The sequence below is a fragment of the Pomacea canaliculata genome, linkage group LG2 (genome assembly GCF_003073045.1).
Source record: "Pomacea canaliculata isolate SZHN2017 linkage group LG2, ASM307304v1, whole genome shotgun sequence".
In the NCBI taxonomy this organism is placed as follows: Eukaryota; Metazoa; Mollusca; class Gastropoda; order Architaenioglossa; family Ampullariidae; genus Pomacea; species Pomacea canaliculata.
In genome coordinates this window covers 44841473-44985651 of record NC_037591.1, presented here as the reverse complement: position 1 = coordinate 44985651, position 144179 = coordinate 44841473, and the positions used below count along the sequence as shown (strand labels likewise).

Genomic DNA, 144179 nt, shown 5'->3' with positions numbered 1-144179 from the left:
TAAACAGTGTCAGATGGAGTCGTTACATGAGGGTTAGTATGGCAGACTGTATTGCCAGGAGCTAACAATAGTTATTCAGGGATAGTACTTTTGTGTTTTCACAGGGCGTGTGAATGTAGCCTTGTAGTCCGAGTGGCGCATGTGATGTAAAAGAGAGTTCCACTGCAGTTGTGTTTGTGTGTGATCACAGGATGTGTGTGTGTGAGAGAGAACATCAGTAGATGTTCTGGTGTGTGTGTGTGATCACAGGATGTGTGTGAGAGAGTGCATGTATGTGTGTGGGAGAGAGAACATCAGTAGACGTTCTGGTGTGAGAGAGATCACAAGATGCTGTGGTGTGTGTTCTTACGAAAGATATCATGATGTACATAGGTATGTATTGTACTGCCTGTATTGGCGTAGTAAAAGTGTGTGAGTGGTCAGTGTTGGAGAAAGCTAATTGTCATCATTAAGACATGCTGCACGTGCAATATATCTATATCAGTTTGTGGAATGAGTTCTCGTCTGTTTTTACCAAAGAGCGAACACGGAAAGGGAGACGAAAGGGAGCTAGTGAGCGAGCGGCGCTGTCGTATCCTAGAGAAAGTTTATCGTTAGATAGCCTAGACAGTGGTGACCTATGACCCAGTCTGCTTTTATAGCAAGAGACTAATGAGCTGGGAAGCCGGGAGACAGTAGGACAGAGAATAGACAAGTCGCGGAGCAGTCGATGGAGTTTGCGTCCAAATAAATGTCAGTCGGAGTTGAGTATTGGTGAGCACAGATATTACAATGGCGGCGAGGATTGACAAGGAGGTATAGGATATACAGACAGCTTGTTGGCCAGACCATCACCATTTGAACCTGTGGGTGACACAAACACCGTAAGTTCAATGGATATCATGGCTGGAAGAATTCGAAGCTTATGCGGACAGTCAGGGACTGTTCATCTGTGAAGACGGGAATATCAGCAAGAGACAGCGGCGTGCACTGTTGTTATACAAGAGCGAGAGGGCAAGAGGACAAGTAGGGGACATGTTCACAACTTTGCCTGACAGGGGAAATGAAGAAGAATGTGAAAAAGCAGAAGATACTTTGAACAAACACTACATCGTGCGTCCCAACACAACGTGCACTCCCCACAAGTTCAGAAAACTGGAGGAAGAAGAGGGAAAGACTATCTGCAGCTTGTGAGTCGATTGACAGAAGCGAAGGTTGCAACGTTCAAGACCCTGACCTACAGATAAGAGATTATGTGTGGGATAGACTGAGATGCAAGTTGGTAGAGAAAGGAGACATACTCTCATATTGTCACCCACTGCTACACGTAGAGCTGATGTATAACTGTGTATTGTCACACACTGCTACATCTATACCTGTGTATTATCATACACTATTTCAGGTATAGCTGTGCATTGTCACACACTGTTACACGCCTAGCTGTGTATAGTCACTCACTGCTACATGTATAGCTGTGTATTATCATACACTATTTCAGGTATAGCTGTGTATTGTCACACACTGTTACACGTATAGCTGTGTATTGTCACACACTGTTACACGTATAGCTGTGTATTGTCACACACTGTTACACGTATAGCTGTGTATAGTCACTCACTGCTACATGTACAGCTGTGTATTATCATACACTATTTCAGGTATAGCTGTGTATTGTCCCCACTGTTACACGTATAGCTGTGTATTGTCACACAGTTAAACATATAGCTGTGTATTATCATACACTATTTCAGGTATAGCTGTGTATTGTCACACACTGTTACACGTATAGCTGTGCATTGTCACACACTGTTACACGCCTAGCTGTGTATAGTCACTCACTGCTACATGTACAGCTGTGTATTATCATACACTATTTCAGGTATAGCTGTGTATTGTATGTATTGTCATATATTGCTGCCATATTTGCAGGTCCACAGCTGAAAGTGGTGGGCACTATATCAGTGGGGTTGGAACACATTGATCTTGAAGAATGCAGACGAAGAAGTATACTTGTAGGCTATACCCCGGGTGTGCTAACAACAGCTGTGGCTGAGCTGACCGTGGCGTTGCTGCTCATGACCATCCGACACTTACAGGACGGTCAGTTCATTGGTGCAAATAGGTCATGGTGTGGAACATATGATGGCTGACAAATACTTTCACTTGTTCTTGTATAAAATGCGTTAATACAGAGATAAACGTGCATGATGTAGCACTCTGTCTCCATGATACAACGCATAAACTGATAAAAATACCACACTACCACCAGTCTACACATTTTTCTAGCAGCAAGTTAAGTAGTTCAATATTGTATTGAGACAACTGTTATCTGTTTAAATTAGTTAACTACATGTATTGTAACAAGACTTTATTATGTCCTGATTTTAGTTTATCACTGTAGCAAAACAATCATTAGCAGCATTTTCTTCAACCTTGTGACTGCAGATCTTGTCAGAGCCACGAGATGTAAATAACACACAGCATGCACCATCTTCTGACATCTGCTTTCTATATTTCCTCAGTGCACATCAGATGTCACTGTGTGAAGTGAAACGCCCTTCCATCACAATGAGCGTTAGAAGACACTGGGTCTTATGACATGTACACTGTCCAATCACAATGCACGTTAGAAGACACTGGGTCTTATGACATGTACACTGTCCAATCACAATGCACGTTAGAAGACACTGGATCTTATGACATGTACACTGTCCAATCACAATGCACGTTAGAAGACACTGGGTCTTGTGACAAGTACACTGTCCAATCACAATGCACGTTAGAAGACACTGGGTCTTGTGACAAGCCGTTCCGTCTAAATGCATGTTGACTGGTTAGAAGACTGGGCATTGGGACACTGTTATCTCAGCGCATGCGTGAAGACATCTATGACTGCAGGTCTACGCTCGGTGCACTCTGGAGTCTGGGGTCAGCATGGAAACGACCTACTGTGGCTGAGCGGCGTCGAAATCAGCGGCAGTGTAGTGGGCATCGTGGGGCTGGGCAGGATCGGCCTAGGTGTCGCCACTCGCCTGAAAGCCTTTCAACCTGCGCGCATCGTCTACTGCAGCAGCAACACCGCAAGGCCGGCGCCGACCTGGTGAGTACCACGTGACGTCAGGTCAGCGAGCAACGCTAGTCATACTAGAGACAGATGACAGGTCATAAGTCAGACAGTAGCTTGAGTCCTACTTCTAGTGACAGATGAATCTTCAGTGTAGAGAGCAGCATCTAGGGATGGACATAGGGTTCTGTCACTGGCGCATGCAGGACATGCTATGACAGAGACCCTCGTGTTACTGGTTTTCAGCCTACACTAAACAGAGTCGACCTCTTTTTATATACGCCAAAATTATGTCTAACGACTATTGTTTAGTTTTGGGCTTTTTCTTCCTAAAAGGTCAGTTGAGCATGAATGACTTGCTTTCTGTATCAAAGCAAGCCAGTGCCCCTCACATACCAGCTTTCTCCAAGGAGGAGCGCAGCCGTGGCTTTGTACATCCTTCCACGTGTACTACACATGAACTGTGTGTCTCCCCGCCGACTGCAAGTTGCCCGAACCCTCTCTCAGTTTATGTTATACCCAGGGTCCTCCAGCTTTCCTGTACACTGTTCTTGTCAAGTGTCTGTTGCTACATCACCACCAGGCTCACTTTGTGTTCAGCCTGATAGCCTATGTCAAAATGGCCACCATGAAGTGTCTCAGAGTTGCTCGAGACTCTTTTGCAACCCGAGATTGTGTTGACAGAAATATCAGTGTGTATCAGTGACACCCAAATTATTAGTCCACGTGAATTACCCGCTAAACTTATCCCGATGTTGAGAAAATCAAAGTTTTGTCGAAACAGTTCCTTGCATGTTGATTCACAGTTAAAGGGCAACACGAGTTCAAAGTGTTTTCTTTCAGATCGGGTTAAGTTAATTTTAAAATAACAAGTCCCAAAATACGAGTACGTAATTTCGCTTAATTTTCAAGATATAATCCTTCAAACATCAGCATTATCACCTGCCAATGGGAAAGCAGGAGAAAATCTCTTTGCTACACTAGAGAGTTCCATTGCGTATTAGTAGTATTTGTCTAGCGAGTCCAGCAAACTATTCACATGAAGAAACATCGCTCAGGTTGAGTTCTTGAAGCGAATTTTTGCCCAGAAAATGAAATGGGTGATTTTTGAATACAGCCCTACAGAAGTAAACCTATTTCAGATTCTATTTCAGACTGAGTTTTAAAAAAATGAAAAGGTCAAAGTTCACTCGACAGACTGATAAGCCAATCTTCTCGACCAAAATTTAATGGGCAACGGTCACGGTCATCGCAGTCTACACTTATTATTATTGACTCTCTATTACTAAGTGGGCGCACTTGAGCTAAGTTTTCCATGTGTATTATTGTTAATAAAATATAAACACATTTCAAATGTGCGTTTTTCTACGATGAACTCCTGTAAATGTTTTCGCTAGATGGTTGATTTCCAGCATTGAATTTCATTTTGTAGTTACAACTGCCTGCTGATAATGACTGTTATTACCATTAAAATATTATAGCATTATCAAAACTTTTATACATATTTATCTATGTAAACACATCTCTTTCTCATATAGCTGCATGCACAATTTACTTGCTGGTACATGTACTCTCATGTGTTCCCGTGTAAGCTCACCTCATACGTTTGTCGCCCTCAGAGCACGGACATCAATGGTACCCTGACACTGTCAGTGGTGGCTAGCATTGTGCAGGGTAAGGACACGACTGATGGTGTGTTTGTGACTGTCACACATTTACTTGTAGACCAGATGGTGTAGAATGGTACCCTGACACTGTCAGTCTGTCAGTTGTGGCTAGCATTGTGCAGGGTAAGGACACGACTGATGGTGTGTTTGTGACTGTCACACGTTTACTTGTAGACCAGATGGTGTAGAAACTGTCCATGTTGTATATCTGGTGCTTGATCTTTGTTTAAGCTTTTTACCAGCAACCGTAGCTCGTATAGCTAGCTGCTTTAACAGCTCGTGCTTGTGTATAGTCGCCACTTCTGTAGAAGATCTCTTCGTTTTACTGACAGTCCAAGACTTGCCTTACAAGTGACTGACAAGTGAACAATCGCTTTTGAGCAAATTCTTGAGTACGGCCATTTTAACTATAGAAACTAACTTGGAAGAGAACTATCAGCAACAGCACATTGTGTCCTGGTGTGTTCTGGTACCGAGGATGGCATCCTTCCTCTTTGAATTCAGCACATGCACACGATGCTATTTTTAGAAATACTACCCTTTCTTCCTTTCCTTCCTGTTTTTCTCGACAAATCTAGGTGTGATTAAGAAAAACACATTAATATAATATTTCTCGTATCTCTTCGTCATAAAATACCACCGGATTATGCTTTTGTGATAATTTATGCCCTATCCGTGTTGCCCTGTAATGTGTATGGGGTACTAACATGGCGAAACAATCGCCTGTGTAGTGTTTATTCATTTATTTCATACGGGAAACTAGCATGGCGAAAGTCTGGATGATACAGAAAGTAGGTTGAATACCACAATGCACATGACTGTTTCAGGTGGGGGCGGAGCTAGTAAGTTGGGAGGAGCTGCTGAGCCAGTCCGACATTGTCATCGCAACGTGCTCTATGAAGGGCACTCAGAATTACAATCTCTTTAACGCGGCCACCTTCGCACGCATGCGGTCTTCGTCCATTTTCATCAATGTCACCCGGGGTGCCCTTGTGGACCAGGAGGCGCTGCTGTCGGCCCTCACGTCAGGCCAGATCGCGGCGGCAGGCCTGGATGTCACCAACCCGGAGCCTCTGCCCACCGACCACCCGCTGCTGCAGCTGCCAAACGTCACGGTGCTGCCGCATCTGGGCTCAGCCACGCGCCGCGCGCGCACCACCATGTCTCACGTGACCGTCAACAACGTCCTGGCCGGCCTGCAGGGCCAGATGCTGCCGTCACCAGCACCTTAGCGGCCCACAGCAGATCACGTGACGAGAAAGGAGCCAGTCAAGAGCTAGTTTTATTTGCTTGTTGTCAGATTGATTTACCTTGTCCAGAGTCGCTGTTTGTTTCGTGATGTAGGTAGCGAGTAAGATGTACAAGTTGACCTGTCTGTGGTTCTTCCGTCATATCTACGGATTTAGACAACTGACTCTAGAACTATTTACGAGTCATTTACGAGGGCACGAGTAACCTTCAGATTTTCTGTAATCAAAATTACCTCTTTTGTAGGGAATGTCAACCATTAAGGTTCTAATGCAAGACAAGATTCAGTGACAAACTTTAATGGCTGGAATTAGTTGTGCGTGAAGTACACCCTGAGATTTTGACCATTGGTAGAAAGAATGTGAAGCACTATCACTATCCTCAAAGATTAAGTGGATGGCATCAGGCTGCGTGTATGAAAGCTTCAGAGAGTGAAGAGACTCAAGACTCAAATTCTTGTTACGCCATTGACCCAACAGTTGCATTCGTGAGCTTCCCACAGCAGGGGAACCACGCCATCCCATCAATTCTTTCCTCCACTTTTATTGTACAGCTGGGGTGCTGGAATTTTTTTTCATCCAAGGGCCATTTTGAAAGTTTTAACATCAATCGCGGGCCAAACACAATTATCTGCCTAAAAATTAGCCTGTTTGGTCAGCCTGTAGTGCAGTGTGTTAACACTTTTGCAACGTGTCGAATCCCAGCCTGCCTATCACTACTCTTCTGTGAGTCACCATAATACTCCTTTTCGTTGCACGAAAAGTAAACTCATAAACCTAACTGTTACTAACCAAAGCTTTTTAATTGGAAATCTATGAAAGGATAATGTTGGACACTCGGAGGCCTGAACTGTACACTTAGAAATGTCGACAACCATTGTTTTAATTGTATGAGCTGACGTGGTCAATGAACGCTACATGCATCAACAGCCAATATTAAACCCAAGAAAATGTTTACTAATCCATCGGATGTCTATTTATGAAAACCAGCTCAAAGCATATTGTGAGTTGTATAATTTTGCTTTTTTTTTTTTTTTTTTTTTGCAATGCCATTTTATTTCGTATGTCCTGTAAAGTTTCGTCCTTTACTTTTATTTCAAGTAAACTACCAGGCGGTAGTGAAGTTTCACTTCATGCGCATGCGCAGACTATACCCATACGTTTAGATACGCCCGGAGGTTTCGATTCACTACACCGGCAGCGACACAGTAGTCAGCCTTTGGCGGCACTGGACCGTCGGGTGGACAAAAGCCAGGAAGTCCCACCACCGTTTATCTCCCCTGGAATCAGTAGGCCTGTGACCCGCGGACCGCTTACGTCACGACGGACATGGCGCGGGGTCAGGTCGGAATGCGGGACGGTAGTCGTCGCTACAGAAAATCGCCCAGAGAAGAGGAGAGCAGTGGTCAGAACAAGTCCGTTAATTGTAAGGCCGCAGTACACCTAGACCAGTGGTTTTCAAAGTATTTCGGACCGCGGACCACTTTACGTAAGTAAAAAATATGGGGGACCACCAAGTCCTAAAAATCACTCTGTACTATGAATTTCAAATTTAAAATTGCCGCATTTTTTTCATTACAATTCAAAACTAAATGTCCTTCTGTGACAGTAGCATAGTAATAAGTTGACATAAAACTATACGTGTACCTCGTTCTTTGTAATTAAAATGTTAATGCGAGGAATGCATCACTTTAAACATCACTTTGCTGACATATGACGACTGTCAGCCGCGGACCACCTGACTTATGCCCGCGGACCACACTTTGAGAACCACTGACCTAGAGCAGGACAACAGCGATACGTGTTATTGCCTCCCACTGGACACAGGCAGTGAATAGGAGGCCAGGTGGGGTGGCGCTGCAGTTGCAGACCGCGTTACTAGTGAGAAGGGGGTGCAGTGTGGGCAGGAATAAGTTCAAGCGACCACGTGTCCATCGTGTGTTAGCGACGGAGTGATTGGATGTATCTAGGTAGTGGAATGGTCGGAAGTAAGTCTGTGGTATGCTTGACCAATCACGAGAGAGGAGGATCCTCGCAGACGAGGTAATAACATTGTGATCGGCGAACAATCGTCGTCTTGGCACAGCGATCTGTTCAAGGCTGTTCACATTATCCGCTGTGAGTCTGTCTGGGCCCTTGTGGGACCCCGGGGTATGCTTGCCTAACGAGCATTGTAAGAATAGGGTCCCTGCAATCCAGCCAGGCATGTCGTGAGAGGCGACTAAGGTGGACACCTCACATAAAGGTAAATAGGTTGTGGTAGGGCTAACAACCTCACCAGCCTGTTACAGAAATCTGCACCAGAGTATTCATCACGGATGGCGGAGGTAATGAAGCACACCAGGAGACTGGACTAATGACGGACGACAGCCAAACCCGCGAGGGAGCTGGCGCCCCGACAGCAGATTTACTGAAGCCGAGGCAAAAGTTGAGGGTGGGGTGCTGGAACGTCCAGACCTTGTACCAGACTGGCAGGATGCTCCAACTAGTCAAGGGGTTTGATAACTACAACTTGGACATCCTGGGAGTCAGTGAGGTCAGATGGACCGGCACCGGAAACAGGAGATTAGCTTAAGGACAGACCATCTTGTTCTCAGGAAGATCAGACGCTCAGCACTCTGAAGGAGTGGCACTACTCCTCAACAAGAAAACTGAAAAGGCACTGCTGGAATGGAAGCCTTACGGACCCAGGCTTTTGAGAGCAAGATTCCATTCCAAGTACACCAAGCTGACAGTGCTAGCCTGCTATGCACCAACAGAAGACTCCGAGGCAGAAGACAAGGATGCTTTTTACGATCAGCTCCAGGCAGCCTCAGAGAGCGTTCCAGCCCACGATATGTTGCTCATCATCGGCGATCTCAATGCCAAGGTGGGAAGTGACAACACCTGCAGAGAGGATGTCATGGGCAAGCATGGAATTGCAACCATCAAATACAACGGAGAGAGATTAGCAGACTTTTGTGAAGAAAACAACCTACTGATTGGAGGCACACTCTTCCCACACAAAGACATCCACAAGACAACGTGGACATCACCAGATGGGATCACAAAGAACCAGATAGACCATGTCATCATCAACCGAAAATGGAGGAGCTCACTTCAAGATGTCAGAGCCTACAGAGGAGCAGACATTGCCAGTGACCACACTCTTGTGATAGCCGCAGTTTGTCTGAAGCAGAGAGTGGACTCCGGCAAACTAAAAGATCCAGCCACCAAACGGGCCTTTGCTATGGAAGTAAAGAACAGGTTCCAGGCACTAGGAGAACAACAAGAGATGACCTTAGACGACTTCAATCGAGTCTTGTAGGAAACAGGAGAGAAAATACTGGGCTTCCAACGGAAAAAGAAAGAACAGTGGATCAGAGAAGAGACATGGAAGAAGACAGACGAGAGAAAGTCAGCCAAACAAAAAACAACAGCACTAGATCTGAACGCCTGAAGGAACAACACAAAGATATACAAAACTTAACAAAGAGGTAAAGAGGATGAAAAAAAAACCGATAAAAGAGACTACACAGAGAAACTGGCAGATGAAACTGAAAAAGCAAGAAAAAAATGACCTGAAAGACACTGTACAAGATACAAAAACAGCTGAACAACGGGTTTAAGAACAGTGATGTGCCAGTGAAAGACATGAGCGGTAATGTTGTCGAGTGGGTGGCAGGAAAACTGCAGGGGCATAACACTTCTTTCCCTCACCAGCAATTAAGGTCTTTAGCAAGATTGTTCTGTCAAGACTGACGGCAACCCTTGAGAAAGACCTCCGACCACAGCAAGCAGGATTCCACCCTGGGCCATCCTGCTCTGAACACATCTTCATTCTGCGACAGATTCTGGAGCAGAGCAACGAGTGGAACACACCGCTGTACACCAATTTCATCGACCTGAAGAAGGCTTTTGACAGCATCCCCCGCGAATCCTGAGGCATTACTGAGTCCCTGCAAAACTTGTTCAGGTCGTTGCAATGCTGTACAATGCTAACCCAACATTCTCTTGAGTCCTTTCCCGCCCAGCTCGTCCTCGGCCTCAGAGAAAAGTCCCTTGATGTTGAAATGCTCTAAACGTGTCCATCTCCCCGACCAAGGGGTACCGACAACTTGCTAGCTTCGCATTGACGACGTGTGGACGAGTGTTGTCTCTAACTTAAATCTTCATCACGTTATACAAACCATTGAACAAACACACAACCAGCATTCTTCATTCACTCATCACTATAGTGAAAGTGTCCCGCCGACCATGCATGTGTCAAATGACTTTGGAGGTTTTCTCCCTGTCCTACCATCATAGGGAACCGTTGCGACTTAGGACCAACTGTTTCTGTTTAGTTTTTGTTTTTTGTTTGTTTGTCCCTGACAGCTTGTGGGCCTTAGGGCTTATTATAATCAGGCCTTTTATTTACTGTCTTAATGTTCTCGGATATTTTATACCCAGTAGGCCTTTTTTACTATTTAATGTTTCCTTGGTCGTGAACTTCAACTGTGTAAGATTTTCATGTGCTACATACCAGCTGCCACATGGCACACTGTGGTATGGTGAAAATTAGATGACATAGATAGAGCATTAGCATTTAAAAGAAAAAGTCACTTCCATTATAGTGTTTGTCCCGTCAATTGAGGACACTTAATTAAGCAAAAAGAAAGATATAAAAATTTAAAGAAAGAAATGAATTTCATCACGCTTGGTCGACATTTGCCTTAGTCGTCGACTGTTGTAGTAAGGACATTTTAGTATGAAGATCGTGTCGTGGCCGTTGTAGCAAGCTGACGAGTATAAAGACGGTGTTTCGACGTTGACACCCGACGACATACGAACGGTAACTCTGTACGGGTGTCGACGAACAAGGGGCTTAACTCTCCACACACGAGCAACGACACGAAGAGGACGAGCTAGCTACCTCGAGCCTAGTGACCCTGGCAAAACTGGTCAGTGTAGTAGGATAGCAGGAGTATGGCTTCATCACGACAACACCAAGTTAGTGACACGTGCTGGCGGTCTCCTGTCATCAGGTGAGAATCACTGCGTGGTATGGGGGTGGGGGGGTCAAGTAAACAACCAAATAACAAACGGCAACACAAAGTTCTTGTTTTGGGTTACACGGATTCCAGAGACAGCGGGAGCACTTGATGTATACGTGTGTTGTGTGCAGTAGGTAATTTGCTAAATTAGTGCACAGTTGGCAGTTTGAGTCCGAGCACAGATCTGCAGGCACGCGAGGTCAATCCTTGTAGAGGCCTTGCTAGGGATGCAGTTTTCGGAATAAGGAATGGCAATACTAGCAGCATGTATTTGAAGAATGGCACACGAGTCATTCTTTAAATGTATCAGTTGTGATTTCGTGATATATTAACAGTCTCCCTGCTCACCTCTTATAAATTCAAAACACCACACATATATATATGTGCATGCAGTAAGATCTGTTTCATATGCCACTGACAACTTTATTTTAATGCAATAGCTGTACCGCAACCTATAGTTCCTTGGCATAAGACAATCACACACAAAAAATTACTTCTTGCAAGCATTAAAATCTAATTGACAAACTGTTGCAAATTTTTTACTTGATTTTTTTATATGCTGTCATAAATGGTGTACTATGGTCAACAACAGTAAACCCTAAAATAATAATATTAGTATTGTGAAAATAGATGACAGTATATGCAATATTTTCTTTCGCTGAAATCCTTTTTCTGGGATAGCATTTGAATGTTTGAAGAATATGCTACCAGAAATGGCTGTTGAAGCATATGCTGTTAATTAGAAAAAAATTTTGTTGATCATACAAGGACAGTGAGCTTTGAGTGTTTGTGATTTAGGTTTCATCTATCCATTTTCACCTCTTTGCCACTTAAAAGGCAATCCCATGTTATCTTCTCCCAGAGGAACCCTTTAGTTGTTACATTTTGTCTGGTTGTAAGCTGATTTTAAGCATGTTTGCTCATCACAGATTGAAAAACTGCTTTTTGTAATGACACTAACCTCATGCTTCAAAACTAAAAGAGCATGCAGCTCAAGAAATGTATGCTTGACTAGCACATATTGGAATTTTGTATTTCAGTAAACATTTGTACAAAATGGTAATCTATGATTTTTTTTTTTAATCCATGCTTGATAACTCATAAATAACCTAATCAGACATATTAATGAATGGCAGTTTTAAATCAGTGTGTGTATTATGTTTATGGCTGGTTGCAGTTGATTGCTGTGTGAATCGACACTATTTATCTAACCCTCACCAAACTTTTCAGGAGTATTACTGTTGTCTGTAGTTTGGTCATGGGCTATGTTTGGTGTGTATGTGTTACTAAAATTTCACGAAACATCTACTACATATAGCAAATTTGGACAGGACTGTAATTTGAGGGGATAAAAGGTCAGGGGGCAAGGAGGAATGGGAGGGGAGCAAGCATTACCCCAGTTACATTTCCTTTCACAGAAAGTATGCCCCCTGTTTCCAAACAAAAGTGGTAGATCTGTCAACTGAGGAAAAGGAGATCACTAGTACAAGTGTTTCACCATTTTGTTTTTTGTTTTTGCAGTGCTGTATCTCCAGAACCAGACTTAACAGACCTGCTCAGCAGTAGCAGTAGCAGTAACAACAGTACTGAGAATACCATCTGCATTGTGTCTACAGTCCCTTGCGTCATCTCCACAGCATCTTGCAGTGCCTCTGTAACATCTTGCAGTACCTCTGTAACATCTTCTAGTGCCTCTGTAGCTAGATGTGCAGCACTTTCTGGTGCCAACATTTACACAGCTGTACCACCACCCAGCAGATTTTCTATTAACACTGTCTTTGGAAACACGGAAAGCAAACTTATGGGTTTCAAACCAAATAGCAGTGCCATGTTTGAACATTCTGTAAAAGGTGGAAAGACTGCCAAGCGTGGAAAAACAATTTCAAAGCTTAGAATTTTAACTTTCTCAGATATAGAGGGCAGCTTGTCATTTTTTGATCGGTCATCTTCCAGCTGGCCTGAGGCACTGCAAGAAAAATCTCTGGATCGACAACAACACAGGTTTGGGTCCAATTGCATTTTTCTGTACCTATTAATGGTGTCAATAGTGTTAGACAGTGTTAGTCAGGTAGATAGCAGCAAGAGATCTTGCATGATTAGGGTTAGTGGTCTCAGCACCATAAATGTCTTTTAGTTTAATGTCATACTTTCATGATTTGTTTTGCTGACATTAATTGTAGAGCAGTGGAATCTAAACATTTTTTAAAACTAAAGTTGCTCTTCTATCTTTTTAAATGAAAATTGCTTCCATTTGTTAGACTTCATAATCTAGTGGTTGTACTCAACCTCAGAGCAGAACGTTACCAATCTGAGGGGCATTCAGATATATTTCTCCCTGTACACTCAGCAGAAATGGCATCAGCTTCTTCAGGATAAGGAAAAGATTGAGATCCTCATCCAAGTGCTTTAGTCTAGACATGGTAAACCTCTTACAGTTCCTTACCCCAGCCTAGAGGTTACTTTTTTGGGACATTTACCCTACTTTCCCACCTCCCTGGTAGTATTTTACTAGTGACCGGAATTACTTTGTAGTTTACTGGCCACCAACGTCAAGGGTAGTTTGCAGTATTACTCAGTGATTACAGGCTATTCCTAACCTGTTGAGGTGTGCATAAATTGTGTGAGAGTTCTTAATCTGTTGACAATTTGCAGGAAATATAAATGAGTTTCGATCAGAGATCTTATTCAGTAAGACATTTTGTAATAAACTAGACATAAATATGATTATTCCTAATTATTTGTTATCAAGTGTTAGTCATATTGCTAAAACATGACTTCAGATTTAAAGATCTTGATAATATTAAGAAATGTACCGTGCTGTATGCTTTTATCTATTACTGGTGATCTTTAATAGTATTTGGGGGAGTGATGCTAAAACACCCACCACTTATGAGTGAGGGTCCAAAAACCCCATCAGTTTTAACTGGAGGTCTAAAATCTCCTTGTATTTTATTGAAGAGAAACCCAATTATCTATTATAGCTAAAAATATTTTACCCTAAAAATATTTTCACACTAAGAAAACGGGTTAAAGAGAAAATGTCATTTTACAAAAATCTTACCTAGAATTTAAACAGTGATATATCTAAATACATGGTGATTAAACATTGTAAGTGTATTTATCTTTGCAGACAGATGTCTTTAGGAGGGAATGCATAGTTGTTTACCTAAACGCTTTCTCAGCTCAGTCACCTACCGATTGCATCTGATAAGGCCTCTTGTGTAATTAAAGAAAGGCTAGGAAGATAAATGACTGAAATACCCAATGAATTAATAATAATTATAACTGAATTTGCATAGAATATTTACCATTGTGGAGGTGAGCTCAGTGCAGTGTGTACAAAAACACAAATATGAAATGACAATGAACCATACAATGAAGAAGAACAAGCAGCAAATGACACCATGACAATCATGAATGAGGTGAACGGACAAATTAAGGAATGACTAGAATTGTTCACTTGATTACAACAGGTATTGCTTAAATGGATTTTGGGATGGATTTGAAAGCTTCCAGCGTGGACTCAGTTTGAAAAGAAAAAAATTATGGTAAAGAATTAGAGTATTCAGACTGCTCTTGAGAAGTGGAAACAACTGTGTGTAAAGGGGGTATTGAGGGGAGTTTTGATGGCCTCTATGATAGTGATTTGACATGACCTAGACAAAGAACATGATACATTGAGATTCTTTTCTGCCATGGGATGAATGTATTTTATGTAATGCACACTGCCATCGAGTGTTGACTGAAGACATTACAGTTACACGTCTTCCGTTGCCCCCATTTCACTTTCTACACCTTCCATTAATCTCAAGTCATGAGATGTTTTGGTGTTAAAAATATGAAACCTATTAAATGAGTGCTTTTAAATTATATTTCTTTTACATTATATCTTTTAAATTATATTTCTTTTAGGAGTGATAATGACTATCTATCTATATATATCATTGCACATTGTGACCGCACCACCACCCCATTCCAAAATCCGACTCTGAAAAGTTGCCAACGCCTTTTTTTTTAAATCTGCATATTTTGAGTTTTCTTTTGATGGGCATCAAAGTTGTCTCTTCTTGAGTCTTAGCTTGATCTTCTGGCTGAAAAGCGAAGGCCTGGCTGGCTTTCGCCAGTCGGGGCTCGAATCTCCGGTCTGAACATTTTGGACCCCAAGATAGGAGAAACTGTCAACTTCCTCAATCTCTTCGCTGGGACTCTGGCGTCATTCTACTAGTTTGCTGGACCTTCCAGTAAAAGATCTAAGCTGTCATATCAAATCCATTTGGTATCAAATTGTTGGTACTGGTAAACAGTTGTGGCTTTGGAGGTTTGGGGCGTGGATGCTGTCAGGCCTCTCCAGTCGATGAAATTACCGTGTTCCAATTCATCTCAGGATTGTTTGCTGTGGTCGGATCTTTTCAAGAGTTCCGTCATGAAGACCTTCTGGTGATATCCTTCTTTTACATGTTATGGCCTGAAGATGTCAGCTAGCAATTCACATGTTTCAACATCTCTGCTGTTATTCCCAGTCTTTGCCGCTCTTCAGGTGTGCTGTCAAATAATCTATAGATTCTCAGAGTTCTGTTCACCATTATTTAATAATCTAAATATCAGTTACACAAAACATTGTGCACAGTGGCAGTTAAAAATGTACTAGGTGTCACTCCCACCATGTCATAATGCCTTCAGTGGAAACTGCTTATAAGCACTAAACCACTTTTCACTGGTTATCACATGACCTAGATACTAGAACTTGTTTATTTGCTTGAAATCTGCCTTCTCCAGATTGAGGTTGATTCCTTTCTCCTACTCTGAAGAAAAAGATTGAAACTGTCATCAGAATCCTTTGCTCCAACTTCGTCTGTACTTCATGTACCCATATCATTACTCCTAACAGGCTTTCCCACCATACTAGTCCTTTTTCGCTCTCTTCCCTGCAAGTCTTTATCATGATACTCTCAGTTTTTGTTATTTGATTCCACTTTGTGTTTTCTGTATTTGATTTTATTAATCATTAGTACTGTTGTTTATTTTTTATAGTTGATATGTTGTTTTCCTGACCCTCCTATGCTGTCCATGTCTCGTTCTTGTTTTTAGGCGCTAAGAGCATAGTCCTTAGGAGTGTGAATGTGCGCTTTACAAATTTTGCAATTATTGTCTCTTCTGCCGAAGGGTAGCATTGAATTAATATTTTTTCCTTCACAAAACTTTACAAAGGTCACTTGCCACTACTTCTTCAAGTCACTTGCAATTACTCCTACAAGATCACTTGGCATTACTCCTAGGCCCCTTTCAGTATCCTGTCCATTAGCTGACGTAGGACACCAGGAACTAGATATGGCGGTGAAGACAGTTCCGAAAAAGGACATCCTCGTTGTACATGGTGACTAGAACACCAAAGTTGGCACAGACGCCTATCTGCAATGGGCAGGAACGGTGGCCAAATTTGGCCTCAGCAAACATAGGGCAACCGACTCCTAGAATTTATGCAGAGCCAGCGACACCTTAAACAACACTCTACACCCCCCTCCCCCCGGAAACCATGGACGGACAAGTAGCGCTCACCAAACGGATTGATCCACAATCAATTCGACTATATCCTGCTGCGGAAATGCTTCAAATGCAGCATCAACAAGGCTAAAACAAGGATGTATCCAGGCGCTGACATAGGTAACGACCATGACCGTGTTCTAACGAACCTGAAGCTGAAGACCCCGAATCCGCTTTGATTTGAAGCTGCAAGGCCCACACATTACAGACGTCTTCAAGGCCACAGTTGGAGGAAGATTTGCCACGTTGAACCTGGTGGACTGTGATGTAGACACCCTCCTGGGAAACATAAAGAGGTCCTAATGTCAACAGAGCCCATTAGGTTTTAGGATGACATATAGGAATAAGAAACACCCGTGGGTCACGAAAGACATTCTAGATCTCTGTGACCAAAGGAGGGCCTTGAGAGAAACGGAAAGAAAAGCAAACCCGAAGCAGCTACCAAATACAAAGAAGTGAACTGTGCCATCAAGAAAGGAATGCAGGCAACAAGGGAGAACTGGATCGAGCGCTAGTGCCGGGACATAGAGATGTAATGACACGAGGTGACAGCAAAAGGGCCTAGCAACTTCTAAAGACCCTCACTAAGACATCAGCACAAGACCTTAGTCATTGAAGACAGCAGAGGCCACCTTCTCGAAGAAAGCAATGCTGTACTCAACCGATGGACTGAGTACTGCAAGGATCTGTTTAACTTCCTCCTGAAGACCGATGCCAACATCCTCCTAAACAACCAGGGTAGAGACAGTGAACCTGCTGACCAACCAGTCCTACAGGAAGAGGTCGAAAGAGCTGTACATAGTCTGACGAGAGGAAAGTCGCCAGACGTTGATAATGTGCCAGCTAAGCTGCTCAAGAAGGGTGGGGATGAAACCACAAAGGTCCTCATTGTCCTGTGCCAAGAGTCTGGGAGCACAAGGAATATGCCAAAGAATGGACACAGTCACTAATCATATCCCTTCCCCAAAAAGGAAACAGCAAACAGTGCCAGAATTACACAACCATAAGCCTTATCAGCCACTGAAGCAAAGTCATGCTGAAGGTCATACAAAACCGCCGCTTAGCAGAACAGGCCGGCTTACGTATAAGCACAGTTAAGCAGATTTTCAACTGTCACATTCTCAAAGAAAAGAATCTTCAGCTTCAGCGGAACATCTACCTCAACTTCATTGATTTTAAAAAGGCATTTGACAGAGTCTAGCAGGAAAGGGTATGGACCGTATGGCATGTGATGCGAAAAGTTAACATCGAAAAAGGCCTCATTCAAGCCATCGAAGCGCCGTACAATAGATCAACAAGTACAGTACAGTGTAATGCTAAACAACCAAATAGGAGCTTACCTTCGCACCACAGTGGGAGTACGTCAAGGATGCTCCCTATCACTGGTGCTGTTTAATATCTTCTACCCTGACCATTATACTTCCATCTCAATTGGAAGACTAATCTGCAACCTACGCATTGCAGACGACAGAGACGTGTTAGCGGGTACTAACAAAAACCTGCAAGACTTCACCAACAGACCGACAGACAGTTCAAATGCATATGGAATAAAGACCAGCAATGAAAAGAGCAAAGTTCTGGTCATCGGCAGCGGCAAATATGAATGGGGTATAGCTCCAAGGGGTTCGTATTACATGTATTCCTGTACGCCCCCAGCGGATCATAGGGCCGCAACTACACCACGCCATCGGATCCAGTTTGGGTACCCCTTTCAGCATTTCCTTTCTTTAGTATATTTAAGAAGTCGTATTTATCTTTGGTTTTGCCGTATATGCTGCTGCTTAGCAGTTTCTCTAACCTTGTGCTGTCATTGCCATAGATGGAAGTGGATGCCAGCGAAGCAATTTTTGGACCAGGCAGCATTGTCCTTGCATGCAAACTGTGCTCTCTGCTCTGGCCATTTTGAACCAAGCCATCTCATGAACCTCGTAAACACACACTGTTGGCTGATCTGGTGTGCTTTTACAACCAAACAAAACCAAAAAAAAGTTCAGGATGGATAGCAAGAACTGTGTCTGAATGGCTCTACAGCTCACAGAAAATCATCTAAAGTTACCTGGTTTTTCAGCCTTTCGGGTTAAGTTTGCCTCTCAGGTTTGTCACGATCACACTCTCCCAGCTGATGCCACATTCACACACACACAGGGTCCGCACGCGTTCTTTTCTTCCACAAAAGACAAAGACCTGTCTATGGGCTTCTCGCTTATTCTATTGACGGGGTTTGGGCTTATCTCTCTCTCTCTGGGAATCAACAATATTACATAAACAGTCCTACAGGCAACTGCAATTATCCACAGGTTAAACTATAAATATACTAGGGACCGATATTATTCGCATACACAAACTTCAATACCAAGGTCACATGCCAGCGCACATGAGTTCAAAAAGTATCTATTACAGTCACCTCACCATCCAATACTTGAAGAGTCTCTCAGACATTTAAATGAACTTCCCAGGCTGAGTTCCTGATGACTGTCTCCCAATAGCAGGCAATAGACAATATTTACACTTCCTTTCAACACCGTCCGCCACACACAAACAACCAAGAATTATCTCCATAAAAAAAAAATCAGCCGCAACACGGTGGTCCAGTGGTCCGTGTCGCTGTGCAAGAGTTGAGCCTCCGTAATTGCCGTTCGCAGGTGATGTATCAGGTACTCTCGGAAATCCACCACTACGAGAGTTGCCGAGGGACACGTCCCACTATGGGAAGGATGTCACGTTCCTTACCCAGCGGCGTCGGCTGCTGCTGCCACGTGGGAAGATGACTGCAAGTCTTCAGTGTTCCCGTCAGTTAGTGAGGACGATACACAGACGGCTGATAGTTGAAGATCGTCATTATTCTTCTGCAGATGCGGGCTAACGTCCACGATAGGGGTGCAAACACTTGCTTTTCCTTGGAAGTTATGGTCCATAGACAGGATGCTCTCCTCTCAGCTCTAACTCCCACCCCCCGCCACACCTAATTCCTGCAATTCTCATGGCTTTATGTGCCTTTAAATAAAGTACCCATTAACTCTCTCTTACACAAACATCCATTATTTTCAGTCTCACATTTCTAATGGAACTTTACACTCCTCTCTCACCTGCAGCGTTCATAGCACATTAGTGTGATAACAAGAATAACATGTTCACATGCTCAATTGTCAGAGATCTAGTCGGAGTGCTAGACTAAGCTCACGTGCACAGACGAAAGGGTGTGAATGATGGAAGTTTCCGGAATGCGTGTCTCTATGACAGTGGTTCTTAACCTGGGTTCGATCGAACCCTAGGGGTTCGGTGAGTCGGTCTCAGGGGTTCGGCGGAGCCTCCGCCACGGAGGTCAAGACACACCCGCAATTCGTGATGACACTAAAGAAGGGTTCGGTGAACGTGCATATGAAACTTGTGGGTTCGGTACCTCAAAAAAGGTTAAGAACCACCGCTCTATGATGTAAAACAGAAAAAGAAAGAAAAGGTGTGACGGGAGAGGGGAGAGCAGTTAGCGAGGAGAGATTGGGGAGAGAGAGCAAAAGGCCGAGAGGACGTGAAATTGGACGTTTAATTGTGAGTAGACGATATTGTATATGGGAAGTAAAAAGCCATTGCCGAGACAGTGAGCTTAACTGGTTTATAGAAGACCTAAGGAACACTTTGTGGGTGTGTTATTTGAAGTGAAGACCCATTGCCGAGACAGTGTATAGAGACTGTAGACTATAGAGGAACTGAAGAACACTTTACGGTCTGTGTTTATGCTCAACGTATCAACGGCCAGCCCTTGCGTATTCACTGTGTTACTACCTTGAGGAAATAAATCATAGTTACGATTTTTATTATTATTTACGTTATTTTGTTTTGTTTATGAAATATAGGCAGACTCCTACAGGCAAATCGTTTTGTTTATTTGTGTGAAAGAACGCGTAATTGTCTAACCCGCAAGTGTGTTCGAAAGGGAGTGAGCGAAAGACACTACACGGTGTCGTGACATCAATACCTTGGTTGTCGACACTTAAAAGCAATTCATCATGTATGATTGGATGGAAAATTGCTATACAAAGCCTCTTCAACACAGGGACAATCTCGGCAAAACGAATGAGGTTAATTTTTTTCCGTTTATATGTTTTGATTTATTTTCTAAATTAGAGAAGCTGCACCTTTCACATGTTTCAAGCTCTATTTCCCAAAGTATAAAAGGTGCGCGCCTGATTGTGTTGCCAGTCCACGGTCTTCAGAACCGAGGCGCGAGGCTAGCGACCTTTTACTGTCCTACGGACGAGTGGCGTGCGCCCTGACCACCGCCTGACTTCAAGCTCATATAGCAGTGGTGGCTGTAATTGTTATCCTCTTTGATAGAAGTATGCCAGAGAAGGATGGAATAGTGCACAAGACTCGAAGGGGTTACTTTAAAGGTTACTGTCAGGTTTTAGTTTGTTGTTTGAAATTGAAATAAATCGTTTGTGACACGTCACCAGTCCCGTTACTTTTTCAGACACTTCGTATATTTTATTCGCCCGATCTGTAGTGAGGCTGACTTTGTTAATTTGCGGAGGTTTGCACGAAAAAGTTGAAGGAAAAAAGTGTTGTATGGTGATTATATGTAGACCAGAAAATTACATCTTGTGTTCGAAGTTATTTCTTTAGACTGAAGTAGCTGGCACATGTTCAAAATCGCTATTAGCGGTAAAGTTAATTTTCTTCGTTGTACTATAAGGCAGTGGTTCTCAAAGTATTTCGGACCGCGAACCACTTTACTTAAGTAAAAAATATGGCGGACCACCAAGGCCTAAAAATCACTCTGTACTATGAATTTCAAATTTAAATTGCCGCATTTGTTTCATTTTAATTCAAAACTAAATGTCCTTCTGTGACAGTAGTATAGCAATAAATTGACATAAAACTACCTCGTTATTTGTAATTAAAATGTTAATGCGAGGAATGCATCACTTTAAACATCACTTTGCTGACATATGACGACTGCAGCCGCGGACCACCTGACCTATAGTGGATATATAAGGGAACTCGTTTAATAAGATCTAACTGGTATATAATTCAGAAGTGAGTTTGCTGTTTATGCGACCTGAATAGTCCTGATGTACTGTTACTGTTTATGCGACCTGAATAGTCCTGATGTACTGTTACTGTTTATGCGACCTGAATAGTCCTGATGTACTGTTACTGTTTATGCGACCTGAATAGTCCTGATGTAACCTGAATAGTCTGATGTACTGTTACTGTTTATGCGACTGAATAGTCTGATGTACTGTTAATGCGACCTGAATAGTCCTGTTACTGTTTATGCTGTCCTGATGTACTGTTACTGTTTATGCGACCTGAATAGTCCTGATGTACTGTTACTGTTTATGCGACCTGAATAGTCCTGATGTACTGTTACTGTTTATGCGACCTGAATAGTCCTGATGTACTGTTACTGTTTATGCGACCTGAATAGTCCTGATGTACTGTAGGAATCTGGAGCAAGAATTCTCCATAGAACTCCTAACAGAACATATAGAGAAACGGAATTGGCTTCCGTTGTTTAAAAACTTCACTACTGGATGGATTATGTGAATGCGGTATATTTACTGTCGCCTTTCTATGACTTTTTTTTTGGGTACTAAAATGTTGCTAAATTTAATGAGTTTGTACAGAAGTAAATTGTAATTTGTTTAGCGTACAAAAAGTGGATCCCAGAACGGACCTCGTGCAAGCGGAAGTAAACGTTTAACGTCACCTTTAAAGTGACATCCCTTTGGTATAAATTGGACTAAGTATTGTTTAATTAGATAGTGCACTGAGCTAAAACTTTAGCTACTACAATATCAGTTCCTTGTTTTAAACCATTTTTTAAAAATGTTTTCTTGCTTGTCATAAAAAGATCCTCAATCCGATCTACGGTAGTGGGGACGTCCGCCATTATTCGGGACGTCGCGGTGTTGCAGTAAACACTTCTGCTGTCTGTCGTAGACTGCAGACGTAGCGGCTTATTTTATTAAAATTACTCGCCGATTCGAAACATGATCCGAACGCCAGACAGGTAACGTAGCAAAATTTGTCTTAAAAAGCAGCTTATTCGTTTCTATGCAAGTGTTTCATTAGCAAGATTTATGAATCTCACAGGTTTTTATAGTAAGAACTATATACTAGTAGCCTAACATACTGAGGAAACAGTAAAGCGAACAGTCATGAGAACGAAAATTCTAGGAACAAATGCTAGATTAAAGTGTTAGTTGCATGCATGGTTGTTACAGATTCAAGGAACGTGTTCATTGTCGAGTCGGCATTACCCCCCCTTAAAGCAGCTATACTCGTAGAGCAACATCTCGAAATATAAATATTTGGCATTATTCTTGAATGCGCAGAGAAATATGTCTTAAGGTGTATTTTTCTCCATTATTTAGAAATGTTGTACATTACGAATTTGTTTTCCTTTTTAAAATGTATTTTGTGATTCGACAATCATGATTTTGGTAGCTATATGATGCTAAACATAAATAGTTTACCTGAGGGAATCAAATGTTCAAGAAAGCTCAAAAATCGAGTTATATGTGAATATATGTTCATAAAAGTTGTGTTTTATTTACACTTTTCCTGTAGTCAGTGGTTTTGGTTTCCCAGGCATATAAATCTCAAAAGGCAAGGCATTTTCTCAGAACTGCCATCTCTTGCCAGCTTTTGGTTCAAATTTATTTTTATTATTTCGTTTTGTTTTTGCAGTGCAGATTGTGATGCCTTTACAGTGACATGGATCAGTGACAAATATTGTTATAATACACATCTTGCCATGCTTGAAAAAAATTAGTGCAGGGAGTCGTTTTATACAAAATAGAAAGAAAAATCTAACACATTTTATTATATAAAGTTTACAACTTTGCCATCACATGAGAACAGTGGAGGGAAAATGATTAAAAGTACAGCGTAAATGCAAAATTCTAGAATGAACAGAGCTACAAAGTACAGTATCCAAACTTATGACGTGAAGTTACAAGCTGAGCATAACTAAGAATTTCCCATTTGACAGCAAACTATACACGTACACCTGTCCATCTTCCTCCCCAAGCTATCTACACTCTAGCACCCTAAGAGAAATTCATCTGTGCAACACACACATATGATCCATTTACACTTTAAGTACTTGTATATACATGGCAAATCCACAAAGTGATTAGAAACGAAGACCACCCCTACGCATAAGTATACATTTGACAGATGAAAACGAGCACTTAATCATCATGAAAACTTTTCAAACTATCAAATATAGTATTTTTTTATTATAAAATGCTGAACATAAACTATTTGCACCAAAGGCAAAACTTGATTGTAGCTGTCTTATTGTGATATGTACTTACTTCTGACCATTAAAGCTATTTTTTGTTTATAATGTCATATCAGTAAATGGAATATAATACTGAAATAAACTGTTAAATAATAACCTTGACATTGCATACCCAGGTCACATTTTTTTCAGTAAAAATGAGTGCCTATTAATAGCATAAAACAATGTTTATCTCCAAATTTCCAATTATTTAATAATTTGAAATCACCTATTTGCTAGTACCATTTCTTGAATGTGTGTTTTTTAAATTATATTTTTGTATTAGATGCGTACGTGTGTTGCAAATATGAAAAAAAAAAAAAAAAACCCTTAAATCTTGTTGCAAAAATGACACAGCAAAGTGTTATTGTCAGGAAGTCTTTGTATTTTGTGGAAAGCATGGCTACACTTTGATGGTCTACTTTGGACAAGAAGTGTGCATGACCTTTTCTGAACTGTTTTTCATTATCTAAAAAGTCCAGATAGCCCTGCATATAGCAACTAGCCCCCCCTCCTTCCCCCAAGTCGCAGGGGAGTGAGCTTTCTCATCCCCATTCATGCTGCATAGTGGTTAACTGAGGGACATTCTGCAAGACACTAACTGTAAAGAATAATAAATAAGGTATGTTGCATGGATCACCCTGATCTTGGTTCTACTGCCATTAAAGCATCGCTACCTAGCTCTGGAGTCCTATTTTCCCCTTCTCCTTGTCAGTTGACAGCAAACTAAATATTAATCTGAACCAAGCAAAACATGTACAAAAATTGCATCATTGTTTTTATCCCTGCACTCTCATCTAATTTTCATCTGCATGATAGGGAACTTCTTTCCACTTGAAGAAAAAGGTGTAGAAGATGAGGCAGACAGAAAAGAAATCAAGGTTAAAGACCAACCTACCCTCCCACTTCCAGGCTGGTTAGGCATGGAGGTTGTTATACCTTGACACCTACAAATGCCAGTTCTTTCCCCTCATATTGAGAAACTCACATGGTCAATTCAACATACAAGCAGTGGGAAGCTTTCTGCAGTTGTGATACGATGGGAATGATCTTTTTTCCTAACATCATGCTTAGTTAAGCAAACAAAATTCCTTTACTCCATTAGTACCTAATTCATCTAATGATACAATGTTAAATAGATTATTTTCAAAATGGAATTTTTCAAATCTTGTATTTATGGTTTCAAACAGTGGCAGTTTGAATTTTGGATGTCATGACAACAGATTTATGATTTATAAGGGTTTTAGTGACACTGATGTGTTTAACTTATAGTAGACTACAATTGTATAATTAATAAAGTTATACTGGTAAAATCACAGTATGATGATTCAGGATGTGGGGTTAGGGTGATGTGTCTCAGTAATTTTTGTTAGAGGATGTTGTTGCTTTATGTGCCCATGAGCACTTAAAAATGAGGAAAAAACTAGAGGTAGCCGAAGGGGGAAAAATGCCAATTTTACACCCAATGAACTATGTCTGGTAAATTGCTTTGTTTTCTAGCAACAATCATGAGAGTGGATATACCTGGAGTGAAGAAACTGGGGGTGGAGCAGGAAAGCGAACCAAGATTTGTCACCCCTCAACACATACCATGACATCTTGGGATATAGACGGAGGATTGGCAGCAGACTTTGATGGGTCACTGTCAGGACTTGGCACAGAACTAGGCACATCAAGCTACAACATGAGGTAGAATAATGACAGAAGTAAACTTCACTTTTATAAATTTATCAGTACAGTGGTACACATACGAGTTTAATTCGTTCCGTAACCTTGCTCGTATCTCAAAGCAATTTTCCCCATTGAAATTAATTGAAATGCTATTAATCCGTTCCAGCTCCCAAAACATCACCTTCAGTTGTTTTTGTTAAGTGTTTTTGAATAAGAAAAATGTATTTACAAGAAGAAACATTTATTTATAAATAACAAATGCATATTCTATCAAAACATAATAAAAGAAAAGTGAAGTGCTTATGGGAGCGCTTAATTTTCGTCACTAGTTTCTCCATCTTTTCATGGAGAGAGGTCCGGAGCTTAGAAATCATTGTAACGCCCTTAGCTGGCGTTATACCCTTTATCAACTCCTTCTGTTTAAGCACAGTACATATCATTGATGTGCTACGCCCGTACATCCTCGCCAAGTCAATTACTCGCACACCTTGCCCATGTTTTTCTATGATTTCACGCTTTGATTCAATAGACATCATCTTCTTCGGACCCATGGTTTTTATAAAATAAATGTGCTAATGTTTTGTAAATGTACAAAAAGCAAAAAACGCGAATCCAACTTATCAAAAATGCTTCGAAAACGAGGGAAACAAGCACACTAGACTGAGGTCTATAGTATGAGGCGGGAGAAACTTCTAGATGCTGCACACGATCCCAGCATGCAGCCAGTAGGAGCCCAGTAACTTTTAACTGGTCAGCTTGGTTTGAGGTGTCTGGGCAGCCCTGCACCCATAAGAGTGCCATAGACGAGTGGTGGATCCAGGGATCTATGTAGAAAGCAAACTTCTACTCATGAGTGGTGGATCCAGAGATCCGTGTAGAAAGTGGTTTTGGTGGAGGTTATACATTTGAGATAGCCACCATGTCTTACAGTCATGCTAGTTATAGCACAGAACTTAACTGGATTAAGCAGCAGGGTCAACCCAGTTATTTTGTAGAAATGTTTCTCAAGCACAGACAAAAGTAATGGCTCAAATGATAGAAAACTATCGATTTTTCATATGTATTTGCCCCTCTTACCCCCAACCCCTCTCTAACATTGCAAAGTTTTCAGCTACTTGTTGGGTTTCATGGAAAATGTCATTCCAAGAAGGTTGAAAATATGCAAAAGCAGCATTTTGTATTTGCTTGTAATTCATAATGAGCAACCCCCTTTTTTTCTGCTCTACCAATGTCATGCAAGGACAGCATTCTGTAAATATTGTGTGTTGATTTTTCATACTGATGCTCATGAGCAGTAACTTGTTGGAGTAAGGTCAATATAGATATTGTCTTGAGTTATAACTTGTTGGAGTAAGGTCATTATTAAATATTGTCTTGATTTTTCTTTTCCAATATGTGCAGTGAAGCACTACTGGCTCTCCCTGTTTTCAAGCAAGAAAATTTAGAAAATGGGTAAGGTTTGGGATAAAATCCCAGTACTCTGCTTCATTTATCTCTCTCTCGCATTCACACACACACACATTTACGATATATGTAAAACTTGAAAGCTGTGCTGTAAAATAGCTGAGTGATTTGCTGAGCAGTCCAGTACTTTGGGTTTTCAGTGCAAGGTGGGTTGAAGAAACAAAATAGTGAAATGTTTTGGAAGTCATTTGCCACTTTGGTGTTTGACCTTTGCCATCATTCAATCATGGTCTTGTCACATTTGACTATTATAGCAATATGTAAAATGCTTTCTAAAAATTTTCAAGAAAAGTTTTTATTTCTTAGCACTTGTTTTATTTTTTAAAAAATCAAAGTGCTTCTTTTATAAGTCAAAATATTAGTAACCCACCATTTTAAACTTGTCCTAACAATACATTTTAGTTAATAAATTATTAATAAAGTTAATGCATATTTGATAACCTCCACATTAACATCATCTTTTTGATGTCAGTTTTCTTTGTTCACATTGCCTCTTTTGGGCAAAATAATTAAATATTATGATCTTGGAAAACAACACTATCACTTCAAATTTCTTGGCTGATTTTGCTATTGGTCACAGTGGGCTTTTGTGAATTTTGTCCATTTATACAATAACATAATATATATTTTACTTGCTGTAACAGATTTTTATTATATCTTGAAATTTATGGAATTATGGTTAAAGAATTTTTCCGATGTCCTAGTTGTTCATGAATGTTTTTTTGCTGCCTCTTCAGGAGTAGTAGTTATATAGATTGTTCATTACATTACAGGTTTCAGTATATTCTTGGGGCAGCTACTTCACCTGCAGTGAAAATGAACGAAGAAACACTTACTTATTTAAATCAAGGTAATTACTGAGTGCAGTGGTGTTCTTTACATGGGTACATTTTCTTTTTAAGGCACACACCAGTCAACTAGTTAATTGAGTGAAAAGAATAAATTCTGATGTGCTGAATTGTTTCTGTTCAATATTTTAGTTTCAAAAAAACCATTTACTTACAATCGTGTCAAAACACAGTTCTTGGCTGGTTCTTGACAGTCAACATGTTGTCAACTGACATCATAGGTGGAATTAAGACACAGTAAACACTACTTTAAAGTGTAATCATCAAAGCTGTGGCATCCTGGATTTGCAGATCATGCCTTAAAATTTCAAATCAGAGCAGTGATGAAAGATAAAGAAACTGGAGAATACTGACATGGCAGTGCTTAAGATTACAAACAGTAAAAGAGTGTCAATGTTGGAACTATCTCTTTCAGTTGTTGCTGAAGAATTTGTGGCAGCAACCTCTATGTTTGAAAAAAAAGTAGAACAATGTTGTTACTTAAACTGAATAATCTTCATCCCCATCACTGTGTTGAATTTGGTTGTATACTGGAAATAGAAGTTTTCAGATCTTCAGTGACAAACACAAGCTAGTGCCCTCCATGCACCATGCTGTGTGAGGGGTAAGATGTGACAAAAACATGAATATTTACATCCTGTGAATCATGCCTTTCCACAGATGGCAAGCATTTCATGTATCTTACAGATTACAAATCATAATTTACAAATAAATACAAATGCTATTGGGTAGTCAGCCAAACTGGTAACAGCATTGTTCAGCACTTTTCTTGTCAAACGGGTTTGGCAATGTCGTGAACTGGAAGCTGGTCTTAAGGCCAACCTTGACAAGTATTTGAAAGTGCTATCCTGACTCATGGGGCCAGATCAAGGAAAAGGAGGAGGCTCCCAAACATGTCTGATATGAGTCAACTGCATAAGGTCTAGGGAGCAGACATAGCTGGTAGGGGTCAGACTGTGAAGTCAATAGTAGTACAACATGGCTTTTTTGTAGTCATGATGAGCCTAAACTGGGGCAAGCAGCTCAGTTACAGACTGAACTTTTAGTTTATGAGGGGAATGAATGGTTTGACCAAAGTTAGAGACTGAACTTTTAGCCTATGTCCACAGTCTGGGAAATAAATTAGAGGCTGAGATTTAACATACAGTCAGATGCATTTAGTCATCATGTGAATATTCCTTATTTGTGCAAAGATGTTTTGAATGTCAGGCTTATGAGTGGCACTTTTCCAAGTTTGATAAGAGGTCAGAGCACAGCATTGACCATAGCCATAAGTGGTAACTAGCCAGTGTCTAAGATATTTTATGAGGATCTGTTCCTGTCTGTGAAGGTGTAGTTGTCTCTACATCATGCCACAATTGTCATCCTACCATGATCTATGCAGGCAGACATCCACACCTGCCCATCCCCTCAAAAAAAAAAACAATATTTTTATGCCACTTAGATTAGTCCTTAGGAGAAGGTGAATGTGCTAGAGGCATATACATACTTGATGTGAAGTTTGTGACTGAATTATTTCTGTGTTGCCATCATTCATCTTGAACTTATGTGCATAAGATGGCTCAAACTTCAAATGTGCATAAAGGTGTCAGCTATTTTCTCATGATAAGTCTTGACGTTTTTATACAGGTCAGTCATATGAAATCAAGGTGAAAAAGCTTGGTGATTTGTCTGAATTACAAGGAAAATGTTTACGGGTAAGCATGCTTATTAGTTTTTAAGTATCAACTTGTCTAGCAATAAGCTTGCATATAGCATCTTGTAGCACATGATGTGCTTGAGTTTAAAAATCCTTACCAAACTGCAAAAAAAAAAAAAATTACAAGCAGCCAATTTAAAACTTTTTATTATATAAAATAACCTATTTGATTGTTAACTATTGCAGTTCGAGTATGTACTAAACAAAACATGTTTCTGTCTTGGTAGTGTTTAACTGGCTTCAGATTTGGAAATAATGTTATTTCTTAAGTGTGTCAAGATTTAAAGCATTTAGGGAAAAATCTTTCAGTCTTTCGTTACTCTTGAAAACATATAGATATAAAATATATTTAAAAGCATATAAACTATTTGCACAAGATAATGCAAATTAAAGAACATAAAGTTCCAGAAACAAATCATACTATGCATGTATTACAAACTCAATAAATGCACAACTTATTTCTGCACATATTGTCATGATCAGAGTGTATCAATCAGCCTCAATCAAAAGTGCTTGATGCATAATAATAATAAAGTGAATTTATATAGCACCATATCCTTGTCCTATAGTCAGGCTCATGGCAAATTACAAAACACACACGCACACTTATAGACATGGATGTAAGCAACATGCAAAAAATTGGTGTTTATAGAAATGAAAGTTATGTCTTCAGAAGTTGCTCCCAGCATGCACAGTATATTTGAAAAGCAATAATCCAGGCTGCAGATGCTTTTTTTCACACCACAATTTCAGTCAGAGAATGGATCTAATAGGTAAACTTTTTTTTATTGCTTCAAAATGTCTCTTTGAAAAACCATAATGACAATGAGTTTACAAGCCGACAGAAAGGAAGCAGTGCAAATCCATTGATGCTCAACTGGTCATCATTCATCATGAGTCACAAGTCCAAGCGTTTTCATAGATTGTTTTAGTCTGGTGCTCTATGAATGGTCAAAACACTGCTATAATCTTCTGCAGAAAATGTATAGTGGAAGATAGATTTCTACAGTATTTATGCAAAAGCACCAAAATCAATTTCAACATTAGTCATCAGTGTCAAATGCAAGAGTGTAGCTTCTAGTCAGATGAAGATGGTTAGGCATCACAGTTCTACAATTAGTAGTTCAGATCTACAAAGTCATTATTAATCTGTGGCAAAAGCAGATCAAGTTATGCTCGGAAATAGTTCTTGTCCAGAGATCAAATCATTGTAAGTTGCTAGGATCTACAGGATCACAAAGAAGAAAGGATAAAGCACGCTGCATTGACTCTGCGACCTCACAGGTGAACTGCATGAAAAAAATCCATTATGGCAAGATAAAGGAAGCAGGCAATCAATGAGGGGAAGTGACTTCTAGGTGGAAATGGTCTGGTGCAGACGAAGATGAATGGTAAATTCATCACAGCAAAAAAGCTCAGATCAGGAGGAGACATAGAAGCAAGAATAAGACCACAAAGATAAGAGAGCAGTCCCCTCGAGCCAGTTTCACATATGAAAATGAATAATATGATAAGTTTGCTATTTCATTTGAAAAATAATGTGTTTATTTGTATAGCTCTTTTTCCTTAAAGTTCTGGTGAAACAACAATTCTCTCTGAAATTTATTCAAGCTATTATAAACTCTTAAACTAAAGCATCATGGCATGTGTGATGTGTCGGGCAGACATGTTTCACTCTTTAGACCTCTAGGAAATTCTGGCTATCCTGGATTCTGTTGCTGCAGCAGCAGTTCAGTCCTGCCATTTGCAACAGCCATCTTTATTTAGCCCATCTTGCAGATGGTTACTTTATATTCTCTGAGGAGCTTCATGTCATCTTGCTAGCTTTGCAGCACGTTCACTGGTCTTCGCAGCAGATTTTCTTAAATATTTCTATCTGCTCTCCAAGCTCTTCTGTCCTGGTGTTTTGAGCACTTACTTGGGTGTGGCTCCATACCATTGACATGGCTCTTCGTTGCAGCAAAGATGTTGACTTTCTTTGGACATACTAGCATCCAAGGCAATATTGAAGCAGATCAGACCACCAAGGCTACTTACTAGTGTCATGTGAATGTAAGTCTGGCCTCATGGTCTATGAGCAGTCTCTATGGCAATGCCACTGGGACACTCTAGGCCAGAATGAGCTTTATGCAGTTCTTCCCTGTCTTTCTGTCTACTTCCTGACCTACTTAGTAGAACTAGGATGTGACACACCGATGGCACAAATTTCCACATTTTCTAGGTAACCCCTAACTGTTTGTCCCCAAAGTGTTTGCGTGAGTCACGGCTATATTTGGTGAATTGAGTTTTGGCATTACCAAATAAGACATCTAAGGAGTAAGACAGTGAAAACTGGCTGGGTGGTGGGAATGAAATTCGTTGCTGAGTCAAAGTATTGATCATGTTATTCTTTTTAACATACTAATGTACTATGGTAAATGCGGGTGAAAGAGGAGTGTAAAGTTTAATTAGAAACATGAGACTGAAAATAATGGATTTTTGTGTAAGAACGAGTTTATGTGCCTTTAAATAGAGTACTCATTAGGCCATGAGAATTGCAGGAATTAGGGGGGAGAGGGAGTTAAAGCTGAGAGGAGAGCACCCTGTCTATGGACCATAACTTCCACGGAAAAGCAAGTGTTTGCACCCCTATAGTGAACATTAGCCAGCATCTGCACAAGAATAATGACGATCTTCAGCTATCGGCCTCACTAACTTATGGGAACACGGAATGCTTGGAGTCGTCTTTCTAAGTGGCAGTGCCTGGGCAGCAACAACCATTGCCGCGAAGTAACGACATTGTTTCCATAGCAAGTAGTGTCCCTTGGCAATTCTTGGTGGATGGATTACCGGGAGTACCTGAATATCATCTGCTAAAGGGAATTAAGGAGGCTTAACCCTTCCCCAGCAACATAGATTACCATTGGACCACTGTGTTAGGTGTATCAGTCTTTTTTTCTTTCAAGAGAGATAATTCTTTGGTTTTTTGTTTCTTTTTTTTTTTTTTTGTTTTTTTAGGTAGTGTGTGTGCGCTGTCGCTGAGTGGTCGGTGCAGAAAGTATGTTTAAAATTTCTCTGTCTTCTACCTATTTATTGGAGACACTCATCGGGGAACTCAGTCTGGGACATAATTCAAATGTCTGAGAAAAACTCTTCAAGTATTGGATGGTGAGGTGACTTCAATGGTTAGATGCTTTTTGAAGTCATGTGTGCTGGTATAAGTGACTTTGGTATTGAAGTATTTTATGACTCTGCTTATTAAAATAATATTGGTGCCTCATATAATTATAGTTTAACCTGTGGAAGCCTGTAAGTAGCCTGTAGAAGCGTTTATGTAATATTATGTTGATTCCCCAAAAGAGATAAGCCCAAATATTGTCAGTAGAACAAACGAGAAGCCCATAGACAGGTCTTTGTGTTTAGTTGTGAGAAAGAATGTGTGGAACACTTTGTTTGCATGTTTGCATTTGCTGTGGAGAGTGTGCCCCTGACTCACATAAAGTATCTATAAGCAACTTTTTTACAGCTGCCTTTATGTTTTTCTTGTTTAATTCCACTGGCAACTATTTTTTTTCCTTTTTAAAAGATGGTAGGGACTTTACTATTTGATTTAAGGTTTTGGTTTTATTTACAGTCTCTGATTTAATGGTAGTCTTTTTAGGCCACAAGACTTTTTTTAAAGCACATACTCTTTTATATTGTACTTTTGTTGGTTTGCATTGTTAGTGTTTTTATTGTTTTACCATGAAAGCCATTTTTTTATGTCGTGTAACTCACTCTCTTTTTGCTTTGATATATCCTTAGTTACCGGCACTGTGTAAAACTCAGTCAACCAACCGTTTCAGTGAGGTTTGCAAATGTCTTGCCCAGATATAGTCCTCATTACTGGCCTGGCTTAAAACACAACAGACACTAATTACTTTAGTGCAGTTTTTGCTGGTTCACCTGATGAGAAAATGACAAACTTGAGAGAATTAGTATCATGCTGCCTACATTAGCTTTGTCATGCTTCTTTAAAAGAGTGGCTTGGGACTTTTGACAGGTTCTCAATTAGGGCATCCATCGAGTACAATTAGGGCATGCATAGAGTACTATTGGAGCATACATATAGTCAGAACATGCAAGAGTACATTGAAGCCACACACAGAGTACAAAGTAGCCTCACTTTGTTTTCAATGTCTACACTGTGAAAGTTGACCTGTCTATCTAATCTTCACCAGCATAAACATCACCTCAGAACTTAAGATGCCTTGCTGCTTGAAAAACTGGTTCACAGTTTCCACCATTGTCAAGCAGTCTTTTGATCTCATCCATGAAGTATTTGGACCCACAGTTTGTAACTTGCTGCCACCGTATTTAAGGCATACCCAGGCACAAAGAACTTTAAAAAAAACACCATAATGCTCATCTTTTTTTTTAGAAATGTTTAACTGATTGACTTTCTTGCATGTCTTTATGTTTACAGTGATCGGCTTTTAGAACAGGCTGTAATATAAGAATTATTATGAATGCAGAAATACATTTTGGCAAATATGTTGTGCCATGCGTAAAGAAAGATAATGCACGCTTGCTGAACTACTCATCCTGCAAATGTACGTAAAAGAATGCAATACCCATCCATCAAGCCACTGTAGCTACTATAGGTCAACAGCTGAAATGCTTAAGTAAACAGTAATAATCGGGAGAGATAAGCAGTAATAGCTACCTTTATAGCTGGCACAGAAATAACTGTCATATATTGCTAATGATGCTTTAAGAGACATACAGCCTAGTGAATCTAGTAACAGGATTTTAAGTGGCTTACAATTTCACCGGGGCAAGGGGCCAACCTGCTCTGTTTGCCACCTCTGTTCTTCAGATAAATCGGTTACCTGTAACCTGTTGGATAGTCAGAAGATTTCCAGTCGTCCAAGTTCCTGTTTAGAAGTAAAACTGATTCTTTACACTTGAGAAAAAGGTAGCACTTGCTTTAAGTTTTAAGTATGTATCCACACACACTGTAAGCTGAGTGACTGATGTAGTGAATGCGCATCACCCTGAGATGAACTTGGGGTATGTAACTGAAGAAAGCGCACCTCTTCCATAAACATTACTCCTAACACCTTTACACATAATGCTAGTCCTTTTTCACACCCTTTTGCTACATCATCTTACTTTCAGTTCTTGTTCTTTGATTCCTCTTTGCATTTTCTGTATTCAGTTTTATTCTTCGTTAGTACTGTTGTTTATTCTTTTATAGTTCATATATTATTGGTTTGTTTTCCTGTCCCTTGTATGGTGTCCTTGTTTCATTCTTGTTCTTAGATGCTATGAGCATGCTCCTTAGGAGTGCGAGTATGTACTTTACAAATTTTGCATTTATTAGTATTATTAAGAAGTGGACTTAGATAAGGCATTTGACAGTGCAGACAAGGACGTCATCTGGAGGCTGATGGTCCTCTATGGCATTCTACTTAAGCTCATAAACATTATTCAGGAGTTGTACGAAGACTCATCCTGCCAAGTTATTCACAACTACAAACTAAACCTTTTTTAATAAAGACTGGCGTAAGACAGGGTTGCATATTATCACCAACAATCTTCCTAAGGGTCATAGACTGGATTATGCGCAAGATAACACCACTGGTATGCAGTGGACCTTCACCAAACAGCTAGAGGACCTGGACTTTGCAGATGATATTGGTCTCCTATCTCATCGGCAACAACCTACACAAACCAAACTGAATAAGCTAGCAGAGGAAGCAGAGAAGACTGGCTTAATGGTCAACAGAAAGAAGACCGAAGTGATGAGAATCAACAACAAGCAGGAACTCCCAATCCAACTTCAAGGAGAGAACATCCTGGTAACAGACCTCTTCGCGTATCTGGGGAGCATTGTCAACAAGGACGATGACATCAAAAGCCACATCAACAAGGCCAGGCATGCTTTCAACAGTCTACGCCCCATCTGGAACTCCCAAGCATTATCCTTCCACAGTAAGTCTTGTGTATTCAACACCACTGTGAAGGCAGTCCTACTGTATGGTTCTGAAACCTGAGAGTGGTAAACACCATCAACAACCAGCTCCAGACCAACTAATGCCTACGCAATATTCTGGGAATAAGATGCCTGAAAAGATCATACACCAGCCTGTGGAAAAGAACCTACCAGAATGCCACTAGCCAAGACATCAAAGAGGGCAAATAGGGCTAGATAGGACACACACTGCGCAAACCAGCTGACACTTTTGTCAAGCAGGCACTTAACTGGAATTCTTAGGGGAAGAGGAGAGTTGGGAGACCAACGCAGACGTGTAAAGAACAGTAGAAAGCTAGGCTAAGGACTTCAGAACCACAGGGCCCAACTAAGGGGGGGGCTGCCCAAAGCTGGGTCCGCTGGCTAGGTGTTGTTGAGGCCCTATGCTCCTCGAGGAGAAACAAGGACTAAACTAAACTATTAACAAGAAGACTTGTAGACTGCCAACAGTATTTTGCCATTCAGTCATTGGTCATTTGTCCCTTGATTGGTACACGTCATTGGGGGCAGCACATAGATCAATGTGGCAGCTGACAAGGCCTGCCACTTGTGCCTGTTTTTGTGGATATTCAGCAGGTCATACAGAATGACCAAAAGTCATGTTCACAAGTCATTTCTTTCTCTGGCCTCTGGGGTGTCTACCACTTTCCAAGGTACCTAGATTGACAGGGTGTCGTATCAGGTCGCATGGCTAAAGAAGACATGGCTTGACTGTTGCAAGTAGAGGTTCCTGGTGCTGTACGTGTGTGGCATGCATAGTCTATTTCATATAAAGTAATTAGTTTTCTGTTCTGTGTATGAGATCCCAAGCAGGCTCCTGGGGCACTTGTTCTTCTCTTTCTATTGGTAAGCAGAGTCCATGTTTCACATCCATAAAGCAGGATCGGCACTATAAGACAGTAGGTCAGATTGTATTTTGAAGGCAACTTGATATCATGGCTGCACCAGACCCTGTCCAGTCTAGTCATTGCTGCTGTTGCTGTTGCGTTGCTGATGTGGAGATCTGTCGGCCTTCCATCTATGGAAATGGAGGTTTAGTGGTCATGGAGGGTTTCATGAATGATCTTCTCCAAGAAGATAATGAAGAGCACAGGTGATGGAGGCATCCTTGATGTACGCCTACTGTCTTGGGAAAGTAAGCTCCTAAGTCCTATCTTGCCCTTGATCTTTATTGAGAAAATGTTTTGCAGCAACAATGTAAATGGCTTCTTTCACCCCTCTCTGGAGCTACTGGAGTTCCTTCTTCAAAATGCACTGATAACAAGCCTATTTGTCTCACTGTTACAGCTGGATTAATGTCATGCTAGTGGATATTAAAAGTTCTGTTTTGTGATATTGCCTGTCAACATGACCCTGATGATATCTATTGTTTCTGTTCTTAGAGTATTGTCAGGGTGCAGTTTCACGAACGGAGACTGCAGTATATGGAGAGAGAGCAAATTGAGCAGTGGAAGCAAGCACGACCAGGCGAGAGAATATTAGATGTTGGTCAGTAAATTTTGCATTTCTAGAAAATGTTTTCTTTGTTCGCAGAGATATGTTTGACCTGAGAATTCGTTCTACTCACAGCAAGGTCTCATGGAAGTGTTTAAGCTATACACATGGCCCTCATGGTTGGCGTTGTCTTTTATAGAACATGCATCAGTACAAAGGGAAGAAATCGTATGGATTTTATAAACTTGTTACATTTAATCAAGCAGAGTGTCTTTACGCATCTTTTGATAATTGCAGACATTCCTCTCTCATATGGGCTGGTAGATGTTAATCTTGATCCTTCCAAGATCCATCAAGTTGAGTTCATCTGGGACCCCACGAAAGAGACTGGCTTATATTTTCGTGTGCATGCCATCAGCACAGAGTTCACTGCCAAGAAACATGGAGGGGAGAAGGGTGTACCTTTTCGTATTCAAATTGAGACATATTCACATGGAGATGACAGCAAACTTCTACATGCTGCTTCTTGCCAAATAAAGGTTTTTAAGGTAAGAAGGAAAGGCTTTGTTCAAACAGTATGACAGGGACTGTTTTAATGACAGCTTTGTACTTTGCCTTTTCTGCTGGAGAAAAAAAAATCCAAGATGTCTCCAGATGACCCAGAACCTGAGACACAGTGATTTATTTTTTTATTGACCATTATCAAAACACTATGAGCTTCATGTTATTGATCAGCTGTTTGCTTGTTATATGACAAGTTGAGGGGGATAAAACTCCATCCCTTACCGAATTAAACTACTTTTTTTATAAAATTTTTGACACTAATCTATATGAAGAGATACACAGCTTATTCACCACTTGCCCTAATCTCTTTTTACAGTTTAGAGTTTTTGGCTTAGTGACCAAGTAGATGAGGGTTTTGTTTTTTGTTTGTTTTTGTTTTAATTTTTGTTGTGACTGTATATGGTTGAGTATACGGTAAGTAGTTAAGAATTAGTTGTTAAGTCCCAAGTAGGCAAGTTTTTGCAAGTGCTAAAAGGCACATGCTTGTGGTGGTCATAGGAACAATGGCAAACTTAGATCCCATTGTAGAGGCTAATAGAGAAATTTTGAAGAAAATGTCTACTGATATTTACAGCTCAGTTGGTATTAGAGCAGTTGCTCATGTGCTAATGTAAATGAATGTAGCTCTTTTTTCAACAATTGTAGCTTGTTGGGTCCTGAACCTAGAATGAGAAATCTAGTAGAAATGTAAATTTGTGGCCAGTGATATTTCTTGTTTGTGGCTTGATATAAATTTGAGATTGTCTTGTCTTTTAATGCTTTAGTTATGCTAAGTTCTTTTTGTTGTCCATGACTGCAGCCAAAAGGGGCAGATAGAAAGCACAAGACAGACAGAGAGAAGATGGAGAAGAGGACAGAGGCTGAAAAGGCAGGTCTTTATTCAATACTTGTATATAGATTATAATCTGTAATAGGCATGGAGATACAGTCATGATCACAGAAAATCTTTAAAGGTATGTCTTTATTTAAATACTTGATTATAATTAGCAATAGGAATGGAAATATCTCCCTGTTAAGACTTGCTAACATTCACTAAAATCAGGTTGTAACTAAGAAGTGATGTAGAGGGCCAGTAAGCTGGTGTTTGTTGTTAGTTTTTGGCAGAACCTGCTGAAGTATTGCGAAAGAGGATATTCGGCAGTGATTGGTTAGGGTTAAAGCTCCTAATTGCTTTGGCCTTATAGGAGCATTGTGGCAAGTTTAGCCTTCTAAAGGCATATAAGGGCAGAGCTGAGATGAGACAAGGGGGTAAGGGGCGCCTGGTAGTGTAGGGGTTAAAACAGTCACTTATCACCACTGCAGTGAGTGGCTTAGTGTACAGATCTCATCTCAGGACACTCCTTGTATGTAACACCTGTGTCTGAAGGGCTGGGTGTTGGGGTTTTTCTCCGGTTACTCCGGTTTCCTACCCCATCCCTTTCCCCCCATAGTGCGAAATCACTGCAAGGTGGAAGCATTTTCCTACGAAATCAACCAACCAGAGACAAGGGGGACAGGCATCGTAGTTGTAAGGACGTGAAAAGAAACAAGAGATAAGTTGGACGTGAGGAGGTTTGAGTGAAACTGTTCCTGTGTCTGTTTTAAATGCGTAGGAGGAAGTTTACTCAGAGCATCACCCCCACCACTAGATCACATAACTAAGAAGGAAAAAAGAACTAAAAGAAATTCACCCATTCAACCGGAACCAGATTTTAAGGAAAGCAGCTATTTGCAGACAGGATTGACCATCTGAATGCAGCAGTACCTTCTATGATCAATCATCCCTATGCTAAAAGAAAAATTGTCAAGTTACTGACTTCTGAACCACTTGAACACTATGTGCCCAGCTGAAATCAGTTTTATAAAATACTGCCAATCAGTTGTAACCTCCTGTTCAAGTTTTTAAAGTAATAGGGGCTTTCTTAAATTCATTTTCTGGGCTCACTAGCTTCCAGTCTTTGAGAAGGCAGTGACTTTCGTTATAGATAATAAAGTTTTGCCTGCTTTTTAATATTTACAGACACCAGTGTTCTCTATTGGTCTGTCTTATTTCACCTTGTGGAATTAGTTTATAAACACAGTTTGGTGGAGACCTTCAAACATGTGTCATTGCAAATATCATTTTACTTCTGTCACAGGAAAAGTACCAGCCATCCTATGAATGTACAGTTCTTACTGAAGTAAGTACAGTAACATCTTCATTCCATCTGAGTTAGTGCATACACTAAAACTAGATTTCAGCTATGTTATACAAATGAATGAAAAACTTTTGTTTAGTCTTGCAAAACTTGGAGAAATTGTGTCCTCAAAGCATCTGTAATATATTTTTTGTCTCACTTAATTACATGAAGTACTTTCTTTAATAACTTCTATTCCTGACATGTATTTTGTCAATAGCAACTTTTATTCCTGACATGTATTTTGTTAATAGCAAGGCACCTCTTTCTCTTAGCCATACTAACACTATTTGTTTGATTAGCTGGTATCATCTTGCACCAAGACCTCAGAATAGAGACCTAAGGTGCATGTGTGATAATTTAATGGATCCTAACTAATATTGGCATTTATTTCAGAGATCACATATTATTTGGAGTTTGTGTAAGGAAGGGCATAGCTTAAGTATATTAGCATTGTGTTCTGTTAGGTATCAGTAAATGCCCTTAGGATCTTTTTTAGCTAGATTCTGCGTCCATTTATGTGTGCCTGTATGTCTCAGGTGAAATTAAAGGGTAACCCAAGTGCCAATATTTGTCAAATGACTTGGCTTAGTTCATTACAAGATACATCACAAGATGTGAGTGAATAACTCTGTTACCTTTCCCCAGATACCTTTGACAATTACAGTTCTTACCAGTCAAGAAATTAAGACCTTATTTCTTGGAAACATCACAGAGAAGACTCCTTGCTATGGCAGTGCATCATTAGCATGAGCCTTCAGTGGTGGCATAAAAATTTAGAACTTAGAGTTTGTTTATGTGTGCCACCCTCTCTGCACTATAATCCCCCTCCCCCCCCAAAAAAAAAATCCCAAAACATTTTTGTGAAAGTCTAATGACAGCATTATGTTCTCATCTATGAGCAGTTTTGAGTTCAGTTTCATGTTTGACTCAAATTAGCCTTAAAGTTAGAAAAAAAAGTTTTGCCGAATAGTGTATTAACTGGCGGCAGTTAATGTGATCATCTGAAACTTACAGATTTTGGGCATTTTTTTCCCACATTGCATCTGTAGGTTCCCTTGGAGCAAGTTCTGTTGTCACAGAATGTAAAAGCCTCACCATCACTTTCAACCAGCTTTTCAGAGTTGTCGTAAGCATTTTTATTATTTTGGGGGTTTGCTAAACTGATTCCAGCTGCATAAGAGAAGATTGACACTTGTTTTGGCTTTGTACATACTAGAAAATGTGGAGTTAGGTTGTTTTGGTTTTTTTTTCAAAAATGTCACCTCTCTCTTGTCAGACTTGGTTTATGTGGTTGCGGTCTGTGCGAAGTGTCGGCCCGCTCTATCAGCACTTTGATGTGGTATCTGACCATGGTGACAGCCCACACAGCTTTGACTAAGCATGCCTAGATCATGCTAATAAGTGTGTGAGTGAGTGTGACTGATGCAAGCCTTGTTACCTGGGATGTTCGGTGCAAGAGAGTATATGTGTAACGAGATTGCTGGATCTTTCTAGATAACTTCTGTACAGTGTATATAAGCCCTGAGTGAGTTTGAGCATTAGGGCAGTCGCAGTCAAAGGTGGAGACAGCAGAGAGTTGTGGAAGCTATTGTGTGCGTGTCGCCAATAACTTAATTGTTGTGCCAGGCGTGTGTTGCCTTTAGTCAGCAAGTGTCGCTGTGGTCAGAGTTGTGAAATGCATTGCTGTTGAAGTAGCAAGAGTTGCTACTAAGATAGTCTCAGTGTGTGTCGCTGATTGTGTATCCAGAGTGCCACTGATTTGCCAGTATGTATAACACGTGGACATTGTTGTGCAAACTGTCATTGTCAGTGGCTTGCTTCGGGTCCTAAATCTGTGTCATCAAGGCTTGCATCAGTCACACTTGCTCACCTACTTACTAGAATGATCTAGGCGCTCTTAGTCAAACCCGCCCGTGCTGTCAACGTCAGGTCAGGCAAGGCTAGATACTGCATCAAAGCGCTGACAGCACCAGGCAACACCTCACAAAGACCGAAACCACATTTAATTCGAAACACTGAGCTTGTCTTAAAAGTTATGGGTGTGTGTACATATATATATATGATCATGGAGAGTATATTAATAGTGTAAGGGGTGTGAAAACAGTATGTGTGATTGTGTTGTGATAGTAATTCATTACATCTGTAGTGTGTGATTATATTGTGTTGGTGGTAATTGGTAATGCATTATATCTTCTTTGTTTATCAGATGTGGGTCTGTATCTTCACCAGCTTTATCACCAAGCCCATCCCAGACCCCGACTCCATCTGTGACTAGACAACATGCATCCACCCCTCACACCCCACAGCATCAGCAACACACTCAGACGCGACATCAGCAGCAACATTTGCCTCTTACTGGTGCCTGTTCCTCAGCTCATGACTCTGACTCATTAAATGGAGTGAGTAGAGCAGGATCATTTTGTGGCTTTTGCAGTATAAGGATGGACAAACTCTTTGAAGTGTAGGGCAGAATCAATTAGTAATCAGTAACAGTGGTGTAAGTAGACCAGTATCAAATTAATGGCAGACTCAGTTGGGACAAAGGCCACCATTGAGCAGAAGGAAGTGACAGGAACAATTATCAACTGCACCCCCTTTACAAAGAGACTGATGGTAATGGCAATACCAAGGAACATGGTAGTGTTGGAACTTGGTGACTGGGATGCCAAGATTGTACTGCTGCATAAGCACTTTTTTAAAACATATTCAAGATCTGTTATGGAAGAGGAATTATTGTTTTTTATGCATTGTTTCCTTCATTCAGATAGTTTTGTAGTCACAGTACATCCGAAGTATAGGTTAAAAGATAAGAGTGTTTTGGTCATGTCAGATACAGATAGTTGTTTCAAGAGAACTGATCTAATAGATGATTACCTGTAAAAAATGGGAGTAAATATATTTGCAGCCCCTGTCTGCAGAGGCAACAGCAACAGAAGTTCAGAAATGGCTTGTTTATCAGAGGTTTTCTAATTATACGCGTATTTTTCAACATTTTTCAGGTAGGGAAAGCGCTTTTATCTCTTTTTTAGTCTCTTCATCTCTCTCTCTCTCCTTTTTCTCTTATTCTCTCTCCCTGCTTCTGATGGTAGTTGTTACTGTGATAATAGTTGTTACTTTGCATCTTGTGTGCAGCTGCTATCAGTCCTATTGTCCCATTGATGTTATTATCTTGATAAAATCACCTTGATGAAATAGGAGCCAAAAGACCAAGCCTAGTCCTATGCTTTCAGCCAGAACCAAGAAAGATGTTTTGTGAAACGTGAATACAGCGTTACTTTTGGAGGAGAGTAGGGTGGTTTATTGCTGATGTAATAATAGATGTAATAATAATGGCATACTTGTATAGAGAGCTATGCAGATACTGTGACATGTGCCAATCAATACCAGATGCTCATTTTATGCGCAAAATACCTAAAATATCCATATCACCTGGCTCCTTAAAGGCAGTTCATTAACAGCACACAATTCCATGCCCACTCTGCACTACCCTGTGATCAGTTGATCGTATCCAAAGCTTGCTCCCCTCTGTTCAATAGAATCAACCTATGACATCCTACCATGACTCTAAAAAGGTTCTGCTGGTCTGCCTAACATATTGTGCAAAAATGGGTCAAGACCTGCATTACCTTAAATCACGAACTACTTTGGTTCAGATATGTAATTCATGTTGGAATAATGAACCCTGTTGGCCGAAATGGAGAGGAAGATTAAGGCAGGTTTCCAAAATAAAATACTTCTGCAGACTGCTCCAAATCTCCTACAGGGAACAGAAAACCAACAAATTTGTTCACAGTCCATTTGCCTCCCATATCTACATAAATCACAAAACAAAATGATTTGACATTCACAAAAATGGTTACTAGGAACCCTTGGCTAGGAAATGAAAGATCTGCTATATAATTCCCTGCGTGCACATACAGTGCCTTGTCACCTCTACCAAGGTCTGTTTGGAAATATTCAGCAGGGCTTCTGCTAAGGCTAAATTCTTTGGGGTCCCAGGGACCCCTTCCTCAGATTTCTAAGGGGTCCCAGGCTAACTCTAAGGGGTCCCTTTACTAAGTTGAGAAAAAAAACCCCAACACATCAGCTACTTAGTTCAACTGTCTTTTAGGCACACAAAGCACTGTAATGTCTAGTCAGAAACGGCGAGATTTTTGTGCCATGAAGTCTGTGCAAGCATCTGTGATGAGCTTATGCTCACTGTACTTGGGGTGCTCACTTTCTTTCCGTTTCGAGACGATGATTTTAATCACGCTGTCAAGGACATCTTGGAACTAGATGGAACTGTTCCCGGTAAGGGGGAAAAAAAAAAACAGTGCAAGGGAAGTAACTCTCACCTTGTAGCAGACGACAACAATAGGTTGGGCTACGATGTCATACACTACAGTTACCCAATTTTATATCTGTTCTTCGCCCAAATTTGAAGGGGTCCCCTGGGACCCCATTGACGAAAATTGAAGGGGTCCTCCGAACTTTTAATGCGTACTGTACGCAATTTTTTGCGTAAGCAGAAGCCCTGATTCAGCAGTGTTTAAACTCTTAAGTTGTGTGGTGAACTCTTTGGAATATTCTAGTCACCCGCACGGGCATCAAATAATTATATACATCCTGTCAAGGTACCAGGCACACATACACCGCAATATCCCTGGTCTTTGACAGTCGTGACCATGTTTCCCATTGCAGAGAAGCATGACAGAAAATTTAACTGAGTCTTAAAAAGATATTTTGTAATAAACCTGATATAGAAAAGTTGATGCTCCAGATTCTGTGCTTGGTTAATAAAACCTCAAATAATTATACCTTGTCTGAAACCAACCAGTATTTTAACTGTACCTCTGATAATAACTCACATTTCTTTGGATGGTAAAAACTGCCTGACTCATGACAAGAAGCCACTTTTATCAGAATTTATCTTTTCTTTTATCATAGTTTCCTTTAGTACTTGTTACTCCTCGAGGAGCATAGTGCAGCAACACCATCTTGCCAGCGGACCCAGTTTTGGGCAGCCCCCCTTAGTTGGGCCCATGTGGTTCTGAAGTCCTTAGCCTAGCTTTCTACTGTTCTTTACAAGTCTGCGTTGGTCTCCCAACTCTCCTCTTCCCCTAAGAATTCCAGTTAAGTGCCTGCTTGACAAAAGTGTCAGCTGGTTTGCGCAGTGTGTGTCCTATCTAGCCCTATTTGCGCTTTTTGATGTCTTGGCTAGTGGCATTCTGGTAGGTTCTTTTCCACAGGCTGGTGTATGATCTTTTCAGGCATCTTATTCCCAGAATATTGCGTAGGCATCAGTTGGTCTGGAGCTGGTTGTTGATGGTGTTTACCACTCTCAGGTTTCAGAACCATACAGTAGGACTGCCTTCACAGTGGTATTGAATACACAAGACTTACTGTGGAAGGATAATGCTTGGGAGTAGACTGTTGAAAGCATGCCTGGCCTTGTTGATGTGGCTTTTGATGTCATCGTCCTTGTTGACAATGCTCCCCAGATACGCGAAGCGGTCTGTTACCAGGATGTTCTCTCCTTGAAGTTGGATTGGGAGTTCCTGCTTGTTGTTGATTCTCATCACTTCGGTCTTCTTTCTGTTGACCATTAAGCCAGTCTTCTCTGCTTCCTCTGCTAGCTTATTCAGTTTGGTTTGTGTATGCTGTTGCCGATGAGATAGGAGACCAAGTCCAGGTCCTCTAGCTGTTTGGTGAAGGTCCACTGCATACTGGTAGTGTTATCATGCACATAATTCAGGCTATGGCCATTGTTCTTTTAAAATAATTTATGTTAATGTAATCCTACTTATTAGGAGCCACCCCACCCCATCCTGATCATCGTAGTAAAAGAACAATCATTTTTTATTTTATGCTCTTAAAAATAGTTTGTACAATGGCAATGCAGATAATGCATATTTACATATGAAGTTTTTACTTCAGTCACTGTATGTGAAGCCTATGTTTAGGACTTCTCACTTAGCCAGATTCTATGTAAGTTTAAGTTGGCACATTAACAAACATAATGAAAGCTCCGTTGATGTCATTTAGATTGTTTAATCACTTCCTCTGTAGAGCTGACGGTGACCTAGAACCTCATTGCACTGGCTACTGGCAGTTGATGCATTTAAAGCAAGAGAAAAAGAAATGGGAAAAATTCACCAGCACTTGTGAAATATTTTGGCTGAGAAATCATTGCAGAATCACCTTGCATGTTATTTACCTGCATATCGCAGGCATGTGATTGTGTATATTAAAACTGCTATTTGACTGTACAGATTATGCTTGAAGTTAAATGTTCTATTAAAAACAAGCATTATTAAGCATTATTAGAGTTAATGATGCAAGGTCTCATTAAACTTCCTGAAAATAGTTGATTTGATTTTATGGTAGTCAGGATAATCTTACTGTCATGTCCTTAACATATCTGCATTGGTGTTTTTCCCCCCCTTTCAGGTGCAGATTTACTGCGGTTAAACAGAGATGATCTGATCCAAATATGTGGTCTAGCTGATGGCATACGATTAAATAATGCATTACAGTCCAAGTAAGTGGTCTTGCCAATGGCATACAATTAAATAATGCATTAAGGCCAGACACCGGTCGAAAAATTGTCAAAAATTTTTCATTTTGGCCATTTTCAGATTACTTCATACTGTCAAAGTTCATATTTTGTTCTATTCACTCGCCAAGTGGTTTTTCATAGAATAATCTAGAAATATGTCTATTTTGTCAATGAAAACATCTACTTCTATCCTATTTACTTTTCCCGAGCGCAGAATTAGCGAGAATAGAGAATGTTTGAGACATAGCAACACACCTCGCCACGTGGGCAACTGTGTCACATCGTATATCGGTCGAAAGGTCAGGACATGAATTTTCAAACAAAGGCCGAGTCAAAACCCTTAGAAGGCCCCAAGCTATGATACAAGCTCTTTTCTAGACGACACAAAGGGTCGGAAACTTCCTTATATGGACGCATGCGTAACATACTTTGCATATAGCCAATCAGAATTCACTAATGCCGACCTAGACGGGGTCATAGGGCACACGAACACGCTTCGGCTGTGCTCGGGTATCCCACAAGGCAACTGTCATGGCCTCCGGATGTATAAACAAATGGCGACAGCAAGTCAAAGCTAGTTCAGTGATATTTTCTTTTCTAAGACATTAACGTTGATATTAAATGTTTATTGTGACTGTCAGACGCTCATTTCTTCTCACAATACCACGTGCAAAAAAATAAAAACCACGTGGACATTCTTAGACCGTCGTAGCAGCTAAAAAAAGTAACTTAGTGAACTGAATTCGGCTGTCGAAATCACCATCAGTCATGTGGTAAGCGAGCTGAAAATAAAGCGAAGTTTTCATTTCTGCTGCAAATCTCGGTAGTAATCAGGACTAGATGCGAACATTTACACATTTGAGTCAACTTGCAATGCTAGTTATTTATGTACTTTGTCAGGAATGTAGGGAAACAGAGCTTACATCATTTGCACAGATAACAAAGGTTGGGTGGGGGTTGGATTGTCTTACTCCAACCAAATGTAACAAACAGAATGTGAAGACAATTATGTATAGCATTCCTAACAAACAATGAAAACTGCTATCTAGTCAAGTTTGAAGCCATTCAGTGTCTAGAGAGCACATCATTGTCAGCCCTAAAAGGCCAGACAGCTATAGTGCTTTTCCAGAAATCTTTGACAGAAAATAAGATACCCCCTAGCACAAAAATCAACCATCTTTAATCCATGTGACTACAGAGGTAATTCATAAAATAATCCTAGCATACAGAGGAACAGAACATGAGCAGCTGCTTAAATTCTGGTGCACCAGTGATGTATCTCTAGATTTCATGAATAGGTTATTCTATTCCTATTTGCCCCAGTGGAGCATAGGGCTGCAAGAATTGGTTATACTCCCCTATAAGCTTTTGAAATAATTTCTTTAATTGATGTTCATCCCATCACCCTGCAACTGAAGGCTAAGAAAGATGAGAGTGTTTCTACTAATGCTGCTACTTCAGTAGATGCTCGCAAAAATTGGAAGCAATATGCGACATCATCACTAAATGTTAGATAGCAAAAGACCAAAGATGGCAAAAACCATGAAGCTAGTGGACACTGAACTTCTATATAACTGACTAACCTATAACTGTGTTGCTCAATGTTTGCAAACACCATTGTTTTTATTACTGTGTACTTCTCTGAAGCCTGGTCAGCAGTTGGGTACACAACACAACCATGTTGACTTTTCTAAAAGTGAATAAAATAATTAATTTTATTAGTAATGTTAAAGTTATATGTAGTAACACATTGAAAGATGGTTATATTTTTCATTCAGCAGGTAAATTACATGAAAGGCTTAGATAAAACAAAGTTACTAAGCTTGATATTTCTGCTCGCGCTTTTTCCGTTCATTGTTTTTGTTACAGTTTGTTTACTTAAAATCCCCATAACTTTATATTGACATGTGATACAGGCCTAAAATTTGAATGAAGTTTTCTTCATACATATGTAAACATTTCAGTGAGAGCTTTTTAAAAAATATTTAGTGGTTTAGTAGTTACTAAGCTTTCACTTTGTTTTCTTTCGCCTTTTCAGTTTCTTGTTTTAGTAAGCTTGTTTAGTTCAAAAGCTTATAACTTTATATTGGCATGTGATACAGGCCTAAAATTGGGTTGAAGTTTTCTTTATTCATATTTAAACATTTCTATGAGAGCTTTAAAAAAAATATTGAGTAGTTTAGAAGTTACTAAGTTTTCAGTTTTACTTTCCGCGATTTCTCAGTTCCTTGTTTTGGTTAGAGACTGTTTACTTCAAAAGCTAACTCCTTCTTTTTGACAAGAGATATAGATCTGCAATTTGGTTGAGCTTTTCTTCATATAAATTTAAACATTTCTATGATAGATTTTTAAAAATTACTTAGTAGTTTGGTAGTTATACCGTTTTAAATCAAAATTTCTTAAAATTTAACACACTTTTTTACAAAAAAAAATTATAAAAAAAAAACTAAGAGGAATTCGCAAATTCTTTATCATAGAAATGTAGATCTGTTTTTTAGGTAACTATTTCAAAAAGAATTTTGAGTCTACTCACAAAATTGAAGAAGTTTTTAGCTTTTAAAATTGTTTGTTTTGGATTGTTTCCATGGCAACCGATAGCGCGACGAGTGCAGTAAAACCATTTTTTGAAACTTCATTCAAGGGCTAAATAGCTGATACAAAAAAATCCGCGCTATCCCGTGAAACAAAAAAAATTTTTTTTCGACCGGTGTCTAACCTTAAATCAAATCAAACTTCATTGTCCAAGACAGAAAATTTTCTTTTGCTCACAAGCCCAACCACATAAACATCATATGAGCACAACAAAAGTAATATGAGCATAACATAATACAGTCCAAGTAAGTGGTCTTGCAGATGGCATACAATTATCTCTATTGCCATTGTTAAATAATATGTTGTTTGGTGTTGAGCTGATTTTGTGCAGGGTCTTGTAATGCAGACCATATTTTTGTTTTCAGGTCAGTACGACCTCGGCTCACAATCTATATCTGCCAAGAACCAGAATCAGGTCAGTTATTTTGCAGAACAGAAGCCATTAGCTGTTTACTGTTCAGTGTGTGTGTGTGTCCTTGATATTTATGCAAATGAACATCATCAGATTTTAAGTAAATTTGTGTGTGACCTTGATATCAAATCTTAGCTCCATAAGGTCATCTCACTTTCAGGCAAGATGTTTCCATTAGTCATCACATTTTGGCCATTTTTCAAATATATCAGCATACCTGAAACTGCCTTTCAGATTTGTATTTCGGAAGTAGAGCCACAGTGAAAACTTGGTATGTACATAAAAAGTTCCATTTATAAATACAAGTAAACTTTTTTATCCTAACATGAATACATATTATCCAGAATCAGTAAAATCTCAAAAAACACAGTAATTCAGCTGATTTTGACAACAAAGCCGACAGAAAACGGGGAGCATCAACCCACATAGTCTATCACATTTTGCTCTCTATACCACAAAGAACTTAAATTTAAAAAAGACTGGATGTCCTGTTGTACAAACTAATAATAGCACCATGTGACTTCTTAAACAAGACAAACCACTGTCTAAGGCTTGCCAGTGCAACTGCAATAAGTTAAACAAATTTGTATGTGTGACCTCAACATCAGATCTTAAGCAAATTTGTGTGGAGTGCTCCTTTTATTTACAGGAAGTTGTGCTTTGTCTAGCTTGCACCAGATCATCTTTTAATGTTAATTTTACCCATTGCTGGTGGCTCCAAGCTAAAAAGTCTGCTTCACAGAATAAGTTTGAACAGCATCATTTAGAGAGAGAATGACAACTTCTTTATTTGGGTTGGCTGCTGATCCTACCGATGTTGGGGAAGGGAGATGAGGGAAAATCAAATTTTCAATATACATGATTACAGTGAAAAGATATCCTAATGCCCCAACTTGATTGAAACAGTTCACAGCAAACCATGCAATACAATTTGCTGAATTTGTGTGCCAAATAGTTTGAAATTTAAGATGCCAAAGAGTTTTTAGAATCCCAGCTGCTCCTTTATGTGCCTTTGCTGTGAAGTCATCTAAAGCAGAAGAAAATACACCTCATGTTGACAAAATTATTTCTTTTATTTGTATTAACTATTTCCAGCTTTGGACCACCACAAAACCACCTTTTCCTAGCAACATGACCTCCACTCCTAAAGATAACCACATTAGATTCATTGTTTACTACTAGGTTCAAGTGTTTTGATGTTCTGTACAAAATAATCAACTAGTTTTGTAGATCAAACACTGTATGAGAAAATAAGGCAACATTGACATCAAGTAAAAGGAGAAACTTTAATTATGGATTAGCTCTTAGCAGAATACCATGTAGACCCTGCGCTCAGGTTTGGTTTAACTCATTAATAAAATAGAATAAAACAGGTCTACATATTTCCCATTTAACCCCAAGGACATTCAGAGTATGCTGTCAGGTTGGTCAAATGCTTTATTAAAACTAATAAATGCTGCGTATAACTTTGTGTGACGCTGGAGTTAATGGACCTATGACTAGACTCATTAGCTAGGTCCCTATCTGTTCTATCATTGAAGTTGCACAACTTATCAGTTTGTTCATCTCCTCTTAAATTCTGATTACCCGTTCTTAAGGTTTCCAAATACAATGAAAAGATGATTACCAGAAATTTTAATTATGTCTAAAATGCAGTTTTTAAGCATTGAAAAAGGCAACGTAAATATCAATATTCTTGTAATGGGGAGATTCAACAGGAGTGTAAACACTAGCACAATCACATCTGTATCAGTTTGTCGTAACTCTTTAGATTTAAGAAATTTTATGTCCTGATAATTGTTTTCTTTTGATTTTTGGTTTGTTTGTGGCCTTTTGGGACTTCACCGCTCCTTTTTACACTTGACTCACTCTTTTACATATTGTTCATTTCTTGTGTTGACTTTTTAAAGAATGTTATGGTTATGTCACTTGAAGTTTTTTCCCTGAACGTTTTAAGTTAAGATTACTTTTTGTTGCTGTGATATAGCCCTAGTTGCTGGCTTGGCATTAAACACAAACATTCATGGACTTGCTCAAGTCTGGATTTGTACAGGAATGCACATATATGTCAGCCATATGTGGTGCATCGCTATAATTGAGCAGGTTATCAGATTGTTCACTGAGATTATGGGCTGGGCAAGTGTCACTTCTTTGATTCCTTACCAGTTTACCATGCTTTTGGAGTAACCTGACCTGTCTTGTGACTGGAAAAATTACTTTGCTTTCCTAGCTTGTTTGCAGGATTCTTTGGAATACTTCCATTACTAGTATTCATAGAATGAGTAACACACCAGATATCAGGCAAAAGGAACTGTGTTCTTGTGTGTTCTACTAGTCACTGCTTTCATTCTGACTGGTCTGGGTAGCTCATTTCGGTAGGACTACCCACCTAGTGTTGAACAAGGTGCACAGTCTTTATCAACAGAGGGATTTTCCCTAACATCATTGTGGAATGCCTCACTGACAATAGAAGCTGTCTTGAGGGGATAGTGTGAGGCTTTACCAGACCTGCATAATTCGAGAGAGACAGTGTGACTGACTGGGTGAGCATCTGAGGGAGAGATGGGGCAGTGTCTCCATTTCCTCCTCCCCCCTCCCCGATAATATATCCTTCCCTTGCTAGTATCATGTAAGTGTACACAGACTGTTTTGGTATGTATCAGGCAGTTTAGTGGATTTTGTATTGGTGTCTATGTTGCTTACATGGACATTTTTCCCACAGTGTCTATGGACTTTATTGCAGTGTACCATGCAGTATACATGGATTGTGTTGGAGTTGACGAACTTAAGAGCAAACTAGCCTGTCTCTTTGGTATCCAGTCCCATCAGATTGGAGACATTTTTATGCAAGGGCCATCAGGCATCCACATTATGGTCACAGATGAAGTAAGAACATTTGTTGAGTGTAAAATATATTATAAATTATATAAGACTGGATAACCCAACCACAGTATAAAATCTCTTTTAGTTTGCTGTATGCAGTATTTGTGAATCATTTCTTAAAATAGGCTGTATTTTAAGCCTTGTATCTTGCAAGGAGAAAATGGTTATTAGCTCAGATTTTATCAATTGATATCTTGGAATAAACTATACCCATTCAGATCTATACTTTTTGTTTGTGGGGTGGGGGATGGAAGGGGGGCTTACTTATGAATAGGACCCCACTTTAAGATATTACCTTTCTGTGTCTGTGACAGCTAGTCTTTTAAATAGACCAACAAGTGCCTTTGAAGGTGGGAGGCATTTTAAAGTTGACAGTTGTACAAATGTTCCATCTTGGCCGCTAGGTGCTCATTGGGTCTGTAAAAAGAATCACTGTAGGACCTCCAGGAGCTGAGAGTCCATTATCATCTGTTTTGATATTTAAATCAAGTTTGCATTCTAGCCAGATGCCAGACATCGCAGTTCTTTGTGTTGCAGGTTTTGCAAAATACTCAAGACCAGTCACGCTTTGTCGTCGAAGGGGTAAGAGGTGAGTCACCTGTTTTTGTTGTTTTTTTCCTTAGGTGATTCTTTTAGTTACACATTTGCATAGGTGCACACAATTTTGTCTGCAACCGTCTGGTGGCACAAGACTGTCAGGATTACAGTGAGGGTTGGCTGTCCTGGGTTCTGCTCTCATCTCGGGCACACTGTTCTTTCTCTGCATGTGGCATCTGTTTACAGGGCTGGTTGCCTTGCTGTGATATAGCCTTAGTTGCTGGCTCAGTGTAAAGCACCGATTCTTCTCTCTTTCCCATGCATCTCTTCCTGTCTGTTTCTCTTTTTGTCTCATGCGCGGCATCGTGGCATAAAACCAACACTCAACTGTTAAGGGAACTTTAAAGAGTGCGGATCTGGCTGCCAGTAGGATTTTGGATTGGCTAGTGTCACAACTCTACAGCTGTGTTTGGACTACCATCAAAAACACCAACAAAAATATGAATTTAAGAAATAAATATAATACAGTCAAAAACTCGCTACTATGCCACCTACCAGGACCGAGCAAAAGTGGCATAGTAGCGAGAGTGGCATAATAACGAGGGTTCGTATTTGCTCAAGTTACCCGTCAGTCCAAATCTCTCAAGAATCGTCTGCTGGCGCTAGCTGTCTCCTCTCATTTTCCCCCTCACCTCTTCATCCTCCACCCTACCAACCACATCCGCGCACCTGCAGCCTGTCGCTAGTCGACCCCCTGCCGCTTTCCCTCTGTCACGGGGCTGTCACCCGGCCAGCAACCACCCCCGATCGCCAGCCTCCACCCTCCCTGTGTGCGTGCTATGTTCCATCCCACCTAACTGCGATGACCCACACTATATAATATATAATAATCGAGCACTGCGCGGAATTTCACAACTCGTGCCTTTTAATAATCACACAATAGTGGCATAGTAGCGAGAGTAGATGGTGGCATAGTCAATTTATTTTGCATTGAATTTTGTCGGGACCGAGCAAAAGTGGTATAATACTGAGAGTGGCAAAGTAGCGAGGTGGCATAGTAGCGAGATTTGACTGTATTAGAAAAAATAATCAACTAACAAAATGATTAACCCTATTCACAATACAGTAAACCACATAAATAGTAAGTTCCCTCCCCATCCACACACGTACACACCTTTCACAGTGAAAGTCCTTGATTAAAGTTCTTTTTTTTACAAGTCTGCTTTTGAAGACTTCCTTATCTGGTTTGGAGCTCTGTCACAGTACTCGCGTTCCCACAAACGCCTGGACATTTGTGCGTTCTTTTCTACACAAACAACTCTACCTCTTTTGTACGCTTGTATACATTTACTGATTTTAACTAATAAAAATACACAAAGAAATGTCGAAAAGAATTTCTTAGTAAACATACATCCAGGGTTCCCAGGTCCTTGCAAGGTCCTTTTAAGTCCTTTTATATTGAATTTTTGCCAAAAGGCCTTTTAAGTCCTTTTATTTGCCATGCGGTCCTTTCAAATTCTCACACAGGTCCTTACATTTTCTCTGTGACCCTTTTAAGTCCTTTTATCGATAAAATATTACAACAAATTTATTTCCGGAGTAGACTTTGGCGCAAAATACCGACGATTTTTCGCTGCATTGCTATTTTAATCACATGACTACCAGTCTCGCTCGCGGCAGGAACGTCCGTTTCGGCCTTTCGCGAGTTCACTCTCGTCGTGTCGACCACATTTCTTTGTCTGCTTAACAATTTGAAAGATGCCGGGGAAGTGCTCTTTTCAGGAGAAGTGGCTAAAGGAAGACAAGTATAAAGATTGGTTAATAAAAGACTCGAGCAATAAACATTTGGCACGATGTGCTGCCTGCAAAATATCTCTGAATCTTTCATCAATGGGCGAAAGTGTTCTGAAACAGCACATGGTTACCGAAAGACACCAAAGGCAAATAAAAGTATTTCTGAAAGATGCGCGCTTTTGTGTAACTGATTACTTTCGTCATCGAGAACATCCACAGCCCGCTCAAATCAGACGGCACCGACCAGCTCTGCAAGTGTGTCCAGTAAGTTGACAATTATTTATCTTTAGCGATTCATTTAGTTAACGATGTGGGTACTTAGAAAAACACATTAAATTAAAGCGTGCATAACATTTTGCGGTTTTTTCCACTCTTTATTAAGCCTATCGTCTAATTTACGGTGAAGCCAATAGCTTAAAGATCAGTAAATAGCAAAGAATTATTTAAATTAAAAAGTTGAGATTTTCATTTTCTCATGATTCGAACTACAAATAGAGTTTTATACAATCACGAATCTTACTACAGCTTTGCTGCAGAAATTGATCTGAATTTTTGGCATCTGATCAGGAAAGATTAAAAAGAAAGTATAATTAATAATGTATGCTTATTATCCTATTTTACCAGCAAATACATTATTTTTTGGATTTTTAAAATCAAACAATTTAACATTAAAGCTAAATCAGTTAGCTGAAAATAACTTTCATTTTCAACTATGCTGCCATCTTTATACTTTAACTTAGTTTAGTATTATTTATATTATCATGTCATTAATTATTGCTTTTTGAAACCTGTCTTTTATTCAGACAGAACATAATGTTTACAGACATAATGGTAATTAAATGTTTCTTTGAATAGGTTTCGTGATGAGCAATGAACGATTGAAGGCAGAGATCCTGTGGACTCTCAAGATTGTGGAATCACACTACAGTTTCAGATCTGCTGAAAAGTCTGCTGAACTGTTTCGACTTATGTTCCCAGACAGCCAAGTAGCTGCAGAATTTAAGTGCGGTCAAACAAAAGCCAGTTATCTAACTTCATTTGGGCTTGCTCCTCACTTTTCGAAATTGCTTCTGGACTGTGTAAATTCGTCGCCTGAGTATGTTCTTTTGTTTGATGAATCTTCTAACCATAAGACTCAAACTAAACAGCTGGATTTCCATGTTCGTTACTGGAGTGACAATGCTGTAAGGACTCATTACCTGACTCTCAGGAATTTTGGGTCATTCCGCGGCCATAGACCTTCAACAAAAGTTCAGTAAGGTAATTAGCGAATCAAACTTCAAGCAAGCTAATTTACTTCAAATTTCTATGGATGGACCTTCTGTAAACCTAAACCTTCTTGAGAAAATTAATAACGACATGATTACCAATCACAATGTTGGTTTGTTAAATGTGGGCAGCTGTGGACTCCATGTTATGCACAATGCATTTAGGCGTGGGTGCGAGGCTTCTCAATGGGAGCTTGAGTCATTTCTTACATCTGCTTATATCTTGTTCAGAGACAGCCCAGCCAGAAGAGAAGATTATATAAAAGTAACTGGTTCCACATCTTTTCCAGCCAAGTTCTGTGCTCACCGATGGCTTGAAAACAATTCTGTTGCTGAAAAAGCAATTGTTATGCTTCCATACTTGGAAAAATTTGTCAAAGCTGCAATGGAGAAAAAAATAACATTGCCAAAGAACAAATCTTTTGATATTGTAAAAGCTGGAGTCTTATCTACCCCTTTGCTTTCATGTCGTCTGGCTTTCTTTAGTTTAATTGCCAGTATACTTGAACCTTTTTTGAGAAAATACCAAGCTGATCAGCCTCTTCTTCCTTTCCTTTGTTTAGACTTACATGACATTATGAAAAATCTGATGCACAAATTTATCAAGTCAAATGTACTTAATAAATGTGAAACTGCCCTCCAACTTGTGCAGGTTGATATATGCAACAGTTCTAACCATGTCAATCTGAGCATGATCGAACTTGGCTTCAGGGTTGATAGACTACTGGCTGTAGCTAAGAAACAGTCATCAGTAAACGATGGAACTCTCATGGCCTTCAGAGCTGAATGCAGAGATTTTTTGAAAGCAGTTGTTCTAAAATTGCAGGATAAATCTCCACTGAAGTACACCCTAGTGAGAAACATAACTTTCTTAAACCCAAAGACCATGGGGGAAAAAGACAAATCAATACAAAAAATGAAAAAGGTTTTGTTGTATTGCCAAGGTGTGAAAAGGTTTGATGATGTGACTTGTGACAAGGTATTGTCAGAGTTCCGTAATTTTCTTGACAGTTCTGCAGGTGAGTGTGGTAGTAAGGCTTTTGACCCTATGACACAAAGACTGGATAGTTGGTTTTATGATGCCCTTGCTGGAAAAGCAGAGTTTCAGGTGTTGTGGTCTGTTGTCAGACAGTTACTCCTACTCTCTCATGGTCAAGCTACAGTGGAAAGAGGATTTTCATTCAACAAAGAAACAGTAGCTGACAATCTTAGTCAGACTGCACTAAAAGCACGCAGAGTAATTCTTGATCATATTCACAGTGTGGGAGGGGTGGAAAATGTTGAGATCTCCAAACCACTGATGATATCCGCTTCTAGTGCCTATGGCAGGTATGAACGTTACCTCTCTGAGCAGAAGCAGCAGAAGGAAACAGAAGAAAAGCAGGTCCACAGAAAGAGATTAGGAGATGAGCTGGTAATACTCACAAAAAGGCTAAAGACCACCAGTGCCGAAGAACGACACCTGCTGGAACTGGCTGACAGACATAGTTTCCAGGCTGAAGAGCAAAAAGTTTTTCACTTATTGAAAGATCTAACAACATGCGTTTGTTAGCCAAAGACAAGAAGAAGAGATAACAAAGATTCAGTCAGACATTGATAGATTACAGGAAGAAATTAAAAGTGTTGAATTGTGACATTCAGAATTAATGTTTATTTCAGTTTAAATAAGCCTGCACAATTCTGTACATGTATGCTATGGAACATGTTAAAAAACCAGAACTATTTAGAGGGAATTAGGTTGTGTAAAGAAATTGTATTGTTTAGTATTGGTAAAGCTGTAGGGTGACAAAGAATTGAATTTCATCAATGAAACTTTTGCTTATAGTAGATGGATTGCTTTGTCATTTTGTAATCTTAATCTTATGTGTATTAGTATATCATGCTGTTTATGTATATGTTTGCATGTGTTACATGTATGTGTAATAAGAATGCTTAAATAATATCTCAAGGTTAAAAATAAATGGGCTGTAATGCTTGACAGTTTCGACTCATTCCATCTTTGGTTTAGCATTAGGATCACACTCTTTTCATTCCTCATCTGATCCTCCAATCCTTGGCATTCCTTGTAGTCACAAGAAAATGTTTGGTCTACACATCTGTACAACACTAGTTGCCCTTCCGTATTCGCAAAAAACGCTCTTTTTTTTCAAAAGTTCTTTAGAAACTTACTCTTTCTTGAACTTTGATCTTCTAGTACTACTGTGCATAGCTCTATTTCTATCTCTCTCTTCCCATTAGAGTGTGTGTGCGAGAGAGAGACACGTGAACTGACTTTTGTATTACACCAAAGAATGCTTTCAGGTTTTGCAATTATTATTACTTAGATTTCTAGAAAACTTGGAACATTAACGGTGTATGTTATCAGCGCGCTAAGGACACTTTTTAAGTTATCTAATCTAAATATGGCAGACAGGCATCAAAATTAACTCTTTGATTATTTATTACTAGAAAATACATGTATTTGAGAACATAGAGAAGACCACAGATCATAAATAATACATCTTTCCGACCACACAAGAGAAAAACTTAAGCATTGATGACTGTCACTTAGGTCCTTTCGAATGCATGAAAGGTCCTTTTAAGGTCCTTTTAAGGTCCTTTTTTGGCACCATCCCTGATCCCTGGGAACCCTGACATCAGTTAATCCTTACTACTATCTAAGATATATTATTATTAATGATCTCTAATTCTAAAATCAGTCCTTAGAAAAAGTTCCTTTCTTGATTCAACTTAAAAATAATGAAGTGTAAAGTTCGCCACAGCACTGCTTTTACTGTATCAGCTGTCTCTGGGGACTAATGTTCCATAAATCTAAATATATGTATCATCCACACTCACAACATCTTAAATCGTCAAAAGAATTACACAAACAAATCCCAACTGACATCTCCACTTGGGGACAGACGTTATCCACTAAATGACGCTGTGTGTGGGGACGAGCGACCACACAACTCGTGTCACTATCTCTGGGGACAAGTGACCTCACAACTCAACATATCAAACACTGCCTCTTGAGGTCAGATGTTGTCTTCTTCGTGTGCGGACGTTTCGCCGCCGGACGTTTCGGAGTCGGACGTTTTGCCGACCGGCGTTTCGCCGCCGGACGTTTCGCACATTATGTCAGAGAGAGAGAGAGCTTACTTACTTCTCAAAGAATGAAAGTAACTACTAGATTACACAATAATTCTTTATTTCAAACAAATTTTACACACAGACTTCACAGACAGTTCACTTTGATTGTCACAGATTATGCGCAACAGCTTTGAGAAAAAACATTGATACAATGGCGAGAGAAATGTGTGAGCTAAGGGTTCACATGAGGAGGGATAGTGAGAGAGAGTTCACTGAAACATTGATACAATGGCCAGAGAAACGTGTGAGCTAACGGTTCACATGAGGAGGGATAGTGAAAGAGAGTTCACTGATACATTTGTAGAGGGCCGGTTGGTCCAGCGCTTGTTAGGCAGAAAATGCTGATGCATGCCAGTAAAGTAAATGTACGATTGTAAAAGACCGCGAAAATAGATCTGCTGATGCATGCGGGAATAACGCTGATGCAAAAGACCGCGAAAAGGGACCCACCCGCGAGGTATATAAGGGCAGAGCTGAGACACAAGGACAGGGGAGAAAACTGCGAAGAGAAGGCGCGAGACAAGTGAAGCAGCCGTGACTGTAGATCTATCCGGATTAAAAGAGTTGTGCAACTGCTGACAGGTTCCTGCCTTTCTGATTTGAGTGCTGGACTATTGTTGTGGTCACTGTTCGACTCCCCTCACCACACACCTCTCGGTTACACATTGATACAATGGTGAGAGAAATGTGTGAGCTAAGGGGCGTCACACACTTGACTTCGGCTAAAGGTCCCGTGTGAAATAAGTGCCCCGCGCCGAAACGTCCGGTCGGCAAAACGTCCGACTCCGAAACGTCCGGTGGCGAAACGTCCGTGTACCGTCTTCTTAGGCCATATTCTCCAGGATACCAATAAACTAGATGTAGAGGGTCGGTAGACTGGCGCTTGTTAGTTTTAGTGGGATCTGCTGAGGCATGCGAGAGAGGGCAATCAGTGGTGATTGGCTAGGATAAAATGGCTAATTGCCCGGGCCATACAGGAGGATTGGAAAAGTTTACCCTCCCAAGGTATATAAGGGCAGAACTGAGGTGAAAGGACAGAACAGCTACACGACGGAGAAGAGACAGCCTAGGGTGATACGGCGCAGCCGTGACCATTTTACAAGTATTAAAGGGTCGCACACCTGCTGACTGTTCCTGCCTTTTTGGTTTGAGTGTTGGACTGTTGTTGTCACTCCACAACCCCCACCACTCAGTTACATAAACAATTCACAAATCAAAATAACACAAAAACTCTTCATGGTATCAGCCAGGCCCATTAGTCTGTGGCATTAGCCAGACCCAAACACTCATGACCCATATCCCGGCCCTTCACTCAATGGCCCATGTCACGGCCCCTCAGATAACGCCTATTGACGGTTACAAACGAGAAAAAATTTACTCATTCTCATTCATATCTATTGTAACAAGAATATATAAAAAAATTCAGCATTCAAAAATATGAATATCGCACCTTCCTCGGCAGACACAGCCTCCATTCCACCACACGTAGTGTCACCGTGTCTCCTGGGGAAGTGAAGCACTGGCCCGCAACAGTTAATTTAAAATAGACTCCCCCTTTCTTGTTCCACTATCAACATGATTAGTCATTCAGCAGTTGAGCTCAGCCACCATTCCTGTGCTGGCAGTCATCATCTGTGACAAGCTCCAACATAGAAACTCATTATACAGTCTTTTCACAATTGTTACCCATCTTGAAGTTAGATTTGGCACACCAGACAACAGATAAAGGAAGATAGTAACTGGACAGAAAATTTCATTCCTGGACAGGAAATTTCATTCCTTAAAAATCTAACAATCATTTAAGTTCCCTAGGTTACTTATTTAATATCTCTAATTAATAATTCAATTAGAAACTTAAGAGAATGATTGCAAAAAACAAAACTGGCAGACTCACCTTAACAGGTTTCATATGACTAACATACTGTGATCTGAAAATACTCTTTGATCTGTCAAAAATACTATTTTCCTGGCTGAACATGCTTTTGTCCTTGACCTGGGGTCACCAAGTCTAAGAGTGCTTACCACATACATTAATATTTTATTTTGAAATCTAGCATAAGCATATGAATATCCATATAGATCATAAAAACATTTATATCAGAACCAGAATATAGACCATGAGAATGTTTTTAATTACAAAACATATTCTGAAAATGCTTTTGTTTGAACAGTTGATATCTTAATTCTCAAGGTGTGAACTACACTATGATCACAAAATAATCAAGCTGTCTGCTGTCTATTTCAGAAGAGTCTGGGGACAAATACAGAATTCTCCTCAAGTCCGTGGAATAACATACAGCAAATACAAAATTGCTTCTTTCTTGGCCAATCACTCATGCCAGCATAAGAGGGACATTCAGTGTGTTCTTCTCAAATCTGTAACTTGTGCTACTGTAGAATGTAGTACATTTACTACAGTAAATGGATGAACTTGTGGTTGGTGAGACCAGTATCCTGCACAAGTTGTTCAAGGTTATCATCCATGAGTCTCAGTGTAAAGAGAACGCTAGCCTGGTGCATGGGTTATATCTGATGAATGCCCTTGTTCAACAAGGTTATCACCATGCAGGAGCAGCCTGGAGCGAGAGCGTAAAATGTTGTGACTATAACTTTATAGTGGAGATGACATTTAACAGCAATGACCACTTTATAGTGGAGATAGTGGTCTCGTGACATTTGACGGCAGTGACCAGAGTGAGTTGCGTTTAATCAGAAAACAGCTGCAACCACACATCAGTGCTATGTATGCCTGCACCTGGAGCAAAGCATGTATTTGTGTAGCAGAGAGGTAGGGAAGAGACAAGACAGTGCCTCACATTCAGTTATCATGGAGGACTGATAAGAACAAAAGTAACAGTCCTTTCAACAGTTGATGGCATTGCATAGATTAGTTTTCAAATGTACCTGAAGGATTTTTTTTTTTTTGCACTGGGCATGGAATAGTACCAGTATGTGATGCTACATTATGAATCATGCATGCTACAACTACAAAGCTTAACTCAGGGAAGTTAGGGCTAATGGTTGTTATGGTAACAATGGGTTGGTAAATTCTATAGCAGCATTAGTGTGCTGCAAGAAGAGTATTTCTACAGATTTTGTGAAAGAGTTATCATAAATGGTAATAAAATCTCTGTTTGCTAATGACATTCTCTTTCTTCACCATGCTGGCATGGAGTATTATAGTAAAACCTCCATATTAAGACTTGCTAAAATCCACCAAATCAGGTCATAAGTGAGAGGGGTAATAGTAAGGAGATCAACCAGTCTACTTTTATTCTAGGAACCATGACTTCAAGCACCTAAAAATTCAAGTCAGTCGCAAGAATTTTAGTTTTATAAACACATGACTTCTGGATAAAAACAAAGCACAATCAGCTTGTGTTTGTAAAGAGACAACAATGAATTGGGTAGGGTGAGGTCACTTCAACCAAAAACCAGCCTGCATCAACCTCGTCATGACCATACTGTCCCATGTAAGACCACTTTGACTCAACGCCAAAAGTGAAATCAACCATGGCCCAGGCTAAGTGAATACCCGAGCAGTGACACCTGTTTCATATTAACCAAATGTCTGCATATACATTTAATACAAATCTACAAGCTTAAGAATGATGACAAAGACTTTTTTAAAAAGATGATTTTAAGAGAAAATCATGTTATGCGCAATTGTCTGATTCGTTCTTTGTGTATTGCCAAACAGTTATTTTGTAAGATGATAGCTAAACTTGTCCGAACAACTGCTGGCTTTGTTGTGCATTTCCTGTGGCGCAGTGGTTAGTGCCTGTCACCAATACAGTGAGGGTTGGCTGTCCTGGGTTCAGCTTTCGTCTCGGGCCCGCTGTTGTTTCTCTGCATGTGGCTTTTGTTTACAGGGCTGGCTGCCTTGCCATGATATAGCCTTAGTTGTTGGCTCAGTGTAAAACACCACTGCCATGCCCCCCAATCCCCCAGCTGTTAGTAATATTTGACGTTAATAGCTATTTCTGTCATAGGAAATCAATTCATCTTTTGAACCCAGAATGATTGGACTTTCAATTTGGGACTATTTGGTCATCACAGAGTCGGTTAGACTCAGGCAGGTGATAGATATAGGAATGCCCGCTGACCCCATCAACAAGCCATTTCTTTTAAAATAAGCTTAATTTACTTTTTGTGATTTTTGCAGAAAATAGCAAACAGTTTCTTTTAAAATTTATTTTTGTATAACACACGACTTCTGCAAAAATGTTGTAATAAAGTATAAACTGTTGAGTTAGGGAGGATATTGTAATAGAGATGATGTTTATATAGCAAAATGCATACATCAAAAATGTTTGGGTCGTAACTAAGAGTGGGTATTTCTTGATAAGGAGATTTTACTGTATTCAAAAAAGGAAAATGGTTTTAATATCACTGAGGTTTTTTCCTATGGTGGTGTCAGTTTGGCATGCTGCTGGAATGTTGATGTGAGAGGAATACACATCATTTTCAAGCGGCAATTGAGTAAGCACAGATCGTATGCAAGTCCAAATAGCCTCTTGGGGTTGGTTTATGGGTAATGCCATTATAATGGAGGTATGATCAGAGTTCAATTCAATACCAGTCATAAAATAACCAAGGCCTTTTTCTGTTCGCAAGGTTGTACTCTTTTTTGTTTGTTTGTTTCTTCTTTTCTTTTTTTACATCATTCTAGATGTTAACCTTGCATTAAAGAGTTGTCCTGAAAGATGTATCAATTTCTGCTGTTGTCAAATATATCGTACAAGAACCAAGATAAAAGAAAAAGTAAAGTTCTTTCAGTAGTACAAAAGAATTTGAATGTTCCTATTTGCATGTGGTCTGAACATTATCTAATCTGTAAACATGAAGTGAGGTATCAGATGCTTTCAGCAAGTGGTTTGGACATGAAATGCCACTCAAACATGGAGCATTCCTTCCAGCAGAAAATGTGCTACAGTGGTCTTAATCCTAGATGTGAATAAATATTTGTGTGCAAGAAAATACAAATGTTGAATATGATCCAGTTTGACACGTTTAGTCTGAGATCCTGAAAGCTATCTTGAATATGACAGGCAGTCTGTAAATTACGTTTGTAGATAAATCTATGGTGAAAGGGAAGTAACTCCTAGCAGCAAAATTCTTAACCTATTGATGCAGCTGTTTTCCTTCATCCATTCTGTAGTCATGGGGAATTTTTATTATGGGTGTAAATCAAGTAGCAATACAAGGAAAAAAAGTGTCCAGAGCTAGTTAAACTTTCTTGTTAAATATTGTCAAAGCTTTTTTTACAGTTTAAGGTGGTAATTGTAATTTAGGGGCCTCATCATATAGGTTATTACTATGTCATAGTCTTTTTCTTGTGGTGAATCACAATCAGATATTTTCTAAATTCCACTAGGCCTGTGGGTCTGAATAGTATTTTCCTCTGTTCACTGGTGCAGAACATTAGAGAAAGAGGTGACCAGATAGTCTTTATAACCAAAGACAATCATACTTCAATTCATCTGTAGTATGCTTGCACAATAGTCATGCTTTCACTTCTGCAGTATGATAACAAAACAATCATTTGCTGGGAAGAAGGATGGGACAAGCAATGCAGGTCTGATAAGAAAAAAGTTTCAAACTAAACTGGTCTGTCAGATTCATATCCTACCACTGTCTTGGCACTCTTGTATGTTATTCTGCTGGCACTTTTTCTTGTTTCACAATGATAATCATGCTAATCTTCAGTACTTTGTGGCACTTTGCGCTGTGTGGAAGATCATCAAGCAGCAAATTGGGGATAAGGCTGTTTAGAATAAAATGGGTGTACCCAGTGTTGTCCTTACTCACAGCCCATTTTCAGTTTTCTTGATTGTTGACAGATCATTGCTTTATTGCCTTTGCAGTAATCTCTCATTACTTCCATGACCATGACCCCTCATCACTTTTCATGTAATGCAGCATTAAGACTAATGCTGTAGAGACAATAGTTTTTTCTTAGAAGGATCTCAAAGTACAAATGGGACAGTTTCATGAACTGTAGCTTTTGCACCTCAAGGCAACAGATTTTTTTTTTCACTGGGTGAGAGCAAGCATGCAAGTTTGAAGCAACTATGCATGGGCGCGTTTGAGTATGTGCAAGTATACACTTGTGCACTGTATTTTCGGTTAGTAGCCCACATTGTTGAGATATCTGATTTACATATTTTGTCATGTTTGCAGAGGGCAGTTGCCCACTACCGATGAAAGTAAAATTTGGCAGCTTCAGTAAAACAGTATGGTGTATATAAGTCAATGACCACGCAGTTGTAGAAACCAGTATGAATGACTCAGGCTTTTGTTAGTATTGCATCTTCCTAAAAAAAATTTTTAAAAAGCCGAAAAAAAGTGAGGGAGATAAGAAAAAAATATTGTTGCATCTTGAATGAATGTGCACATGGCAGTGTTTTATTCATGTAAGATTGCAGAAAAGGTTTTCAGTATTGGAAACCTTGCAGCACCCATTCCATCTTGGAAGAAAAGTCAGCTAAATGTTTTCGATATGTTGTCATTAGGTAGTATAATGACATAGTGTTGGCAAAAATAAAAAAGTATTAGAGTATTGTCATGATCTGCTGTGAATTGCAGAACCATTGCAGCTATCTGTACTTACCTTAGCTAAAAATGATCAATCACTAAGAGTAGTCTGTTGGTACAGGCAATACAATGGTTGCCATGTGTTTCGGATGAGCAGCAACAGGCAGCATGAGAGGATACCCCCATTGCAGTTTGTTTCTTATGGGCTACACCTTGTCGTATGTGAATTTTTCCTCTCAGAAGCAATGACTTATGTATGATGCAATAAACATGATTCACACAATGTTCTGAGTTGTTTTCCTCCTTCAGGTTCAGGGCAGTCTGGCAATACAACAGTTAGCACCTGTCACCAACACTGTCAGGCATTGGCTGTCCTGAGTCCTTTGGTACACTGTTCTTCCTCTATGTATGGCTCCTGTTCACAGGGCCAGCCTTAGTTGGTTGTTGGAGTAAAACACCAGTCCCTCCTCACCCCACTGCCACCACACTTCCTTCAGCCCTATCACACAAATGGCAACTGAAAATCATCAGTGGACCACACCAACCTCCATCTAGGGACCTCGGCCTCCAGGTTCATCTACTTACATGTTGTCATGCATGGCAAACACAGGGAGCCAAAAGGAGCAGCAGAGAAGAGAAATCAATGAAAAAGGTGTCATTGAAAAAAGAAGGCAGGTAAAGACAAAAGATAAAACAGTAGGTCTAGTCGGAAAAGAATATAGATGAAGTAGAAAAGTAAGTTTCAACAGTTTCTAGAAAAGAAAGGGAGAGAAGAACAGGTGAATTGGAGATGAAAGGAAAGGGCTGGACATGGGGTCACCTGGAGCGGGTTTCAGCCGATCGACATTGCTGGCGGACTCTGGTTGACGCCTTATGTGCAACCTGATGAACGAAGAGGAATAGAAGAGAAAGGGGTGGGCCAGCTCAGTTACCCAACCCTTGGCCTGAGAAGCCCATGAGGGCGTCTGAAAGAAATCACTTGGCATTAGCAACATCCCAGCTGACCAAGCAGGGTTGGGATGAAGAAACAAAGGCTGTTACTGCTCTGTACCAGAATATGGAAATGCAAAAAATAGACAATCACTAGTCATACCCCTTCGAAAGAGACAATATCATAACTACAGACCATCAAATTACCCAAGAAACAGTATTGTAACTACAGAGCATCAAGTCTAATCAGTTACCCAAGAAACAGTATCCTAGCTACAGATGGTGATGCATATATTCAACATCAAAGAGAACCAAATTCAAGTCGCCAAAGCACTGTACAAAGAGCTCAATAAACCAATGTCTACAAAATGAGTATGTTCTTTCAAAATAGCAATTGGTGTCCAACAAAGGGCATGCATGTTTTCTGCACTTTTCAACATCTTTGTGGAGAAGATTGTGCAAGAAACCCATTATAATCATCAAACTTCCATTTTTAGCAGTGGCAGACTGATACGCAACCTACGCTTTGCATGACATGTATCTTATTGCAGGTACCAACAGTGTTGACCTTGGCAGAGTGAATGCACATGGAATGGAGATCAGCACTGATAAAAGCAAAGTCATAGTTAAGACCAATGGTAACCGCAAAGCAAGTGATTTACATGAACAGAGCACTGCTTGAAGAGATGAACAATTGTCAGTACTCCAGACCCACCCTTTCCAAAGATGGCAGACTTTGGCATCAAGATGTGGACAGCATCAGGTTGAACAAAAAGTACATAGACTTTACAAGCCTCTTCCAACTTCATGTTCTGTTTTATGAATGCAAGACATGGACTCTAGATAAGTAGAGGAGAATCCAGGTACATGTATTCCAACCACATGCTATAGGAGACTCATCACTCAGATCACCATCAAAGTGTTAAGTCTCTTCTTGGTGGGTGTCTTGACAAGTGTTGTGTGACATCATCAACACCTATTCCACTGACATTCCCTAACTGCCGCAAGACTGCCATTGAAGAAGCTCAACCCTAATGATAGTTTAAGTCTTTAAGAACTACCTTACTGTTTCTAATCTTCTATTTTTGCCTAAGTTGCTATCACATATGTGCTGCCATAAGATGTAACCCTCGACCAACTCGGTGAACACCTTTCTTTTGACTCTTATATGTCAGACTCTACCATATAGATCAATAAGCCTTTCACATGCCAACATTTTACTGACAATAAGTTATGCTGCCAACATGGGTTTTGTGTAAGTCAGCTAATGGAACGTTTCTAGATGGAGGTTATCGATTGGACATAATATATTTTAACTCATACAAGGCCTTTAACACTGTACCCCATAAGTATTTATTACATGCCATTAACTTCATGGATGGGCAAAAATGTTAAAATAATTTTAATATTGATAAGCACAAAGTTATGCATGGTGGTGATGTTATATTGCATAATACACATTCGTAAGTGAAGGAGTACCTGTGGTGATGGAAGGGGTAATATTTGATAGTGTAGCGGGAGCGCTTGTTTAGGTCAGCGGGTACTGCTGACAGTGCTTGTTCCCTCCACCCCGTATCCCCTCCCACCCCACGCTTGGTCGCGCGAGACGGACAGCAACAGCGGGTGACGTAGTGCCCAAGTGTCCTGTACAAATAGAGCTCGCACCTTTTCTCTCTGCCTGAGAACTGGTCCGGGGAGGGGGGGGGATTTGTGTTTTACGCTGTGCCAGCAACTTATGGCTATATCACGGCAAGGCAGCCAGCCCTGTAAACAGACGCCACGTGCAGAGAAAGAACAGCATGCCCGAGACGAGAAATGAACTCAGGGCAGCCAACCTTCACTGTATAGGTGACAGGTGCTAACCGTTGTGCCACCGGGCCGCGCAAGAGAACTGGTCCGGCTTGGTATGGCAGTTAACAAAGTTTTGAGACTAAGTTAGCGCGAAGTACCTTTGTGCCGCGAGGCATCTGGTCTGCTGGAAATAGCGGCTCGTGCACTCAGTCTCGATCTTTCCCCACCTCAGGGAGTTAGGTGCTAGAGTTTGATAGGCTAGGTAGGTGAAGATAGATACGGTGGTTGTATGTGTAAATTATGTAAATAAATCCATGTCTTTGAACCTTAAATACCTGTGTGAGCGTGTTAGTGCCAACAAGTGCTAGTGTGTCGTACGTATATCTCCGTCGTGTGACCGCGTATCACTAGCGCGAGTGACGTTTGTGTACTGTCCATGGTGTAGTTGTGACACAGCAGCAGAGAGAGAATACACGTGAAGGTCCGGCGGAGTTGATGCAACGAAGAAAAGACACTTTAGTCAGAGAGAAAGTAAAGCAGGGTCTTTTGTGGACTCCAAGGGCGGCTGAGTTCGGGTACGTAATGGATATAAGCAGGCCCGGTTCTACCTATTCAGTGGCGTAGGAACCAGGGGGGCAGCGGGGGCAGCCGCCCCCCCAAGGAAAATACAGGGGGGGCAGGAATATCCTTTTGCCCCCCCAATATTTGAGTCGTAATTCCTCACAAAGAGAAAAGAACTGAAGAAAGGTAGGGGAACGTAGAGAGGAGACGGTCATCACCGTCACAAAAGCGGGCCCTGAGGCAAGTGGAGGCTCTAACACCTCTGACGATCAGATCGGGGACAGTCCGTTGGTATTGTTTGCCATGCTCATTGCAGGCTGTGTTGAAGCCTGAGCGAAGAAAGCAGCCGGACAGTACATCGGTACATCGAGTGTGGTCTCCTTCCCCCCTCCCCCATAATGCGACGCCTTTTCTTTGGCGGTTTTCGTTTGACCAACATAAAACATCCCCCACCCACTCGCTGTCACCCTAAAATTATCTGCTATCGCTTACAGCCAAAGGGGCCGCACTGGCCATGGGGAACACAGAAAGCCAGTAACGAAATAGTTGCATACCAATACCCCAGTCTTGCCAATCAGACAGGAACCCTCACACTTTGTGAAAAGCTAGCGAAGCACGAGGACTTCCATCTTACTAGACACCAACGGTTTAGTGCGAATTGACGGCTTTGACTTCACCTAAGTAAGGCAAAGACTCTGAGTCCCTATATTGGTAGTTTTCTTTAGAGACAGAGATACTGGTATTATTGCTATCTACGACTCAGGGGGAAGTGCATAGGTAACATTTCTAAAACTACACAAGGGCACTCTTTTATCATCAACGACTGTGGCTGGTACTCAACATAGGTAATCTGTGTTATACTGTTTGGTTTGTATATATGTGTCCGTGTTTTGGTAGATGGCCATAGAACTTGTCGCATCGCTGGCTCAGCACCGTCGGGTAGCGGATCGAGCGAGGAAGGGGTGGCCCTGCAGCCATTCCCACCCTAGTTTCGTCCCCTGGCCAGTTTATGGCCCTTAATTATACGGTAGCCTTGCGTCCCTTCCTCTCTGGTCTCTTTGGTTCTCTTTGGAGTGGATGGGGCTATTTTCCCACGGTGTGCGGACACCGAGTTCAGGTATGGGGTTGTGCCTCTTTGTAACGTGTATTATCTCGCGGACGCTGGACCCTGTGGGTAGGGAAAGAGCCTATAGAAGAGTTTTTGCGCTGGAGGAGAGACCTGTGCCCGTCTCTGGGAGTAGTCGGGGGTTTGCCACGTGCTGTGTGGACTGTCGCTGGAACTGGCGTGGTGTCTAGAAGAGGGTCCCAGCAACCAGCGTATTTTCCCCGCGTTTGTTGTGAGATAGAACAAAGCGTGTCACGAGCCGTTGGGTGAGTAGGCTTAATTAATCTTTACCTTTGTTTTTCCACCCGATGGCTACCCTGGCCAGTATGCAGAACGCAGTTTTTTCTGCCTTAAAACGAACAAAAACATACCTGAGAAGCTCCATGACACAAACGCGCTTGAATAACTGTCTCATCATGCACGTATTTAAAGAGAGGGTTGATCTGCAATGGAGTTCATTAATAGAAATCACCGAAGACGCAGTTTTTTTTTGGAACACTGACTTGCCAACCTTGATTAATATGATTTATATGATTATAACGTTTATCACATTTCTTGTGAATGCTTTAGCCGGGGAGTCATTCTTTAATTTGTTTTTTCTTATTTAATGCTGCTTTGCCTTTTAACAATAAAGCAGCGTGTTGTGATGCTACCACTGTGTACGTGCGTGCGTGCAGTACCCCCCCCCCATCCTTTTTTACGTAATGTGCGAGCGCGAACGCCGTTCACTGTCAGCAGGGAGTTTGCCCCCCCAACGCCGAACATCTTCCTACGCCACTGCTATTAGGCGAACTAGGCAACTGCCTAGGGCGCAGCGACCGAGGGGGGCGGAAAAAATGGCCTGCTTTTTTTTTTTTTTTTTTAATGAATAATTTTAGGGAAAAATGTAATTTTCACAAAATGATATTAGCAGGACACTTTTCCTCTGCTTGTAGACTGACCACCACGCTAGTTTCTCAGTACATGTATGACAGGAAAACCCCATTATCGCATTATCCCATTATTACAGGGCGCACCTGCAGTGACCACAGCTAACCAGCAGGCAAGTAGAGGGCGGGAGAGGGGCGGGGAAGGGCGGCGTTGGTGGAAGGCACTTTTTCCTCAGCTTGTAGGTTGACTTCACCACCGAGTGTCTCAGTTCATGTAGTGATGTAGTACAGGAAAACCCATTATTACAGGGCGCACTTGAAGTGACCAGCTAACAAGCGGGGAAGAAGAGGGCGGAGAATAGACAGCGGAGGGGCGGGTTGGTGGATGGGGCCTGGTCAGTGCGGACCCCTATGATGGAGTGGACCGCATTCCACTAATACCAAGCTCACCTTTCTTTCTTCTATCTTACTATTGAAGAGGTTCCACACTTATGTATTGAAAACACTGCAGCTGATATCAGGGACAACAAAACAGACTTGAGTTTGCTACGCGAGTTTCTCTGTGGTTATGACAACTGTTTTATGCTCAGTATTGTTTACACTTACGAACTTTTAACCCGAAGGAACTTAGCTAATGTCACCAACGCGTTCTTAGTTAATAAGAGTATTAAAGTCTTTAGCAGACAAACATCAAGGTAGAGCCATTTGAAGTTTATAGCATATCTATTTACTGACACTGATGGCCTATAGTCTTGTACTTACTGTTGTGACTAATGGTCGTGAATATTTAACTTTCTTATTAATTATTAAATTTCTGTTCGTTTGGTGTATTACGCTTAATTTAGTTGTCAAATTGTAATGTTTATTTTTATTATCTAAGAGTGCATCTGTTTGTCTACAGTTTGAATGGCTAGCTTGTTGTTATTCTCCATTGACAGAATATTTGAAATTGGTTATTAAGAGATAATGCGTACTAAGACCTACAGTCTATATACTTCTCTTGTTTTCACCTAACCCTATGCTGGACACCACGCAGTGTTGATCACTGGACTGTGTGGGGAGCTGCCCTGACACCTGATTTACAACTTTGCATTGTTAGCGTCCAGAAGACTCTCTCTTGACAAACCTTGCTCCCCGCCCACCTGTGAGGTGTGACTGTGGTGTGACTTTGGATGGGAACAAAGTAGCTGCTATCAGGGTGGTCTAGAGGCTGGAAGCTGTGATCAGCTTGAGTTTTAGACCACACAGCAAAATAAGACCAGAGCAAGGTGCTACAGATTTCTTGTCTCCATCAGTGAGCACTCCATAAAACCTTTTACACGAGTGTTTGAAATCCCCTGCTCATAAGTGTAGGTGTGATTTGGGAGGCATGCAAGCATCCATGTGTGTATGATGCACGCCTGCAATTGAAAAACAGACCTACTTTTTCTTGACAAAAAGTAGTTCTTACTTATAAGTTATTAATCAAATCTGACAGCAAATTCTCGAAAAAGATTTAATTTAAATAAGCCATTCTTTGACACTTCTGGGTTCTAACGCCTCTGGTCGTAATGAGTTCTTGTAGAAACCACTTTTCTACTATTTTTAAGCAGCAAACATGTAGTCAGTTCGGTTTTACTTGTTAGTTCATCTGTAAGATGAGAAAGAAGAGAACCATTGAAAGCACTTGCCGATGGAGGTGCTATAGGTGACAGCCCACAGGTAGCGATAAATCTGTCACAGTTAATGACCAGTCGGATCAGACTAGCAGACCTGACAAAGAAGGTGGTGGGATGTTACTTGATAGTTGTCCTTGAGAGAAGAAAGAGAGATGAGAGAAAGATTGAAAGGACCTAAGTGGGGTGGTGGAGAAGGGTAGAGATAAATCTCTACCACTTTAAAGAAAGTCAGATCACATTACCAGGGCTGGACAGCCAGTGGGCAAGAGGTAGTTGTAACTTTGAACTTAAACCCCACAGGACGATGTACAAACCTTTTCTGAGCGGCTGCTGATATCTCGTGCTGCTGTTTGAATTGACTTTGTAATCGTCTGTTCGGGTGCTTGGAGCTATCATCCTTCCACAGCTGAGTCAGTAAACTAAAGGTTGTGAACTGCATTTAGCCGTGCCAGACTGAACAGTGCTACTGTCTACAGCCACTTCATGAGAGTTTGTGAAGATAAGTTCGCATGAATTTTATACACTGTGACATAGCTGTATATATTTTACTAACACGATTTATGTCTTTCTTTACATTAATTTCATTTCCTTATTTCTTACAGTGCTTATTTTGATTGTGTGGATGCAACGGGTTGCGATAGCGGTGGTGTAACTTTTTACAAAACTGTTCATTGAACAAACGGGTCCGTGACAGTCCTGTGGTCTTTATCACATCACAATCGCGCTGAGTTCTGAGACAGACCGCCGCAATCATTACTGGTGATATTTCAGCCTAGCTTTCTTGTTTGAACTGCGTCCATTGAAGACAGATTTAAACAGATTCAGGAGCACAGTGCATTATTTGGATTTCTTTATGATATCCAAAGGATTTCCGAAAAACCAAGGAAGGACATTCTACTATCTTGCGAGGTCTTGGCAAAGGCACTAATGCACAGAGACAGCAAAGACACTGACGCGGAAGAACTCTGTTCTGAATGACAGGTTGTGGCTAGTAAAGACTTCCCAAGCCTAACATGAACCCCAAAGAAGTCTTAACATTCATAATCCAACATAAGCTATTTGATATTGTGCCGAATGTTGTAGTGTCTCTCAGAATTTTATTGACCCTTCCAATTTCTGTTGCCAGTGCAGAACGGAGTTTCTCAAAATTAAAATTAATTAAAAACTATATGAGATCAACAATGTTGCAAGAGAGACTGACTGGGCAGGCCACCATATCTATTGAGCATGACTTGGCAAATGAACTCAATCTGAAGGAACTGATAACTCGTTTTGCACAACAAAAAACAAGGAAAGTGAGGTTTTAAACATCAATTTCATGACCAGGACTAAATAAATTGCAAAACAAATGATATAACATGGTTCACTTTTGTGAGGTGGGGGGGGGGGCGCAGAATTTTTCTTTCGCCTAGGGCGCAACACAGCCTAGCGCCGGCCCTGGATATAAGGATAGGTAATGGACTAATGGATAAGGATAGCGAGGGGTCGGTCAGTCCGGCTCCAATAGTTTACAGACTTTTGATCATCACATCCAACAAAGCAATTAAAAAAGAAATAAAATGTTTGGCTAAATAATAAGATCCATCTCTTGGATCGGTACTCTTTAAACGTATGAGACCGCTTAAGTCTCGATTAAGACATTCAAAATATTAAATGGGACTGTTAACTTTTAATAACTTTTTTTCGTGGGCTTACAGCAGACCATGGACGTGTCAACATCCGTTCATGTAGTATACGAGTAAGATTTACAGCACATGCTGTAAACTTAAAATGGCATTTTTTAAAAAATACAAAAACATACTAACGTCTTTAAAAACGATCTGGATCTGATCCCAAAATTTGTAGAATTATTTCGAACTTTTGATGATCAATAGCAAAGCGTCTTAATGAGTAATACACTTACAGGCCTGTAGCCATCTCTAGTCCCAATTTACTGCTGCTACAAACAAGACACCTCGCTCTATGAGTCTTGACGTTGATAGTTAAACTTACGGACCCATAAATGAAGGTCTATGATTAAATTGGAAGCGAATTTGTGCATTGGCCTTGTTCTAGAAGTTGAGATGGAACTTTGTCTGCAAGCAGTCCGGTATTTTCGTACGTGCCGTGATTGCGACACAGAAAACGCCGTGAACGGAAGCGCCCAGTGGACATGCGTACTGGAGTTTCGGCGCAACACAAGGGAAGTGACTTACTCTGCTGTTTACTGTTTCTGGTCGAAGTAAGATTTTGTTATCAGTGTCACTGTCATACAATGTTACTGCTGTACTGCTTCTATGGATGAAACATATAACACTATGTGAATTAATGTGAATGTTATTACCGTAAGAAATCTTTAATTAAAATTATCACACTATCAGGCTAAAGAAGATTAGAAGTATTTTCTGTCCGCCTTTGCTGCTTAATTCAGTATGTTAGTTTTTAAGGCCCTTTTCGAAAAGTAAACTTCCAAGTCCTAGCGAAATTTTTGTACTGATTGTTTTTAGTTGCATAATGTGATAGATTCTACTTTGTGATTTAAAAAAAAAATTTATAATACTGCTTTACTAATAGCTTGTATGCTGATAATATCAGAGATATTCAATTCAATTCAATTCAATACAACTTTATTCATCCACAAGGGCAATTAGAGGTATGATGACACGCCAGCACACTAGAGGGAAGAATTATGTGAGAGATGAAAGGGAATAGATTCTGGCGACATACACACACACATGTGCACACACACCCACTCATATAGTAACACAGCAACAGGAGGTTCAGTGGGCACCCCGCACAAGGTCACCTCAGACAGACACATCATCACAGCTAGTGGAATTCATACTTGTTTACCAGTTCTGTAGTCATATATTTTATTATCTATTTAGCTTTGTGCCAATCCCAGCTCAAAACTTTTTGCTGCTAGCAAAATATATCACCAAGAGTGATGCAAATACATATAGAGGAAAACGTAGTGGTATTCAGAATGTGTTTGCTTTCACTTATGTTATCTTGTTAGCAAGCATTTTCTTTTTGCGTATAAACTAATCTCATCTGCATCAGCTCCTACTACTTCAGCAGACACAAATCTGTTGATACTTATTTATCTAACAGATTTAAAACAGCATGAAGAATGATCTCTTTTTCTCTCTTTCATGTGCGTGCACACTCACACACACATACATTAAGAGAAACTTCAAAAGTTTTATTTATTTTAGGCTATCCACCCCTTAATGAAAGTGATAATCATGGACAGTTTAGTGTTTCATATGCATAGATATTATAATATACAAAGAGATGAAAATGTGAATGTGGATATAATAATAATAATGGGATTGATAGAGCACATTTCCCCACATGGAGTTGAGTTTAAGGCACTTTACAAGATATAAGGGGCAGTAGGTAATGATGCCACACAGAATGAACATTGACATGAACATGTTGAAGGGGGAATAGGTGTTTTATAGCAAGTCAGCTACTAAGTTTATTTCCCAGCAAACCAACCAACCCTGTAAACACCATGAATATGAAGTAACACAGAAGAAAGTAATAGAGTAAATCATTTACAGTAGCTATTTCTGAAAGAGATAGGTTTTAAGTCCAGAGCAGAAAGCATGTAATGTCCCCACTGTACGGAGAGGGCCAGTGAATACTGGGGCAGAAAAAAGGAAAGAGTGATGGCCAAACCTCTCCAGTGTGATGTGTGGGGTGGTGAACAAGAGCGAACTGACCTGCCAGGCTGGTATGGCAACACAATCTTAGACAGACAGGGGTAAGGACATGAACAACATGATAACAAAGTATGGCTATCTTAAATTCCACATGAGCCCACATTGGCAGGTAGTGCAGGTGATGCAGAAGTGTTGTGATGCGATTGGCCTTCTGCTTTGGATTACAATGCAAGCTACATTGTTCTGAGCTCTCTGGCACTTGTTATGCAGGTGGTCAGGGAGATCAGCAAACAGAGAGTTACAATAGTTGAGCCTGGACAATACAAATGGTGACATAAGCTTATTGGTGGAATGTCTAATGTGGCGGATCCTACACAGTTCAAGAAAAATGGACTTAAAGACAAGAGTTAGCCTGATTCTTGAAAGTCAATAATGTGTCAAAAATCACAGGACTAAGTGGCTGTAAACAAGAGAGGCCCAAGGACTGAACCCTGAGGCACTCCATATTGCGCTGCAGCAGGTTTTAAGGCAAACTTATGGACATTAACACCCTAGGTGTGAGCATACAGATAAGGATAAATGTATATATGTATAGATATATCCATAGGACAGATGTATATATACACATGATACAACTGTATCAGAAAATTTTCCATTTGATCCACACGGCTCATGAGACCCCACACCTGCTCTTCCCACAAAAAAAGACTGAGCAAAGTACAACACAAAATGCAAAAGATTTATTGACATGCAAATCACGCAGAACATGTGTATGCAACAGTTAGGGTCATCTAAAGGTGGTCTTAGTATTATCCATACTTCCAATGTTAGAGTCCTGTTAATTTTTGTTAAAACCACCATCCACTGTCATGCACATCAACATAGCTCCAGTAGTTCTTAGCGCAGCTCTTTTTCCAAATTCTTCCTGCATCTCAGTCCAGGCTTGTGGTGAGGTGAGTAATAGAGTTCCAGTCGACAGTTACCCCACTGCTGACTCTCCTGTCCTAGTTCCCTGGTTGATTTCCATTGTTACTGGATCTGCCAGCCACATCAGAGAGCGACAATTGCTCTCCCAACAATATGGATGCTGAATGCTGTTCCAATCCAAGGATGCCACATATACATCAGGATGAACAATGACATGTACAACTGCCGTATGAACACCACCTTGATGCAACATACCTCCTAACTCTAGTGGGGTTTTTTTTTTTAGCCCAAGCGAACACACAGAGGTTATCTTCTCTTGCAGTGACTCCTGCTGAATCGGGCATTGAACTTCTTACCTGTCACAGTTAGCCCAAGTTCTGGTTGCATAATCCTTGGGGTTTCATGATGACAGCTGGCAGTCCTGAAGGTCTGTTGTCCCTGACTTACCCCTTGCATCAAGGCCCTCTACCTTAGCATTCCAGCTTTCCCACAAGTCTCTTCCCTCCTGGCTCATCTTAGTCTCAGTGGATAGTCCCTTGGCATTAAAAAAAGCTGAAGACCTATAGTTCTCCATTTTCACTGAAATCTTGTCAAGAAGTCCTTGTGCAGTTCTTGTTCCCATATATAACTTTGCACATTTCTACACACATGCAACAAGGGTTGTCATTGGATGGCTGCATGCACCCAGCATCCTTCACCCACAGCTAGCTAGCATGTCAAGACAAGACCACTTGACCACTAACCATAGCCTACAGGTGGGGGTGTGGAGAGGAAAGACTATCCCTCCAGTGTTACCAGCCAGGTACAAATAGTTCCCCAGAGTTTAGTCTCTGTCCCTTGCAGGACTGTGGCGTAGACAACCTTCACACCTACACACCTGATGCCAGCCCCTACCACTGTCCATGCTTGGCTCCCTCTGGCCACTGAAGGCCATCCACCTCTTCTTTCTAAAAGACAGTCCACGAGGCCCCCTTTAATTACTTAAAGGGTCTCTGGCTTGTGAATGTGTCGACAATTCCAGTCTAGACCTCAGTTGCGGGTGATTTTATGTCCCACTTCAAATTACCACATGACATTCTGTTTAATTTGATTCAACATTGAAAAATGATTTTGAGCATATTTTCAGCTCCACTTTCTTTGCAGGCAGTCATCCGATCATTTAAATTAGCAATAACTCTTTCTCAGACATTCCTTTTGATTACAACAATTACCTGTTGAATTTCCCTCTTCAGTTCGCTAATTGTTTGAGGCTTATTCACATAAACTTGTGACTTCACATATCCCCATAAAGAGAAGTCACAAGGTGTGAGGTCACATGACCTCAGAGATCATTCTTGGTCACTGCTGTGAAACGAGATCAGTCTTAACCCATTTATAATGAGTTTTCACAATACAAACACATTGCTCGATACTGAACTGCTCCATTGCTACAGAATGGAAAAACGGCAAGTGATCTTCTAATCAGAGTGAAAGTAGATGATGAAAATGATAGGAACAGTCCTAACAATCTTCAAGCAAAATAATCCTGGGAAATTAAAAAATTGCGTACTTTATGAAACACCCTTTACAAGGTCAAAAGATCATAACAAAACAGACTGAAGTGACAGGGGAATCCAGTTCCTTTAAAAAATAACTATTGTGATGGGAAAAAAACCATTTAAAGAAGGTATAAGCTTTATCTCTCATCATGACTCTGGCAAACACCGATGATGAAATTTATATCACGCCCTGCTTTGAAAGGGTCGTTGACCCATCAAATAAATACTTCAATTCAATTCTCTCTTTCTAACTTGTAACCAAGCAACCAACCATGTAGTTTTGTTTTGTTTTTTTGAGTAGTTATGCATGTTTGACATTATATCATAGTGGCTTATAATCTCTTCACTTTCAGACTAATGCTGAAAAAAAGGTCAACTTGTCTTTGAAGCCTTTGACCTGACTACTGTACTTTATGTCTTTCTTGGTAAGAGATTTTTATGGTAATTTATGCCACTGATAAATCTGTACCATATACTGTAATATTTTAACCATATGTTAGGAAGTGACTGCAGAATATATACAGCTAAAACAAGTAGCTAGTAAAGTTCATAGATTCAAGAGTGACAAATCGGTAACGAAAGTTTGTATAAATTTTCATCCATGTGAAAGAACTGTTCTTATTGAGAATTTCACTTCCTAGATTTTTATTTTCTAATTTTTGCAGCTACCCCATGATAAAGAGTAACAGGCCCAAAAGGGAAAAATGTTTGATAATTAAATACCAGAACTCTATATTAAGTTTTATGTTTTTTTTAAATAGTACCTTCTTAGTCGATGCCAAATATTGCTAAGTGAAAGGCCTAACAGTCTACTAAGGGCTTCTTTACCATAATGGATTCAGAACATCAATCATCTAATTATTCAATGCAAAATAGACTCATAAGTAATGCATAGTAAAGTCTTCTCAGCCTACTTTGATAGTGTCGTTTTTATATAATAACCAAGTTATAAGAGCAAAAGCAGGAGAACATGAGACATCATTCTATAGCAGCATAACCCTGGTTTCACAATGTATCCTCTTGATCATCCTGATTGCAGATGAAAAGTCCCTGCTGCTCTGTAGTTTGGAATTTGTGTTTTAGTCATGGGTTAATCAGAGGGCCCATTTTGACAGTGGATGGTGAATTTTGGCTTATATTTTCAGCACAGTAAAACTAAAGTTTAAATGGAGACTATGGATAGCCAAGTATGACTGTTGTTTTATGTGAGCCCTTTTTTAAAAGTTAAAACAAGATTTAGCAGGTGCTTGATTTGCTTTTGAAACATTTCGGTTGGTCAAACATTTAGTTTTGCATGGCTTTTACTTTTTATGTTTCTTTCTTATTTGGGGTGTTATTTGTTAATTTATTCAAGAGATCAGGCTGGGCATATTAATTGCATTGGTAAAACATCTTGTTCAGTTAAAGCCTAATAAATTTAACATAAATTAATATTATTTTAAGCATGCAGTAAATACCAGATTGCAGTAAGATGTCCCATTTTGCTTAAACAATTTAGATCTGGGTGACAGGTTTGCAGAGTTATCGCTGTTGGTTATCTGTCTTTAGAGTCTGCTGCCCTTTGCATTGTGATCTCTAGAAATAATTTCTTTCACATATTATTGACTGGTAATATTATTCACATATTATTGACTGGTTTCTATCTCCCCCATTCAGTGACACCAATTTAGTTTTCTGTAGTCTTTTGTTACTTTTTCATTGAAATCGGCTCAGCTCTACTTACTGAACTCACTGGTCGACTTACACAGACACAGGAATGCACAGCTGACGTAAAGTCCTGGATGCTCCAAAACAGACTGCAACAGAATGATGACAAGACTGAAGCTGCTTACTTGTCCACAAAAATTTCTGAGTCATTCTTCTCTCTCTCAGCCTTTGTCCATAACTCAGCTATTCCTTTCTCCACCTCTGTCCACAGCTTGGGTGCCATTCTCGATCAGTTTGACTTTTTATTATCACATTTTTTAATGTCTTGAACTTTATAGGATCAGTACCATTTGTCATTATCTCACTACTGATGCAACTAAAACTGTAATCTGTGCCTTTGTGCTATTGAGGATGGACTATTCTTTTAGTTGGCATTCTCTAGGATCTTGACAGACTTTAAAGGACCCAGAATAATGCTTCTCGCCTCATCTGCAGACCATCTAGATATGAACATATATCACCTATAATTCACCTCTTCATTGGCTGCCAATCGCAGATCATATAGCCTACAAACTTTTCACTTTGGCTTACTCTGCTGTGATTGGTTAGTGCATATGGTTGGATCAAAGTTATGTTTACTTATTGGCCTATAGTTTTGGCAGTGATGAGCCTGCTGTTTACAGGTTTTCATTCTAACAGAGACTTTTCTAGCCCCCATTTTAGGATGATTACAACTCTTTCATGATGTGGATAATCTTCTCAAGTATAGTAAGTCTTTCCTAATGGTGTCCTTAATTCACCTGATTTAGCTCTCACTGATTCCAAGTAAATGCAGTTTGCATCTATTGCATCTATTGGCCTGTTTACCTATGTACCTGTTTTATAAATTGTATATACATATAGTTTGTATCTGTTCATTACCTGTTTCATACATTGTACATTTCAGAAACCGATTTTTTTGGATTTGGTGGTGCTGAGTACTTTTGTTTGTCCCAGCAGTTCCTTGTAAATTTCACTGCTGGCAGTCATACAGTTCTTTATAGAGAATTGAGGTTGGCCTCTACAAATTAATGAAAGAATTTTCTGCAACCTGTTCATTTTACAAGTCAGGGTTGCTAACCCTGAGCCAATCCCCTCCCAGCTCCTACTAGTCCTAACCTGGAGGACTGGTTGATTGCACTTTATCTGGCCTCTACTCTTAAATTTGTCTGACCAGCAGCTCTTGGATCCTCTTTAAGACATTGGGGCTTACAAGCTCCCTAATCCTGTCCAGTAGCAGTCATTTAGGGAAGAAGCAAATGTATGTATTGATTAATCCATATCTTGATATCTAAAGTGGATTATCAGCAGAATTTGCCATTATAGAACTAGGTTTTGAGTGATAGCCTACATCATGACAGGTTTTCTTAAAAATCGAGTTTACTTGCTTTTCTGAATATGTTGTTGTGGTTAAAAAATAAATTTGAAGCAAATTAATGTAAGATTTATCTGTACAGAAAAATAAAAATATAGTAGAATCCTACACATTTTTTTACAATTTTTGTTATTTTTGTTATTTTTGTTTGAAAATTAAAAAAATTCAGAAAGGCCTGTGCTTAATGAGAGAAGACTGGTGGGTTCAAACATCAGTTTCAAAAAATGTGCAATGTTTCCTTTCGTTTATTTTCTCTGTTTAAATATAAAGTACTTTTCCAATAATGTTTAGACTTGTTCAAGCTTATATTAGCAAAACTTACATTTTCTCATTTTGTTTGTATGCATCTTTTTCTACTAGCATTGTGCTTGTTCCAAATCTCAACTGTCTGATTCTCCACCAGCAAGCAAGCCTTATGACATCACCTCCCCACCACTGGTTTGTTCTCTGGCTGCTAAATTTCAATCGTGCATTCTTTCTTCTCCTTTTATTCCTTTTCTCATTGCAATTTTATGTGATAGTGTTCTTTCATTAGAATTATAAAAAAAGTAAATTCTGTCTATGGTTTATCTTTTGATAATGTTTGTCTATTTTTACAACCATTTATTCTGCAACGCTGTGAAAAGCTGAAAACCAATTTTTGAGCAAGGATCAATTTAGTAAGTATGCCATGTAAAATTTTGAAGATGGTGTGATTTGTGCCAATACATCAAACCCTTTTCCTTTTGGCAGTGTTGTGCATTTTTTTTTTCTGTTGGCCAGACTGAGATACAAAACAGAAATTTAAAATATGAGAAAATAAGCCCATTCTGTTCAAAAGATTAAAGTGTGTAAAGAGTATGGATTACCCTATTTATATCATCAAATTACATCTTAGGGGGCCAAAAAACAACCAGACCCGAAATATAGTGAAGACAACTTTGTCACTGATCTAGCTTTGGCAGACACTAGAAAATTCAGTTCTAAGAAAGTGAATTCTCCTTATTATGCTTCTCCATCTTGCATGCATTGGTCGCTTTTCTTTGTGAAATGAATGGAGTTTAAATCATCATATCTGCACACATTCTCACTCTTGTAGTCATTTAGCCATTAAATTAATGTTACTTAGTGTGCTGTGAATGTAGTCTAGAATCTACAATGAAATGAGCATGTATTCTAGTCAGAAAACAAGGTGAAGATCACTCTCAGCATCAATGAGCCATCATCATCAGAAGTGGTCATCATGCAGTTTGACAGTGTGGCCTGTGCCTATCAGCTATATACTGTGATAGGTGAGTCACAATAATTAATTGACTGTAATCCCAAAATAATAATCGACTGTAAAAAAAAAAATTTTTTCATTGCTTCCAGCAGATGGAAAAGAGAATAATGTCTAGAAAAAATGGATAGGCCTTGTATTTGGGTTTCAGATAACAACATATTATTATCTATGTAGTCTTCTGCTGGAACCAAATAATATTTTGGTAAAATAAAAATCAACAAGATTTTAACAGTCAAGTAAAGCGATACAAAACAATATCACATCACCTTATTGTTATTGTTTCCTTACAAAGAGTTTGAAAACAGCTGTGGTGTGTTTCTCTCAGTAAGTTGCTGAAAATGTAAAAAAAAAAAAAAAAAAAGAATTTTTATATAAATGACACTTGCATGCTGCTGTGCAGAATTTCGGAATGATGTTTATAAACAGTATTTCAGAAGCACTCATCAGTGAAGTAAAGCTGCATTTCTTGGGTAGGTTGCCCTAAAGTTAAGGGAGGTAAAAATGGTTGCTTACACCTACATGATGCAAATGCAGAGTGCATGTTACTTCCCTCAAGACAGGTTCACATTAAAGGTCACTTCCCACAAGAGAGGGTCACAATAAAGGTCACTTCCCCCAAGACAGTGGTCATATTAAAGGTCCTTTTTTTTTTTTGTCATGAGCAGGGGGAACAGTAGCTACACTGGTAATCAGTTTCTTGATCAAATTTGTAATGGTCACTCCAAGCATCTTTAGAAAATAACCAGTAGATGCTAATGCTTCATGTAAACATAGGTAAATGTTTGAGAGACGAGTATATGGATTTATGTACAGAGATGAGCACTGTGCTACAAGGCATGCATGCTGATTGTTAGGGTTACATAAAGAGATTCCAAGATGTTACAGGTAACTAACCAAGTGACCTAATAAATTATTAAAGGGTTTGTCTGATTTGCATGCTTCATGCTAACTCACAAAAGTTGAAGTGGAAAAGTAAACAGCAGGAAAAGATGTAGTTATCGGTTACAAGTCTTTGCTGCTCAAGGTTGTTAAATTGCATATTTTCTACATCATGTTCAGGCAAAGGTCACAAAGATACAACCACAGTGCATCTAGCTCAGCATTTGCCAACAGGACTGCAGGTGGCTATTAAACGGATTGATCTAGAAAACTTAGATCAGGAGTTCTCTTATGTACAGGTGCGTGAAAAATGTCTAGGGTACATGATTAGTAAACATATCAAGGAGAATTATAATCTAATAACTTAGTTAACCTTTTGTTCATTAATGCCTTTTCAAAGCTTGTTTATATCACAGCAAAGATCTTTTATATTTAAAAATTTATCAAAAATATTATTTTGAAACAGGAAAAAAGCAGCCTTATTAATGACATTTATATAATCATCATAAAATTAATGTAATTAAAGGCAGTGAAGGTGGAATGGAATGTACTTGCTGACTTAGGACAACTTTATCTTGTTGCTTCAGTTCCTGTAGGCATAGTAAATAATCTTACTATTCAATCCCTGTGATGGTTGTACTGGTTAGGGCTACGCTTGTCATCTAATACTGGTCATCAAGGATGGCTAGGGAGGAGTGGTTGATGGTAAAAGTGGCTGACAAGGCTCGCCACAAGCATTACTTAAGTGTCTATGAGCAAGTCAGGGTTAGTTCAACTGTTCCTTATCAGAACCACATGGTTGGATATAGCACTGATTCAGGTCTCTTCTTGCTCCCCTAATGACCAGCACAGGTCATGTGAACAAACGATTTAGCAGGTAGAACCTTGTGAACAGAAAGTAGAGCCTTTTAGCACAACATGCTGTTAACTGTGAGAGGCAGAGCCTTGGGGTCAACATGCCAACAATTCAGCATTTAGATGCCCTGAGATAAGTATGGTCTCTAACAATTCACTCCCCAACAACTAAAAGGTTATTGGCATGCCTTAACATTTTTTTTATATGGCAGACAGGGTTATAGGCATCTTTATGCTAGGTTCAGATTTGTTGTTTTGCACTTACAAAAGCATTTGCAAATATGGAAAGTATGTTTTATTAAAAGTGGTATAAGATATGCAGGAAGATGATTGTGTCCTCATTTGCAGAAAGAAGTTGTATTAACCAAGCAGTTACAACATGAGACTATCCTCCCACATTACTGTAGCTTCGTCCATCGCCATGAACTGTGGACAGTCATGCCTGTTATGGGCTATGGTGAGGAAATTTTTGCAGTGCTTCAATTTTTGTTTTTGCAAGGGAAGTTACTCTCACCTTGTAGCAGACGACAACAATAGGTTGGGCTACGATATCAGACCTGGGACCCCATGAACGAAAATTGAAGGGGTCTCCGAACTTTTAGTGCGTACTGTACGCAGTTTTTTGCATTAGCAGAAGCTCTGCTGTTTCTGGGCTTCTCAGGGATCACTCTCATCAGATGATAATTTAACCTCATGCAACATTTCCCTCCCACATAATATTGACCATTGTCAAGGAAAGGACTGTAAGCCCACTTCGTGGCTTTAGAATAGGTCTGGTCATCTGTAATATTAAATTTTAAATCATTTTGTAAATAGAAAACTTCAAAGTTTGATGTCTGACTGCAGGTTCTTGCCGTGACCTGCTGCATGCTTATTTCACAGCAGGACTGCCAGAGTTAGCAGTCACATATATCTTGCGGGATGTACTGCATGCTCTGGAATACTTACATAGCAGAGGTGTCATACACAGGTAAGTTCTTATTTGTCTGGCAAACATAACAGTAAGTTATGCGTCTGTCATTTTATCCATTTATAACTACAGGTAGACGTCAACTTACAACCACAGTTGGTTTTTACAAACCGGTCATAAGTCGGCCATGTTCAATTGCCATAAGTATATTATGCTGAGTAATCATATTGTAATCATCTTTAAAGGCGGAACTTCTTGTGGGCAAATTTTAAAATGGTTTCGCCCATTCAAGGGAAGGTAGGAGTACACAGTGCTGACTTTTACAAGCGGTCAGTTTTCCCTAATTGTTACCCTGACCCTGAGGCAGGGTGGAGATCACCGGCAATAACCCTAGCAATAAAACGTCTTTCTCAGCCGAGTACTTGCTGTTGGTGTTTAGAAAGCTGTGGTGAAACAGTTTCCAACTGAACATACTGTCAGGGATAGGACCAACAATTGAATGAATTCTCCATAAAATAGAGAGAAAAAGTCAAGGAGAAAAAAAATGACACAAACACAAAAACAACTGAATTTTAAACTTTAATTTTATTGCTTTTGTCTTTATATCTCTGTATCTTTTTTTACTCATAAGAGATGATAATATTCAACATTTTCAGTTTATTCCCTTGGTGACTGACAAAAAGTACATTTGTGTTTGAGTGCAATGTTCATACATTTACAAATGGGCAACAGCTCACACCTGTAACACAGAGCCCATTCATCGTCTACAATAGAGGCCCCATGGTCCATGTTTGTTTGTTGATGAGTACGACAAGGTGAAGGACATTGTAGATCACGTTCATGCACATTCAGTCTAGTGCACCTCTTCGCTCATAGAGAAGATTTCAAAAATGGATGGACATGTGCTGATCATCTTTGGTTATCCTAACAGACATAATATCGTCTGGATTCTGTAACTAATCTCGGCTGGGTGACAGTTATTTTGTAAGTGAAAGAATATACTGTCACGCCCACGTCCCACACTGACGTCACCGCCTCACACACTGTTCACGTGCATTTGAACAACACAAAACACAATGATCTGTCCATGGGCTTCTTGTCTAATCTTTACTAAAATAGCCCACTGTCGACTTTGCCATAAAGTTTCTTTTCTTTTTCTTTTCGCTCTTACTTATCCTCTTTCTTGGGGGATAGTTGGCAACAGGTTGATACACACAGAAAGCAAAATAAAGACTATACCCTAACCCTATAATGAAGATACACAAGCTTTTCTCAAAACTGACTCAAATAGACATGATATTCATCACCCCCTGTCACTCGTCAATATCATCCCACAGTACATTTCTAACTCATTCAGTCTTGCACCAAGAAACAGAGCGCTGCTCTGGAACTTGGTCCAGAATACAAATGGTCTCCCTAAAATTTATAGTAAGTTTAAAAACACTTACTGTTACCGTCCGCCAGTGTCATGTAGACATATGAAAAAGGTCAGATGTATCTCTGCGTCAGGAACGCTCCCACTCAATCCATGATGAGCGTACAGGTTCACTTACACACTTCCAAAGGCACATATTCCACCAGGATCTCCGTAGCTGGCACACACACACTCCAAATTGTTATTCCGAACGCTGGGGTCACGGAACAACACTTCAGGACGTCGACGGACTGAACTCCGCCCTGGACGCCTGACACGACGCAACTGGAGTGCTCTTCCCCCCCTCCCCCCCCCGTATTCCCCAGCCCAGAACAGCACCTTCGTCTAAGCAGACCCTCCCTTGTGTAGTTGGTCTCCCCTGGGTGGGTCCGTCGTGCATGGGAGGCTCATGGGCCTTGATTCGTCAGGGACTTCACTTGCACACTTCGTTCACCTTAGTGGGTCCCTCAGAAGTTCCTGTATTTCGGTGACTGATTAGTCTACAGAATTTATAACTTATACTATTATATACTGTGCCATAAAGTCAAATGAAAATTAAGTCACCTTTATAAACAATTTAGAAGTACGCTACTTTAGATTACTAACTAAAATTTAGAACTTCAGCAAAAGTTTAATTTATTACCTTGGCTAGGCAAGGAACTTAGTTCAATTATTCCCGGTCCCTGTAACCACGTTAATACAGCAAGACCTTCTGTCTTGGTGGTTTCATTGGGAATACTAACTCCTCGCTCACCCAGCCAGAGCGTGAGGTGCAATCTCGTTACTACTTTTTTGCGTTGGCATTGGGGTTTCACTTTAGGCGGGGACGGTCACACGCTCAGGCACACTCTCCAACCATGTGACCAAGGGAAATAACACACTTCCCTGACATATACCTTGCGGTACATCGGGATTATCCCCATTCAATATAAAAAATTTGCTAAGTGTGCCAATTTGGGATATGTAAATGATACAGCTTTGAGAAAACGGCTGCCACAGATCTGCAGTCATTGACTTCTTGAAGCACCAGTCGGTCGCAGTTCAAGCAGAACAGTCTCCTCTGACCAACAGGATTAGTGGGATGACAGATGCAATACACGCATGTCGAAAAACTTCATGTCACACTGATTATGTTACTCTGGTATTATCAACCCAAAAGGTTCTAAATTTTCATCACATCACCAAAGAGGATGACATGTGCATCCAGCGGCACCAGGCAGTTGGTGTGAGAGGATGTATGAAAGTATGAATGCCTCAGATGTCATTATTCAAGAGTATGTTCTTGACCATAACGTGGCAATTAATAATTGAGTGAGAACTCAAATTGTAAGAAACATTAAAGATGGATGGCACGTTAGCTAAAAGTATAAAAGTTGGAATGAAAAAAACTGCCACAAGGTAGTAAAGCGAACCTCGGCAAGACATGGGGCCCTGAGCTCAGTGACAAGACAGCAGCGGTCAGGGGTCATGTTTACTGGTGTATTGAACATTGCGATGGCAACCCTGTGAGACTAAGCCACTTGCTGGATGGATGTATTACACACTTCCCAAGCATCCATGACAAATGTAACTAAGCCTCACCATGCAGGCAATCGCAATATTTACCATCTCTAATAGTGCTAACTGATCCTGCTGCTGTCAAGCTTCTGAGCAACTTTCTGCATGGCCATGTCCTCTATAAACATCCAGGACTACGTGCTGTCCAGGGACACATTTTATGTTGAAAGTTTTAACAAAGTGTGTCTGATTTATCTGCCTAAGCGTGTTCACATTACAAACACAAGGCACTGTGACATACGCATGAGTCTTGCTGTTTTAGACTGAAATGAACATGTTGATAGAGATTCTTCAAATTACAACAGAGCAAGTGTACAGCACAACTGGATACAACTCGGACAATGCACTTTAAAAAAGAAAACTTATAAACTAGTAGAGGATATCTGGAGATGCATCATTGAACAATACAAATTTGATTCCGAACATGAAGAAAACATGTTAACTGAAACAGTAGTTCTGATGAAGATTTGGAAATGAATATATAATTTAAATAAAAAAATCCAACCATCATTGATAAACGAGATAATAGTTTACCATCAATGTTTGCACCTTCAAAACTGAAATTGTTCTAACCACGGTACAGCGACACCAACAAATGTATTGTCTCTACAGACATGTTCATTCCAGTCTAAAACTGCAAAGAATGTTATAATGGATTTTTATCTTGCTCACTTTACATATTAGTTATTCTCGGATAATAATTGGAGGATCAGTAGCAGTGTTAAATTTTGTGCTTCCATTGTTATACTGGTGATTTTGCTTTGTTATATATCAATCTGTATGACAATGCCTCCAGCCACTGATTTTGTTTGCATACCTGTACTTCACCTGCCAGTAAGAAATGTTGAATTCCTTGAAATTTTACGTAAATCATGAGATGAAGGGGAAGGTGTTTGAAACTGCGCAAATAAATCAAATGAAGTTTAGTTGCAAACTATTTTATTGTTATTATTGTAGCTCTTTTTCCCTCTCTTACTCGTTTTCGTTGTGTTGTCCAGAATGAAACAAACCACACCAGAACCAAACTAACAGCAGTGTATATGCAAGCTCTGCCCTTTTGCTTCCAGCCTCGAATTTTATTGCGCATTTACAGATGACATCCCAGAAGTGCATGATGAGTAACTGCCATGGAAGTGCAGAGTGTGATGAGAAAATGGTGTAGTAGAAAGGACATCGAATTCATGAGATTGACATGACTGTCATTTTCGAGATTCAGAGTGTAAGAAACAAAGCATACATAACAAGTGGAAAATAAAATAATAATACTACAGTGTGAACACTAGCGTACATGCATGTCGCGTCCAAAACTTGGGTGGAATGCACACATAGACTGTACATGTAAGCACTGACTGCAAGCCGAATATTGATATCCCGCTTATTAGGAAAGAAATACGAGATATAGAAAAAGACAAAAAAGCAGTAAAAATAAAGTTTGAAAATTCAGATGTCTTTACGTTTGTATCATTTGCCCTGTTCATCCTTCTCTCCTTTATATATTCTAGCTTGTTTGTGGAGAATGCATTCAGTCCTAACCATGACAGTGTTTTCAGCCGTTTCGCCTCAGCTCTCAGACCCTACGCAAGTACTGGTCGGGTGAGTAAGACCTTTTATTGCCGGGCTAGTTGGCAGTGCCAGTGATGTCTACCCTGCCTTTTGTCCTGGTAGTAATTGGAGATGACTGGCCGCTAGCAGTTCGCACCGCATGTACTCCTGCCTTCCCTCACACAGACGATACCATTCCATTCTGTGCGGACAGAAGAAGTTCCGCCTTTAAGCCATATGGCATTTTAGAAACATTTTCTTTGTTCATCATTTCATTTTATTGGCTCATTATTTTTATTATCAGATTTGTCCTGTTTTATTACCATTTTTCGTTCATTAATGTTATAGTCACTTTTCTTAGCAGTGTATTGTTATTACTTTTAAGTTCATATAAAAATTAATTTTTTTTTTTTTTTTTTAGTTAATTTTGTAATTTTATGTTTCTGTAGACATTGTTGTATTTTTATAGTGACGAATTCTTTAAAGTTTTATACCATTGGTAACATATCTCTTGGCTCACTGAGTAGTGCAGGCTGTGTGGCACAGAAGTGATGAGAAAACGGAAACTATGGTATGAACACTGCAGAAACACTCTCACGTTCACTTGCCAGTTATGGCCAGACATACCAGTCATAGCTGTGGTCATAAAGTCAAACAGTCTTAAGTCGCATAGGTCATAAGTCAACGACTGCCTGTACAATGATATTTATTAATAGTTTCTTCCACCAAGAAACTTATGTCTGCATGTGTGCTGACCTGGCTGGACTATTGGTTGTTGAGCTTCCCCACAGCTTGCTTTGCAGGCTTCAAAGAGCCCCATATTGTTTTGCGTGATCTCGTGTGAGTGCAGATCCAATCACATGACACCACTCCTCTGTGAGCTGCACTGGTTACCTGTTGTAATACATTGCTTTCGATCCGACTGCTTAAAAACTTTGACACTGCTTAAATGTTAAAAGTTTTAGAATTTACAGCAGAAAATTCTCAAGACTTAATATATATATAAAATAAAATCAGCACACTTTCTACTTTGTTTTAATAAGAGGTATTGTTCCAAATGAACATTGTTGAAAAATTCTCATGAATGTAATCTAGTGAAAGAGTTTGTTTTGTGTGACCTCATCTCAAGGAGTTTCAAGAATTTCACTAGTTCAGCAAGTTCCAAGTTTCTGAAAGTTGTGACCAGATTTTAAACACCAGCCTTTTCTTGTCAGGACTAATCATTGCAACTAATGAATTTTGAGAAGCTGTGGTTTGTTGATGAAATTATACTTTGTTATAATAATCATTACAGGGGCGTGAAGGCTAGCCATGTTTTAATATCAGCTAGTGGACAGGTATGCCTCACTGGCCTCCACAACTCACTCTCCACAATCGTAGGAGGCCAGCGGCTGCGAACAGTGTATGACTACCCCCAACATGCTGTTGATTGCCTCCAGTGGTTCAGTCCGGAAATTCTTGAACAGGTAATCTTGCACAAAAGAAACATGAGGCAGATAGGAGAGTAGGTGTGAACAAGATGTGATGCTTGCACTAAAGAAACATGACGGATACAGAACATTAAGGATATTTTAGAATCTATCAGACATTAACAGGGTTCCCAGGTCCTTGCAAGGTCCTTTTAAGTCCTTTTATATTGAATTTTCGCCAAAAGGCCTTTTAAGTCCTTTTATTTGCCATGCGGTCCTTTCAAATTCTCACACAGGTCCTTACATTTCTCTGTGACCCTTTAAGTCCTTTTATCGATAAAATATTACAACAAATTATTTCCGGAGTAGACTTTGGCGCAAAATACCGACGATTTTTCGCTGCATTGCTATTTTAATCACATGACTACCCAGTCTCGCTCGCGGCGGGAACGTCCGTTTCGGCCTTTCGCGAGTTCACTCTCGTCGTGTCGACCACATTCTTTGTCTGCTTAACAATTTGAAAGATGCCGGGAAGTGCTCTTTTCAGGAGAAGTGGCTAAAGGAAGACAAGTATAAAGATTGGTTAATAAAAGACTCGAGCAATAAACATTTGGCACATGTGCTGCCTGCAAAATATCTCTGAATCTTTCATCAATGGGCGAAAGTGTTCTGAAACAGCACATGGTTACCGAAAGACACCAAAGGCAAATAAAAGTATTTCTGAAAGATGCGCGCTTTTGTGTAACTGATTACTTCGTCATCGAGAACATCCACAGCCGCTCAAATCAGACGGCACCGACCAGCTCTGCAAGTGTGTCCAGTAAGTTGACAATTATTTATCTTTAGCGATTCATTTAGTTAACGATGTGGGTACTTAGAAAAACACATTAAATTAAAGCGTGCATAACATTTTGCGGTTTTTTTCCACTCTTTATTAAGCCTATCGTCTAATTTTACGGTGAAGCCAATAGCTTAAAGATCAGTAAATAGCAAAGAATTATTTAAATTAAAAAGTTGAGATTTTCATTTTCTCATGATTCGAACTACAAATAGAGTTTTATACAATCACGAATCTTACTACAGCTTTGCTGCAGAAAATTGATCTGAATTTTTGGCATCTGATCAGGAAAGATTAAAAGAAAGTATAATTAATAATGTATGCTTATTATCCTATTTTACCAGCAAATACATATTTTTTGGATTTTTAAAATCAAACAATTTAACATTAAAGCTAAATCAGTTAGCTGAAAATAACTTTCATTTCAACTATGCTGCCATCTTTATACTTTAACTTAGTTTAGTATTATTTATATTATCATGTCATTAATTATGCTTTTGAAACCTGTCTTTTATTCAGACAGAACATAATGTTTACAGACATAATGGTAACTTAAATGTTTTCTTTGAATAGGTTTCGTGATGAGCAATGAACGATTGAAGGCAGAGATCCTGTGGACTCTCAAATTGTGGAAATCACACTACAGTTTCAGATCTGCTGAAAAGTCTGCTGAACTGTTTCGACTTATGTTCCCAGACAGCCAGTAGCTGCAGAATTTAAGTGCGGTCAAACAAAAGCCAGTTATCTAACTTCATTTGGGCTGCTCTCACTTTTCGAAATTGCTTCTGACTGTGTAAATTCGTCGCCTGAGTATTTCTTTTGTTTGATGAATCTTCTAACCATAAGACTCAAACTAAACAGCTGAATTTCCATGTTCGTTACTGGAGTGACAATGCTGTAAGGACTCATTACCTGACCTCGGAATTTTGGGGTCATTCCGCGGCCATAGACCTTCAACAAAAGTCAGTAAGGTAATTAGCGAATCAAAACTTCAAGCAAGCTAATTTACTTCAAATTTCTATGGATGGACCTTCTGTAAACCTAAACCTTCTTGAGAAAATAATAACGACATGATTACCAATCACAATGTTGGTTTGTTAAATGTGGGCAGCTGTGGACTCCATGTTATGCACAATGCATTTAGGCGTGGGTGCGAGGCTTCTCAATGGGAGCTTGAGTCATTTCTTACATCTGCTTATATCTTGTTCAGAGACAGCCCAGCCAGAAGAGAAGATTATATAAAAGTAACTGGTTCCACATCTTTTCCAGCCAAGTTCTGTGCTCACCGATGGCTTGAAAACAATTCTGTTGCTGAAAAAGCAATTGTTATGCTTCCATACTTGGAAAAATTTGTCAAAGCTGCAATGGAGAAAAAAATAACATTGCCAAAGAACAAATCTTTTGATATTGTAAAAGCTGGAGTCTTATCTACCCCTTTGCTTTCATGTCGTCTGGCTTTCTTTAGTTAATTGCCAGTATACTTGAACCTTTTTTGAGAAAATACCAAGCTGATCAGCCTCTTCTTCCTTTCCTTGTTTAGACTTACATGACATTATGAAAAATCTGATGCACAAATTTATCAAGTCAAATGTACTTAATAAATGTGAAACTGCCCTCCAACTTGTGCAGGTTGATATATGCAACAGTTCTAACCATGTCAATCTGAGCATGATCGAACTTGGCTTCAGGGTTGATAGACTACTGCTGTAGCTAAGAAACAGTCATCAGTAAACGATGGAACTCTCATGGCCTTCAGAGCTGAATGCAGAGATTTTTTGAAAGCAGTTGTTCTAAATTGCAGGATAAATCTCCACTGAAGTACACCCTAGTGAGAAACATAACTTTCTTAAACCCAAAGACCATGGGGAAAAAGACAAATCAATACAAAAAATGAAAAAGGTTTTGTTGTATTGCCAAGGTGTGAAAAGGTTTGATGATGTGACTTGTGACAAGGTATTGTCAGAGTTCCGTAATTTTCTTGACAGTTCTGCAGGTGAGTGTGGTAGTAAGGCTTTTGACCCTATGACACAAAGACTGGATAGTTGGTTTATGATGCCTTGCTGGAAAAGCAGAGTTTCAGGTGTTGTGTGTCTGTTGTCAGACAGTTACTCCTACTCTCTCATGGTCAAGCTACAGTGGAAAGAGGATTTTCATTCAACAAAGAAACAGTAGCTGACAATCTTAGTCAGACTGCACTAAAAGCACGCAGAGTAATTCTTGATCATATTCACAGTGTGGGAGGGGTGGAAAATGTTGAGATCTCCAACCACTGATGATATCCGCTTCTAGTGCCTATGGCAGGTATGAACGTTACTCTCTGAGCAGAAGCAGCAGAAGGAAACAGAAGAAAAGCAGGTCCACAGAAAGAGATTAGGAGATGAGCTGGTAATACTCACAAAAAGGCTAAAGACCACCAGTGCCGAAGAACGACACCTGCTGAACTGGCTGACAGACATAGTTTCCAGGCTGAAGAGCAAAAAAGTTTTTCACTTATTGAAAGATCTAACAAACATGCGTTTGTTAGCCAAAGACAAGAAGAAGGAGATAACAAAGATTCAGTCAGACATTGATAGATTACAGGAAGAAATTAAAAGGTGTTGAATTGTGACATTCAGAATTAATGTTTATTTCAGTTTAAATAAGCCTGCACAATTCTGTACATGTATGCTATGGAACATGTTAAAAAACCAGAACTATTTAGAGGGAATTAGGTTGTGTAAAGAAATTGTATTGTTTAGTATTGGTAAAGCTGTAGGGGTGACAAAGAATTGAATTTCATCAATGAAACTTTTGCTTATAGTAGATGGATTGCTTTGTCATTTTGTAATCTTAATCTTATGTGTATTAGTATATCATGCTGTTTATGTATATGTTTGCATGTGTTACATGTATGTGTAATAAGAATGCTTAAATAATATCTCAAGGTTAAATAAATGGGCTGTAATGCTTGACAGTTTCGACTCATTCCATCTTTGGTTTAGCATTAGGATCACACTCTTTCATTCCTCATCTGATCCCAATCCTTGGCATTCCTTGTAGTCACAAGAAAATGTTTGGTCTACACATCTGTACAACACTAGTTGCCCTTCCGTATTCGCAAAAAACGCTCTTTTTTCAAAGTTCTTTAGAAACTTACTCTTTCTTGAACTTTGATCTTCTAGTACTACTGTGCATAGCTCTATTTCTATCTCTCTCTTCCCATTAGAGTGTGTGTGCGAGAGAGAGACACGTGAACTGACTTTTGTATTACACCAAAGAAGGCTTTCAGGTTTTGCAATTATTATTACTTAGATTTCTAGAAAACTTGGAACATTAACGGTGTATGTTATCAGCGCGCTAAGGAACTTTTTAAGTTATCTAATCTAAATATGGCAGACAGGCATCAAAAATTAACTCTTTGATTATTTATTACTAGAAATACATGTATTTGAGAACATAGAGAAGACCACAGATTCATAAATAATACATCTTTCCGACCACACAAGAGAAAAACTTAAGCATTGATGACTGTCACTTAGGTCCTTTCGAATGCATGAAAGGTCCTTTTAAGGTCCTTTTAAGGTCCTTTTTTGGCACCATCCCTGATCCCTGGGAACCCTGCATTAATCTCACAATGTTTTTTGGTGTAGTCTGGTCATTAAAACTGACGATGTGTTGGTGGGAGTTGAGGGAGTCTAACACTCCCAACAATGTTAGGGGTCTGAAAACCACTGGTATTGTTGGATGATAATTTAGAGAAACTCTTACACAGAAACTTCTATTTCTTTTGAAACTCCATTTCTGTACTCATGCAGTTTATTTGCATAATTTCAACTTAATCATCACAATTTGTTATTATTATTTGTCAAAATGTCAAGAATGTTGAGATAGTACTCTCAAGCAGAGCCATAGATGATGATAATATGCTCAGGGTGCGTAAGTCCTTAAAGGTCCTTATAAGTTTGTATTTTGGGGTGGGTGGGCAAAATAAGGTCTTAAAGGTCTTAAAGCTTATTTTGTGTGAATAGAACCCTATAAATTGTGTTTAAGTCCTTATTAACAAAAAGAGAGAGAGGTGCTTATTAGTGCTTACTTTCCTAAAGTGTGTTCATATTCTTCTCAAGCTCTCCTGTTAAAAAAATTTATCATAATCCTGTCAGAATCTAGAGGGACATAACTATTGTTTTTAAAAGACAAACTTTTACCCTCTCTCATAAAGAATGGGTCTGTCTGACATGCCAGCTGAAGCTATGAACAAGCCCAGATTATTTAGGGGAAGAGAAGGCAAGATCAAAAGATTAAAAGCTGGCAGCCACCACTGGCAGGCCAAAGGAGTTGATAGATGAAGGGTGGTATTTGGGTTGGGAGAATGTGGGATAGAGAAAAAAAAATCAGTAAGTTCTCTCCAGCCAATTATAGGAGCCGTTTCTTTAGAGATTTGTTTCAAAAGGAAGAATACTGCATTTTTATGGTAGGTTTTTACAAGTTAAGAAACTAAAAAAAACGTAGTACTGCTGTTCTTCAGAACTTGTATATACATCGACATTTAAAAAATATTGTAATTAGCATGATGTAGTGGAAAAATAAATGAAATCAGCTTCACAGCAAAGAATCTTCTGGAATAAGACAAGCATAACCTTGTATTTTTAAAACATTTTGAGAATGGCATGTACGAATTTTAGATTTCTGATCAAAGTACAAAAATAAAATGTAAGTTGCTCGCCTTATTATTAAAAAAAAAAGACCGCACCATTTCACAGGCTCTCTCTCACACACACACACACAGAAGGAAGAGGTGAGGGATAACAGAATGATTCTGCTTGTAGAAGAGAACGATTAAAAAGAACAAAGAGTCATTGTGTGTCAGATCAAAACAAGTCATGTCAAGAAAACATTAACTTTGTGAATGAAGGAAGTGATAATGTGGGCATACAAAGAGTACATGCTGGTTCGATGCTCTTATAGCACAGCATACTTTCCCCAGTTGACCCAGCTGGTTGGAAAGGGTTCCTGACTTTATAGGGTTGGATTCTTTATAAAGAGAGGTAAAGTAAGCAAGACATGGTTTTTGCCATTTAACCCTCACCCTTTATGGGGAAGAATAAGTTAAGTAATTAACTAAATACTAAAAAAAATCAGTAGTAATAAACATAGCATGATATCAAAAGAGAGTGGAAAGGGAATACTTACAAAAGTAATGGTTATAACAAATATTTACAATGGGTCCTGAAGTTGGGAAGTATCTCTAATGTTTTATGGTTTAGGAATCTTTGTTGGAGGACGCCTCTTCAAATTTACCTATCTATCAATTCCTCTTCGTGCATCAGGTTGCATATAAAGCCTTAACCAGAGTCCGCCACCGATGTGAATCGGCTGAAACCCGCTCCAGGTGACCCCATGTCACCCCATGTCCAGCCCTTTCCTTTCATCTCCCTTTCCACTGTTCTTCTCCAAGTTTCCTTTGGGCGGCCTCGTTTTCGGCCATCTGGAGTCTATCGTAGGGCAACTCTGGAGAGGTCTGCTGGCGGAGCAAATGTCCAATCCATCGCCAACGCCTTTGTTGAAGCAGCGTGGTGATGGGCTTAGTTTCAGTTCTTCAGTGGAGTTCTTTGTTGGTGAAGGTGTTTGGCCAAAAGATGTTAAGCAGGTTAATAGGCTTTTAGGTCCTTAAAGGTCTTCAGAAGTTCCTTATTTTCAGTTTGGTCAGACATCTGGGAACCCTGTATACCGCATAAGAGCAGAAGTAGAGTTAGAGTTACAAAGAGTTTGAAGCAGTGCTCTCTGCAGTGCATCTCTATGATGCTTATAAAATGCATTTTCATTTAGATCTATTGAAATAGGTAGTTCCATTGAGCAGTAAAACAATGGCATCTCAATACTTTTGAATGTAACCTAGAGAATTTTAAGAGAAATATAACAGAATTTATAAAGCCGTGACTGAAGTTATTCCATGTCACTGTTACATAACAGGAAAATAGACTGCAGGTAGATCAGACAAGAGCGGCTGGAAAACAGAGTGGTGGGGCAATCTGTATTTATGTGAGCAAGAAGTGGCACCCCCTAAACAACATAATTGATCAAGTGTTTCAATCCCTATCATGTCACTGTCACAACAGATGGCATGTAAATAAAATTTGTGTAACACAATCATGTCAACAATAGATGGCAGGTACATCAGACATATCAAATCCTATCATGTCGCTGTCACAATAGATGGTAGATAGATGGTGTATCAGTATAAATCATGATTATGTCATTGTTGCGCTAGATGGCAAGTAAGGACAAATGTATCAAGCCTTATTCATGGCAAGAACAGTGTCCTATGCTTCATGATAATATTGCTCATTTTTCAGAATCTGGCTGGATACAATACTAAATCTGACATTTACAGTGTGGGCATCTTGGCCTGCGAGCTAGCCAATGGACAAGCACCCTTTATAGACATGCCTATTACTCAGGTCAGTAAGCAGGACAGGTTGAAGTTATTCTCAGCCAGGAAGCGTAGCATCTGCATGTTAATGAGAAGGATATGTCCAGTTTAGATGCATACCTCTACAGAAAGTCACATTCTCTTCTACAGCAGTATGCATGTTGTGAGAGTGTGTGCATGTATTTGTGGAGAAACTGCAAAATTACTCTGGTGCAAGAGACCAAAAAAGTCCATTTCGTTTCAGCGTATGCTGTTGCTGATTTTGTCAACATTGATCGAGTTCTTGGTGTAAATACATAATTTTCTTTAAATGTTTTGAAAATTTTAATTTGGAAAATTGTTACCTATAAATGTCGATGGCACAAAATGCTTATTTTTTAGCTCATTTTGCAAAATGAAGGTCAATGCACTTCAGGCATTATTACAAGTATGCATACCTCAGGTGGATGTATCTGTGGTCATGCCCCAAGCACTTAAAGGCTGATGTTTACTGCCCGGACATCAATGAATGGTATCACCTGTGTGAGGGAAGGTAGGAGTACATGCGGTGCGGACTGCTAGCGGTCAGTCTTCTCCAATTACTACCCGGACAAAAGGAGGGGTGGACATCACAGGCACTGCTGACTAGCCTGGCAATAAAACATCTTCCTCACCCTTGCTGTAGGGTCTGAGCGCTGAGGTGAAACGACTTCTGTCCGAACATACTGTCACAGGCATTAACCTAGCAATTCGTCTTTCTCAGCCGAGTACTTGTTGTGTGCGTTTAGAAAGCTGAAGTGAAACAGTTTCCAACTGAAGACAAAGACAACTGAATTTTAAAACTTTATTTTCATTGCTTTCATCTATCTGTATCTCTCTATATCTTTCTTTACTCATAAGGGATGATAATATTCAACACCAAGTACTCAGCTGAGAAAGACGTTTTATTGCTCGATTAGGGAAAACTGACTGCTTGTAAAAGTCAGCACCACGTGTACTCCTACCTTCCCTCGCATGGGCGAAACCATTTTGAAAAAAACGCCTTTACACCTCCAAAAGTTTTGCACCAAAAGGTTTGGCAAGTGACCTCTTATTCTGGATGATGAGAGAACACTTGGGAAGACACAAGGTATCAGGAATAGATTTGCTTGTATGGTCTGTTCATCAATCCTGATGATAAGAGAACACTGGGCAGGACACAGAGTATGGTGTCTGGTATAGGTGGTACATTAGCCCATTGCCTGAATCAGAAAATGATAAACTGGTCTGATATGGATTGACGATGGTAAGACCAGAAGCATCATATTAAATTTTTTCTTTTTTAGTTACAAGATGACATCTTTTTTTCAGATGCTGCTTGAGAAGATCAATGGAACAAAACCTATGCTAGCTGACTCCACCACAGTGGGACAGTTCATCATTGATGACAACAGTGTTGATGAAGGTGAGAGTCTATCAGTGAGTGCATAAGGCTTGTATCTTGCAAACATATGAGAATGATTGTCAGACTCCTGCAATTTATTATCTTGTGATGGACCATAGTTTGGTCATTTGAAGTGAAAACTATAGTTACTATTAGCATGCTTCTTGCACGAATATGTGCGACTAATCTAAACATGATGTTTACTTTCAAATGTTGCTGCATCACACAAGTCATCTGTGAAAAGCTGAAGTTATCTACAATGGTCATAACTATTTTCATATTTTGGTGGTGAGGTGCATACAGTAAATCGCTAATCATGATTACGTGCATAGTGTTCGTGAACGTATGTACATCTCTGATTTTTTTCTTGCTGCTCAGAGAAAGTTTTTCTTTTTTTTATTTAATGTTCAGCTGCAGTTGCAAAATTTAATGAACATCAATTTATGCTAACCATAACAGTGTGCAATTGTTCATCATCTTTGTCTTCTGCAACCTCAACATCTTCATCTGGTGTCTGAATCATTACTTTCCTCAGGTTTAAATATGTATGACCCTGCAAACTTTAATATTATTTTTTGCTGCTGGAGCAAAATAAATTTAGATCTTTCAAGAAATCATAGAGGAAGTAGTTTTGACACAGCTATGGGCCTTCTTACAAGAGCACCAGCTCATGCCCCATGCTCAGTCAGCATATAGACCTTTTTGCAGTACTGAAACTACTTTAATTAAAGTGAACACCGACATGTTATCTGCCCTTGACAATAGTGATGTTTCTGTCTTAACTCTACTCAATCTGTCTGCTGCATTCGACACTATGGACCACTCTCTGCTCCTTCATAGACTACTCACCCTCTACAGGATTTCTGGAGCTGCACTAAGGTGGCTCAACTTCTGTCTCACTGATAGGATGCAGACGGTGTTTATTGATGGTCAAACATCTCGCCCTGCTCCACTTTCTTGTGGCGTCCCTCAATGCTAAGGTGACCAGACGTTTCTGGGGCAAAAGCGGGACACGCGCCGATGATGGTATCGTCACCGTCAAAGAACGCCGAAAAAAGTGATTTTTAAAGACAACCGGGAACATTTGATGGACTTGCCAGAAAGCCAGAAAGCGGGACATTAAGCATCCCGCCCGATGAGCAGGCGGGACACGAGGTCAAAAGCGGGACTGTCCCGCCTAGAGCGGGACGTCCGGTCACCTTACTCAATGCTCAGTACTCGGCCCAGTTCTGTTTATTCTGTATATGAAGCCACTTTCATCTTGCATCCAGTCTCACAAAGTTTCTCATCAATCATATGCTGATGATACGCAGCTGTACTGCTCCACTCCACCGGCTGGGTCTCACTCTGCTAGTAGCACCATAGAAGTCTGTATTAATGAAGTTTAAGACTGGATGGTGTCAAACTTAAACTCAATGATGATAAAAATGGAAGTCCTCCTGTGTTCGAGAAGAAGAAATCCATCTTCACTCGTTTGTCCACCAAGTCACATCAAGGTGGGCAAAACCAACATCACCTTTGCATCAGGAATCTGGGATTCGTTGTCACTGCAGACATGACTCTTGCTACACAAGTTACAGCTCTCTGTCAGTCTTCCTATTATAAACTACACAAGATCGGCGCCATCTGTCACATTCTGTCTACACGTACTACCAACACTCTTGTCTGTGCATTTGTTTTATCCAGACTTGATTACTGCAACTCCTTACTTGCTGGCTGCCCTGAATACCTTTTTCACAAACTCCAGAAAGTACAGAACTCTGCTGCACTTCTGGTGCTAGGAAACTGGACCACGCCACCCCTCTCCTTCATTTTCTACACTGGCTTCCTATCTATTCTGATACACTGCTCCAACAAAATAAATTAAGATCTTTCAAGAAATCTGATACACTGCTCTGACAACTGGCCATTGTTTACACTCCTAGTGTAGATTGGAACCAGCTCTGATGTGCCACATTATTCATGAGCAGGAGCAAGATTTTGTAGAGTTTGCTGACTATAGGTGCAAATTGTCAACTTTGATATTAGGTAATAAATGGTTGTGTTTCAGGTGCTGAAATTTATAGACTATATTGTCTCTACCTACCAGAATATGCTTATAGCTCAGACCACTGGAGTAGGTCTTTAATGTAATTTATTCTTCTGTGACAGAAGGAGAGGATGGGAGGAAACGAACACCTGAAGAAAAAGCCCAGAATATTTTCTTTCAGCGCACTTTCACTCCACCTTCACAACATGGTCTCACTGTGTCTGGAGAAGGATACTTCCCACAGGTGTGTGCAAGCATAAAAACTAAACAAAGTTATGTTACAGTCAACATGTAGATATGGGGTCACTTTACCCTCTCACCCCACTTGCATCCAGGTGTCTATGGGAAGCAGATAGCTTAGTGGGTAGAGGATGGCATTCAAACCACGAAGGCCATACACTTATCTGTTCAAAACTTTTGGGATATATATTTCCTCCAGTTGACCCAGCTGGGGTGTAACAAAACATATGCTCCATTTGACCAAAGCTGTAATGTAACACATCCTTCAGGCCTAACTGTGCTGTGACACCCGAGTCCCTAAAGATGTGGGAAGGGTAAGGAGTTGATGGAAAGGAGATGGGCACCCTCACAAACAGCTGGCCCCAAGAAAAATGAGGATTCCAGCATCTTGCTTCCAATGACTGTGAGGTGACAGGACTACCATTACCTAATTATTTTAATTCAGACCTACAATATTTGTTTTGGTTATATTTTTTTTCAGACCAACTGCAACTCAGCTTCTGCAACAGCCATGCCTTAAGTCTTTGCGCCGTAAGACAGCAGAGGTTTTGCCGGAGTTGCTACAGCCTGTGACACCACTGACAGACTTCAACAAACTTCCAAAAGGTGAGTTGGACTTAAAAAAACAAACAAACAAACAAAACAAAACAAAGAAAATGGTGTGGAATATGTACTGAAATTAAAATAATCTACTTGAGGCTGCAGTTAATAATAGTGATTCAAATGCTTGGATAGCATGGGAATCCCAGTGTGTGGGCAGGCTCTCCATATTTAACATTACCAGGCTACTCAGCTAATTGTCTTTAGCACAAGGTCCAAATAGATCAGTCTACAGCATATTTAGATCCTTGCTGATTTGCAACTAAGTGTTGTTTTCATTAACCAACTTAACTTTACTTATTTTTCCTGCTGTATTTTCATTGCTTCTTCTGCATATTATCACATTGTAGTTCTGGAAATGCTCAATATAGTCAGTGGTCATCTTTTCAGTCGAGTATTTTAGTTCGATCTGCATCTTAAGAGATTGCTACATCTTAGCTGTTTGGCTTTTACTCATGGTGATGAACCATTATTATCCAGACATTGATATAAATTGTATACAAATTTAATTTGTAAAGAATCAGTTCTTTATTTAAATTGATTTATCCTGAGTAAATTTGCATAAATTTCTTTAAAATTTGAAGGGAACTGAGAGATTGGAACATATTGAGCCCATTAAATAGCATGATTTGTATAATACAGAAGATGTCAAAGAAATTATACATTGTCATTCAATGAGTAGGTCTGTAGATGAATAGATAAATATTGAAATGGATTATCGTATGACTCAGTGTCTAGTTTAGTAGACCTTTGCACATCCTGATGTACCTTTGACCTCTTCCCACAAGAATTTCCAGATAACTTGAAATTGTTTTCACCTTAATTCCAGATACTGGAACTGTTGAAGAAATATCTCAACATCTGAGTGAAGTGTCAATGATAGAGGACTGGTCATTTTGATTTTTATGCAGACGAAGGATATAAATACTGTGGCTATGTGGGTAGGAATGTGTTCAAAGGGCATACACTGATTAAACGGTATCAAGATTTTGATCAAGAGAAGTTAGTTGCAAGAAGTTGGCATTCATTTGTGCTATGTTTATGGTCAAAACGCCATGCAACTGTAAACACATCTATTGGTTGGTGGCCTTAAGTGAAGCTAGTACCGATGTTTTCAATGTGTAAGTGATCATGGTCAGACTTAAAAGAAGAAAAACACTTATCCTCATACTTTTCGATTCCAGAATTAACAACTGTTTGCTATTAGCAGTTATCATGTATATGTGGTGGTGGTGGTTGTGTAAAGCACTTTGAGTTCACCTTAATGGTGGAGAAAGGTGCTGTACAAATCATCATCATGATGCTGGTTGCCAGTCATCCCAGTAAGAAAGCCATGTCATGAACCTTGGTTTTCTTGTGCTACACCAAACATTTGACAGAACTGATTTAGTGTACAAGTGCACAAAGAGACTAAATGATTGACAGAATGAAACATAAGATCAGTAACAAGTGGATATATGTTTCTTTTCACTTCTTCTGTTATGACCTTTCTGTTTGGGAAACATCCTTTTTCTTCATTTATAGCCTGCTGTGTTATGAGGCAAAAATTGACATTGAGGTAGAAATATGAAGCCATGCCACTTGTTGAAGTGGGACAAATTAACTTTAATTATTTGACCACAATGCCATCACCAAACTAAACAATAGTCTGGTTTGGAATATGAAAATATTGAGCATACTCTGAAGTACACTCAAGTAAAGCTGATTGCAAACATACCTGCAATGAAAACATCTGACCATAACTGCATATTCAAATAGTTGATTTAATAGCAGTTGCATTTGCTTGGACAAGTTATGTATAATGGCAGCTAAAAAGTGGATGTGCATCTGTTTACCATCATTACCATGCAGGTTGAAGGAAATGAAAACTGGTGATCTCCTTCGACCTATTTGGAATTGGTATGTCCTCTTTGATTTGAAGAAAAGCAGAGTAGATTATGTAACCAGTCCCCTAGTTTCTTTACCTTCACTTCAGTATTTCCTTTGCCATCTTATATTGCTGGCTTAAGGCTATTCTTTCTGCTGGTAAAGAAAAATGGTTAGATTGGTGACTTTAGAATTGGTACTTTTTTTACTGCCTGTGTAGCTAGTCTATCAACCTCATTTCCAATATGGGAGGGAACTCAAAGGAAATTAATATTTTTTTTGTTAATTTTTTTTTTAATGAAACCATGTCTAACATACCATGTTTATTTTGTTCATTCATTCGTCACTTGATGGGTACCACTTACTGGGAGGAACACATGGATAGACATGGCAGCTGAAAAGGCCTGCCACTCATGCCTCTGTTGTGCAAGTGAGCAGGTCCTGCACTAGACAACCAGTCCACTCTTTGATGTTCGTAAGCCAGTTTTTCCTCTGACCACTGCAGCATCAACTGTTCTCCAAGGGCTCTGTTAGATAATTTGGATTTTTTGGTACTTGGAGTGCTGACAGCAATATTACAAAGTGGTGCTGTTGAGTCTTAAATTTCTGGTTGTGATATCTGAAGAGCTGTCTGTATGGCATTCAGCTCAGCTTTGAAGATAATCATTAGGATTATGATGTGCATGCTGAATGGCAGTCAGAGTTGTATGCATCCTGAGTATGATGGACATGCTGCCAGTAGGGCAGTCAGATGAATGCATCCTGACGTACATGCTGTCCTTGGGTTTAGAGTTTACTTTATTCAGTTACCTTATGTTTGGTTTTAGGTTGGATATGGATAAATTAAATTGACTTTTTAAAATATTTTCAATTTATTTTATAGTTAGGCAAGACTAGCAGCCTTGTTTTTTATTTATGGCATGTTTTTTTGTTTGGAATACTGATTTTTGTCTGCCATTTATACTCCATTCAGATCCTGGTGAGAATGAATTGAATGTGATTTCAGTATGACCATGTTGAATAAATGACCAAGAAGTACCTTCCGATGTTTGTTTGCTGGTGTGTCATTTTTGACACCAGTGTTGGCCCTTACAAAAACAGGAAAAAAATCAGTAGAGCTGTAGGCTTTAATTCCTTAACAATTTTGTTGCCTTTGTTGCCATATATATCCAAGCTTTATTAACCAAAGTAATTAGGAAGAGTAATGAAGGTCAAATATGTTCCACATCAACACAAACATTTCAAATTTTTTTAGTGGGACACAGAAGAAAGCATGCAAAACTACTGAAATAAAAAATAAATTACCAGTTCTAAGTAAAAGCACAAGAAATAGACACAACTTTCATACCTGCCTCACCACAACCACCTCCTCCATATTTATGTTCTTAATAAAGATGTTTTATGCTTTACCCCACCATCAAAGGCATACTCAAAATCCAATGCACACACACACATAAAAATAATAGAAGCTGGTCTCAAAAGCAGAGGTCATTTCCTGCTTGGAGTCAGAAAGTAAATGTCATCAGCATGACTAGGGTCTGCAGCCTTTGCCAACAAATCAACCAAGAGTTTCAAAGTAATTACAAGTTATTGCATTTGTACTAAAGCTGAATTCACAATCTAATAAATTAAATTTTTAATAGGTATGACCTACCTTTAAAAATACATATACATATTTTTTTTATGTTACAACTTAATCCAAAAAAGTCATGCCAGTATGTCTATGATGAATACAATATCAAGGAAAGTGAACAGTGGCAGACAACACATTGCTTTTTTTCTTCTCACCTGTCTTAATTGCTTGGTGTTTTATGCCTACTCCTGTATGTGTGATGCTATCGAGCTTATATTTTTATTACATGTATTTGTGTACCTGGGGTCCCATTCATACTTGCATAAATTTGGGCACATTTTGTAAATAAACTTCACCTTCTCTGAGCAAAATATTTAGGACAGACTATAAACTTCAGTTTGCAGAGGATGCTTGTGTTGTTTATGCTCTAGTCATGCTAACAAGAACTGTATGCAAACTGGAAGTACCTTACGCCATAAATTTTATGTATATATCTTTCACACACCTAATGTTGAAATCATCAGATCAAGCATGTTGCCCACACACCATCATGCTAACACAATCTTGGACAGCCAGAGACTTTGACCTTACCAAATACAACACAGAATACCAAACGTTCAGTAACAAGGTTCGAACTAAGCACCATTTATAAAGACTAGAAAAGATTTTTTAACAAAATGTCACCCAGCCCTCTTATTCCCTATGTCCCAATTTTCTATATGGCCACCACCCACCTCTCCCTGTGCTTGTCCCTAGACTTTCCACCTGACTGCCTGGCTGGACAGTCGGGGACTATCCAGGCCACTTAGATTGGAACTACCAAGGAAATCTGATTGCCAGTCAGCCACACTGCACAAGGTCACCACTGCTATCATGGTGGTTGTTGCTCACTTCCCCCCTTAATGCAGGCTTAGGCCTAGCCAATAAAATTAAAGTTCCACTCTGTCACTTTCGTTGCAGTTCAGCACCTGCATAAAGCATGTGAGAAGCTTATCCAAGTAGCATACTGGTAAAGTACTTTTGAAAAAAACAATTTCTTTATTCGTCTCCTCCTGTCCCACGTTACTACATAAATGCATTTCATTGCAAAAAGCATGCATAGATTAATAAAATGCAGCTGGGAATGTTTCATTAATACAGCTTAAGTGTATCATGATTGACTTTTAGCTGCAGATAAAAAGCAAGAATCTTGACAAACAGCTGTGGAAATGATATGAAAATTTAACTTGTGAACATATATTCCAAATCTATTATTCAAATAATCTCGGGGGGGGGGGGGGGGATCATCAGGATTTCATCATACTGTTTACTGCACAAAGGAAAATAACATGCTCAATAGTGAGACAGCGTCTGTTTAAGTGTCAGTACAGTCATTTTTGAAAACATAAAATGCATCTATCAAATGACAGTAGCTATCAAGCATGAAAGTAGGTTAATATCAGAATGACTTTTTTTTGTGATCATTTGGTTTTTCATAAGGAACACATCTAAGGTCTTGAATAAAAACTAAAATATAATGAAAAATGTATTTTCTGATACTAAAATATCTTGAGAAAAACTAAAGGTTTGTACACATTTTCAAACTGTCAATAGTGTCATCATTATTTTCAAAAAATATGCAAAATATCTTCTCAAGACTCGGGGTCTAAAATGTTGAAATAATGCTATAAAACAAGATAATTTCAAACAAAATAATACTAGCATCCACTGTTGCTCTGCATATGGGAAGTTTTTAGCTACTTATTCACAGTTAATACTATAAAAAGCAAACACACATAAGTAGAAGGTAAACAAAAATGTACAGCAGCCAGAAGAGAAAAGTTAATGCAAAAACTGATATAAAATCATATACAAATTAAATGACCCAGCAGCATAAACGTTAGAAGACTTGTTGCATTCTCAAGGAATTATCAACAAGCTGACTTTCAATAAGCCTTGGTTTCAGCATCTTTGCCTAATGAGGATATTTCATGCAGCATCCTAAAAGGTCAAACTTCCTTTATGAACACAGTTCATGATCAAGAATCAAAAAATTTTTTCAAGACTTCCCAGGTAACAGGAATTTCTCACCTCTGACGTTGACTGCAACACTTCCTCTCTAACGGCAGAAATTGAACTAGAATATTTGATCTTGTTGTTTCCCTTGAAATACCTATGAGAAGGCTATAATTACTATCACCTGTTTTTCTCACAATGCTGGTGCAGCCAAAGTAGCAGGAAGAGGAATGGTTTATGTCCTGGTAAGTCTTAAAAGAAAATAAGTTTATTAAAAACTTTACTTTGTCTTCAAGTTGACCAGGTAACATGTTAAGGATGGAGGTCTGAGAAAACTACTGATCAAAGCAGTTGCCCCCCGCTCTTCAGCTACAATCTAAATCCAGAGCTGTTGATGAATGACTGGTTACTGCCGCAGTTCTCAACCAGTGGGGTATGCTTTTCAAAGGAGGTTTGATGATCTGATAAGGGGGGTCGCGAAGGCATTTTTTTTTTAAAGTTTCTCATATCTTATATAGGTATTAGTGAAATTAGCTCGGTAAGGGGGGTGTGGGACATATTTTTTTCTTCTGAGGGACACAACAAGTAAAAGGTTGAGAAACTCGCAGGGTTACTGTACTCATAAATGTCTAGGAGTACCACATTCCAAGTTGAAGTCGCACTAAAGGTAATGGCCATTAAATCTGCCAGAATAATGAGCTACAGAATGGCGCTTTCCACAGATGACGTCACGATCTAGCCGCGCAAGGGCTTCTGGGAATGCAAAGCGGACAAATATATTCCCCACATGTACTACACCAGCGTTTGCAGCGAATGCGTTGCTGTGCAGTTAATTGTTCAAAAAAACAAAACGTGAACGTTTAAAAATGCGGTTTTGATTTTTTATTTTTCTCTTTGTTTACTATGAAGCAGAACAGTACTTGTAACCTATAATATTAATTACTATACAGATTTATTTACAATACTTTTCTGTCATATGCCCCTGAATGAATTGATAGGTTGACCATCAGTTTAACACCAAAAATTCTTTTCCGTCTGTTTTTGGTAAAAATACTCCCATGTTTCTATCTTTGACCAATCTATGTGGTACATTAGCATTTCACTTGCTTTTAAATACATAAGCTACTCTGAAAATTTAACAAACAGCATCCAAGAAAAACCATTTGGGAGGCAACACAACTGAGGCTTAGGGGGATAGTTCTACTGAGAAGCATGAATTTTTTCAGTCTTTCATTAAAGCGTTCTACATGAATTCTTGCCTTGGCTACCCTCCTTGTATCCATCTCCTGTTCTGCAGACAGGCTAGCTCGTTTACCTAGAAATGCAGGGATTTTTATAGTAGCTGGTCTCGACAAAAGCAAATCCTACACTTTAAACCCTTTGTCCACAAGCAAAACATCTTGTTCAATGTGTTGTAGAATGCCACATTTCTCAAATATATCAACAAAACATGCAGCACCTTTATGGGTGACTGCAATCAGTCCTTTCATTGTGGTATGGTGCTTGTAAGAGGAATACACATTGCCTTGCTGCCCATAATCCTGGGTGTCCTACAAAAGAATTGTGTGCAGTCTACAGAGTATCTGACATTTGTAAACTGTCTAAACACTCTTGGCAAAGATGTTTTATCCATATCCTTTGTTGGGAATATAGGGACATTCATAGACTTGAAGTGTAGGAACATAAACTGATAAAAATTTGCTCTCAAACGATTCAGATGTGTCAAACATGTAGGCAATCATTTTCAGTGAAAGTCCTTTTCGCAGCCTCAGAAGTGTAATGAACAGTTCCTCTGGGGTAAACGCCTAGATGGACCAGTTTTCTTCTCATTTGTCCCGTTGATAATGTGCAGGTTGGTCGCCACGTAGCTTCCTTTTACGTCCCTGTCGCTTTTGTTTCCTCGTCTGTAAGCGTCGCTAATACTGGTTCGTCGCTCTCAGATGTTGGGCCTTTTCTACCACGAAAATGCAGAAAGCAGATATATGTGTTCCTGGTTATTTTCTCCACATTTTGGAAATCAGATCGCCCACATAAAAACTGCCGGCGCTTTGCTTTCTCAGTCTTGAACTTGCCCTGTTGTCTTTCCCAATGCATGGGTCATGTTGTCACTGGTCTTACCAGGCTTTGGAAATGGAATAAAAAACGTCCCCTCCTGTAATCGCTCTGGATATCTGGAGTCCGATTTACATAAACCCCAACAGCAGTGCTTGGTTCCTCCTGTTTTCAGCATTGTTTCAGAGATTAATATAAAAAAATGTCGCTCTCTGTCAGTCGCTGTAGCGTAAACAGAAATAACAACGCGCAGTGTTTGCCCACAAAGCAATCCCATTATGCTCTGCTGCATGACATCACAATCTATTTTTAGTAACCCGAGAAAGCGCTATTGTTCAGCATAGTGGCTAGGTTGACCATGAGGGAACCACTTATTTATACTAGTGATATGCAATGTGAGAGACCTTAATATAATCAGTATAATGAGCTACAGAACTATGCAGCATGGTGGTTAGGTTGACATATGATGAAACCATTCCATGTATACTAGCCATATGTGAGAGATCCTAATATAACCAGAGAAATGTTTATGGACAAATTTCCACTTGCACTAGTTCAGATTCATCCTTTCAAGATGAAACAATTTTTTACTGGGGCCAAGAAATTTGTTGTTGTTGTTGTTATTGCCTAGCTTAGATTATAACTATAAAAAAATGAAATTCTCTACTTCTGATATTGTTAGTTAAGTGTACCTACTCACACATCTACAGATCCGTGGACATTAGCTGCATGAAAGAACACACTAATACTAAAAAAAAAAAAACTCTGAACATAAAACTTCTTTCACCAAGAGATTCAAAAAAATTCTCGTTACAAGAATCATCTTTTTTTTTAAAAAAAAATCAATGAGGGAAGTCTACTATAAGCTGGGCTTAAATTATTGATGTTGATTGGGTCCCACTGACAAGTTTCCTGGACTGATAACAGATGACCTATCTTCACTCTATAATCTTGTCAAAATGTAGACACAACATCACAAATTAGAGTCTGTGTTTTTCTTCATGAAAGAGTACCCAGTATGGAAATAGGGAGGCCTTTGTGAACTGACCCAGACCTGTTTATAGATGAACTATTCTTTTGCAGTCTAAATTGTTAAGCAGATATTTAAAGTATCAGTGTCCATCATTTAAGCCCAACATTTTTTTTTTAGGGTGGGGGAGGGGGAGTTGCCTTGCCCTGTATGTCTGATAAGCTTATCAATGCAAGCAGCTACAGTTACAACCTTCTGTAGAAGATGTGTTCTCAAATAGACACTAATTGTATTTTCAGTATCTATGAAAGCCAGAACAATGTTTTTAAATTATATTTATGTTGGCCAAATGCTTAACTGAAAGGTTTACAACTGGAAGCCAGCTCTTAAATTTCGGTCCAAAAGTCATAATCAGCATCCCGCAGACAACCCAGTAGATATCACATACACTGCCTACACAGCTTTTGTAGCCCACCTACCAGATGCTATCGTGGCCATTGTCCAGTAAAACTGCCAGTGGTGCCCAAAGAAAATCAATCCAGTAAAAGCTGTAGACGTTGCTCATAAACAGCTATCAGAAGCATGATTCCTGCTCCAACAAAAATGCCGCACACCTGTAAGAACAAATGTAGGAACTGGGGCTCTCCCTTCTTTGTGTCCACTGCAGTCATCTCTGGCAGCTGTAGACAGCATAAGATAATTTGAGGTAATATTAACACTTGAGTAAGATTCTAATTCAAACATTGGTAACATTTGAGTTACATTATAACACAAACATGAGGGCTAGGCAGACTAGCTTCTTGGCTGATATTTAATTCATTTGGTAACATACAGGCTGATAACAATTTAGTAACAATCTTAACCACCAAACAAGGCAACAGGAATGAGGAATGACACAAAAGGGAATGGTTGCTTTTAGTTTTACGCTGTGCCAGCAACTAAGGCTATATCACAATGAGACAAAAATTCATCAAGCAAAACTGAGTTGTATTAACAAGCACATAACTTTTGTGGAGGATAAATCCGAATATGCATATATTTAGGTCAATTATATATATCAATTGAGTTGTTTGTGATTCTGTTAGTTTGCATTGATGCATGCCACTTGTTAAGGCTGGCCTGAGGGACACTCATTTCCTGTTCGGAAAGATCGAAAAGAACCGATCTGACATGAACCTGAAAGAGTTGATGGGAAGGAAAGTTTTTAATAAAGAATGCAATATGACCCCAGAAGCCAACAGAATACCTTTCTTAAAGGTAGCATTGTAAGCCTTTGCCAAATCAAAAAATACCCCTAATACACACTCTTTGTATACAAATGCATCAGGCATGAAAGTTTCAAAGTGCACCACGTCATAATGTCATCTGAAGTCACACTATAGGTTGCAGAGGAGACCCTTAGACTCAAGCTGCCATGGGAGATGAGCATCCACCATGCATTCCAAAATTATGCACAGACAACTAGCAAAAGCCATAGTGTTCTGAGAATTTTGATCAGAGGGATCCCTTCCAGGTTTTCGTATGAGCACAACAATCTCTCTCCATGAGGGAGGGAAAAAGACATCTAAATTAAGGGTGTCTAGGAAGAGATGGCAGACAGATCCATGGAGAATGAGTTAGCAGCTGGTCAGAAATATTGTCTGGTTCAGGTGCAAAGTCCTTGTACTTCTGATGAGCCTGCTGCAGTTTAGTAAGAGTGACAAATTATGTTGTTCAGAGTTATATGAAGACAAATTACAGGGAGGGGATTCACTAGTACTCATCAGGTGCTGAAAATCAGAATAGTGGAGAGAGGAAGAATTGTGAGCAATGGTGGATGCCAGTGAGTACAGCCTCCAACCTGCAGGGGACCTATTCAGGCAGCCTGAAACCTTCCCCCAACTTCCCCATAGCCACCAACTGTACAGGCAGCTGTGCTTGGGACAGAGGAGCTATCCCCATTAGACAATGATACCAGCTGCACTTAGAGAGAATAAAGAGTATGACCTTAACCCACAGATATCTGACTTTGACAGAGCTGGGCATTTTGCGAAGGTAGAAAGTAAGGAAGAGAGTACTATTTGGTATAGTTCTTCCATCATTCTCCAGAGTGACCCTCTGTGATGCCAGCTCTGCATGAATGTCTGCATGAATGCAGCAGGCTCATCAGAAGTACAAGGACTTTGCACCTGAACCAGACAATATTTCTGACCAGCTGCTAACTCTTTCTTCATGGATCTGTCTGCCATCTCTTCCTAGACATGAATGTATTATATGTGTAACCGAGTGGTAAGGGGGGCTGTATAGAGACAACAGCAGTCCAACACTCGAACCAAAAAGGCAGGAACAGTCAGCAGGTGTGCGACCCTTTATTTCTTCTACGATGGTCACGGCTGCGTCATTCGCCCGAGGCGCTAGAGGTTGGGGCTGTCTCTTCTTCGTCGTGTAGCTGTGCGCGCTGTCTCCTCCGCCGACTCTGTTCTGTCCTTTCGTCTCAGCTCTGCCCTTATATACCTCTGGGAAGGGGTAAACTTTGCGATGCTCCGATACGGCCGGGGCAATACGCCGTCTTTCCCTAGCCAATCACCGTCATTTGCCACCTCCCCTAGCCAATCACCGCTATTTGCCATCTCTCGCCATGCTCTAGCAAATCCCGCCAAAACTAGCAACAACGCTGGCCTACCGGCCCTCTACATGTGTTTCTGAGCTAAAAGAAAAATTTGTGTCTTGGGCTTCCTCGACAGACAATAAAATTTGATTTGATTTTGATGTCAGTTTCATGCATCCCATGAAAAAAGGGCAAATAAGGGAAGGTGAGGAAGTGTCCTAAACCAGAACAGGCACTGTCCTTAGGGTGCTTTATGTGCACAAAACCTGAGATGTTTCTAAAACCACAATCTACAGTGACAGGGGGCTTTGAAAAGAGTGGGTGTTCCTGCTCTGCACCCTCAACAATGACAAAACAGGGTAAGGCACACACTCTCAAGCGCCATACTCACTGTCGGAGAACAACTCTCTCTCAAACTTCATCCTCATTGTCAGATGACAACCCACTCTCTTGCACTTCATCCTTCAGTCTGTCAGCAGCTCACTGTCTCTATCATTTTTCCTCAGTTTGAATTTATTTGTAGCTATATATATATATGTATGGTTCGTTCCTTCTACTCCCCACTCACTACAGAGTCCCAAAAAGGAACACAGCTGCGCAGTACCACAAAGGGTATTTATAGCAGGCTGCAAAATGGCTACAAAAAGAATATACTCAGGCCAGATTAACCCAGTCAACAGCCTTTTGATATGATGGGTTGCAACCCATCAGGGACCTCACTGTTAGCTAATTTTGATGCTTAAGAGTGAAAGTTGTGATCCCATACTTGGACATGTGTTGCCCTGCACGGCAACCACAAGAGGCCAAAAGAAAGCCAGAGAGAAGACATACCAACAGAAAAGAAGGTGTGGTGGAAAAAAGAAGAAAGAAAATGGAAAGAGTTTTTTAAAAAACATAGATGAAAAGAATGGCAAGGGAGAAAAAAGAAACGTTAAAGTGAAACAGGTGGGCCAGTTCAGTCACCTAGCCAGAGAGAGGCTGGGTATTCACCCTCAGCATAAGAAGCCATGGCCACAAGGGCATGTTTATGGCTATAAATGACCCCTAGAAATTTGACTTCCTATACCACCATAACTACTATGGCCTTGACAGAGTGGTCTACTGACTTTACCGAGAAGAATAAAGAATAATACTAAGATGCTACAAAGCATGTCACGTTGCAGATTCATTTTTGTTCTTTTGACAAACTGAATTAAAAAGAAATTTTTATATTACTTTAGATTAAAATGCAATCAAAGCATTATATTTTTAACATAAAATTAATATTTTGCATCATTTGTTGCACTGTTTTTATACTATGACTACTATAAAGTCACTGAATCATTAAAACAATTAGATGATACTTTGCCTTTCATAAGCAAAAATTTTCCTAAAGTCATCCAATAAATACTGCTATTAAATAAAATTTTCACTTAATATTCTCTTTGAACAAAGCTCTCCAAAGCTGTAAGATAATGCAGCCCATAAAATAATTTCAGACTAAAAACAAAAACTAGTCTTTATAGCTTAGCTGTTCTTTGCACATATTTCCCTGCAACTTTTCAACGGATGACTGTTGATTAATATTGTAGCACTTGTATACCTCAGTCCCCCCTCTCTATCTACAGTAATAAAATTAATATAGCACTTATATAAAAATATATGTTCAGAGCAATTAACAAATAGAACAAAAAACAGACATAATCCTACACACACACTACACAAGCACTAAAGCCAAAGATGGTAAGGTGAAATTATTGATTTCGCAGTCTTAAGTTTGGATTTCAAATAAGTGACAAATGTTGGATGAAGGCGTAAGGGAAGAGCTTGTTCCAAGTTGATGGGGCTTGGTAGGAAAAATCTATGTCCCTATGGCTTTATCTTAATAGGACTCAGAGAAGCCGAAGAAGTCTTGTGAGTGTAAAAATGTGAGCTCAAACAGGTTGTGAAGGCCAGTGGCAGAAACAGTGGAACAGGTCAGTGTACAATAGTATTGGCTGTAACAGTCAGCTAGTGAAGTATGTCAAAAGGATACTTGGGAATGCCTGCCAAATAAGAATTACAACTCTCTTTGACTGAGAGCATGTAAGAGGAGACTTATAGTTTGGCTTTAAGTTCACGGTATGCTTCTCCGTAGACAAGAGAAATATGTTGATAAGTCAGTTTTATCAAGAACAATACCTAAACTATCAATAAAAGCTAAGAAAGGACTAGAGGAATCTCTGAAGGAAAGAGAATGAGGACAAGAGGGTAGAATAGTCAGCAGCAGTTCAGTCTTGCTGTCATTTAGCTGCATCTGGGTCATCCAAGACTTTTCATCTGCTATGCATTTCTGTATCAGACATCAACTTCAGCAAGTGGAGCCAGCTGATAATGTTATGTATCATCAGCAACCTTCACATGTGATACCATATGGTGAGTGATAATGTTAGAGGAGAAGTATGCTGCACACAAAGACTTGGTCTCAAGACAGATTCTTGCAGGACCCCACACACCATTTACAAAGTGTGGGTCAGGGTTAGTGGTAGATGCTGTTGACATACTCGCGGCTCCAATCCATTAGAAAGGACCAAAATCAGGTTAGGGTAACATCATGAATGTGAACAGAATGTTGACATCTCTTTAAAAGTATAGAAAGGTCAACAGTATCCAATGAATGCCAGAAAATGATTTTGCAGAATCTTGGACAGAAAAGATAAGCCTGATAGTGGTCTTTAACTGCTCAGTTCTCTGATTTAGAGATAGTTTCTTTATAAATCAACAAGCAATAGCTGACTTGAACTCATGGAATGTAGACAGACGGGAGAGAAGGATTTATGAGTGATATGTGGCAACAGGACATGAAGACAACAAGCAAAGAAGAACCATTGCCTGTTCTCACAGCTTGAGTAAAGCACTCTAAACTTGTAGCATTACTGTTTTGGCTGTTGCTGTAACAAGGACTACATCATAGAGCAGCCTATGATAGAAAAGCCATCACCAAAACTGTTAAGCTGCCAACCCACTGCAGCATTTGATGTTAAAAAATATTTTTGTCATTTTCAAAGATGGTTAAAAAATGCACATGAAATTAATGCAATCTTGTAGGAGAAATAATCAATATAAATCTGCAGGATGTTATTTGATAGAATGGTGTGTTACAGGTAAATTTTATTAAGTAAGGCATCTGCTGAAACCTTGGGAAAAATAGTTTGTTAAAGATTATAATCAACAGATTTCATTTCCATTTGCTACTCAAGAGATCTCTTCTGTTAAAGAGTATTCAGATATCTTTTCATTTACAACATACAAAATGAGGTTAGTACTCTCTTAGAAGCAAAGGATGAAATATAATTTACCTGAGGTATCTATAGACAAAATGAGTTTTTTTTATATTAGTAACTAGCCTTTATTTTAATCATGAAAAACATTTTCTTTCCTCTAAACTTGTCTCTTATTTAAATACACTGAAGACCTTTACCTTTATGACACCCATATTTTATGTTATATATTGGACCTTTGGTTTCCATAATTAAATTTTGATCACACTGTTAAACTGATAAAGCAATCTGCCTTGGAGCTATCAACCCTTTCAGGCTCTACTTTTTTCTTTTTTTTTTTTTTGTACAGTGCTTTGAGCCTGACTTTGATGATGCAGAAAAGCGCTATACAAATCCTCATTATTATTATTAAACCATGAGAAGAAACAAGCACACATCATATTAGCTACTCACTGTTGCATGCTTGTTACTTTGTTAATTTTGTTTTGTTAAGATGTGTGCCACTGATCAATCATCCTTTGTCCCCACATGTACACTGAATCCTTGGTAAGTGATGTTAGCAAAACTTGCAAGATTTGGTATTTGACACATTTTGATGAGAAAAACATCATCATAGTGTTCATTATTTGCTTGGCATGTGAGCTGTGTGCTAGAACTTGTTGATGTCATGATCACAGGAAAAGTGAGTCCGAAACAAAGGATTGTGTTTAATGGCAGTCTCAGTTTATCTCTTGCGTGGTGCAGAACCCAGACCAATCTTGTGTTTACATTTTATGGCTTTTTAGACATTTTTCAGCTATTTTTATGCAAGCATATCACAGTGAAATTTAAAGGCAATAGGCAAAACATCACTCTACACAAGTCTGTTTCTCCAATGATTTGTTCCTGTAACGAAACAATATTGTGTGACAGTCTCACGGATATTTATTAATGTATATCTTACAACAGCACTAATTTTCACACTTATAAGTTTCCCTCTGCCATCTGTTACTTTGGAATCAGTCCCTGAAGCTGTAGCACACATCTTTTATGCTACTTTTCTCCATATATAGCAAAGAAGTTCAAGCTTACAACAAATGTTTTGCTCGTCATGGTGATGCTTGTGTGCTCTGTTTTATACCCGCAATGTAATATTGGGATCTAGCTGATTAAACTCAGATCATTTACCTGAAAATCCTAATCTTGTTGACTGCATACTGATGAGCTTGTCAGAATAAAGTTCTCTTTGTATCGCTTACAACACAACCACAATTTTCGTATTTCGAGGTTTTAGGCATTTAACCTCTGAAAAGCAAATACTAACTTTTCTCCTGTGTTTTTCAATTTACTGTTGCAGAAATTTATAACAATGCAGTGATCTTTTTAATCCTGTCTCTATCGCAGTAAAAAGCAACTGACTAACTGACCCCTGCATCTTGAGCAGTTATAGATGATGGAGCCATAGTCTAGCTTGGAGCGGACCAGGGCGCAATACAGACAGGACCGTGCGGTCCGCCCCCCAGCATGAAAGACATGCCCTGACATGGCATACTACTCTAAGAATGTCCTAGGTTATCTGACAAGAAAGGCATAGAGATTTGATATGAGAGAGAACAGACAGTTTACGGTCAAAGATGACCCCAAGGAATTTTACTTCCTGGACCACTTTCAGTACCATGCCATTAACAGAAATAGATAGCTTTGGAAACAAATTTTTGATGAAGAGTGGCATACGACCCCTGAGGCCCATTGGAGTGAAGGTCCAACAGAATATATTTCTTCCAGGTAGTGTCGTATGCCTTCTCCAAATCAAAAAACACCCCTAAAACATGCTTCTTGCCGACAAACGCATCCCTGATAAAAGTTTTAAAACGGACCAAATGGTCCAGGGTGCTGCAGCATTTTCTGAAGCCACACTGCAGGTTGGAGAGGAGACCTTGAGATTCGAGATGCCAGGTGAGCCAGGCATTCACCATGGGTTCAAGAGTTTTGCACAGACAACTAGTAAGAGCGATAGGATGGTAAGAGTTGGGATCAGAGGGATCCTTGCCAGGTTTTGGAATGGGCACCATGACTGCCTCTCTCCAGGAGGGAGGGAAACAGTTGGACACCCAAATAAAGTTAAAGATGTCTAAAAGGAGGAGAAAGACCTGTGGAAGATAGGTCAGCAGTTGATAAGAAATGTTGTCAGGGCCCTGTGCAGAGTCCTTACACTTCTGAAGGACCTGCTGTAGTTCAGACAGAGAGAAGAGTAGATTGTATTTTTTGACGTTGTCTGAAAAAAGTCACAGCCAGAAGATTCTTGAACATATTTCAGTGCTTGAAATCTGGAGAGTAGTGAGAAGAAGAAGAGTTGTGAGCAATGGTGGATGCCAATGAATTAGTAGCATCTCGTTACCTCTGTGAGAACAGAGTCTTCAACCTTGGGAAGTGGTGCAGGAGGACAATGAGGACACAAACCTCTGCCATGCAAGTTTTCTTGCCTCTTTAAAAATATAACAAGCCTGAGATCTACTATGTTTAAAACTCATCACATTTTCAGGAGTGGGTTGGCGGAAGGCAAGACACTGAGTCTTCTTCCATGTGCGCTGGGCCACTCTACACTCCTCAATAAACCAGGGGACAAGTGGACGGCTATTATGATCCCTTCATGCAGGAATCGTTTCCGAACTGATTTCATTTAAAATTGAGGTAAAAAGCTTAAAAGGATGCAACATGGTATCATTGCCAAGGTCTTTTACCTTGAAATTAAAACTAAAACTATGGTGGAGGCAGGTGGAGCAGAGGGTCTGAAAGGCAGGCCCATCTGCCTTAGTCAGATCCCACCCGCCATTACAAAGATCGTCCTGCTCCAGACAAATTAAAAATTGTAAAATTACAGGAAAGTGTCGTCATGTACAGCCCAGTTAAATTCTAATAACAGTGCTGGTCTGACCACTGAGAAATCAACTGCTGACACTGTGCTACTGTATGGATGACAAAATGTTAGAGCGGTCCCTCAAAAGGCAGAGATCACTTTTCATAAAAAATGATCCCAACAACTCTCCCCTAGTGTCAGTCAAGGCTCCGCCCAAAAGGGGTGGTGACCAATAAAGTCCCCCAAAAAGGACAAATGAATGTGCAGTGCTTTACTTCCTGCCATTAGCTTAGGCTGCACTGTGCTCAATCCTATGATCTCAAAAGGGACTTTGGTTGGAAAAAAACATGGCCTGCATCAGTGCACACATCTCATCACATATATAAAAGTATCCACAAATGTGGGATGGTGAGCAGGCCCTTTGAATTTATACACCCACACCAGGGACTCCACGAAATGAATGATGGTGAACAGGTCGTATGGAGTCAATAAAAGGTTGTGTAAATTTAGAATCAGAGATGACAGAAAACTAGAAAAAAAAAAAAAAAAACAAACACGAAGAATGTTGATGCCACCAAGTATTAGCAAAGAAAAGAATTTTATGTCCTAAATGTAGTCCAAAAGGCAGATTACCATATTAAGGACAACATTCTCCCTTGCATAATGCAGATATACTTTTAGGCTGGGAAACTACAAGTATATTTCTATTCACAAGAAGACATTGAATGCTGGAATTTTATAAGTGAACAAAAAAATTAAAGGATTTATGCACACATGCAGCATAATACATGCATATACCAGGTATTTTTAATATGTATATTAATGTATACTTTAAAACAGCTATAGTTTTCCACAACACATAAGCTACATTATTTTAATAAATTCATGTATGTGTAAATTGTATAATCTTTGATGAAGGTTGGTAAGAACCCCTGAAAATAAGTTTAAAATAGCAAGGCACCTAATACAACCTACCATTTAGAACTTACGGAAAAATTGTGCCTAAACTAAAAATTGAGGGTTTTTTAAAATCCAAAGTTAAAAAGCTAGCAGCTGATATGTTGTGCTTTAACTCTCATCTATGTACAGTTTTGTATACAGTAAAGCCTCCTATTAAAACCTGGACTGGACCCCCCCCCCTCCAACCCTTTGTAGATATGACCCCCTAAATTAACACACATTATTTCACTATATAAATGTCATCTCTATTAAAACTGCCTCTCTGAAATGACTCACAGATTGTGCTCGATTACAACTTTCTGGCAAAGGTTGCATGTTGCAAAAATTTAAGCATATTTTAAAATACATTGCTTCTGGAAGACCCTTTGCGTTATATCACAGCTTTCTTCAGAAATAATGTGAAATAAAACTACATCATTCCAACAACAAAATGCAAATTGACCCAGGCCCAAAGATAAATCTTGGTAGAGAGTGACGTTCCTTGACTCGAGGGAAACTTCTGTTTTTTTCGTATCATGCGCAAATGCATGACGAGTTTTGGAATTTCCAACTGACCTGTGACTTTTGTCGCACTGTTTCCTCTGTATTTGACTGCTATTCAATGCCTGTGCCATGTCGTTTCTTCCCATAGACATCATCCACTAATGGTCTTTGCATCCTTTTCTTTGCTTTGCCATCTTGTTTGAAGTTTTAGACTTTGTGGGATTACTTGTGCCTACGTCACTGAAACTTGAATTTTTCAGCATTGTGGACAAAGCGGTTTTCCATTTTCTGATCTGCAGGCCTATGCCTTATGGCTGCAAGTTTAGTAGAATAAATCTTGGATCTCTATGCCTCAACAATGTCGCTGATGAGTGTTATATCATGGATTCATGGTTTGTCATCCTGCTCCATGTGTATTTTTAGGCTACTGTTGCGTTCGCTTCTTAAGTGCCTGGAACCTGAACTGTGTTGCCCTAAAACTTGAAATGCAGTATTCAGATGAATCTTTCTTCACCTTCCCTTGCATGTCAGAGTCTTGAAATGTTGCTCTGCATAACACAATGGTTTTACTCGTTTAAATTCTTTACAAAATACTGAGCTCATCTACAGTGAGATTGTTCTGTGGACTCTACTAATCTACATGGATAATGTCGACCGACTGCATGTGTAAAAGTGCATTAGCTTGCTGCCAGCAGGGAAGTGTGCTACAGAAGTGCTATTATTCTTATTAAATCGATCCCCAACGACCCGAGTATAGCTATTAACATCAAATATTACCAACAGAACCATGTGTTGTTTAAACAAGTTCAACCATCATTTTATTAAATAAAAATGGCTGCTTGGAGAAACACACTCAGACAGCAAATTTCACAAAGGCACATAAATTTTTTAAAAAGCCTTTGTTGCCATTTATTCTTTAGTTTGGGGGTTCTTATTAAATGCATATGCAGATGTTCAATTAGTATCAAAGTGGTCTCACTGCTTGGATAGTAATTTGGCCTGGGCTGATTAAACTTTTGTTGTTGGGATGACGTAGTTCATGTTTTGTTCTTGTTCTTAGGCGCTAAAAGCATGCTCCTTAGGAGTGTGAGCATGCGCTTTACAAATTTCGCATTTATTAGCATTATTATTACTTCAAAACAGTTTTAAGAATTGCTGGGGTAAGAAGCCACTTGCCTATCACATCAGCCACAGATGTGCCAAAAAAAAGTGTACTAGGATGCTGAAGGTAGTATATCTAGGTATTGAAGACTATATCTACAGTTAAAAACAACCTGTTTATAAACATATACCATCATGTTCACGTAGATAATGCTTACCATATCTACCATGGAAATGTACAAAAACATGCCTCCCACACCAGCAAAGATCCAGATGGAAGCACTGTGTATATTGCCAATTGCCACTCCAATGACCATACCAATGATGCAGAGAAGTGAAGAGACACAGTTGTAAACGATAGCTTGTCTGATGGACATTCCAGCTCGCAGTAGTACAGCAAAGTCTCCTGTGTGTGTATATTTATAAATACATGCCTTCAATATAACTGATGGACCCACAATCATCATCAGTACTGGCCATTTTTTAAAAAAAAGTAGGTCAACTGGGCAGCACAATAAAAATAAAGGAAGTTATGATCTTTCAATTTAACTTTAATATATAACTAAAGAAAGACAATTTTTGTGTTAGATGAAGACAACTATTCTGAAATCCATTACTGTGGCAGAAAATTGCAAAATGACTAATAATTCCAATGCCTGCATTATGACCAAATTTTGTCTATCCAATTCTCAATTAAAATAGAAAGATATATATAGTTCATGGTTTTCACATCTGCATACCCAGTGACACACATCATTCAAGAGTGATCTGTGTTTGAAGTCAGCACATCACCACAAAGGCAGAACAGCCTTCAGAAACAAAGAAAGCTGAACATAAAATATTATAACTGCACGCAACATTTCAAGAGGATACACCTAAGCTGAACAGAGAATGCTTTTGTAAGAAAAAAAAATCAGACAGACACTGAACTGACCTATCTCATGTGGTAGTTCATGACAAAAGACTGCAATGGATGTACTGACACCACCAGTCACACTGCTTGCAAATGCTGCTCCAATAGCTAGTCCATCACTCAGGTTATGAATTCCGTCTCCCAAGATAACCATCCAGGCCACTGCTGCCACAGAGCCAGGAACACTGTGGGCATGGCCATGGCCACTATGGGAGTGACCAAAGCTGGCATGTGAGGAATCTATGACATCATCCTCAAAATTTCCCTCAGGCTGACTGAGACTCTCATCACACTGGTGTAGCAAGACATCATGTGTAGCATCAGCATAGCCTTTCAGGGCTGTGGACAGAATGATCAAGCTATGAAATGTTAGTCTTTTCAGTACCATATAAAATAGTTGTAGATACCAAGAATAAACCTTTCAGGTGTACTCAGAGTTTTCAAGCTTTCTTATGAAAAATAAATCTCCCTTCACAGCTAACAAAAATGCATCAACATATAACACATGCAGACAGTATATCACTAAGAAAGACAACTAGTGGGCATTTGATCTAGGAGTGGTGTTTCAAGGATGCTGCCTTCGGCCTGGACTCCATGCTTTTCTTTAGGCAATGTCACTGTGTCTGTCCATCTGGAGATTGGATGCACACACCCATCCCACCCTGGCAATGCCATCTGTTGCTGTGTATGATTCCAAGCTTTAGTCAGTTACTGCTCTGACATCTTTGTCCATGAATGGTCTATGCATTTGATGGTGTCATTCTGGAATTTTCCAGAGAATAAGCAGGAGACTGCTGTAGCAATGTTAAGATTTTTATCATCTTATTGTACGGCTGTGGTAGATGATCAGTAGGAGTTAAGTCCGTTGACATGTCCTAGTAAACTTGCTGAGGTTGACCTGGACTAGTTGTTTGAATGACTGGTGGATGTAACAAACAAAACTTGCCACAGAGGCCTTTAGTGAGCAGTGGCAAACAAGTCTGGCATGGTCTGTCTCTCCATCTTGGTGATGGCCTCCCTCAGGTTTGCATCCCTTTATTGTTGCCAGAAGAGAATCTCGGGGGGGTGGGGGGGCGGGGGTCAACAGAGAGGATGGTCATTGTACATAGTGGTTGGTTTCATGTAGGCATTGTCTCAAATACCCGGATTCTTTTTTTCTGTGTCAAAAACACAAAGTACACTTGTGTGCCTGTAAAGCAGGATTTTCACTTTATGAGATGTGTACAGCTTTGTCCAAGGAGAGTCAGGCAAGAAATGAAAGGGAACTACCTGTTGGAGATCTACTCTGGTTAGCCCTGTAGGAGGAACAGAAATTGGAGAGAGAAAAGGATTTCGCTCTTTTGCACAAATGGCATTTAAGACAGCATGCACAGTTTGCACAAATGGCATATTGGACAGCAAGTGGAGGATTAAAATGGGAAGCCATTTACAATCTTCCATACAGAAAAGACTGCACTGCTAAAGGTAGCAAGAGTGTTTCAGTGAAACATGTGAACCTGATAATTAAAATGCAAGTCTGTGTTACAAGACATACAACTGCCAGCATGAGATGTCACCAGTAGCAATGTAACAATAGTCTGTCAACAACCTCATTCAAAGGTGTGATGCAGTTGATTCCCCTCCAACTATGAGACCCAAGGAAATGAACAGACCTAAAAAAGCATGGGGTCACTCAGGTTCATCAAATCCAGGTACCAGCAAACTGGATAAAATAACCTGGCATACATATCTAATGGAAATGCCTATGACACTAAGCAGACAGCCATCCTCCATCTCAGAAACAAGTCAATGAAGGTTGGTTTCACACATGTACAACTCACAACTGTTTAACACAAATGTGTTTCAGGCATCCAAAACCCAGAACACGTTCAGCATTCACTGTTATTACTGTTTTTGAAATGCAGTTTGCAGATGAATAAAAAATACCCCCCCCCAAAAAAAAAACCAACAAATCTAAATAATTCCGGAAAATATGCTGAATTTTTCAAATGCATATTTTCATACTGCTACACTACCCTTCAGCCTCTAACAAGGGAAAATCTAAAGGTCCAAAGGTGAAAATGCAGGTCCAAAACATAAAATGTCCTTCAAACAGCAAATTCTAATTTAGTAGATAAGAATATATGCCACAATATCTGGTTATTATACAAGCGAAAATATTGCATCCAAGTGAAAATAAAAAGAAGTTTTATTATTCTGTTACATTAAAAGTTAATGATTCGCTATTGTTGACATACAAATACATCAATTTATTTGAATGAATACAGTTTTGGGTGCAAGCTCCTAAATTACTTAAAACATGTGCATACAACAAAATTGTTTAAAAATGAATGTCCTCTTTTAGCTTTATTTTATGTTAAAATAAAGTTCCTTACCTTACAGAATCAGAAAAAGCGCTACTTATGGTTGTTGCTGTTATCCTTTCCTACTGTGCCGCAAAAGAGCACACCCATATACATTGTTCTATTATTCTGCAACTTCTCGTAGCCATGGCCAAAGAAAATGTTTTTAAATATTTCACCTGTCAGCTACAGTGTATTGAATTCTATCTGCCTTATCAGAATGATGATGAGAAAAAGCTGTGCCACTGCATTGGTGACTGTCAAATCATCAGGAGAAACTATCTGGTAACCAGGTGTCAATTTTCAGCTTGTCAAGAATAACAAACACGCATATTCAATGTTTCAAAAAATTAACACAATCAAGCTCCAAAATTTTGTCTACATTTTACTTTCATTTAATGATTTTCTTCCAATAATGACTTTTCCAGGGACAGCATCTCATTTTTCAGACTATGCCCACTTTTCATGTTTTTCCTGACCACTATGTACTGTTTTCCATTAAGATTTTAAAATGCACAAAAGGAATAATGTTGTGTAAATTAGGTGGCCATAAATGGGATGGCCATTTTTTTTTAATTATACAAGAATATTTTTTTTTATGAAAAGTCTTCCTCTTTGCTTACATTTGTTTGGATGTACTACCATGACCATTTGATCACAGTTAAGATGGTCATCTGCATCATGGGAAGATAACTTTGCTCCAACAGCACTGCTCTTCTCAATATCACAAAGCTGCTCACATCGCTTCTTTTTTAAACGGCCCTGCAAAATAGCATGTGCCCTGCAAATTTGTTATCTACAAATCAACAGGAGACACTGCATTTTCAAATAACTATACCTGAAAAAGTGATGTCACAATTAACTTATCATAAACAAAAAACCCAAAGCAAAAATAATCCTTATTAATTAATTAAGCTAACTTCGAGCAAATGCACCAATCTGTAAAGTTACCAAAGTCAGCCCGGAACAAGAAACACAAGGCATAGGTGAAGTTTATTAAAGCTGACTAATGCACAAGTTAACAACTGAAGTCACCCTAAGCAAGGGATTACACTTATTTACATTCAGATGACAGAGGACAAAAGCCAAAATCTCAATTCTAATTGCAAATTTTGTAGAGCATCGATTTAAGATACAGTTATTATGGTATACAAAGACTGCTACTGGCTATCTTCACCTGGCTGATAATATAAACAAAGCATTATTCTTTACCATAGTCTTTCTCCTCCTTTTCTTTTCTGTGACAATTGTGAGGATTCTCTCCACTAGAAAAAAGAAAAAAATACATAGAAGGGCTGTCAGCCCTTTCCACACTGACTGCAGATGCTGACTTTCATCCTCAACAGACATTTGGTGTGTGTGCTCATGATCAGGATGGGCAGCAAGAGCCTGTTACAGAGGATATGACATTTCATGTACGACAAATCATACATAAAATATTTGATAAACAGGTATTTAGGATCACTCAAACACAACACGGAAGCCTGTTACAGAGGATACAACATTTCAAATCATACATGCAAAATATCTGAATGCACATGTATTTAGGATATCTCACACACACACACACAAAAGAGATCACTTACATGGGGCAAGAGATGTAGCAGGGCATCCCCTGATAATGCCCCCACAGCCAGGGCCACAAGCAGCTGCAGCAAGTGATTATAAAAAACCTTCTGCATGATGGGAATAACAGCCACTCCCAACAAGCCCACCAGTGAAATGATGAGTACTGCTAGAGTGCTGTAGCCCCATACTGCAAAATAAACATGGAGACAATCTGAAGCAATAGCAATGGTCTGAAATATTCTTGTTACTAATACCACAATACAAGAACTAGTACAAAGGACTTCAATGCAAAACTGGAGCAACAGCAATGTTGCAGAATTTTCTGAACATACCACAATACAAGAACTAGTACACTGGACATCTATGCAATCAACTGGAGATATGATACATTTAAACACGTACTACACATCCTGTCTAACCTTTGGTTCTAGCATACTTCACCTATAAGCACCCTTATTTCTGGTCTGGAAGGCATACCTATAATAGGCTGAGTGGACAGTGGATAGCTGAGTGGGCAGAGCACTAGTGTCCCAACTGACAGGCATCTCTAACGACCTGAAAAAGGTCATGGGATGACCTTTACCTTACTGTAATAACAAGCGATAATTCTGGAGAAGTCTTTAGCTTTTGTGCATCCACGATTACAGTCCAATCCAAAAATGGAATGCTTTACAGAGCTGGAGTGCTCAGCTATCATTACCCAACAGTTATAACAGACATTAAGCAGCACATATCAACAATCTGTAAAATCTACAGCATCTACAGACAAGGTCCTTGGTGCTTAAGTAATATTTCACAAGAAACCATAAGATTCAACACCTCACACACAATACTGCGAAGAAAAAAGTATGTCACATTTGCAAGAATGGCTCTTGTTGCTTTTAGTTTGTGTTCAGAAATAACACCTGCAAAGGCCTATAACTAATTAAACACTATGACAGCAAGATCCTATGGTATAGGGTGTGTGAAAACTGAATTTACACAATCATTTGGTGAGCGTATGACTGAAGATATCTCAAGCTACAGAACATCCTACATTACAAAGCTATATGTAGATGCACATTTTTAAACAGTTTTATCTAAAGCAACTTTAAGGAATAAGGCACTCTAAAGACAATGTTTATTTAGGTGCATTAAGTTCTTGTATGGCAGAGCTAAAGCACAATACAGATTTTCTAACTCTGTAGACTGTTGAAGCTTACAATCTGTTCTAAATATTTTGTTCACAGTTCTAATGCCAAACTGACGAAAACATGAACAGAGAATTACTATTTATTTATAGCACTTCTTATACACAAATCTGTAAAATATGCCCCCGACATAGCAATTAGCACAATCTGATACTTTTTTTTGGGGGTGGGGGAAGTGCTCATTGTTATATTCTTAAGTGCAAGAATTTGCTGCTCTCATCATTTCAGCAGCAAGAGTCAAAGATAAGTAACAAAGAAAAAAAGAAGTTAGTGTCAGTTCCTATTCTGTTTCCATGTTTGGTAAAAAGATTTTCTTACCTCTTGCACATTCAGCATGTGGATTAGCAAATGCTGTATGTTCCAAGAAAAACAAGCAGATCATCATTTCTACTTCCCTCAATTCTTTTACTGATACAGTAGAACCTCAATTATCCGGTCTTCAATTAACCATACATTCAGTTACCCGGGATCGCCTAAAAAATAAACCTGCTAAACATCACAAGACTGCCAAGTGAAGTTAAGTGTGGGATTGCCGAAAAATAGCGATGACACGATTGAAGACAAAGCTTCAGTAAAGAAAATTTTTCTTGTAAAAGCACCAAATTGTGCTGAAACATTGCTAGACTTGCTTAAGCAGGAAGCGGATTCAAATTTTAGTAACATCCTAGCACTCTGCAAACCCTGCATGTCAATAAAAGTGAAGCCCTGCAACACAAAGCAGCATCTTCTGTCCCATTTTTGCAAAACAAAAAACTTCATAAACATCACAAGAAAAGTAAAACTCTCACTGTAAAGGACCTATTCCAGCATTTGCAAATTTTTAGATTTTTGATTATCTGACAGGCACCAGTCATTAAACCGGATAATTGAGGTTTCATTGCACTTTGAAAAGAAATCTGTCTTACGTGGTCATCAAATGCCTTTTGCTGGCATAGTCTCCGTGCATTTCACTTTCAAAGTATAGCAAACCTACCAGAGGCAGTCACTAACTTTAGTATTTTTTTAGAAGCTTTGCAGAATGTAAATTATTTTCTGTTAAATAAGGCCTTCATTATGCCCTCAAACTATATCTTTCCCATGCAATCTTGTGCCTATGGCTTTCAGTTGGAGAGGCTGTAATCTTGAGGACCTTGGCTTCATTGGAAAAAAAAAAGTGGTAGACATAAAGTTGAAAATGGAACCAAAAGTGTTAACAACCCCATTTGTTATCACATTTAGATATAGTACCATTTTGAACTATCAAATTTGGTCCTAAAAAAATCCATTTGAGAAAAATTCCTTAATAAACAAAAATAAATCAGTATTTTAAAAGAAATATATAATATGCTGCAAGATCAGAAAATTTGTTCAATCCATAGGCAATCCATAAAATGCATTAGACAATAATCAGACATTTCTAGAAAGTCTCACCTTTGCCAGGTATATTCTGGAAGGCGTGCGGGACTCCAGTGGAATGTGTGTGATCATGAATATCTTCTTGCTGAAATGTTTTTTGGTCTATGATATAGATGAGAGCTGGACACACGTTGAGGAAGTCAGAGTAACTCATGGTGCCATTTGAGGGAATGTGGAAGATGTCAAACAGCTCCTGGGGGTCTACACACTATAATCCATGATTGAGGTTAGCACAACGAATGAGACTGATCAGATAATGACTGAATCAACATATCAATGATTAAGACTGATGCCTAAATGATTTAAATTGATGCCTAAATGATTGCAGTGGTATATTACAGGAAAAACCTTCACTTTGACTACCAAATAGAATTAAAAACACTGAATATTTATTCAAATTTGTCAGCAACCATGCCATCCTGATACCAAGTCTCTAAATATTTAGCATATGCATCTTCATTTGTGCTTCTATAAACTGTGGCAACCTAAATACCAAATAAGTATCATAATCTTATAGCTATTAGTAACCACAAGGGCAGTGCTTTAAAATGTGAGTTGCATGTTGGTCCAGAGAAAAGCCCCTTGAATTTTGTAAATAGGAAATATTGTTTAAATATTGCTCCATATTCTCTTATAGACACTGAGGTAGGCTAATACAGCAGTTGTTAACGGATGGAGTAAACAGACTTAAACCTACACCGAAAAAATGCAAAGATGTAAACACAGCCAAGTAAAAAGGCAGATGTAAAGACTGTGAAAGGCAGAAGACACGGTTATAAATCATAGTGAGACCGTGAAGAGCACAGTCATTAATGCACCCTAAACCAACCTTTGCCAAGTTCAAGTAACCCCAAGGTGCGGCTGATGACAGCTGCTGTCCTTTGCTGGTGGTGGACGGAAGAGATCTCCGCTCGACAGCCTTGAATATATTCGCTGTTCTTTTCCTTCGGCTGGCATGTGTGGTGACATCACTCAAAGCACCCGAGACATGATCACCTAAGAAGTGGTCACCGTTATGGTGTAGATGGTTGAAACAGTGCAGGCCACGAGTATGGTCGTTTGCAGGCTGCTCCTGTGAACTGGTGGTCATTATGAAAGGGTTTGGATTGTGATCGTGGTCGCCGTCATCATCAGCCTGCGCATGTGTCCGTTCCTGGTCCTGTCGACTATCATGTTTAACACGATTCTGCGCTCGGAATGCAGAGTAGGTTATATTTTTACAGACAAATTTAAACGCACTCGATATTTCGTCTGCTTGACCAGTCTCGTCATTGATGTGTAGCAAGCCCAGATTGCACAGCAGCTGAGTGAACCCGTCCAAGGACAGCTGTAGTTTGGAACTGCTATATTTTTCAAAAAGCACCGAAATGAAGTAAATACTTTGTGAGCTCGTGGCATTATTATCTAATGTGGAACTGATATTTCCATCTGGAAGCAAGTGGCTTCCCGCGATGATACTGTTTGTCCCCGCTGCTGTCTCCTCCACATCTGCTCCCTGTACACCACTACTAGTTGCTGTGCGAAGCACCGTAAGGATTAAACACACAAACAGTGAAGTATAAATGTCTGTTCTGCCAACTTTCCGACGAGTTGCAGACTTTAAGGAATCGCACGTAGTCATCATCTTAATTGCTGTCTTAGACTTGACAGTTTCTTTCGCTTCGGTCCTCTCCACTGGCCTTTAAGACGTTTGTTTGCAACACTGAAAACTCTCTGGCTCTGCCACAATGTATTAACATATTATGAAAACTAGTTGTGAGTTTTCTCAAACTTGTTTCTTGTACTGTTGAGGGAGCGTGAGAGGTGTAAACAGTGTTGTTTATCGCTGAGCCACTCGTGTCAACACGCAGACCAAACTTGAGGGCCGTGTGCAGCTGACAAAACGTGAAGCAAGATGGCGGCCAGAGCGACAGGCGGGCAGCTCGCCTCCCTTGAATGCAACGTGAAGCGTGTGCCTCGTGATCTTAATGTCAATAGTTAGCCAATCACAAAGCGTTTAAATATAGACCATACTGTGTTTCGTGTTGTCCGTTACAGCTTGGAAAACATATGACGTAGTGTAAAAACAACGCTGTCAGAGGGCAGTCTGGATCTGCAGTCACCGGTCACTTCGCCCGAACATTATATCGGCCTAAACCCTCGCAGCCTGAGTCAAATCGTCCCACTTATGTCTATGTCGTCCCAAGGCCATATATCGTCCCAACACCGAAAGCTGAATCGTCCCCAGGTCCCCCCCCCACACACACACACACAAAACCGAATCGATCACCAATTGACACAAGTACATGTATATATATATAGCCATTAACGTCAAATATTAGCAACTGAGCTATGCATCATTTGAACACTATAACATTCGCATATTTTTAACAGCCACTTTTGGGGAGGTTAATTGTTTGTTTTGTTTGATTTTTGCCATTGTTTGGTTTGTTTTTGCTTTCAGTGTTGGGACGGTGTTGTCGTACTTTGGACGATAATATTAATAATAGGATGTATATAGCGCTTTTTCTCAACGCGGAGGCAAGCTCAATGTGCTCTACAAGAGAATGGCCGGGGCAATACGCACTTGATGCCGTATGACAAACGGGTAATAATCAAACATACACTCACAAGCACATTGAGCATTTCGCCCATTTCCAGAAACACGAAGGAACTCGATCAGAGATATTAGCTGGAGAAATGAGCAGTCAGGTAGTTCTCTCTCTCAGTCTCCTTCACAACCCTGTACTCTTTACTACCCTCCACGGGGTGCTGTACATGTGAACACTCTCCCATCCATCCCAATACATGTATAGAAAAAAACTCACACTTACCCCCAAGACACACACTTGTGTAGACATTTTATCAGTTCATCTAGCGAACTGACCTGCCGCTTGTCGAGCAGGTGGTTAGGGAGACCAACAGAGAGTTACAATAGCTGGACCTGAACAATACAAATGTCAAGGAGAAATACAAATAAAGAGTTGCAATAGTTCAGCCTGGACAATACAAATGTTGGTGGAAGCAACGGAGAGAAGATGTGTAGTGTAGCTGATCCTACGCAGTTCACGAAAAAAAAAATTAGACTTGCAGATTGAGTTAAAATGACTATCAAAAGACAATGAATAATGAGTCGATAATTACTCTAAGGGTCCTGACAGAATGGGAAAGAGTAACGGATTCAGAGAAAGGGAATGATGTGGACGGAGGTAGATATTTAAGCAAATATCCAGAGGCTATCAAAATGATTTCAGTTTTTGCCTCGTTGAACTGTAATTTGTTCGTCAACACCCAGTCCTTGACAGAAAAGTGAGTTTGCCGAGTCGCCATACAGGTGAGACTGCTAGCAAGAGTGACTAATCACAGGACCACGTGACTGAACACAAGCAGTGATCAGGAGAAGCCCGAGGACTGAACTATTTGCTCCCTGTATTTGATTAATAAATGATAATAATTACTTTTGGAAAGTAAAAGTACGTCTGCTTTTATGTTCCAGACATGCACCATAGAGCACGGACGCTGGCACACCTACCAGAGCTAACCCTGACTGATACGCATTTCTAGGGTGGACACCCGTCGATTGCACACTGATGTAGACAGGAAACCTGCAGCACCTTCCTCTGACCTAGATTTCCTCTTCTGTCTACGACTTCCAGCATCTGTACTACTCTAATCTTATCTAACTCCTAGCATTTATTCTACTCTAATCTTATCTAACTTCTAGCATTTATTCTACTCTAATCTTATCTGACTTCCAGCATCTGTACTACTCTAATCTTATCTGACTTCCAGCATCTACAATCTTATCTGATCTATAACTACTTAATCTATCTAAGCTTCTAGCATTTATTCTACTCTAATCTTATCTAACTTCTAGCATTTATTCTACTCTAATCTTATCTAATTCTAGCATTATTCTACTCTTCATCTTATCTAACTTCTAGCATCTTAACTACTTATCTACTTCACTTCTACTCTAATCTTATTCTACTCTAATCTTATCTACTCTACCTCAGCATTTATCTACTCTAATCTTATCTAACTTCTAGCATCTGTATACTACTCTAATCTTATCTGACTTCTAGCATCTATACTACTCTATCTTAATCTAACTTCTAGCATTTATTCTACTCTAATCTTATCTGACTTCTAGCATTTTATACTACTCTAATCTTATTCTAACTTCTAGCATTTATTCTACTCTAATCTTATCTGACTTCTAGCATTTATACTACTCTAATCTTATCTGACTTCTAGCATTTATTCTACTCTAATCTTATCTGACTTCTAGCATCTATACTACTCTAATCTTATCTAACTTCTAGCATTTATCTACTCTAATCTTATCTGACTTCTAGCATCTATACTACTCTAATCTTATCTAACTTCTAGCATTTATTCTACTCTAATCTTATCTGACTTCTAGCATTTATACTACTCTAATCTTATCTAACTTCTAGCATTTATTCTACTCTAATCTTATCTGACTTCCAGCATTTATACTACTCTAATCTTATCTAACTTCTAGCATTTATTCTACTCTAATCTTATCTGACTTCTAGCATTTATACTACTCTAATCTTATCTAACTTCTAGCATTTATTCTACTCTAATCTTATCTGACTTCTAGCATCTATACTACTCTAATATTATCTAACTTCTAGCATTTATTCTACTCTAATCTTATCTGACTTCTAGCATCTATACTACTCTAATCTTCTCTAACTTCTAGCATTTATTCTACTCTAATCTTATCTGACTTCTAGCATTTATACTACTCTAATCTTAGCTGACTTGTAGCATCTGTACTACTCTAATCTTATCTGACTTCCAGCATCTATACTACATCTACTCTATCTTATCTTGACTTCTAGCACCGCTCTAGCTTACATGACTTCCAACATCTATAAAACTCTAATGTTCGCTCTAATCTTATCTTGACTCACACCGCTCTAATCTCAGCTTACATGACTTCCAACATGTAGACCGCTCTAATCTCAGCTTACATGACTTCCAACATGTATAGACCGCTCTAGTCTCAGCTTACATGACTTCCAACATGTAGACTGCTCTAATCTCAGCTTACATGACTTCCAACATGTAGACTGCTCTAATCGCAGCTTGACTTCTAGCTTCTAGAGAGCTCTTTTCGTAGAATACAGAGCTTTCAGCTCCCATCCCCACCCACTTGCCATTTGTAACTGATAGGTGTGCCGCTTTGGCGGACCTTTACAGCGCTGTAAAGTTGTAAATCTAGATGTTGATGTAAATCGTTTCAACAGACAGCGCGCCGCGGTGTCCAGACAGAGTTGACTTCTGTCTACTGACACCGTTATGACGTCTCTGTCCCCCTCTCTTGCCAAGTCCATCCTCCACTACCCCCACCTGGGAATAATCGACCGTAATTTGTGACTTGAATCTGAACAAAGCTGGTATGAGACATGTACCCACATTCTTCTGGAACTGTTGACAGCTAGAGGAAATACATTAGTCTTACTACGCATAAGGCCTTAGCTATCTAATTTTAAATATTTTGTCAATACAGTATAATAGAAACTTATCCGTTCCAACTTTTTACAGTTAGATGCAGTTTCAGATAATAAAACGTCAAAATAAATAAAACATTACAACCTGACAATTAATCATTGAACCGAAAATGTTAATAAATAAGAAAGTGACATTTCATGCTCATGAGTCACAGCAGGAAGAAAAAAACTAGTTGAGGGCGCCTCGTCTTCATCCCTACTTGAGCCCAGAAGTACACAGCCAGATGTACACAAGAGAGAAGGGTCGTGATAGTAGATTAAATAGCTGAACTCCAGTGTGTCAAGAAAACTATAGAATATTTAAATTCACCTGACTTAATCTTAATATTTGCCTCTTAAACGCTTTAATATTCTGATTAACTAATAATGTGATCGTGACATTGGTTAATTCAAGCTTCGTAAATTAAAAAATGGGCATAAAAAGATAATATGATCAAAAGGGTTAATGTGTGATAAAGTCAATAATTGTCACGTTATTTTTCTGTGCGATTCTAGGGGTCCATTTAGCCCAGGTCAGCCCCCGCCCTCTCTCAGGGCCGCCGAGAGCCAGCCCGGGCCACGGGACAGACGACCTCTCCGGGCCCCTTGTAATGCTTGGGTGTTCTGTCCTTAGACCTTTCTTTAAAAGAAAAAGAAAAGGAGAAGAAGAAAAAAAAATCCACTGACCTTGACAGCCGCGGGCCGGGTACACCAGACCCCCCTCTCGTCAGGCCTGCCCTCTCTCCCTCTCTCCCTCTCTCTGCTCGCCAGGCGATGACACTCAAAGACAGCCTATTAGCCGGATATCCGGTGACAGCAAATAGTTTATGTACAGGATATATGATGATAACCCAACGATAACTCTCTCCCATTCCACATCCGCCATCTACCCACCATTGAATCCTTTAAACTTGCACCAAAACACATCTGTTCCTCGAGCATTATTCCTTACACCAATCAACATAGTTGTCAATAGTTGTGATTATAGTCAATTGACTGGTTCGCGTGCTCGTCTTCCTCCCAGATTGATGAAACTCATATGAAACTTTATGCTTACTGTTGGTTCCCTGATTCCTTTATGTATCTTCGTGCAACGGTTGAGTGCTCTGTCGCGCAATGGATAACTGTTTTCTGACTTGCATTCAACGCACTTCATTAAATTCAAGCACTTCACTACAACACTCACTCATGTTTATTCACAAAATCAATAAAATAGATCTATATATATATATATAAACAAAAGAATGTAATTTAAATGAAAGATGTAATAGAACAGTATATATATATACAGTAATTGTTTACATGTAGGTCCGAACTTGTAATTTTATAACTTATCTTTCTTCGATATTGTTCGCCTCACACAATGTTCTCAGTTTACAATCCAATATTCACAGTTCACAATCCAGCCACTGTTCACAGTTTCGGTTCTTTTTACGACATCAATACCATTAATCCAACCTCCAAACCTCCAATCGACTGTACATATACTGAGTCCAGCAAACAACAACTTTCTTACGTCTCCTCGAGACGGACTTCCAGTCTCTTGTTCGCAGATTAGGAAAGTGATGTTTCTCTCGTAGTCCGAGGGTGAGTCGCTTCTTCCTACACGTTGGGTGTCCATGGTCACCCTTTGATCTTGGGCCGCTTTAGGGAAGTTTGCAGGTACTAAAACTCTTCTACCCCGCTGCCGTGTGTTCAGGACAGCGTGTCCAGTGTCACTGGTCAGATATATGGACCCGCCTTGATCATCCTGTCAGGTCATTAGCCGGAGCGGTGGCAACTGGACCAGTGCACTGTTGGGGGTGTAAACTCTAAACAAACTTTGATAAAAGTAGAAAATACGTTTTCTACACTTTTATGTTTGTTTTCTTTTACTTGTCTGCGTAATTGTTTCTCCTTCCGTCCTTTCATATTCTATCCATGTCTCCTACTTGTGCTAAGCTGAGGCTACTGACGCTGGCTATTTAGTGGTGAAAACTCATCCAGAAAGGGCAAGAGTACAAAGTTTGGGGTCGGTGGCGCCTACCAGCGCACGGTATACCTATTGACCACCTGAGATGGTGAGCTTTGGGTTGGTGAAGCATGACACTTTCGATCACCATCTCCTCCTCTCCCTGTGTAATTTAGGCAAACTCGTGTGTCAAATCTGTGTACCAAATTCGTGTGCTGAACTCATGTACCAAACTCGTGTGCTAAACCTGTGTAACAAACTTGTGTACCAAACTTCTGTGCCAAATGTCTTTGTACACGCACTAACCCAGACCAGAAGTAGCGGTCGCCATAAAGAGAACAGTGCTTTAGTTTGTAGGAGAGTCGGCTTCTTTCTTTTAATTTTGTCATCTGCCTGTATACTCTCTGCTTCTATCTCTGTATGGATACTCTTGTGTGCTGTCTCTATGTATAGTGTTTAGTGTCATCTATATAGTCATTACGGTCATCTTTACAGTTTTCAGTGTCATCTGTATGTAAGTCTTTAGTGTCATTTGTAGATTAGTGCCAGCTGCCATCTGTATATAACGTCTTGAGCAGGGGTGGGCAATTAATTTTCCCAAGGGGCCGCATGAGAAACTGGGATGGTTCTAAAGGGCCGGACTAATATAGTTAACTCAGTTTTACCCAATACTGTATACATAGTATATATACTGGCGGGTGGGCCAGCGGGCGGGCCAGTCAGAGACAGGAGGCGGGCCGGATCCGGCCCGCGGGCCGGCGTTTGCCCAGGTCTGGTCTTGAGTGTCAACTGCATTTGCCGTGGATGTGAAAATGGTAGAATCGACTGGTGACCAGTGTAGTTTGCTAACCCAAACGTGATTTACTAAGGTTCAGCAGCCTCGAGGAACAGGGCTGATTTTAGAGGATGTATTATTTTTTGTATATGGTTCTATTTTTGGTGATATATCATTATTTAGGATGATTGACGTACGCCATTTTTGGTTCGCTCAAATCTTCGCAATTTTCCCCTTTTGGCCTGTGTCTCCCAGAACTTATGAGTTCTGAAATCGCTCAAACAGGATCTGACTACAGCTGAAACACTCAGCCATCTGAGTGCTACATGGTTCTGGAACTATTTTCATGAAGCAAGGATAAGACTGTGCCCAGGGATAAAATGGGGAAATCAAGGACCATCTTCTTGTCTTCGTAGCTACGATACATTTTCCAGGCACTGTGGTTATTGAATTATCACTTTACCCCAGGGAACATTTTCAACAGCATTCGTGAAATCTGGACGCCATCTTATAACTAAAAGAGACAATACCCTCGTCCATGATTTACCCCGGATAACGCCTTTCCATTAATATGCCCTGATGTACTGATAAAGTCATACTACAACAAATATCCGGGTGTGAGTGTGGAAATTACAGTAAGGAAGGCGATTATAGCTAGCGTGGTGTTCTCAGATTACAAAAGGAGGTCATCCTGTTAAAAAGTTTTGTAAACTTGCTGAATCTACCCCCTCCCCTGACAAACACGTCTAGGTACTTAAGATAAAGTATTCTGGAGGTACACACTCTTTTTTGACCGGGTAAACAGGATCTATAACCTGCTTCAGTCGCAAAACATGTTTACCACCTTCCAGGTTCATGAAAGAACCTTTGTGACTATTTCCTGGAAAACAAAACAAAGAGCTTTGTAAAAGCACAAAGGGAGAGCCGATGGTTCTCGGGGCGAGGTCCTTGGGTGCATATACATTACGTGTGTTGTTGTTGTAAAGTAAAACGGTTTGTCCTGGATTCTGCTGTGATAGCTTAATGTTTTACTTCCACACAAAATAGATAATCCGTCTACACCAGATAATAATTACCACCCCTATACACTTAAAGATTTCAACTTGACAATAAGGTGCTGGAGCAAGAGAGGGTTATGTGCTGCATTCAACATTTTTATAATGAATTTGAAATAATTCTGTCATTATGTGAAATTAATGCCTACAAATACGGACTCGCAATACATATAATTACATACATTGTTAATTTAAAAAAAAACTATTATCAACAGGCATTATAATTAGGAACAACGCAGCTCTATAGGTACCAAAATCTATTAAACTAATTAATTCTATAAAGAAAACTTCTAAATATTATAACGAAATATCAACAGTAAGCACCACTATGCCCTAAAGTAGCGATAAGCGAGAGAACGAAATAAACGCCCGATTACTCTGGAAAACAATCTTCTCAGAAGTTCAAGGAATAAAAGATATTACATTGAAATGGTTTCAGTCGAATTCCTCACATAACTCTAAGTACAAACTCTCCGGCAGAACACATGAGGCTAGAAGTCAGTAACAAATGCGCCTTCTGTGGCAATGGAAGGGAGACAGTTGAACACCTTCTTATGGGGCTGTGAGATAATCAAACTATTCTGGAAAAGACGCGAAAAGGCAGTAGCTGAAAAATACACTAAAAATAATAATTTAATACTAAACGATTCTATAATACTATTTGGATATGAGGCGAATTGTTAAGTAGATAATATACTAGAGACCATACTGTTAGAATCAACGTTTTTCATACGTAATTGAAAATTAGATAAGAAACAGCCAGAATTATGTTTTTTCCTACAACTGAATAAAAGATACAAGATTGAGGAATTTTACGCACTATATTAACATGAAATCGCATAAATTAATCTTGCTCTGGACTGACTACATCGATTTTTTAGTCGGACATAGGTCGGGTAACAAAAAACTAAAAGGTATAACAAAATCCATAATGTATAATACTTGATACGTGTACTTAAGTTTGTATACCAGTTTTCATATACATATCTAAGCATGTATAAATTAGCCTTTGGTACTTCTCTCGTACTCAGGGCTAAAGCTTTCATTACTGCTCTTCCAAGCAGGACTAGTCACCTTTCGGAAACGGGTGCAAGAATGGCAGTGTGTAATCACGAACTAATATGTGGTAGAATATTATGGCACGTACGCGCGGAGAGAGGGGCAATATGTATAGACAGGCAGGCCTGACGAGAGGGGGGGACAGGGGGTCTGGTGTACCCGGGCCCGCGGCTGTCAAGGGGGCCCGGCCTTGGTCAGTGGATTTTTTTTTCTTCTTCTCCTTTTCTTTTTCTTTTAAAGAGAGGTCTAAGGACAGAACACCCAAGCATTACACATGAGGAAGTTGAGTTTGAGTGTAGATATTGAGATTCGAATTGTAAACATACATTATATACTGGGAAAATAATTTACGATTACAAGTACAAGGGGCCCGGAGAGGTCGTCTGTCCCTGGCCCGGGCTCGCTCTCGGCGGCCCTGTAGACAGGGAATGGTTGGCTACTGGCCAACCATAGTAACAGGATATGGGATGTGCGTGGAGAGTTTACTAGAAAAGTCGAGGGAATAAGAGTCGGGGAGAGAGAAAGGACACGGAAGTTGGGAGGGACAGCGTAGAGGTGGGAGCATTGCCCCACCAAGCAGTTTTAAGCACTTGATGTACGCTTCGCCCTAACTAGGACCATCAACCGGCATTAAAAGAACCCGAACCCACGACAGCTAAACTTGTATTTGTTATTGTGGTTATAGACTATAGCCAATTAAGCACCCACTCGATCTCTACCCTGTTACCCAAGCACTGAATTTTGCCTGCCATCTATACTGGAAAGTTTGGGTGCTACGTCACCCGCTGTTGTCTGTCTCTCGCGACAGAAGGGGTATACCTGTCAGCAGTACACGCGCTCCCGCCCCGCTACATATATACTTACATAAGGTGACCAGACGTCCCGCTTTTGACCTCGTGTCCCGCCTGCTCATCGGGTGGGAAGCCCAATGTCCCGCTTTCTGGCTTTCTGGCAAGTCCATCAAATGTGCCGGTTGTGTTTAAAATTCACTTTTTTAAGCGTTCTTTGACGGTGACGACACCATCATCGGCACATGTCCCGCTTTCGCCCCCGAAACGTCTGGTCACCTTACTTACATATTCACACAATGCAAATTATTTAGCGTGAAGACGTTCGTCTGCTGTTCAGCATTTCGGAAAATCTCTCATGCACATATACAGTGGTTAATGAAAGCTGGCAGCAGTTGATCAAGCGTTTACCAAGGTGCAACGCTATGCATCTATTATATCTATTATACAGTTTACTCCGTCGTCTACATATGTATATCAGTCGAATCCAATGTACTGTGTACAAGTATAGTATATCAATTATCAAAGGCAGTAGGGGTAGGGTAAACCCACACTTCTTTGTCCCTTTGGTGTCCAGACTTAAAGACAGAACAAAAGTAATTGATGATTTTAGCGGTAGCACCGATCGAAGCGCTCTTTCACTAACAACGACTACGTCATCGGAGGTTAGTTGTCCTCTACACGTATTTTGATGACGTCACGTGAAGCCGCTCAACACAATGCGGTGAAACCACAGAGATCTAATCTGTATGTGTTTCGGTCTGTGTGTTTGTGTATATAACTCTGTGTACATGAAGATCAGCGGGGCTAGGGGAGGTAACGCTATTGCCTCTGACCTCAACAAGGGAGAGTGATGTCCGTACGATTAGCTTGATTTTTTTTTTTTTTAAATCAAAAGTTGTTTTGCTCTCCTAGTAAAAACGTTCATCGCAAATTTGTCTCCAAAAGATATTCGGATACCTGACTGTAAGTTTTTTTTTTAAGTTTCTGTCGTCTACTTACCGTTCTGTATTACGTGCTTGCGTGCGCAGGATGACGGGCCCAAACACTGGGACAGGGCTCTCTTCAATGCCACTCTCACTTCTAGTCCTCCAGGCTCTGGAACACCACATACACATACACTAATTACAGTGTCACACACCCAAACACTGGGACAGGGCTCTCTTCAATGCCACTCTCACTTCTAGTCCTCCAGGCTCTGGAACACCACATACACATACACTAATTACAGTGTCACACACCCAAACACTGGGACAGGGCTCTCTCCTCAATGTCACTCTCACTTCTAGTCCTCCAGGCTCTGGAACACCTCATAGCAGTGTCACACATCCACTGCAGTTGCCGCAAGAAATTTCATGACATTTTACATTACACAATCAAAATAGTAATGTAGCAAAGGCCTGTAATATGTAAGTGTAAAAAGTATTAAAAACAAAATAGCACAGTTATGACATCTCAAAACTTTTCGATCTGAATGTTTTTGAAAGGAGTCTATTTTGTACACGTGTAATAGTGCTAAGTAAAACAATTTAAGTTGAAATGGAGATGTAAACAATAACTTTCATTTTATTATTTTTTATATTCATTTTGAATTTAAGTCATTCTTAGAAGTATTGATAAAATCTATGTCATCTACAAACTATTGGATCGTACATGTCTTGCGTTGCCACCAAATTGTCAGCCTTTATGAAAATGAGCTTCATATATTTATATATATGTTAATCATTGAATTATATTGTAGAACATAATATTCTATAATTTTGTTAGCTTTGAGGCTTTCTTCTGAAGTTCCTTAAGTGCAACTCACTGACAAAAGATTCTACATAAAATTTTACATGCTCAAAGAGAGATTGAACATTGGCATTCTTATTTTAGTAAGGAGAGATTCAAAATTATTCCTGCCTCTTGATTTTTTTTTTATTGATTATTCAGTCTAACTGGCAAGAATTTTTTCTGTATAACACTAATATTTTTTAACCAATTTAATCTGTTAAAATATCATTCATAGTCATTAGAATTATTTTAGGATCATGTGTAACTTAGGTGTGTAAAAGATTCAGTTAGCCAATAACTCATGTACAACATTGTTGCTGTAAGTTTCTACTAAAGAAATATAAAGACTACTGCCTTTTTAGGTAAATCACTGGCATATCACTAGCTTGACTATTATTGTGAGTTAACTTCCAATAGTTATGTTGCATGTCTTAAATCCATGTTGAAGTTCTGTAAATATTAAGCAATAGCTCACCTAAATCTTTCATTTATGATTCATGCTTACTTTGAGGTATGAAGCATAATGATTTCTCCTGAAACAAATTATATTCTCATCATTTTGTTCTTGTGCTTTTTACTAGTTGAAGTAATCATTATCAAGTTTTAATATGAAAGAACAAGTTGTCTGTGCCAGTGAAGATGATTAGGTGGATTGTACAATATTATAACAGTAACAGTAAGGACATGTATGTGTTGTACAACATTATAATAGTAATTAAGGACCTATATATGTCATTTTATCATTGCTGAATTATACTTGTCAGGAAGACAAGACATCAAACTTCTGAGACATTCTTGTATCATTCTGTACTTGACAATAACAGCAAACCTGATATTTGTCTGTTTGATCATACAGTGGTCCCATCAAAAACACTGCAATCTTATCATGGCAAGTGTATCAGAGCATGCTATACACATTCGAGCTCTCTACAAAGCCGTGTTAAAGCTTCATAGAGGTCTGCCACTACACATGCAAGCCATTGGTGATCAGTATGTCAAAGAAGAGTTTCGGCGGCATAAAGAGGCCAATAAGACTGAGGTGGAAATCTTCCTCCATGAATGGACAGTGAGTCTATACTTTGCTTGTGGGTAAATGTGTCATCCTTCTATAGTATGTTTACTTCTTACTCATAAGTAAAATTGTCATTTGTGAACTGACAGTAAATTTTCATCTTGTTCGTGTATGGATGAAATTAAGTAATGTAGTAATCCTTTTTACTTTGGAAAATACAGTTGTTTACCATTTAATAGGCAAAAGTAGGGAGGTTACAGAATATAACAGTTAACATTTCAAAAGATTTAGCCTAGCTTTCACAGATTGCTTCAAAAATTGATTCTTTCTCAGATAAACTATTGACTGTTAACAGAAATACTACATGACATTAGCCAAGCAACTCGGAACAAGGAGTAAACACCAGACAATTGGACAAAATC

General features: G+C 39.6%; 4 protein-coding genes across 7 annotated transcripts in view; 3 read left to right on the top strand and 1 right to left on the bottom strand.

Moving 5' to 3' along the window:
- Positions 1 to 6956, top strand: part of LOC112557523 (glyoxylate reductase/hydroxypyruvate reductase-like) — a 7662-nt gene extending 706 nt beyond the window's left edge. The window contains exons 2-5 of the mRNA XM_025227437.1: positions 1909 to 2079; positions 2878 to 3079; positions 5043 to 5061; positions 5550 to 6956. Coding sequence (XP_025083222.1) covers positions 1909 to 2079; positions 2878 to 3079; positions 5043 to 5061; positions 5550 to 5942 — 785 coding nt within the window. The 3' untranslated portion in view covers positions 5943 to 6956. The remainder of the gene's footprint in view (positions 1 to 1908; positions 2080 to 2877; positions 3080 to 5042; positions 5062 to 5549) is intronic.
- A 3579-nt stretch (positions 6957 to 10535) lies between these two features.
- LOC112556879 (transcription factor CP2-like) lies at positions 10536 to 65617 on the top strand. Of its 3 annotated transcripts, XM_025226290.1 has the most exons (19): positions 10536 to 10963; positions 12494 to 12973; positions 25305 to 25493; positions 26877 to 26927; positions 27713 to 27789; positions 29417 to 29484; positions 36864 to 36969; positions 37213 to 37463; positions 38279 to 38347; positions 39597 to 39638; positions 40175 to 40252; positions 40688 to 40764; positions 41845 to 42037; positions 42544 to 42637; positions 46071 to 46161; positions 49137 to 49186; positions 51927 to 52069; positions 52604 to 52655; positions 61043 to 65617. In XM_025226290.1, exons 1-19 carry the CDS (start codon positions 10905 to 10907, stop codon positions 61087 to 61089), a joined length of 2217 nt encoding a protein of 738 aa, XP_025082075.1. In that variant the 5' UTR covers positions 10536 to 10904; the 3' UTR covers positions 61090 to 65617. The 3 variants fall into 3 exon arrangements, with proteins under 3 accessions (XP_025082075.1, XP_025082076.1, XP_025082078.1); XM_025226291.1 differs by lacking the exon at positions 40175 to 40252 and having other exon boundaries at positions 10539 to 10963; XM_025226293.1 differs by lacking the exons at positions 10536 to 10963; positions 12494 to 12973 and adding an exon at positions 22328 to 22526.
- An 8717-nt stretch (positions 65618 to 74334) lies between these two features.
- On the top strand, positions 74335 to 106579 carry LOC112556880 (STE20-related kinase adapter protein alpha-like). The gene is given in 14 exon segments (XM_025226294.1): positions 74335 to 74469; positions 78717 to 78788; positions 81785 to 81862; positions 82584 to 82695; positions 83745 to 83863; positions 84768 to 84876; positions 85266 to 85389; positions 91137 to 91308; positions 98422 to 98526; positions 99828 to 99921; positions 102052 to 102121; positions 102123 to 102173; positions 102651 to 102775; positions 103599 to 106579. Coding segments are annotated over 13 exon segments (1242 nt in total). The 5' UTR covers positions 74335 to 74469; positions 78717 to 78776; the 3' UTR covers positions 103670 to 106579.
- A 3127-nt stretch (positions 106580 to 109706) lies between these two features.
- On the bottom strand, positions 109707 to 131927 carry LOC112556878 (zinc transporter ZIP10-like). Of its 2 annotated transcripts, XM_025226288.1 has the most exons (9): positions 130670 to 131927; positions 129856 to 130048; positions 127273 to 127442; positions 126899 to 127075; positions 126310 to 126448; positions 123366 to 123683; positions 122650 to 122837; positions 117130 to 117138; positions 109707 to 111905 (listed from the first exon to the last, which is right to left on the bottom strand). In XM_025226288.1, exons 1-9 carry the CDS (start codon positions 131462 to 131464, stop codon positions 111759 to 111761), a joined length of 2136 nt encoding a protein of 711 aa, XP_025082073.1. In that variant the 5' UTR covers positions 131465 to 131927; the 3' UTR covers positions 109707 to 111758. The 2 variants fall into 2 exon arrangements, with proteins under 2 accessions (XP_025082073.1, XP_025082074.1); XM_025226289.1 differs by lacking the exon at positions 117130 to 117138 and having other exon boundaries at positions 130670 to 131920.
- Positions 131928 to 144179: the final 12252 nt, after the last annotated feature.

Excerpts from the sequence above, each read along its gene's own strand:
- LOC112556879 (XM_025226290.1), top strand. The coding sequence starts at position 10,905 with ATGGCTTCATCACGACAACACCAAGTTAGTGACACGTGCTGGCGGTCT. Across the intron at positions 40,765-41,844 it reads ACCAGCTTTTCAGAGTTGTC|ATGTGGGTCTGTATCTTCAC; the intron begins GTAAGCATTTTT and ends TTTGTTTATCAG. Across the intron at positions 49,187-51,926 it reads CTGCCAAGAACCAGAATCAG|TGTACCATGCAGTATACATG; the intron begins GTCAGTTATTTT and ends ACTTTATTGCAG.
- LOC112556878 (XM_025226288.1), bottom strand. The coding sequence starts at position 131,464 with ATGATGACTACGTGCGATTCCTTAAAGTCTGCAACTCGTCGGAAAGTT. Across the intron at positions 127,443-129,855 it reads CCAGAATATACCTGGCAAAG|TATGGGGCTACAGCACTCTA; the intron begins GTGAGACTTTCT and ends TTTATTTTGCAG. Across the intron at positions 122,838-123,365 it reads TGAACTACCACATGAGATAG|GAGACTTTGCTGTACTACTG; the intron begins GTCAGTTCAGTG and ends ATACACACACAG.